Source organism: Microtus oregoni, unplaced genomic scaffold, assembly GCF_018167655.1.
Source record: "Microtus oregoni isolate MIOR12 unplaced genomic scaffold, Mior012 000018F_ref0000195, whole genome shotgun sequence".
Lineage (NCBI taxonomy): Eukaryota > Metazoa > Chordata > Mammalia > Rodentia > Cricetidae > Microtus > Microtus oregoni.
The window spans coordinates 29075538-29219716 of record NW_024543077.1 but is presented as its reverse complement, the minus strand read 5'-3'; the positions used below and the strand labels follow the sequence as shown (position 1 = coordinate 29219716).

General features: G+C 39.9%; 6 protein-coding genes and 4 pseudogenes across 10 annotated transcripts; 7 read left to right on the top strand and 3 right to left on the bottom strand.

Annotated features, from left to right (window-relative positions):
* The first annotated feature begins 5705 nt into the window (after positions 1-5705).
* LOC121458734 (ubiquitin-conjugating enzyme E2 C-like) lies at positions 5706-6827 on the top strand. Of its 3 annotated transcripts, XM_041668041.1 has the most exons (3): positions 5706-5841; positions 5923-6053; positions 6471-6827. In XM_041668041.1, the coding sequence occupies exons 1-3, from the start codon at positions 5706-5708 to the stop codon at positions 6660-6662; spliced, it is 459 nt and encodes a 152-aa protein (XP_041523975.1). In that variant the 3' UTR covers positions 6663-6827. The 3 variants fall into 3 exon arrangements, with proteins under 3 accessions (XP_041523975.1, XP_041523974.1, XP_041523973.1); XM_041668040.1 differs by having other exon boundaries at positions 5706-5990; positions 6480-6827; XM_041668039.1 differs by having other exon boundaries at positions 5706-6053.
* On the top strand, positions 6705-10429 carry LOC121458801 (annotated as a pseudogene).
* A 20008-nt stretch (positions 10430-30437) lies between these two features.
* LOC121458800 lies at positions 30438-31033 on the bottom strand (annotated as a pseudogene).
* A 5390-nt stretch (positions 31034-36423) lies between these two features.
* Positions 36424-39994, top strand: LOC121458726 (zinc finger protein 431-like). Its single transcript, XM_041668033.1, has 3 exons — positions 36424-36457; positions 36842-36902; positions 38266-39994. Exons 1-3 carry the CDS (start codon positions 36424-36426, stop codon positions 39992-39994), a joined length of 1824 nt encoding a protein of 607 aa, XP_041523967.1.
* An 8436-nt stretch (positions 39995-48430) lies between these two features.
* Positions 48431-49866, bottom strand: LOC121458799 (zinc finger protein 436-like). Its single transcript, XM_041668148.1, has 2 exons — positions 49512-49866; positions 48431-49032 (listed from the first exon to the last, which is right to left on the bottom strand). Exons 1-2 carry the CDS (start codon positions 49864-49866, stop codon positions 48431-48433), a joined length of 957 nt encoding a protein of 318 aa, XP_041524082.1.
* A 7471-nt stretch (positions 49867-57337) lies between these two features.
* On the top strand, positions 57338-79047 carry LOC121458633 (zinc finger protein 431-like). The gene is made up of 4 exons (XM_041667941.1): positions 57338-57437; positions 77077-77203; positions 77578-77638; positions 78663-79047. The coding sequence occupies exons 1-4, from the start codon at positions 57435-57437 to the stop codon at positions 79045-79047; spliced, it is 576 nt and encodes a 191-aa protein (XP_041523875.1). The 5' UTR covers positions 57338-57434.
* Positions 79048-85226: 6179 nt separating this feature from the next.
* Positions 85227-96570, top strand: LOC121458631 (zinc finger protein 431-like). The gene is made up of 4 exons (XM_041667940.1): positions 85227-85274; positions 92724-92847; positions 93047-93107; positions 94551-96570. The coding sequence occupies exons 1-4, from the start codon at positions 85227-85229 to the stop codon at positions 96568-96570; spliced, it is 2253 nt and encodes a 750-aa protein (XP_041523874.1).
* An 18872-nt stretch (positions 96571-115442) lies between these two features.
* Positions 115443-116564, top strand: LOC121458735 (ubiquitin-conjugating enzyme E2 C-like). 3 transcript variants are annotated; one of them, XM_041668044.1, is made up of 3 exons: positions 115443-115578; positions 115660-115790; positions 116208-116564. In XM_041668044.1, exons 1-3 carry the CDS (start codon positions 115443-115445, stop codon positions 116397-116399), a joined length of 459 nt encoding a protein of 152 aa, XP_041523978.1. In that variant the 3' UTR covers positions 116400-116564. The 3 variants fall into 3 exon arrangements, with proteins under 3 accessions (XP_041523978.1, XP_041523977.1, XP_041523976.1); XM_041668043.1 differs by having other exon boundaries at positions 115443-115727; positions 116217-116564; XM_041668042.1 differs by having other exon boundaries at positions 115443-115790.
* Positions 116442-120164, top strand: LOC121458630 (annotated as a pseudogene).
* Positions 120165-140179: 20015 nt separating this feature from the next.
* On the bottom strand, positions 140180-140775 carry LOC121458629 (annotated as a pseudogene).
* Between the last annotated feature and the right edge of the window lie 3404 nt (positions 140776-144179).

Sequence of the window (144179 nt, the reverse complement as noted above, 5' to 3'; positions counted from 1 at the left end):
CACATCGCTGAAGGACCCTAAATGCATTTCTGAGGCCTCTCAGCTCTAAAGACATTTTCTGAAGCCTCTCAGCATTTGGAAACCCGACAGTCTCCCACACACATCCTGACTACTCATCCTCCAGTGTCCTTGTGAATAATCTTCAAACAGAACTCCATTCTGGGAATTGAGGCAAAGACAACCCACAGATGTTGACTCAGTTCCTGATGTGTTGATTTAGTCACTGGGACAAGGTCAGGATGGCTCACAGATGCTCCTCCTTATCTCGCCTGATCAGGAAGCTATTCTCCTGCCCTGGAATAGACCAGTCACTGTTAGTAACCCTGTGAATAAGCCAATCCAATAATTTGGAAAACAACCTTCAGGTTCCCCCCTTGTGTCTGTGGCTTTTCGCTTTAAAAGATGGGCTGTAGCAGCTATCGGATGTCCTTTATATCCCGAACCTGAAGGACCCTGTCATAACAGCATAAATTCCTCTTGCTTTTGCATCAATTATGGTTATGTGAGTGGTGTCTGGAGCAACTCCTCCCTGATGTTTGGACTTCTAGTCCAACATTTTGGTGCATTGGCCGAGAAGTGAGTTGCTTCCAGACCCATTCCAGGCCCAGATGGAGGTAGGAGCGCTCATATTGTCTTTGTCTGCCTGTCTGCTTTGTTTCTGTGACTATTGTAGTTTGCGTTCGTTGGTATTCTGAGAAATTGTACCTATGTAGGGCCAGTATCTGAATGAAATCTGGAGGATGCTCCAGTAATCTGAAGGGGCTAAGAGTGACCAGGTCACTCCTCTAGTTCCCAGGAGGCATGACTTTTTGTCGCTTACCTCCATCTGAATCTGTAGTGGTGAGCAGCTTCTGATTTTGAGTTTGGTTTTGACTTTTCATGTCTTTTTCATGGAGCATCTCTGCTTTTGTATATCTGTTTGTACTCGAGTCTAAATCTGGTACCATGGGGCAGCAAGTGACCACCCCATCGACCCTGACTTTAGATCATTGGAAGGAGGTTAAAGATAGAGTCTTTGGAAATACGAAAGTAATGCTGGGAAGCGGTCTGCTCCTTGGAATGGCCCACTTTTAAACTGGACTGGCCACAGGGCGGGGCCTTCAATCTAGATACTGTTTTGCAGGTTAAAGAAAAAATCTTCCAGCCTGACCCTTATGGTCAACTGGATCAGGTTCCCTATATTGTCACCTGGGAGAGCTTATCCAGAGAATCCCCCCTCCTCTGGGTCAAACCATTACACAACAGAGCACAGGGCAGGTACTGTGCCAGCTTCCCTCTGACTTTGATAAAGGCAGTCTGCCCCTCCCCTGCCTGACACCCAGTCCGACCGCCTGCTCTTTGACCCTCCCAGGCCAGGGTCGATGTGGGGGGGGGGGGAGCGCGGGAGTCCTGCACCTCACGGCAGGCCCTGGCTGTCCTTGTCTTGCCGGGGCTGCATTGCTGAACAGCACTGCTCTCTGTTGCGACTGCCGGCCCTGCTGCCTCCGCTGTCACCATAGGCGAAAAGACAGGCCCGGGAAGGCTCGCCAAGGGCTCCAGCTATGCTGCCTGGCCAAGCAGCCTCCGCTATTGTCGCCAGCGCGCTGACGCTCGAACTCCTAGCATCATCTCCCGAGCCCAGGGCGCATTACTCTTCCTTCAGAGCCCGGTCTTGGGACGGCACTGAGCCTCCTCCGCACCCCACTCCACAGGGGATCTCACTAACGGGAGAGCCATCTTAGCTGTATTAAAACCAAACAAAGGGGGCTGGAGAGATGGCTCAGTGGTTAAGAGCGTTGCCTGCTCTTCCAAAGGTCCTGAGTTCAATTCCCAGTAACCACATGGTGGCTCACAGCCATCTGTAATGAGGTCTGGTGCCCTCTTCTGGCCTGTAGACATACACACAGAATATTGTATATAAGTAAAACCAAACAAAGGCTTTGGCTCCCTTAGTCGCTGCTCAGGAATAAGCCCAGCTGATGGCTCATCACTCCTCTTGGGCTGTGTAATCCTGCCCACCTCTGCACACAGCTCCCTGCTACAGCAGGTAGAGACTGGGGCTGGAGCATCCACGAGAGGGGAATGCTTGCCCCTGAAGTCCCTGTGCTGACTGGAGTCCACCAGCACGGTGCAGGAGGACTCGGGGGAGGAGGGCTTCCTTAAACAGTCCGGGGTGTTCCCTCCCCCTATAGCAGCCAATGCCAAGGTCTTCCCAGCTTTTACAAGCAGGAGTGTCTTCAAGGGCCTTCCTCTTCCACTTCTGCCCACTGCCTATGTGAAAAAGCTAGCATTTCCCAGCGCCACCTCAGCCAGGCCTGGTCTCCCCAATCCTTGGGCTTAGTGTGAGGGCTCAAGAGGAGCCTCCCATGGTGAAGGATGTGGCCTTGCCAAGGAACTAAGTAGAGGCTTCCAGATGGCCCACCAATCCTGACCTGAAAAGTTCCCTAGAATGGATTCCTCATGGGGCCTCTGGTGGTTTACTAGCTTTCCTCCCAGCCCACCAGTCAAGTCAGCCATTGATCATACCCTCCCCAGTCTCTCTTTGGGGGTTTTTGGGAATGTGCCAGTTTGGCACAACTGTGATTCCCTTCATCCACTTCTGTTCCAAGTGGGGCCTCTGGAATCCCATTCAGAGAAAAGCTGCTAGGTTGCTGTGAGTACTGAGGTGGGGGTGTGGGAAGCTTGTGCTATACAGCCAGGAGCTCACTGTGGATGGAGCTGAGGCTGGAGCCAGGTCCTGGGAGGATCCCCAATGGGGTTCCCGGAGTGGGGGAGGGTCTCCTTTCCAAAGAGAAGGCTTGTTCTCCCTGGAAACTAAGGTGCTAGGGACTGAATGGCAGCCTCCCCTCTGCAGGTGCCATGTGAAGCCTCGCGCCAAAGATCTGTGGCCCTTGCCCAGGGGAGGTAGCCTGTGCTAGTGCCAGGGTCACGGAACTAAGTCCTCCTGTAGAGGCACACATGCCAGCGGGGGTCCAAGCTGGTGCTAATTCCTCCCCACAGGACCCAGTAAGCCTGGGAACCTGCAGTAGGCTGTTTTTCTGGGGTCAGATACCCTCTTAGAAAGAGCCTGGACCTCTTTATTTGGCAACAGGGCTGGAGATTTATTTTACATCGTTGAGTGACTTGTTGGGCACAAAACCTTACACAAGAGTAGAAATATATGTACAGTATGTTTTTATCAAAAATAACCTTGAATTTGCATAAATATATAAAAATATGTTAAACAAGATTAGAAACATATACAGTATAACAAAAATATCCTCAAATATGTATTAATATACAAAAACCTATAATAATGTAAAATATTTAATAAAAATGGTTGGTTTTGATTTAAAGCCAATTTAGTAATCTATCATTTATCCTATAATTTCTATATCTTCTTTTTTTCTTCTCAGAACAAGATAACTGAATATAATCTTCTTTGTTTTTATTTTTTACCATAACACGTCGTAACTTGTTACCACTGCCACCTCAATGATGACATAAACTGGCCTTTGGGCAAAGAAATGTTCATGTCTCAACCACTGACAAGATAGATGGTATCCGAAAATGAATAAGCAGGACTGTTAATTTCCTACCTCTGAAATTGGTCTGTCAGTTATTCTAGGTCTTAGCCAAAGTTGGTTGCTTCAACATTGCAAATGAGAATATGGATGATTGCCCAGGTAGCCAGTTGTCTCTGTAATTTGTTGCACATTTTGAAAGTTGCTTGATTGCACTTCCTGCTTACTCAAGTAATATTATTTCCCTTCTTGGATCTTCAATGGGGTTGAAGACTAGATAGATGTAGTTAATTTCCACTCATGACTTGGTCAAGTTATTTATTATACAAAACTTAATCTAGTTAGGTGATAGGATAATTATTGAATATATTGTTCTTATTGTATATAATTTTGTATTGGGCTTAGAACTCTTATTTAAACAAAAGGGGGAGGTGCTGTAGAGAGACTTACAGCCAGTGGTTTCCTGCCCACTGGGGTGTGGCCTCTTATAGTATATATGCCAATGTAGAGCATGAGTCTGGTCGCTTTCTGGATGCACAGTTCGGTTTTTGATCTTTGTTCAAGCATAGACTTGTGATTTGTGAGTCTACCCCCAAATAAATAACAATCTATTTTTCAATTCTGAGCTAGTGTTTAATTTCTTTTAAGTGTCCTTCAAAGATCTTTAAATGTGAGTCATTGAAATGACTAAATGCAGTTTTTTCATTGTTGACCATGAGCCAATAGTGACTGGAATCAGAATGTACTTGACTGAATGAACAACCTCCCAGAAAATATCATGTATGTGAACAAGTTTTTCTCTTTGGTGGGTTTTCTTTCATCTTTTTGTGAATCTTTAGTAGGAGAAGCCTTTCTAGATGAAATTCCTGATTATATGCTATGAGTCTCAATACTCATGGATTTCCTGACATTCATATCTGCTGTGTTTTGTTTGATATTAATCAACCACCTTCATACTTATACTGAAATACTTTTATCATCATCATAGGCTCAATCTCTAAATCACATAAGATATAGAAGAAACAGTTACTATTCAGTGCTAAGGAGTTTTGTAACCTGCTGTTTTAATTGTTGTGTTTTCTTATCTGAGTCATTGTGTGGCTCTAAATTTCTGAAAGTAAAGGGAGGCATCATTCCTGGCTCTATTTTTTTTGTTATTGGATGATGGCCCTGGAATGTAGGTTTTATTCATATCAAGTATATGCTACTATGCTTAGCTTCATGTCCATTTTGAATTTTAAAATTTGACAGAGGGTATCACTCTGATTCCCAGGATGCCATGTATTCATAACATTAATACTGCTTGAGTATTCTGAGTCATTAAATTGCAGTTGCATGAACTGTTTCCTGCTTGTTATGCTTGCTTTGATTTTTTTAAAATCACTATGAGTATTTTATATGTCTGCCTGAATATGCACCATATGGATACCTGGTCATCAGAGTGATCAAAGGATCTCAAAAATCCTGACCATGGAAAAATGGAACGTTGTGATTCTCATGTAACTACTGGCAAATGTGTCCACTTCCATTCAAGATCAGCAAGAGCGCTGTATTACTCTGCCCTCTCTCCAGCTCTGTGTTGATTATTTATGACCAACATTTATATTTCTACTGTTTTCATCTGTCCACTTGTAACTGTTTTATACAGGAAGTTGTTTTTCTTCAAAATGTTATTTGTATTTCAGTTTATATTAGGGTACTTCAGGGGTCTGGAAGAAGACCACAGAACTGGAGTGAAAACAGTTCTTTGTAAGAACCTTAATAAAAGCCTTTCAGTTTTTCTACCCCATTGTTTGTTACATTGAGGTTTGCAATGGAGACAGAGTCTTAATGTGTACTGCCACCTTTCCTGGACCTGATTGCATAGAGTTGACTAGCATTCAACTCAGAGACAAATATTCCCACCTCTGTTTTCTGAGTGTTGTGATTAAAGGCACATTGCATCAATATACCCAGTTTGTCCATCTTTCTTTTCCCTTCTGTAGTCAGTAACTTTTCATACAATTTTCTCATGCATATGATATACTATTGATTTTTTTCTTGTCTCTCCCTGTTAATAGACATTGCTCTTAAAAGGTGAAATTCCATTTAAAGTGTAGAGAAATGACAGATTTGTCTCTCCTTTAAATGTCCTTCTAAAGTGACTGTCTACGTCTTAGAATAAGAGTAAAGGAGCCCCGCAGTTGCTCAGTCGTCTCCACTGCCAGCGTCCTCGTCCTCGGAATGGCCTCTCAAAACCGCGACCCAGCTGCCGCCAGCATCGCCACCGTTCGCAAGGGAGCCGAGCCCAGCGGGGGTGCCGCCCGGGGCCCGGTGGGCAAGAGGCTACAACAGGAGCTGATGACCCTCATGATGTCTGGTGACAAAGGGATTTCCGCCTTCCCTGAATCAGACAACCTGTTCAAATGGGTAGGGACCATCCATGGAGCAGCTGGCACAGTATATGAAGACCTGAGGTATAAGCTCTCACTCGAGTTCCCCAGTGGCTACCCTTACAACGCACCCACGGTGAAGTTCCTCACACCCTGCTACCACCCCAACGTAGACACCCAGGGGAACACCTGCCTGGACATCTGATGGAGGAAGGTCATTGGCTAATAAAGGCACTGCCCTGGCCCATTTTATTGGTTAGAGGATAGGTGGGAGGAGTAAACAGAACAAAATGCTGGGAGGAAGAGGAAGTGAGCTCAGTCTCGACAGTTTTCCTCTCAGGAGCAGACGCCTGAGAGAGACGCCATGCCCCGCTCCCGGGATGGAGCTCCGACCCAGGACGGACATAGGCTAGAATCTTCCTGGTAAGACCGGTTCTCACAGATTATTAGAGATGGGTTGATCAGGATGTCAGAATTAGCCAGTAAGTGCTAGAGCTAAAGGGCCAAGCAGTGTTTAAAAGAATACAGTGTCCGTGTAATTATTTCAGGCATAAGCTAGCCGAGCAGGCGGCTGGGGTGCTGGGAATGCAGCCCCGCCGCTCCTATTACTTCAGACATCCTCAAGGATAAGTGGTCCGCGCTGTATGATGTCAGGACCATCTTGCTGTCTATCCAGAGCCTGCTAGGAGAACCCAACATCGATAGCCCATTGAACACACACGCTGCTGAGCTCTGGAAAAACCCCACAGCATTTAAGAAGTACCTGCAAGAAACCTATTCAAAGCAGGTCTCCAGTCAAGAGCCCTGACACAAGATGTCCAGCTTCTCCTTGTGTCGTCTTTTTTCTTAGATGGTTTGTCCTTTCCTTGATTTCTACGCTGTGGTGTTATTTTTGTTTTATTTGTCTTTTAACTTAAGTCTGCTTAAGCCTTTACAATGTAAATTAAATAAATACACGTTGATTGTTTTTGTAAAAAAAAAAAAAGAGTAAGGAACACCAGAATCATACAACTATACTTTCTTTTTTTTATATTTATTTATTTATTATGCATACAATATTATCTTGTGTATATGCCTGATGGCCAGAAGAGGGCACCAGACCTCATTAAAGATAGTTGTGAGCCACCATGTGGTTGCTGGGAATTGAAATCAGGACCTTTGGAAGAGCAGGCAATGCTCTTAACCTCTGAGCCATCTCTCCAGCCCACAACTGTACTTAAAGAAGTATGCATTTCCAATGTTGTCACTGTCATGCTTACATTGTATACATGTGTGGTATATTTTTGAAGGCAGTGACCTATGATGATGTGCATATAAACTTCACTCAGGAAGAGTGGGATTTGCTGGATCCTTCCCAGAAGAATCTCTACAAAGATGTGATGCTGGAGACCTACAGGAACCTCACTGCTATAGGGAAAAATGAATTTCCTTCATGTTTCATCATAGGAGACAACTTTTCCTTGGTTTATTATGTTGTTCTGTAATTTGATTTAGAAAGAAGAAAATGGGGTATATAATGCAGTCATAATTCTTAGGTGCCCTTAAGATAATAAGCTAATTGTTGCACAATGTTAAATAATATCACTTACATATTCTGGTACTGTATTTTAGGATACATTTGGGAAGACTGTAACAATGAAGAACATAGTCAATGTTGTAGAAGAGATGCAAGGTAATTTTCTTGTGCAAATTCATAACAATGTGTCTCTGATGAGTTTATAATGTCCTAGGACACATTATAAACTCATAAACAAAAGCAACAGTGTAAATAAGCACAGCTTTAAAGCATTGATGGTTATTAAATTCTCACAAATCCATATACCTCAATTTCATGTATGTGAATTGCATTTGCAAGGCTTTCATTTAAGAAAAAGTCAAGAAAGCAATATTTATACAGCTATCACCATTTGATTCATAGCACCACGAGAGCTATGTTATAGATCTGCCGGCCCATTGGTTTCTTGCTACTCATGACAAAAAATGTGTACACATTTTAATGATGATGAGTAGAGCTGCAAAACTTTCTACTAAATCAATAACCCATGGTAAGTCTTGTATTACTCATATACTTTTTGTGACTATGCTAATTTTAGTGAAAGCAGCTGTTAGAGTCAAGGGTCAAGGGGCAGATGTTGTGGAGAAACCTTAATATCTATACTGCAAGTCTGTGAAGAACAGAAAGTCAAATTGTGAGAATTCAGTGTGGAAATCTTCCACTATTCTTCCTTTCCTATGTATATCATGTTATTCTTGACACAAGCATATGAGCATAGGGATATGGAAAGATTTATCATATCTCTCCTATAGAACAATTAGAAGATAAACTGTATTTCTCATGTAGAGTATACTTGTTGAGTTTAGTCCAATTATACAAGTAATTGGTTTTCTACCATCATTGTTAATACATAAACCAACTCACATCACAAAAACCCCCATGAGTTCTTGGTCTGTGCAAATACTTCTGTGTGTCTTAGTTCATTGGAAATGTATAATTCACAATATAGTAAAATTTATGAATGCAGAAAAGTTGAGTTGGTAAAGAACTCAGAGTATGCAGTTCTCTTCAAAAATGTGAAAAATAGGGCTGGAGAGATGGCTCAGTGGTTAAGAGCATTGCCTGCTCTTCCAAAGGTCCTGAGTTCAATTCCCAGCAACCACATGGTGGCTCACAACCATCTGTAATGACATCTGATGTCCTCTTCTGGCCTGCAGACATACACACAGACAGAATATTGTAAAACATAATAATAAATAAATATTTAAAAAATGTGAAAAATATCATAGAAAAATATAGGGCTAGATAGAGATGAAATGGTAAACCATGACACAAAGGAATTTATCACAAATATTTTTCCAGATGCAAAATGGCCCCTAAGGAAAGAACAAAACATGATTTCAAACAAAGTTATAAAACCTTAATATTTAATCCCTTTTTACAATTGGAAAGAATATGAAATTAATTTATATAGATATGAGGTTTAACAGTGCATTGAATGTGGTAAAGTTTTTACATGTGCCAATTATCCTTTCAGGATTGAAAGAAATCAAACTGGAGAGAAGTTTTTAGTATATTCTCACTGTGCTAAAGCCTTGTCTTATAACACTCATCCTTTAAGGAATGAAAAAACACATACCGGAGAAAAATGCTGTGAAATTAAGCAATGTGATAAAGCCTTTGCTTATCACAGTCATCTTCAAATGCGTAAAAGAACACATACTGGAGAGAAACCCTATGAATATAGTCAAGATGATAAAGACTTTGTTCTTTATGAAACTCATCAAAGTAAAAAAAGAACACATAGTGGAGAGAATTCATATGATTGTAATCTGCATGGTAAGGCCTTTGCTGATCAGAGTCATCTTCAAAAGAATAAAAGAACACATATTAGAGAGAAACTGGATGAATGTAATCAGTATGATAAAGCCTTTGCTCAACACAGTGTTCTTCAAACACATAAAAGACCACAAACTGAAGAAAAACCCTATGCATGTAATCAGTGTGGTAAGGCCTTTGCACGTCATGGTCATCTTCAATTGCATAAAAGAACACATACTGGAGAGAAACCATATGAATGTAATCAGTGTGGTAAGGCCTTTGCACGTGATGATAATCTTCAGTTGCATAAAAGAATGCATACTGGAGAGAAACCCTATGAATGTAATCAGTGTGGTAAGGCCTTTGCTTATCACAGTGTTCTTCAAAGTCATAAAAGAACACACACTGGAGAGAAACCCTATGAATGTAATCAGTGTGGTAAGGCTTTTGTATGTCACAGTCTTCTTCAATTGCATAAAAGAACACATACTGGAGAGAAACCCTATGAATGTAATCAGTGTGGTAAGGCCTTTGCTTATCACAGTGTTCTTCGAAGTCATAAAAGAACACATACTGGAGAGAAACCCTATGAATGTAGTCAGTGTGGTCAGGCCTTTGCTCAAAACCGTGCTTTTCAAAATCATAAAAGAACACATACTGGTGAAAAACCCTATGAATGTAATCAGTGTGGTAAGGTCTTTGCACGAAAGGATCATCTTCAAATGCATAAAAGAACACATACTGGAGAGAAACCCTATGAATGTAATCAGTGTGGTAAGGCCTTTGCATATCAAAATAACCTTCGCTGTCATAAAAGAATGCATACCGGAGAGAAACCATATGAATGTAATCAGTGTGGTAAGGCCTTTGCTCAAAACTGTAACTTTCAAAATCATAAAAGAACTCATACTGGAAAGAAAACTTATGAATGTAATCAGTGTGGTATGGCATTTGCACGTAAGGATCATCTTCAAATGCATAAAAGAACACATACTGGAGAGAAACCCTATGAATGTAATCATTGTGGTAAGTCCTTTGCATATCAAAAGAATCTTCATGTTCATAAAAGAGCACATACTGGAGAGAAACCCTATGAATGTAATCAGTGTGCTAAGGCCTTTGCAGCTAAGAGTAATCTTCAAAAGCATAATAGAACACATACTGGAGAGAAACCCTATGAATGTAATCAGTGTGGTAAGGCCTTTGCTCAACACAGTCATCTTCAAAAGCATAAAAGAACACATACTGGGGAGAAACCATATGAATTTTGATGGGAGTGTCATATATCAATCTGTTGATTTCATTGGTTAAGAAATAAAGAAACTGCTTGGTCCTCATAGGTTAAAACATAGGTGGGAGGAGTAAACAGAACAGAAGGCTGGGAGAAAGAAGCTGAGTCAGTGAGTCGCCATGATTCTCCCACTCCAGGCAGACGCAGGTTAAGATTATTCCTGGTAAACCAGCTAGTGGGCTACAGCAGATTATTAGAAATGGGCTAGTCCAAGTGCGAGAGCTAGTCTAGAAGAGGCTAGATAGAAATGACCCAAGCGATGTTTAAAAGAATACAGTTTCCGTGTAATTATTTCGGGTAAAGCTAGCCATGGGGGCTTCCGGGTGCTGGGGACGCAGCCCCGCATCTCCAATTACAACAGAATTTAGCCATCCTGTAGAGAAACTCTGAACTTAATGTGTTTATTCTTCAAACACATGAGGAAAACCATACTGTAGTGAAACTCTATAAATGAATTCAGTGTCATAATGTTTTGTGCTTCATATATTAGTAAGACTTTTTGTGTGTAATCAATCTGATAAAGCTTGTGTGTGCATATTACCATAATCTTGTGGACCTGAGGAAAAAACCTGAGGGTTTATTTTAAACTATTCCTTAAAATCTAAAGCCACTTACAGTCAGTTAACTATTGTATTGTATAGAAATAATTTGATAGTGTCAACAATCTGTTCAAGCATCATGATACCTCTTCTTATTTTAGTTTGAACTAGCAATCTAATGGACAAACCCTTTTATGAAGCATTATAGTTTGGAGAAAGGGTATTCAAAGAAACACACATTGGTCCTGAAACCAGAGTCAACAGTAAGCACTTTGTCTCTGAATCTGAACTAGGTAAAGAAACAACATCCTCCTGAAAACAGCCAAAACATTAAAAAGGGCCAGTGAAAGACATACACTTTGGATCTCCAACCAGAATCATAAAAACAAACTCTACCCTTGTCCAATTGAGCACAAAAACAACCAATCCCTTGGCATAAAATCAAGCTTATCTCTGAGTTTTTCAGGTTCAGGGATTGAAATCCAGCAAATTCTCACCTTCAAAATCTTCTTTGATGCTGTCTGGTCCTAAGAAATCCTATGCTCATTCAGTATGCAGCTGCCGCTTTCCACACTGGCTGAGATGTTCATATTCATGTTTTCTTCCCTCTCAAATAAATCTCTGGTTTTCCATGATGCCACAATAAAGGTCCTACCTGCTCCTCATTCTGGCACACTCGTCTTTAGTGATAACAATTTATTTCCTAAAGTCAGGCGATGGTGGCGCACGCCTTTAATCCCAGCCCTTGGGAGGCAGAGGCAGGTGGATCTCTGTGAGTTCAAGATGTCCTGGTCTACAAGAGCTAGATCCAGGACAGGCTCCAAAACCACAGAGAAACCCTGTCTCAAAAAACGAAAAAAAAATTATTTCCTAGATACCTTCCTTCTCATCTCCCCCAAGGAACAGATACCTGCTGTTTGCCTTTCCAGCCACACCTCTCACTGAACGGACACCTAGCTTTCTCCTTTCCCACATCACCCCGTGCCCATAGGAAGTAGCCAGATATGAGTCTATGCCCTTTTTTCCAAAGAGAGCCTAAATGTTTGTCATAATTACCACTCCAATTTTCTGTCACCCCTATATGCAAAGAGTCTAGAATGTTAAGTTGGGAGCTGAATCCCCAGCCCTTTGCATCTGTCCTAAACCCCTAACTCTTAGAGTTAGCACTTTGGACTCCAAATCCCAGCAGGCCAAATCCTGATCCCTCCCTGGAGGGAGGTCAGGACCACACCCAAGAATATTTAAGTGATCTCCCAAAAAGAGGAACACGTGGTCTCCTTTTTTCCCTCCCAGTGGTCTCATTTGTGCAGCTTCCCAGTTTCCCCTCGGGGCCACCCAAGAGACCAAACTCCCATTACACCTGGATACTTCTCAATTTGGCTTGTTTTGATTTGGCTTGATTAGAAATTTGTGTCAGCGGAGAGCTCGCATTAGGAAAATATTCCTAACAATGTGAATACCTTCTTTCACTGGAATAGTTGAGAAATTCCTGGAGTTGAGCCAAGAGACAATTGATACCTCTGTTTGGAAACAGCCCAGAAGAGCACAGAAACAATGGACATATCTTACCTAATATTCCTTTAGGGGAGTGGAGGAGATCAGCACCAGATATTTCTACTGGGAAACTTTCTTAGAAAAATTGATTTCTCTTACTTCAAATCTAACTTTGGTTTTTTTTCACATGAACCAATTCATTGTGCAAGTAAGCTGTCAAATGCCTCTCAGCGCCTCTTTTACAGGAAATGAATGTTTACAGGAGAAAAGTGTTCATGAGTGAAAAATCATTTATCTTAAAAGTTGTTTTAATTGTAATTATGTGATGTATGTGTATGTCTCTGTATTTGAATATGCATTCTGTATCCACAGAAAGTTAATACCTTGGATCTTCTTGCGGAAGGAATTATAGGAACCTGTCAGACATCTGACCTTAGTTCTATGAATGAACATTTTTCACTCACCTAGCCTAACTCTAGTGCCTTAAATATTTAAGTCTATTTATATCACTTTGAAGTTTGGAAATAGGAACAAACTCAAAAAAAAGAAAGTTCTATTGATGAAAACAATTGGTTAATGTCTTTGGACATCACAGTTTTGTTTAGCTATAAGTAAAATTATTTTTTATTATAGCCTTGAAGGAAGTAAATTACATGCCATGTTCACTCAAGACTGATGGAAATCATGGCATTTTGGTTTCTATTTTGAAATATTTGAGGTAGGTATTAAAGTGTGCTATATGTGGCAAATCCATTTGGTGAATTTTATTTTGTAGTCCTTATATTCCTTCATTGGAATTTGTTAGTCTTCTATTGTGCCTTTACCAAATGTATTATTCTGCTGTAATGTATAGAATGGTAAACCCATCATACTTGTGTCCCATTGGTTATTGAAGTGTCAGGCCATGTGGGAACATACTTTTCAAGTAAATGTGGTGGGTTGTTGTTTCCGGTTTCGATTTTTATCTTTTCACCAATTCTGTTGAGATTTTGTTGTTTGTTATTCAATCTAGCTTGGATGTCAGAAAAGAATCAGGGATAAATTTGAATTCATGATGCCCATGTGTCTGCCTCCTGAATACAAGTCCAAGGGTAGATGATGAACTCCAAATGTGTGTGTGTGTTTTTTTTCAACAGAATTTGACAATATTTATGTTAAATGACTGATAAAATAAATTATATGGGGCTGGAGAGATGGCTCACAGGTTAAGAGCACTGACTGCTCTTTCAGAGGTCCTGAGTTCAATTCCCAGCAACCACATGGTGGCTCACAGCCATCTATGGTGAGATCTGGTGCCCTCTTCTGGCAAGCATACATGGAAGGAATGTTGTATACATAATAAATAAATAAATCTTTTAAAAAATAAATAAAGTATATGAAACATTAAATACCTTGTGTGTATACAAAGAAACATTTTAATTTATCCTTTATAGATAAAATAAAGTAGGATAATCAGCAATCAACTGTGTATCTGACACTATAACTTGATGTTATTTTTTTATTTTTTTAATTGATCTTTCTTGAGCCCTACACTTTTCTGAGCTCCCCACCCTGCCTCTCCTCTCCCCTTCAATCCTCCCCCAAGGTCCCTATGCTCCTAATTCACTCAGGAGATCTTGAATGTTTCTACTTGCCATGTATATTAGAACTATGTATGTCTCCTTAGTATCCTCATTGTTGTCTAAGTTCTCTGGGACTATGAGTTGTAGCCTGGTTTTCTTTGTTTTATGATTAAAACCCACTTATGATTGAGTACATGTGATAATTGTCTTTCTGTGTCTTGGTTACGTCACTCAAAAGGATGTTTTCTAACTCCATCTATTTTCCTGCAAAATTCAAGATGCCATCGAGGTTAGGTTTCTAGTCTTGCACAAAACAGTCCTTTCCCACTGAGTCATATCATTGGTGCTCAAATTCAATTAGAAGAAATATTACAACAGTAAATTATTCTTTTCTTTTCAAATTGGAAATGTAATTTCATACAGGAATAGAGGAACATGGGATAATTTGAATAGTCAATCCTCTTGGCATGTGAAAATATTCTTACCAGCACAGATTTTTTTAATTTTTACATTCATAGAACAAGACATGTATTTGTAATACATTCTCAGAACCAAAATTGTATGCCAGAGAATTCCATCATTTAGTAAAATTCATTGCTGCTAAGCCTGATAACCTGGCTTCTATGTCTTGATTACCCTAATACTCTTACAAATTTTTTTCATATTTGTTGACTTCATCAGTTACTTACACACTCCTACATCAGCTCATTCACAAATAATTTTTAAACCCAAAGAAATGTCTTTGAGGTTATTTGCAGCCAAATGACTCCCTAGGTTTAAGGACTAAAACTCACAAAGTGGAAGTACATCATAGACACCTGTTAGTTTTCCTATTTGTGCTACATGCACAACATGGCAGGTGTATTCACAAAAGCACACTTCAAACATTTTTAAATGGATGGAATTGACAATGCAATAAAAATGACTCATGATTATGAACATACAAAACGACTTGGTGATTTAAATTATAGAATTTCAAGAAATATTGTTATTTATCAAAGCAATGATGTTTCCTTTTAAGTCTTTCATTATGCTTTTATGACTCAATGATAAGTCCCTTAAAAACACACATTTCAACTCAACTTAGAGGTACATGGCTATAATCACAGAACATGGGAGTGCGGGTGGGTTCGATCTCAGTGAGTTTGAGGCCATATAGCCTTGAGACTGGCCCCCAAGTGAAATATGTGTATGTGAAGGCCAGAGGTTGATATGAAGAGTCTTTCTCAATCTCCCTCTGCTATTTCTCTACCTACCTATCTATGTACCCATCAATCTATCTTTCTGTTTGTTTTTTTTTTTTTGAGACAGTATCTCAGAGTGGAGCTCTCTTATTCTCCTACTCTAGCTAATCAACAAATCCCAGGAATCTTCATGTCTGCTTCTTCCCCTTACATGGGATCACAGGCATAGGCATCCAGAACTTGACATTTTATGTGGGTTCTGGGAATCCAAAATCAGGTATCTAATTCTTACACACAGGACTTTAACATCCCCCCATGCCCCACTGCCATTTCCTTGAAAGCAGGTTATGAAAACAGTGTGAACAGATGGATAGATGTTATATAAACAGATTGATATATGATGAGACAGAATGGCTATCAATTATGAAGTCTTGGTTTGGTGTTTAGGAGTTCATTGTCATGGTTAGAGTTTGAAAATGAAATGAGCCCATAGTTCATATGTTGTTGACTTGTTTCCCAGATGGTGGCACCATTTGGAGTTAGTGTGATCTTTAGAGTATAGTTGGAGGAAGTAGGTCACTGGAGATGTGTCGTGCAAGTTATATATTTCCCTGGCCTTTCCTGTATTCCTTCTCTCTGTGTTCTAGTTCCCATGTCATAAAGAAACTTCTCAGTAACCTTTCCAGTCATTGTGATTTTCTGCCTAAAAGCACAGGACTAAACAACTGTGAACAGTTCCTAGAAGAGTGCCACACCTATACTGGGCCATCAGCAAGAATAATCAATTGATTATTTTTCTGGGATTGTGGAGAGGTTTGGATGATGTAGGTTCAGAGAATAATTATAGTTTATCTTAGATTATCTTTAACCCCTTTAATAGCCATTTGTCTTAGGGTTCTATTTTCTGTAGAGACACCAGGTCCTTGGTAACTCTCATAAAAGGAAACATTTAATTTCAGAGGTTTAGTCTATTATTGTCATAGAGGGAAGAATGACAGCACCCTGGGAGACATGGTGCATCATAAGAAGTTGGGATTTCTATGTCAAGATCTCTAGACAGCAGGAAAAAAGAAACACTGGCCCTGGCTTGGGGTCTTAAACCATACATCCTCTTTTTGCAACAAATTGGTGCCCACATAGCCAACTAAATCCATGTAAAACCTGAGAGGGCTTGAAAAGGAATTCCAGAAAAAAAAAACAAGCAGAGTTTTAACACAGCTTCTTGCCGTTTGCTGGTGGCATGCCACACCTCCTTTAAGAGAGGTTTTCCTGACTCAGCAGCAGCAGCAGAAAAGAAGCTGCACTGTTTTGAAATGAAAGCTTTCTGGGACGTGCTGCCAGTATGAGCTCTGGCTTTTTCAGGAGACCAGGTATTTGGATGGGTTTTGTGAGTAGCATGGTGCAGCTTGCTTAATGGTGGCATGCACTGGCTGTGTCCCTGAAATTAGGACAGTGCGTGCAGCTTATATGTGGCAAGCAGCTCTGCCATGCTGGACTGGGTGGGGAAAGCAGGCTCTGCTGTATTTTCCTTAGCAATGATGAAGCTTAAGTTTTTAAGAAGTGCTTAGCATTTGAAAAAGCACCCCTGGACAGTAAATAATTATAGGTATGCAATAAAGACAAATGCAGACAAGTCATAGTGTTAAATGATGTGTGTAGGATTGAAAGACAGAAGAAAAAAAATAAAGAGAGTCATAAAATAAAGTTAATGCTTTTTAAAAAGGTAAAGTTTTTAAAGAGAAAGAATAAAAATAGGGGGCTGGAGTGATGGCTCAGTGGTTAAGAGCACTGACTGCTCTTCCAGAGGACCCGGGTTCAATTCCTAGCACCCACATGGCAGCTCACAACTGTGTGAAGATCCAGTTGCAATGGATCTGACACTTCACACCCATGCACATAAAATAAAGTTAAATAAATTATTAAAAAAAGAAAAAAGAAAGAATAAAAATAAATAAGCCACATAAAGATGGAATATACACAGAGTCTGGATCATGTATATTATTGTGTTTTCTTTGAATTTTTTGACTGAGAGAAAGCTAAGAAATCCTGGGCCTCGGGGTAGCTGCCCTCATACAGGCCCCTTGGTACTTTAATGAATTAAAACTAATTACCTTCATTAGAGAAGGAGTAAGTGCTGTTCATATTTTGATGTTATGCCACAAATATAGTGCTTTACAAGGTCAAGAAGATATTAAAATCTAGTTCTATGATTAGAACTAGGTACTAGCAGAAGTGGGGAGATGAAAGACCTGGATAAATCCAGCACCCCCCCCCCCAAGCAGGAAGAAAATAGCCGAAAATCTAAGCAGGAAGAGAAGAATCAGGAATCTAGCATTAGCCAGTTCAATGACTGTGTTTCAGGAACTAGCTGAAGATAAAGTTCGATTGTAATCTTGAGAATAATCTTGAGAAACAGGGAGTTTTCCCCTTGTGATTATCATTAGGTATTTTTGGAATACTGTGTTTCAGGAACTAGCTGATTATGACCTTGAGTGATCTTGAGAGGCAGGGAGTTGTCGTGACACCCTCCCTGCCCCTTTGGGATTACTGGGCTGTGGTTTCTTCCTATAAAAACCCCTTCTCCAGGTCACTCGGGGTCGAACTCTTCCCCTGAGTGGGTTATGAGTCTCGGCCCCGGTGCACTGGTTCCCATCTCATCGATTAAAGCCTCCTGTGATTGCAGCAAGGACGGTCTCTAGTGAGTTACTAGGGGGGTCGTGTTATCCCGAGACTTGAGTGAGAGTCTCCCCAGCACTGGGGGTCTTTCATTGACTTAACAGAATGGGAGGGAGCAAAAGTCCTTGTACCCATGCCAAAGCAGCTTCAAAGAATCTCTTTGTAGTTATATCTTTAAAAGCTTACCCCACAGAGGAGATACAACTCCTCCCTACCTTGCTGTAAGGGGGATGGAGATGAGCTCCAAACATGTTTGTATTATGCTGATTAAACCTTGCTTATTCAAGTCTGGACCTCTCTGGTGGTCTTTCTCTGGGGGTCATAATCTGGGCACAACATTTAGTGCATTGGCCTGGAACCCCAGGGATTCCACCGGAATGATGAAAGTCTGGACGTTTATTAGCATCTACCGGTGAGAGAGCTCTCTTTGTCTTTTGTCTCTTGTCTCTTTGTCTCTGTCATCTTGTCTGTCTGACTATGGTTGCTTTGGTTTAGTACCGGTCAGCTGATTTGGGATTTTGGTATTGACAGGTGTTCTCTGAAGCGGACACGCTTGTACAGAGACCCTGGATCAGCAAGGGATGCCTTGTCTTCCATTTCCAGACAGGGGCCTTTCTGGCCCCAGGTCTTTTTTAGACTGGGAGTTTTGCTCCCAGATGGGAATTCTCCCAGTTCCGGGTCAATAGACAGGGGCCAGCATTCTACCATCCATGGGTCGTTTGCAGCTACCTCAAAGAAAGCTGTTTGGGTTTCTTCCACCGTGGGAGAAAGTGTCACTGTGTCTTGTCCCAGGAATTTGTCAAAATCTCTTTGTGTTATGTTATGGTAATTGTTGCTTTGTTTTTAATTTCTCTCAACTTCTATCCTAGAGGATCCTTCAGCTCCTCTGGAGCCCCAGCCCCCTCCCCTGCAGACCCTAGGGATGGAGAAGAGAGAGGCAAAATCTTATAGAGCACCAGAAAGAAACTGGGTGTGGAGAGGGTAGGGGGTGCATGCCTATGACTTGGAATGTCTTTGGGGCCACTACATCCGGTTAATGATGATCCCCTGGAGTTCCAGAAAACTGTTGTCTCTTTGCTTATTATGTTTAAGACTGGACTGACGAGGACTAAAAAGAAAAAATAAGACAAAACTTAAATGTAAAAATACAGCTGACTTGACAGCAGCCCATCTAGGGTCTGTATCCCTAGCCCTGAGCCAGGACTGATGGCAGAGAATACACTGCCTGGATGCTTAGAGCTAAGCCTTGAGCCTGGAAAATGCTACGTGGCAGAGGATCTTTGGGGCTTGAGGGGCTCCAAGGCCAGGGAGCAGAGTCACCTGGGACAGAGCAGGCTACAAAGTCGTCAAGCACCCTGCTGAGGGCAGAGGAATGCCTCTTCAGAAGACAGGAGGTGGAGCTAGTGCCAGAGAGGCTGGCTGCAGCAGAACAGGGCAGCCCCCTTTCCCTTGTTCTCTCTCTGTATCTTGAGGGCCTTTGCTTTGACAGGAGAGAGGGACATGCAGGCGCGTGACATGGAATTGACTGCTTGCAATTAAAAACCTGGGTAAATGTAAAACAGAGAATCTGAGTTCAAGGTCAGAAAAAGGTTAAAAAAACTCTTTTACAAAAGCTTTGGCAGCCAAGGACACTCTCTGTGCCTCTTTTCTTGTCTGAGCCAAGTTCTTTAGTGTGATAACACTCAAGGTTCTTCTGCTGCCCAGCAGTTTCTCCTCTTAACCCTTTCCTGTCCTGATATTGCTTACAAGAAGTTTTAAATTTTATCAACCTGTAACTTTAAAAAATATTGATTTAAAAATAAATTTCAAAGATACATTATGTCTAAAAATGCTTTTGTTTCCACAGGGGAAAAATGGGTTATAAAAAATTACAAAAGGTATATAAAAAGTCACAAAAGATATAAAAAAAATTATAAAAGGCCAATAGATGTTTGCTGTACTTTCTTGTACCTAAATGTTTAACGTTTAATTCTGTTTATTTTAAATTCTGTTTTTTTTGTTAAAACGTCATGTTTATTTCTTAAGAACATTTGTATGTTTTATTAAAAAATTAGCCTTTGATAATTATAAGTTTTGTACTTGTAATTTTTCTCTGAGCTCTGGTCATTAGATTTGGGTTCACAAAAATTTAAATGTCTTTTTGATATATATAATGTTAGAAACTGTTTTATGCTGTTCTTTATTGATATATAAGATTGTCAGTTACCACCCAGAATAGCTGGGACTAGACTCCCCAAGAAAAGTTACGAGAAAAAACACCAATGCCAAGTGATAGTCACCAAAAACATCAGCTACAATAAATTAGGTTATAAAACATATATGCTTATAAAATGTTTCATATTGTTAATATTTAGATTTTATTCTCATTGTCTTTGCTAAAATCATTAATTTAAAGGTTCAAGCTGACAAAAATATGGTATATAATTCTGCTCTGTTAAAAATACTAGTTAATGCCACAGAGAAACCCTGTCTCGAAAAACCAAAAAAAAAAAAAAATACTAGTTAATAATCAATCATCCTCAAAGTACTAATATAAATGCAGGGATAAGCCTTATTTAGTCCCCTATATATGTTCCAAAGCTTAAAACAAGTAATTTAAAATAAAATCTGTCTAATGAGAGATACCTAAGCAGCCCCAAATACTTCAGAGATCTATAAAAATGGCATTTAAAATAAAATTTAAAAAGGTTGTGTCAGACAGAGACCCTGAGATCCTAACAGTGACCCAAGGTCTCCAAAGAAGACTATGGGACCCCACAATGTCTCCACCTGGATAACAATTATGCTGACCACTGGGAACCATGACCCCCAGTACAGCACTGGCTGTCAGGACCCAGCCCAGACTGTGAACAAACAGTAGAACCTTGGAGAATTGATTGCACCACTTTTGCCTAGACAAAATAAGGTCAGTCTTTTCCACATCACTCTTCCACAGTAACCAATCACCATAGAGGTCTGGTAAAGCCTGCTGTTCTGATACGTCTGCCTCCAGTGCTATGGAGACCTGGGTATGACTTTATATGGGCTGGTCTCTGTCATTTTTCCGTTTGTCTGTATTTAAATATAATTTATTTATCCTTCTAAGATTTCTGTATTAATGGCTAGGCCAGCTATAATATCAATTTAAGAGCAAAAAGGATATCCAGATACTTACACAAAGCTATAGCCAGCTTGTTAGCTCATTATATATAAAATCTGAGGATATAAAAGTTCATAAACAATAAAACAATGACTATATACTAGTTAGGTTACAAGCTCAGGATTTTCTGTCTTTTTGCTGGGACTCAAAGGTATAAGTCTATTTTTACTGTTTTATAGATATCTGTTATTTGCTATTTCTATAATATGAATTTTAATATGGGCCTAAAAGTTTCAAATGTATTAACTTCTGTTCCTAGTTTAAATTTGTTTCAACAGGTTTTGCCTTGGTTGGTGGATAAAAACAAGCATCAATTGCTTACTACAACCTGCTCCAAATGACTGTGGACCATGGACTTGTTAAAAACTGATGTGGACCAGTCTAGTCGATGTAAGTGCTCCCTGCCTCTTCAACAAAGTCCACAAACCAAACGTTCCTAAAATTTTCTCTTTTTGACTAGCATTTCATTCACCTTTGTTAACCCTTATCAACAACGCCCTAAAGCCAGCTAGAAGCAGTTAAAAGAATACATCATCCAATTATCCCTGGTTAAAATGCTAAGTAAAAAAAAAAAAAAAACCATAAAAAACAATTCTGTAATTGTAAAAGACAATTTGGCCAATGTTAGCAAAGCCAGCCCATGATTGAGCTTAGGACCAAAAGGAGTGGGGTATGTGGAACCCTCACCCCTTATTCTCAAAGGGGCAAAAAGAAATTTCCCAGCAGAATGTTTTCCCAGGAAGATAGTGGCATTCCCCTCTCCCACCCGGGAGACTCCAAGCACAAGGTCACTTAGCTCAGCCCACCCAGCCACCTGGTACAGACTGATAAAGATGGCCTAACCCAAGAACAGGGGCCTTGCTCTAAGAACAAGGAGAAAGCTGACTTAACAGAATGGGAGGGAGCAAAAGTCCTTGTACCCATGCCAAAGCAGTGTCAAAGATTCTCTTTGTAGTTATTTCTCTAAAGGCTTACCCCACAGAGGAGCTACAACTCCTCTCTACTTTGCTGTAAGGGGGATGGAGATGAGTTCCAAACATGTTTGTATTATGCTGATTAAACCTTGCTTATTACAGACTGGACCTATCTGGTGGTCTCTCTCTGGTGGTCATAATCTGGGCACAACAAGAGGCACTGGGATTTTCTGAGTTTGAGACCAGTCTGGCCTACCGAATGAGTTCCACACCTACACAGAAAAATCCTGTCTTAAATCACAAAAGCAAGAAAATCTGAATCAAACAAGATTATGATCTAATTTTAACCTTCTCACCTTCTGGTAGCAGCAATTGCATATAAAGTATATTGAAGTAGAAAAGTCTCTTTTTTATCAACTTGCTCTGGCTACCAAGCTCATTCCTTTACTAGTACTAGAGACTACTTCTTTGAAATTTCGGTGAATACTTAAAATCAGTTGAGACATCAAGCCTCATGGGCTGAGCAACTACTGGATTCTTGACTTGATCTTTGGGAAAAGGCTGAGAAGCAAAATTTACTGGATTCTTCTATTATAAGTAGCTATTTTAAGACATCCTGAAACACAGCTCATGGGACATTCTACTAGTCCCACTTTTTATTTACATGTTGAGATTCATTCTACCTGTCCTGTTCATGTAGAGAATCTTGAATACTGCAGTTGTATATTTTATCCACCTGACCATGGAGGGAGATGTCCTGGCTAACAATAGTGCTCATGAAGACATTTTTCTAGCTCAATTATTCTCTACATATTCACATTTCCATGAACACTACTCTTTTTATTATTATTCATATTCCTGGAGTTTGCTTCGAATTTAAGGAATAAAACCCATAAACAATGGAGTCATCATTCAGCTTTCCGATGGGGGAAAGACCAATCATCTTTTTTTAAAAATATTTACTTATTTATTTGTTATGTATACAATTGTCTGTCTGTATGTATGCAGCCCAGAAGAGGGCACCAGACCTCATTACAGATAGTTGTAAGTCACCATGTGTTTGCCAGGAACTGAACTCAGGACCTTTGGAAGAGCAGGCAATGCTCTTAACCACTGAGCCATCTCTCCAGCACAAGACAAATCATCTTGATTGAGATCTGGCTCCTGCTTTTCTCTTTTCTGTTGTGTGAATCCCTGTGAAAACCATGTAAAAAGTACCTTCAGTTCATCTGACCTCAGCATGAAGCCACAGAACAAACATCTCCTTTTGTGACCTTAAAAACTCTCTTTAGCTGTTAATATTCTGGGCATTCTTTCCCCCGTGGGACAGGAAAGCCCCACACTCACCAAGCACAGCACAGTGCACTGTACAAGCTAACTGGCCACGTCGTATTCTGGAGGCAAAAGGAAAAGTTCCTATGGAGTGCAAGATTATGATGGTGTTGGCTTTTATAGCCAGGAGCAAGGGCTATTGAAGTGCATATCTTGGCCAATCAAGAAAAGATATTTGACTCAGGTGGATGGAATGGCCTGAAATATCTGTGCTGTCTCTTCAAGTCCTCTTCAGTCCTGTGGGAGGTGTTCTTGTCACTCAGGTCTCACAAGCCAATCAGGCCCTCCAGGTGACCTGCCAGTCAGATGTTCTGCAGGGCTCTTCCGGGCATCCGCATTTAGTCTCGATTTTGCAGAGGAGCAGGCACGGGTGGTTCCCTGTGTTGCGGTGAAGTTACTGCTGCAGGAAGTTGATAAACTGAGAGATTTGGCAAGCTGAGAAACCACAACATGGTGAGTGAGGGAATGCTGTCTCCAGATGGGAGGAGCAGAGGGTGAGGTGCGGGAGACAGCGTGGTGCGTCCTCCTGGGATCCACGTGGGAACCTACCGCCAGATTCCCTGCATTGTGAAGTCCCATGCGGTCTTTGTTAATTCCTAGACCTAGGTATGGAACTCTGAATAACTTTGTGCTTTGGGCTTAATCCGCTTAGAGAATTGGGAGCAGGGTGCTGTGTGTACAAACATCTTTCTTGTCAACTTTAAAGTGCTAAAGTCGGAGAAGCCTACTTTCTCAAGTATCTTCTCGATATTGAGCACTTTGCATTCATCCTTACATACAATCTCCATTTATATTTAACTATGTGGACGGTATTAAGGCATCTCACCTGTTGGATAGCGCTGCACTTCTAATCCGCAATGTAGAAGAGGATAATTGCTGATGTAAAGAATTTTCCAATGCCTTGGAAATAGTTCAGTCTCAGAAAGTAGAATTAGCTGAGGGAGGGCTGCCTCTACATCACCCAGAAATAAATGTGTTTTAAACAGGGCTCTTAGAGTTTAGGTTGCTAGGGTACACATTGCTCAACTGGATTGTCCAGATATTTGGCTCCAAACCATTACAAACAAAGAAGCCACCACTGATTTAAAACCAGACACCATGCATATCTCCATATCAAAGAACAACCTCTATCAAGCCTTTCAAGGAGGCATTACAGGTTGGCACCCTAAATGTGTGAAGTGATTTGTTAATAAAAAGGCATATTAATTCTAGAACAGCTGCATTTCCACCCTGTTTGAAAAATAGTTTCTGAGACAAGTTCTCTTATGTTGACTCAGGTGCCCTAGGTCTGCTGCTGTCCAGGGCAATGACCTTGCTGTCCTGTATGATACACTTTCAAAATTCCTTTCAAAAAGGATCTCACCACCTCACAGTTTTAACATTATGCATGTGAGGCATGTAGTTGACTATGCATTACAATTGCAGGGAAAGGATTTGCATATGGAGCATTCTTTCTGTCCTCAGACCACAATAGGGGGAGGAGTTTAGTGAAGCTGGTGGAGACGCAGCACAGGAAGGGAAAGGTCAGACTGAGGGTGAGAGCTTTCCTCCTTCATAAGTCGTTGAGATTAGCTCTGTGGAATCAGGTAGTCAATTGTAGATGCTCTATGAATGTCCTGATTGACCATTGTTTGCAGTCCACAGACCAGCGCAAAAAGGAATCTGGGAAAGGGAGTGACCTTATCTTTAAACCTAATTGCTATATTTACAGTAGTTCATCTACAAGAATCAGGGTAAAATGTTGTGGCCCTACTTAACAGGACTTTTCTCTATTAAGACATTGATCTTTTGAGAAAATACATGAAAAAAATTTTAATGTGCTTTAATACAAATCCCTAGTCTCTGGAGTACATGACCATAAAGTCTGTCTCAAGTTTTCAAAATCGTTTTTGAGATGACAACTACATCATATTTACATTCTCCTTGCTGCCTCCAAGCCCTAAGATACCTGGATTGTTTTCTAATTCCCTGACTGTTCTTTAACAACAGTTACAAAGTAACCACAGTTACACAGTTACATTAGTTATGTTATGAATGTGACCTGTTTGTCTGCAGGATTTTCCATCTCTGAGGCAGTAGGATGGCTGAACTGGAGAGTGGGTATGTAATGGAATGTGCACACAAAGGACCCTGTGCTCTAGATGAGGAAGAGGATGTGCTCTAGTAGAGTGGGAAAATGTGTACTAAATACAAACTGTCTAAACTGGGGCCCTGTCTGCTGGGCTGGGAGGGCAGCACTGGAAGGATTGTGCTGCCTGAGTCATTTGATCTCTGATCCTCCTGTAGAGGAGCTGCTAATAGTGAGAGGCCTAGCTGAGTGGCCCTAGCCAGTGAGGGATTCTAGGAAGGGTTAGACATCAAGAGTACTAGTGGCAGACAGTTTGTCAGTTCTTTCCATGATTCTCTTCTGTCTCTGCTGTAGGGAGTGGTAAGGAAGACCATAAGCAATCCTGTAATGAGTGGGGCATGTTCAGAGCAGTTCTGTTGAAATGTCATTTCTGCTGAGACTGGGAAGTACCATGAGCTAGACTGCAGTTATGTTGGTCCATGTGGTTCATGTAGGCAGTGGCGCTTGTTCTCTGAGCCTCTTTGTGTATAGAAATACTGCAGCCCTGGAATGGAAGGAAATGATGCTGGTTGTATCTCTGTTCAGAGTACACACATGGGCACTGCTTTTGCTGTGCAGTGGGAAGAGAGATTAGAAAACTGAAGGTTTAGTTTCTAGAAGTTCTGAATATTGCATTCCAGTTTCAGGTTTGTGTTATAAATATTACAAATTGTTTAGGACCTGGTAGAGCAATAGTAGAGTAGAGTGCTTTTAACATGGTGTTACCACTAGCTGCAATGGTGGGATCCAGTGAAGCTTAGTTCCAGGGGACAAAAGGAGTTTCTGATGTGCAGAGATTTCTCAGGTGTGCAATGTGGTAGACAGGTAGATAGGGCACAATCCACATATTCTGCTCTATGCCATGTAGCAGGAAGCAGATTTTAAACCATTTTTAGGTTGTTTTTGGATTGAAAAAGATTAATTAGATTAACACTTCATCAGGCATCTTAAAATATATGCTCAGTTAGCAGAAAGGAGTAATTAAGGCCATAAAGATAGGTTACAGAATAGATTATTAACTTTTTCAGTTTTAAATGCTAGTAAAAAGGAAACAACAGCTGTGGGGAGACCTTAGATAATAAAAAAGCCCTGCTAAATTAACCAACCTGTATGCTTTAAAGATACATTGCATTCAGAATAAAAACCACGATATGTATTAAATTGGGGAATAAAGTTATAGATACCACTTCAATCCTTAAAGATTAGCTTCAAACAAAAAGATCTCTTGAGACTGCTCTTCGGGCTGATGATGGAGGGGGAGTTGACTGGGGGAGGGGGAGGGAAATGGGAGGTGGTGGCGGGGAGGAGATAGAAATCTTTAATAAATAAGTAAATAAATAAATAAATAAAAAATCCCTTGAGTAAAAGAAACAGTAGTTCATCAGAGAGCATTACCATTCAATCTTAACTAATTCGTAAGATTAACAGATGTCTTCCTTTTGATTAAATATAATTTCCAACAATAAATCTTCATAAAGATAGGGTTATGGCAGAGTTTTGTTTTGTCTTTACAAAAGTATGAAAACATTGAACTAAGGAATCTAAAAACCACTAGACAACTGTGGGCCCATATTTCGATATGGCACAAAAGCCATTAGCCCGGTCCGAGCTGATCATGTAGCTCTGCAGACAAGCTGTCTCTGCCCTTAACAAAGGCCAGGATGCCTGCTCCTAGCTTCTTTTGTTAAAATGTGGATTACCTGAGAAGAGATGTTTGACTGAAGCTGATGACTTAAGAGTTCAGATATTTGGTGCTTCCTTCCTTTTGTAATTTGGAAGGATGTCTTATAGAGATGCTAATTCAGGGCCTACCTGACTGCTAGACGCTGATGTGACTTGAGCCAAGGCACCTGGTTGCCTAGGTGATGGCATAATTGGTTTTCCCCCTCCCCGCTAAATTTGGTGTGGTTATATAAAATGTTTGGACAATAAACGGCGATCTGGCCTTTTCCATGATGACGGTGTAAGCTGTGTCGGTTCTTTTCCTTGCGACTCCGTTCCAGCCGGTGGAAGGAATTAGGGAATTTATGTTGGACCCTCACGGGCCATGACAGACAACCGAGGTAACTAAAAAATAACACATCATCCAAATAAAATATCCTCTTCAAAAGAATAAGTTGGCCTAACAGTCACTTATTATAATCATGTTAGGTGTGTTTTCAAGGTGAAACAAAAAGACATTTTGTTTCCTTTTTTTTAAAAGACAGATTCCTCTGGCTTTCCTCAATTCACATTGTAGAACAGGCTTGCCTCTAACTTAGTGAGATATATCTGCCTCTGCTGTGAAAGTGCTGGGATTAAAGGCATGCACCACTATAGCCTGACAAAAATTTATTTTACATAGACAGGTGGTGTTGTTTCTTCATTTTAAATGTTGTTTGCTTTATACTTCCTGTTTACTCAGGGAATATTATATCCCTCTGAGTTCTCTGATGGAGCTAAAAGCTCAATAATTGTAATTATGCATGTTAACAAATTGAAAAAAATGAATTAAAAAATGTATAATGTATATAAGGCTAAGAGGCAGAAATATTATTTAAGGTTAGTAATACCAGTTTGGATAAAAAGTACTTTAGGTACAACACCTTGGGCTTACTAAGATAGGATAGATGATCAAACATTTTCTCTAAATTTACCAAATGCAAATGGATTGGACATTGTTAGTATAATTCTCCTCTGTACATATTATATATAGTTATTGTATTTAGTGTATATAGCTTTACTGTGTTAGTTAAAACCTTCACCTTTTAATAAGACAAATAGGGAAATGTGTGATATATTGATTATATTCTGATAATAAAGCCTGCTAAGCATTACAGCAGAGCTAATCACTACCTGACCAAAATTTACCATAGAGGTTTGGAGGACTTTGGGCAGATAGGAGTCAGGATTCCTAAGGCAGGCCTAAGAGAATATTAGCACTTTACTAACATGGAGAGACTGAAGAGGTGGTAGTCACAATTTGCTGGTTAACTGCTTCTCTGATCTTTCAGTTTCTTACCCTGCTCTCTGACTCCTGATTTCTTATTGTTAAATGTCAATTAGATTAATGCTTCAGCAGGTACAGAACTTTCTAAGCCCTTTGGAAATAAAGCCCATGTACCTGAGATAGAGCCACAAGATTTGTCATTTGCTCTGCTAAATTTTCACCTTTCCTTGACCCAATCTTCCCTCAGTTTTCCTCATTCCACTCTTTCATTTGTCTTTTATTTATTCTTTCATCTTGACTGCAGTTTTTCCTCCCACCATTGCTCTCTGTCCCAACCTTCCCCCAAATCTCTCTTCTTTGTTTACCTTTAGAAAATAGCAGGTCTCTCATACATATCAACCACACATGGTGTCTTAATTGTGGTTTCTATTGTTGTGATGAAATACGATGACCAAAACCCAGGATTAGGAGAAAAGGGTTAATTTGGCCTGTACTGCCATATTGTTGTTCACTTTTTTTTTTTTTTTTTTTTTTTTTAGTTTTTCGAGACAGGGTTTCTCTGTGGTTTTGTAGCCTGTCCTGGAACTAGCTCTTGTAGACCAGGCTGGTCTTGAACTCACAAAGATCCGCCTGCCTCTGCCTCCCAAGTGCTGGGATTAAAGGTGTGTGCCACCACTGCCTGGCTGTTGTTCACTCTTAAAAGATGTTAGGAGAGGAACTTAAAGAGGACAGGATTTTTTTTTAACATAACTTGGATATTTTAGAGGGCAGGATTCTTAATAGATTTTTGTATGTTGAACCGTACTTGCATCTCTGAGATGAAACTGACTTCATCATGGTAAATGAGTTTTTGTTAATATGTTCTTGGATTTTATTTTCTAGTATTTTATTGAGTATTTTTGCCTCTATGTTCATCAGTAAGATGGGTCTGGAATTCTCCTTGGTTGAATCTTTGTATGGTTTGGTATAAGAGTAACTGTATCATCATAAAAGGGGTTTGGCAATCTTATTTCTATTTCTTTTTCTTTTTCTTTTTTTTTTTTTTGGTTTTTCGAGACAGGGTTTCTCTGTGGCTTTGGAGCCTGTCCTGGCTAGCTCTTGTAGACCAGGCTGGTCTCGAACTCACAGAGATCCACCTGCCTCTGCCTCCCAAGTGCTGGGATTAAAGGCGTGCGCCACCGTCGCCCGGCCCTTACTTCTATTTCTATTATGTGGATCCTTTGAGTATAGTTATTAGTTCTTAGTTCTGACAGAATTCTGAACTGAAACTGCCTTGCCCTAGGCTTTTTTTTTTTTTTTTGGCTGGAAGGCTTTTGATAACTTCTTCTCTTTCCTTGCAAGTTATAAGCTGATTTGAATTGTTCATCTGGTGTTGATTTAATTTTGGTATTTTATTGACTTTAGCCCTCAATTTGATTATTTCCTATCTTCTACTCCTGGGTGAGTCTGCTTCTTTTTCTTCTAGAGCTTTCAGGTGTGCTGTTAAGTCACTGGTGTGAGTTTTCTATACTTTCTTTATTTAGTGCTATGAACTTTCATCTTAGCACTGCTTTTATAGTTTCCCATAGATTTGGGTATTCTGTGCCAGCATTTTTGTTGAATTCCACAAAGTCTTTAATTTCTTTCTTTATTTCTTGCTTGACCTAGGGGTGGTTTACTAGAGCACTGTTCAATTTCCATGAGTTTTTAGGCTTTCTGTGATTAGTGTTGTTACTAAATCCTAAATTTAAAACATGGTGATCTGAAAAGACACAGGGGGTTATTCCATTTTTTTGTGTGTGTGTTGAGGTTTGCTTTGTTACCATGTTTGTGGTCCATTTTAGAGAAGGTTCCCTGAGGTGCTGAGAAGAAGGTATATTTTGTGTTTGGGTGGAATGCTCTATAGATGTCCATTGATTCCATTTAAGTCAAGACATTTGTTAGTTGTCTTATTTTTCTGTATAACCTGCCCACTGGGGAGAGTGGGGTGTTGAAGTCTCCTACTATTCTTTTTTTATACAAAAACAATCAACATGTATTTATTTAATATACATTGTAAGAACTTAAGCAGACTTAAGTTAAAAAGACAAATAAAACAAAAATAACACCACAGCGTAGAAATCAAGAAAAGGACAGACCATCTAAGAAAAAAGACGACACAAGGAGAAGCTTGTGACAGGGCTCTTGACTGGAGACCAGCTTTGAATAGGTTTCTTGCAGGTACTTCTTAAATGCTGTGGGGGTTTTCCAGAGCTCAGCAGCGTGTGTGTTCAATGGGCTATCGATGTTGGTTTCTCCTAGCAGGCTCTGGATAGACAGCAAGATGGTCCTGACATCATACAGCGCGGACCATTTATCCTTGAGGATGTCCAGGCAGATGTTCCCCTGGGTGTCTACGTTGGGGTGGTAGCAGGGTGTGAGGAACTTCACCGTGGGTGCGTTGTAAGGGTAGCCACTAGGGAACGCGAGTGAGAGTTTATACCTCAGGTCTTCATATGCTGTGCCGGCTGCTCCATGCATGGATGGGCCCTTCCCATTTGAACAGGTTGTCTGATTCAGGGAAGGCAGAAATCCCTTTGTCACCAGACATCATGAGGGTCATCAGCTCCTGTTGTAGCCTCTTGCCCACTGGCCGGGATGGCACCCCCGCTGGGCTCGGCTCCCTTGCGAACTGCCGGAATGCTGGCGGCAGCTGGGTCGCAGTTTTGCGAGGCCATCCAGAGGACGCAGGCCGCGAAACAGGAGTGTGGAGACGAAAAAGCAACTTCCTCCTACTATTCTTGTATGGGATTTGATGTGCAATTTAAGCTTTAGTAATGTTTCTTTTACATGAGTGGGTGTTCTAATATTTGGGGCATAGATGTTCAGGATTGAGACTTCATCTTGATGAATTGTTTCTGTTATGGGTATGAAGTGTCCTTCTTCATCTATTCTGATCGGCTTTACTTTGAAGTCTATTTGGTTAGCTATTAGGATACCTATACTTGTGTGCTGCTTAGGTCCATTTGATTTGAAAATCTTTTTCCAACACTTTACTCTTTGGCAGTGTTTGTCTTTGAGGTTTAGGTGTGTTTTAATTTTTTTCTCCTCCCTTCCTCCTACTTCCCTCCCCTCCCCACAACCCCCTTCCTCTCCTTCTCCAGTCCAAGGAGCAGTCAGGGTTCCCTACCCTATGGGAAGTCCAAGGTCCTCCCTGCTCCCCCCAGGTCCGGGAAGGTGAGCATCTTGGTGTGTTTCTTTTATAAAGCAAAAGGATGGATCCTGCTTTTGTATCCATTTTCTTAGCCTGTACCATTTTATAGGTTAATTGAGTCTATTGATATTAAGAGATGTAAATAACAAGGGACTGCTAGTTCCTGGTATTTTTCAGTAGCGGTGTTTGTGTTTCCCTTCTTTGGGGTTTGTGGGTGTTAGGATATCTGTTGCCGGTTTTAAAGTTAGCTTCTTTGGGTTGGAGTTTTCCCTCTAGTACTTTCTGCTTGACTGGATTGTGGATAGGTATTGTTTAAATCTGGTTTTGCCCTGGAATATCATATTTTTTCCATTTATGGTGACTGAAAGCTTTGGTAGGTCTGGTGTCTGTGGTCTCTTGGTGTCTTCAGCACATCTGTCCAGGGCCTTCTTGGTTTCATGGTTTCCATGGAGAATTTGGGTGTTATTCTGATAGGTCTGCCTTTATATTATACTTGGCCATTATCTTTTGCAGCTCTTAATATTCTTTCTTCGTTCTCTATTTTGCATTTTGATCATTATATGTTGGGGGAGACTTTTTTGGTCTAGTCTATTTGGTGTTCTCTAAGCTTCTTGTACCTTCATAGGGATATTCTTCTTTGGGTTGGGAAAGTTTTTTTCTATGATTTTTTTGTCAAATATAGTTTCTGTTCTTTTGAGTTGGTGTTGTTCTCTTTCTTCTATCCCTACTATTCTTAGGTTTTAATTTTTTTCATGGTGTCCCAGATTCCCAGGATGTTTTGTGTAAGGAATTTGTTGGATTTGTTGTTTTCTTTGACCAATGATTTGATTTCTTCTATAGTATCTTCAGCATCTGAGAGTCTCTCTTCTATCTCTTGTATTCTGCTGGTTACACTTCCTGCTATAGTTCCCATTTGTTTAACCAGATTTTCCATATACAGAATTCCCTGCATTAATGTTTTCTTTATTGCCTCTATTTCAGTCTTCAAGTCTTGAGCTGTTTGTTTCATCTGTTTGATTGTTTTTTCTTGGTTTCTTTGATGTCTTCCAATTTGTTGTCTGTCTTTTCCTTGGTTTCTTTAAGGGAATTTTTATTTCCTTCATCATCCTCCTAGAGTTACATTGGGGACCCCATCATTTTCACAAAGTTACATCGAAAATCATTTCTTTTGTTTCTCCTGGCTTAGGATGACTAAGTCTTTGTGTAGTATGACCACTGGGTTCTGGTGTTACCATGTTGCTTTCTATGTTATTGGATGAATTCTTGCATTGGCACCTATCCATCTCATCCTTCAATTGGTGCCAGCAGTGTCTTTTCCTTTTGTTCCAATCCTTAAAGTGATGGTTTGTGTCTTTGAGACCTGTTCTTGGCCAACTCTGTGTTTCAGAGAGCCATGCCACTGAGGTCTGTCTTGGTACTCTCTCTTCTTGGCCTGCTCTTTTGGTCTGCACTCCTGGGTCACACTCTTGGTCCAGTCTGTGCAGTCACAGCTTGTGCTTCAGGGTCCCTGTCTTAGGCCACCCTGTGAAACTACATCTTGTGTTTTAATGTTCCTCTGAAGTTGCAAGGTGCTGGGAGGTAGCATGGGAAGTTTTGGTGGTGGAGTGAGACTTGTAGCTTTCAGTGTCTGATGGATGGTGTGGAGGTGTTTGAGCAGCACACCTGGAGGAAACTTGCCATTTGGCTGGCTAGTGAACTGAAGCAGGTAGTGTTTGGGCCCAGAGTTTTGCCCCAGTATGGAGGTCCTAAAGAGGTTGTCCTGCTAGGTGGGTCATCACTCACCTCTTGGTCCTTTCTGTGTAATAGCAGGCTGTGCTGCAGAGTTCCACTTAGGTTGCGGGTGCATGGATAGGAGGGCTTGGGGCACAATGGGACTTGTAGCTTTCAAGGTTCAATGGATGGGATGGGGGTGTTGGAGCAGCCTCCTTTCAGGAAACTCAAAGGCTAGCTGGCTAGGGAAGCTGAGGCCACTGGGGGAGGTCCTGGGGTTTTGCTCTGGTATGGAGGGCCTAGAGAGTGGGGTGTCCTGCTGCATGGGTAGTCACTCACCTCTTGGTCCCCTCTGAGGAGTAGCAGGTTGTGTTTCAGTGTTCCATTGAGGTTGTGGCAGGGGTTTGTAGGGGTATAATTGGAGATTTAGGGCAGAATGGAACTTGTAGAATTCAGGGTCCAATGGATCATGAGTATATTTCTTAAACTTCAGTTTTTAATTTTCTTCACTTATTGCTTGTTTTTTTGCTTTTCACTTTCACAAGACTGGGGTTTCTGTATCTTTGAAGTCTTTTTGTTTTTTGTTTTTGGTGGTTTGGTTTTTTTTTTTGTTTCTTTTTTTATTTTTCCATTCACTTCCTCCCCTCCTCCCATTCCCCTCCCGCTCCCCCACACCCCCTCTTCCCTCCCCATCCCTCCTTAAGAGAGGGCAGGGAATCCTGCCCTGTGGGAAGTCCAAGCACCCCCCCCCATCCAGTCCTAGGAAGCTTTGCATCCAAATAGACAATTGAACTAGGGTCCCAAAAAGCCAGTACATGCAGTAGAAACAAGTCCCAGTGCCTTTATCAATGCCTTCTCAGTCAGCCCCCATTTTCAGCCACATTCAGAGAGTCCAGTTTGATCGCATGGTCACTCAGTCCTGGTTCTGCTGGATTTGGTGAGCTCCCATTAGAACAGGAACACTGTCTTAGTGAGTGGACCAACCCCTCGCAGTCCAGACTTCCTTGCTCATTTTCTCCCTCCTTCTGCTCTTCAACTGGACCTTGGGGGCTCAGTCCAGTGCTCTGATGAGGGACTTTGTCTCTATCTCCATCTGTTGCTGGACTAAGACTCTCTCCAATGGGTTTTCTGGTACAGGATTTGGTTTTGGTTTTGTTTTTTTGTTGTTTTTTTTTTCAAGACATATATATATTATACAAGACATAAACTAGTTAGGATAGGATAATTAATGAATATATTGTTCTTATTCATAGTATAGAATTGTGTATTGGGCTTAGAACTCTCTTATTTAAACAAAAGGAGAAGGCGCTGTAGGAAATCTTACAGCCAGTGGTTTCCTGACCACTAAGGCATGGCCTCTTATATAGGCCAGTATAGAGCATGAGTCCAGCCTCTTTCTGGCTGCATGATTCGGTTTCTGATCTCAGTTTGAGCATAGGATTCTGATTTGTGAGTCTATCCCTAATAAATAAACATCTATTTCTCAATTCTGAGCTAGTATTGCATTTCTTCTAAGAGTCCTTCTTTAAGGATCATTAAATGTGAATCTTCTAAGTGATGAAATGATTTCTTTCATTTGTTGACCATGGACCAATAGTGACTGGGTTCAGAATGTACTTGATTAAATAAACAACCCACCAGAAAATATCATGTATTTGAAGAACTTTCTCTCCTTATTGGTTTTATTTCAATTTTCTGTGGATCCTTACCAGGAGAAGCCTTTCTAGATAAAATTCCTCATTGTATGCTATGAGTTTCAATACCCTAAAGTAATTTCCTGACATTTATATCTACTGTGTTGTGCTTGACATTAATCAGCCAAATTCCTATTTATACTGAAATGTGTTTACCATCATTATGGGCTCAATCTCTAAATCACATAAGATATAGCAGAAAGAGTTCTTATTCAGTGCTCAAGTGTTTGGTAACCTGCTGTTTTATCTGAGTCATTGTGTGGCTCTAAATTCCTGAAAGTAAAGGGAGGCATCATTCCTCGCTCTATTTGTTGTGATGTTATTGGATGATGGCCCTGGAATGCAGGTATTTTTTATGTCAAGTATATGCTGCTGTGCTGAGCTTCATGCTTATCTTGAATTTTAAAATTTGACAGAGGGTATCTCTCTGATTCCCAGGATACCATCCCATGGATTGATAGCATTAATACTGCCTGAGTATTTTGAGTCATTAAATTGCAGCTGTATGAACATCTTCTTGCTTGTTATGCTTGCTTTGATTTTTTTAAATCAATATGACTGTTTTATATGCCTGCATGGATATGTACCATGAAAGTGATCAAAGAATATCAGAAATCCTTACCCTGGAAAATGGATAGTTATAATCCCCATGTAAGTACAGGCAAATTTGTCCATCTCCATTCCAGATCAGCAAGAGTGCTGAATTAATCTGCCCCCTCTCCAGGTCTGTGTTGATTATTTATGACCAACATATATATTTCTACTGTTTTCATGTGTCCACTTTTAACTGTTTTATACAGGAAGTTCTTTTTCTACAAAATGTTATTGGTATTGAAGTTTATATTAGGGTACTTCAGGGTCTGGAAGAAGACTACAGAACTGGAGTGAAAACAACTCTTTGTAGAAACTTCAATAAAAGCCTGTTAGTTTTTCTATCCCATTGTTTGTTTTATTGAGGTTTGCAATGGAGACAGAGTCTTAATGTGTACTGCCACTTTTCCTGGACCTGATTGCATTGACTTGACTGGCATTCAACTCAGAGACAAATATACCCACCTCTGTTTTCTCAGTGTTGTGGTTAAAGGCACAATAAACCAATACACCCATTTGTGTATCTTTTTTTCTTTCTATAATGAGGAATTTTTCATACAATTTTCTCATGCATACAATTTACTGTTGATCTTTTTTCTTGTCTCACCCTGTTAATAGATATTGTTCTTATAAGGTGAAATCCCATTCAGATTGTATAGAAATGACAGAATTGACTCTAATTTTCAATTTACTTCTAAAGTAACTGACTATATCACAGAATAAGAATGGGGAGCACCAGAATCATACAACTGTACTTTCAAAGAAGTATGCATTTCCAATGATGTCACTGTCATGCTTACATGTACACACGTATGGTATATTTTTGAAGGCAGTGACCTATGATGATCTACATATCAACTTCACTCAGGAAGAGTGGGATTTGCTGAGTCCTTCCCAGAAAAATCTCTACAAAGATGTGATGCTGGAGACCTTCAGGAACCTCACTACTACAGGTAAAAATGAATTTCCTTCATGTTTCAAAATATGGAGACAACCTTTCCTTGCCTTATAATGTTGTTCTGTAATTTGATTTAGAAAGAAGAAAATGAGATGAGTAACACAATCATAGTTCTTAGGTGCACTTAAGATAATGAGCTAGCTGGGCAGTGGTGGCACACGCCTTTAATTCCAGCACTCTGGAGGCAGAGGCAGGTGGATCTCTGTGAGTTCGAGACCAGCCTGGTCTACAAGAGCTAGTTCCAGGACAGACTTCAAAACCACAGAGAAACCCTGTCTCGAAAAACAAAAAAAAATAATAATAATTAAAAAAAGAGAATGACCTAATTGTTGTACAATATTAAATAATATAACATACATATTCTGGTACTGTATTTCAGGGTACATTTTGGAGGTCTGTAACACTGAAGAACATAGTCAATGCTCTAGAAGACCTACAAGGTAATTTTCCTGTGCAAGTTTATAACAATGTGCCTCTGATGAGTTTCTAATATGTCCTGGAACAATGAATCAAAAGCAGCATTGTAAATAAGCACAGCTTTAAATGCATTGATGGTTATTAAATTCTCACAAATCCATATTCCTCAATTTCTCATAGGTGAATTGCATGTGCAAGGCATTCATTTAAGAAAACGTCAACAGCACTCGGGAGGCAGAGGCAGGCGGATCTCTGGGAGTTTGAGACCAGCCTGGTCTACAGAGCTAGTTCCAGGATGGGCTCCAAAACCACAGAGAAACCGTGTTTCGAAAAAAACTAAAAAAAAAGAAAAAGAAAAAGTCAAGGAAGCAATGACTAAACAGATAATCACCATTTGAATCATAGCAACGTGAGGGCTATGTAGTAGATCTGCCAGTCCATTTCTTTCTTGCTACTTATGACAATAACTTTATACACATTTCAGTGATGAGTGTAGCTGCAAACTTTCTCCTAAATCAATAGCTCATGGTAAGACTTGGATTACTCATAGACTTTTTGTGACTTGTTAAGTTTAGTGAAAGTGGCAGTTAGAGTCAAGGGTCAATGGGCAGTTGTTGTGGAGAAACCTTAATATCTATACCACAAGTCTATGAGGAACAGCAAGTGAAACCATGAGGATTCAATGTGGAAATCTTTTATTTACTATTCTTCCTTACTATGTATATCATATGTGAACTCTTGATACAAGCATATGAGAATATGGATATGGAAAGATGTAGCATACGACTCATTAAGAACAATTAGAAGATAAACTGTAGTTCCCATGGAGAGTATACTTGTTCAATTAAGTGCAAGTATACAGTAATTGGTATTTTACCATCATTGTTAATACATAAACAACTTCACATTAAAAAAAAAGCCCCATGAGTTCTAAGTCTGCCAATACTTCTTAGTGTCTTAGTTCACTTAGTCAATGTATAAGGATTCACAGTAAAATTTATGAATGCAGTAAAGATCGTAAGGCACTCAGTGTATGCATTTCTTTTAAAAAATGTGAAAAAATCATAGAAAAATATAGAGATAGGTATAGATGAAATGGTAAACCATGACACAAAGGAATTATCATCACAAATATTTTTCCTAATGAAAGAAGAAAACATGATTTTAAATGAAGTTATAAGACATTAATATTTGATTCATTTTTACAACTGGGACAAATTATGAAATTAATTCATACAGATCTGAGGTTCAACAGTATATTGAATGTGGTAAAGCTTTTACATGTGTAAATTATCCTTGCAGGATTGAAAGAAATCAAATTGGAGAGAAATTTTCAGTATGTTCTCACTATGCTAAAACCTTGTCTTATGACACTCACCTTCTAAGGAATGAAAAAACACATACCAGAGAAAAATGCTGTGAAATTAAGCAATGTGGTAAAGCCTTTGATTATCACAGTCATCATCAAATGCATGAAAGAACACCCACTGGAGAGAAACCCTATGAATATAGTCAAGATGGTAAAGACTGTGTTCATTATGAAACTCATCAAAGTCATAAAAGAACACATAATGAAGAAAAATCATATAAATTTAATGCGCTTGGTAAGGCCTTTGCTGATCACAGTCATTTTCAAAAGAATAAAAGAACACATACTAGAGAGAAACCCTATGAATGTTTTCAATGTGGTAAATGCTTTGCATGTCAGGATAATCTTCAAACACATAAAAGAACACGTACTGGAGAGAAACCCTATGAATGTAATCAGTGTGGTAAGGCCTTTGCTCAGAAAAGTAATCTTCAAATGCATAAAAGAGCACATAATGGAGAGAAGCCTTATGAATTTAGTCAGTGTGGTAAATACTTTGCACATCTGGATTACCTTCAATTGCATGAAAGAACACATTCTGGAGAGAAACCCTATGAATGTAATCAGTGTGGTAAGGCCTTTGCTCGACCTAGTACTCTTCAAAGTCATAAAAGAACACATTCTGGAGAGAAACCCTATGAATGTAATCAGTGTGGTAAGGCCTTCGCTCGACCTAGTACTCTTCAAAGTCATAAAAGAACACATACTGGAGAGAAACCCTGTGAATGTCATCAGTGTGGTAAGGCCTTTGCTCGACCTAGTACTCTTCAAATGCATAAAAGAACACATACTGGAGAGAAACCCTATGAATGTAATCAGTGTGGTAAGGCCTTTGCTCAACATGGTACTCTTCAAATGCATAAAAGAACACATACTGGAGAGAAACCCTATAAATGTAGTCAGTGTGGTAAGGCCTTTGCACATCATCGTCACCTTCAATACCATAAAAGAACACATACTGGAGAGAAACCCTATGAATGTAATCAGTGTGGTAAGGCCTTTGCATATCTTAGTAATCTTCAAGAGCATAAAAGAACACATTCTGGAGAGAAACCCTATGAATGTAATCAGTGTGGTAAGGCCTTTGCTCAACACAGTCATCTTCAAAGGCATAAAAGAACACACACTGGAGAGAAACCCTATGAATGTAATCAGTGTGGTAAGGCCTTTGCTCGACCTAGTACTCTTCAAAGTCATAAAAAAACACATACTGGAGAGAAACCCTATGAATGTCATCAGTGTGGTAAGGCCTTTGCTCACCGTGGTACTCTTCAAATGCATAAAAGAACACATACTGGTGAGAAACCCTATGAATGTAATCAGTGTGGTAAGGCCTTTGCTCGACCTAGTACTCTTCAAAGTCATAAAAAAACACATACTGGAGAGAAACCCTATGAATGTCATCAGTGTGGTAAGGCCTTTGCTCACCGTGGTAGTCTTCAAATGCATAAAAGAACACATACTGGAGAGAACCCCTATGTATGTATTCAGTGTGGTAAGGCCTTTGCCCATCATAGTCACCTTCAATACCATGAAAAAACACATACTGGTGAGAAACCCTATGAATGTAATCAGTGTGGTAAGGCCTTTGCATATCTTAGTCATATTCAAAAACATAAAAGAACACATACTGGAGAAAAACCCTATGAATGTAATCAGTGTGGTAAGGCCTTTGCTCAACACAGTCATCTTCAAAGGCATAAAAGAACACATACTGGAGTGAAATCCTTTAAATGTAATCAATGAAGTAAGGTCTTTGCTCACAACTGTGCTCTTCAAAATCATAAAAGAACCCATACTGGAGAGAAACCCTATAAATGCCATCAATGTGGTAAGGACTTGCATGTCACAATCATCTTCAATTGCATAAAAGAACACATACTGGAGAGATACATGTGAATGAAATCTGTCCTGAATCCTTTTTCCCAATCATCTCCAAATATGTAAAATAAGACATCTTATAGAGAAACCCTGAGTTTAATATGTGTGTTCTTTAAAAACATGAGAAAAATCATACTGTAGTGATACTCTATGAAAATCAGTGTCAGAATGATTTGTGCTTCATATAGGAGTAAGACTTTTTGTGTGTAATCAATCTGATTAAGTTTGTGGTGCATATTACCATAATCTTAGGACCTGAGGAAAAAACTGAGGGCTTATTGTAAATTATTCTTTAAACAAAAACAGTTATTGTATAGAAAAGAATTTTATAGTGTCAACAATTTGTTCAAGCATCATGATACCTCTTATTATTTTAGTTTGAAGTAGCAAACTAATGGACAAACATTTTATGAAGCATTATTGGTTGGAGAAAGGGTATTTAAAGAAACATACATTGGTCCTGAAACCAGAGCCAAAAGAAAGTACCTTGTCTCTGAATCTAGAAGTAGTTAAAGAAACAACATCTCTCTGAAAACAGCCAACGTTAAAAGGGGCCAGTAAAGAAACACAATTTGGCTCTCAAATCAGATCCATAAAAACAAACTCTACCCTTGTCCACTGCGCACAAAAGCAATGAATCCCTCGGCATAAAATCAAGCCCATCCCGGAGCTTTTTCAGGATCAGGTATTGAAATCCAGCAAATTCCCACCATCAAAATTTCCTTTGCTCTCGGTTATTAAGAAGTCCTATTTGAGCCTTATGCTCATTAAGCATGCAGCTGTCCCTTTCCACACTTTGCAGAGGTATTCATACTCATGTTTTCTTCCTTCTCAAATAAATCTGATTCAAGATTTATGTGAATACCTCTTTTACTGGAATGTTTCAGAAACTCCTGGAGTTGAGCCAAGATACAATTGATACCTCTGTTTGGGAACTTAGTTCAGAAGATGACAGAGTAATTGGACATATATTATGAAATATTCCCTTGAGAGTAGAGGAGATCAGAACCAGATATTTCTACTGGGAAACTTTCTTCTTTTTTTGTTTTTGTTTTTTTTTCTTCTGTTTTTTGAGACTGGGTTTCTCTGTAGCTTTGGGGCCTGTCCTAGAAAAGCCTCTGCCTCCCAAGTGCTGGGATTAATGTTGTGCACCACCACTGCCCGGCCTGGAAAGCTTTCTTAGAAGAATTAATTTCTTTTACTTCAAGTCTAAGTTTGCTTTTTCTTTACATGAACCAATTCATTGTGTAAGTAAGCTGTACGATGACTCTCAGCTCCTCTTTTACAGAAATGAATGAATGTTTACAGGAGAAATGTTTTCATGAGTGAAAAACTGTCTTAAAAGTTTTGTTCATTGTAGTTATGTGATGTATGTGTGTGTATTTGTGTGTATTTGAATGTGCATTCTGTATCCACATAAAGATAATACCTTGGATATTATTGCAGAAGAAATTACAGGAAGCTGTCAAACATCTGACATTAGTTCTCACCTAGGCATGACTCTAGTGCCTCATATATTTTTAGTCTATTTATATCTTTTTGAAGTCTGGAAATAGGAACACACTCTTAGAAAAAAGAAAGTTCAATTCATGACAACAATTGGTTAATTTCTTTAGAAATCACAGTTTTCTCTAGCTTTAAGTAAAAATTTTTATCATAACCTTGAGGGAAGTAAATTACATACCATGTTTAATCAAGACTGGTGGAGATCATTGCATTATGGTTTCTACATTGAAATATTTGAAGTATGTACTAAAGTGAGCTATATGTGTGGCAAATCCATTTAGTGAATTCTATTTTGTAGTCTTTATATTACTTCTATGGATTTTGTTCATCTTTTTTTGTGCCTTTACCAAGTGATGGGTATTTTTCTGCTATAATGTATAGAATGGTAAACCCATCATACTTGTTTCCCATTGGTTATTGAAGTGTCAGGCCATGTGGGAACATACTTTTTGAGTAAATGTTTTGGGTTGTTTCTGGTTTAGATTTTTATCTTTTCAGAAATTCCCTTCAGCTTTTGTTTGTTATTAATCCTAGCTTGGATGTCAGGAAAAATTCAGGGATTATTTTGAATTCATGATGCTCATATGTCTGCCCCCTGTATACAAGTCCAAGGGTCGATGATGAACTCCAAATGTATGTGGTTTTTCAACAGAATTTGACAGTATTCACATTAAAATGACTGATAAAATAAATAATAAGAAATGTTAAATACCTTATGTGTATTTAAAGAAGTATTTTCATTCATGTTTTATAGATGTAATAACGTAGTCTAATCAGCAATCATCTGTTTATCTGACACCATAACTTAATGTTCTTTTCTTGTAAATTTTTTTGATCTTTATTGAGCTCTACATTTTTTTGCTGCTCCCCTCCTGCCTCTTCCCTTCCCTTCAGTACTCTCACAAGGTCCCATCCTCCCAATTTACTCGGGAGATCTTGTCTTTTTCTAATTCACATGTATATTAGAACTTTGTATGTCTCTTTAGTGTCCTCATGTTGTCTAAGTTCTCTGGGACTGTGATTTGTAGGCTGGGTTTCTTTGCTTTATGACTAAAATCCACTTAATGACTGACTACATGTGATAATTGTCTTCTGTGTCTGGGTTAGCTCTCTCAAAATGATGTTTTCTCGCTCCATCCATTTTCCTGAAAAATTCAACATGTAATCGAGGTTGGGATTCTAGTCTTGCCCATAAGAGTCCTTTCCCACTGAGTCATCTCATTGGTGCTCAAATTCAATTAGAAGAAATATTACAACAGTAGAGTCTTATTTTCTTTTCAAATTGTAAATGCAATTTCATACAACAAGAGAGGACCATGGGACAATTTGAATAGTCAATCTGCTATGCATGTGAAAATATTCTTACCAGCACAGATTTTTTTAATTTCTTCATTCTGAGAACAAGACATGTATTTATACTTTCTCAAAACCAAAATTACATGCCAGAAAATTGCATCATTTATTAAAGTTCATTGCCTCTAAGTCTGATAACCTGGCTTCTATATCTTGTTTACCCTAATACTCTTACGAATTTTTTCATATTTGTTGACTTCATCAGTTACTTATACACACTCCTACATCATCTCATTCACAAATAATTTTTAAACCAAAAGAAGTTTCTTTCAGTGTATTTGCAGTCAAATGACTCCCAAGGTTTAAGGACTAAAACTCACAACGTGGACGTAGATCATAGACCCCTGTTAGTTTTCCTATCTGTGCTACATGCACATCATGTCGCAGGTGTAGTCACAAAAGCACACTTCAAACATTTTTAAATGGATGGAATTGACAATGCAATAACAATGACTCATTATTTTGAACATATGAAATTATTTGGCCATTTAAATAATACAATTTGAAGAAATATTGTTATTTATCAAAACAATGATGTTCCCTTTTAAGTCTTTCATTATGTGTTTTTTTTTTACTCAATAAGTCCTTTACAAACATTTCAGCTCAACATAGAGGTGCATGGCTCTAATCACAGAACACAGGAATGTGGGTGGGTCCAATCTCAGTGAGTTTGATGCCAGCTTGTTCCACATAATGCATACCTGGCATCAATGGCTATGTGGACATATCCTATCTCAAAAACATCACAAAAGACAAAGACTCCCAAATTATGGAAGTTTTCCTAATAAAATCTGCCTGGAGTCAGACTGATTTCAACCAACATTTTAAATATTCCCTCACATAAAGAGAAGTCTCTTAACAATGAAAATAAGAAGCAATATACAAATTCCATTCACATTCCTTCCATTGAATCTTTGACAACCATCTATAGTGGACTTTATCCTTCAAGTGATAAGAGACAGAAGGAACAATGTGACTCCTCTACCTTAAGAATTATAATGACACATGTGGGACCTGGAGAGTTGTCTCAGGAGTACTGCTCCTCTTGGGTACCCAGGTTTGACTCATAGCACCATATCTGATTGGATAGAACTCCCTGTAATTGGAGGTCCTGGAGATCGGGTGCATTCTTCTGGCCTCTTAGGGTACAAAATGGGCAAATACTGAAAAGACAGATGTGTATTTGATTCTATATTTTAAATAGGTTTTCTTTATGTGCCTGTTACCTTAAAAAGGAATGAAATTCAACTTAGATGTAGGAGTTTGACCAGTGAGTGTAGCAAGTGTATCTCAGGTACTAGTGATGACCAGAAGACAGTGTCTACTCTCCTGTGACTGGAGGAACAGACAGTTGTGAGCTGTCTTATGGGTGCTGGGTATCAAAGATTCTCTGGATGAGTCACCAATGTTCTAAGAGCTGAGCCTTCTTTTCAGCCTCATGAACATGTCATTTATAACAGTAAGGTATAAAAGGCTGATCGAAGTTCATCTTAACTCATCCTTTGCCCAAAAGAAATAAAGGACTGATAGTATTGGAAACTAATTTAGTCTTTGTTCTTTTTTTTGGTTTTTTTTGAGACAGGGTTTCCCTGTGGTGTTGGAGCCTGTCCTGGAACTAGCTCTTGTAGACCAGGCTGGTCTCGAACTCACCTCTGCCTCCCGAGTGCTGGGATGAAAGGCGTGCGCCACCATCGCCTGGCAGTCTTTCTTCTTAAAGAATTTCTGAGCCCAAATATTCCTCAACTGAGGGAAAAGTACAAAACAAAACAAATAATCAGGAAACAAGCTGAAAATGTAAGTCTTTAAAAGATAGTTGGCGGCCGGACGATGGTGGTGCATGCCTTTAATCCCAGCACTCGGGAGGCAGAGGCAGGCGGATCTCTGTGAGTTCGAGACCAGCTTGGTCTACAGAGCTAGTTCCAGGACAGGCTTCAAAGCCAAAGAGAAACACTGTCTCGAAAAACAAACAAACAAACAAACAAATAAATAAATATAAATAAAAGATAGTTGGCTATTTAACCAAAGCAATTGGCCATAATTGGAACATAAATACTTACTATTCAGGTGTACCCATGCTTAAGTTCATTCTACGAGGTTGTAGATCATTCTTGGCTGGCCAGAAAGAGCAATCATGTTGTTATCATTTATTGGTGGCACCTATTAATGACAGTAAACACATCACTTTTATATTCAAAGTTTAAAATTTTCTCTTATCCTGACTTTTGTTTATAGACCATAATCAATCATCATGCATTTAAATAACTCAAAATTCTGAACTATCAAGAAATTGGACACAGAATTAAAAATGGGGAAAATACCATTCTGCAGTAGAAGTCAGCAATCATATCTTTGAACACAGAACTGTATGGTAAATTTCTGTATGATAGAGTGCACAGTAGCAAAGAAGATCAGTGCAGTGACTAAGAAAGGACATTTCTGTGAAGGTGTTGAAGGTAATTCCCAATAATGCTATCTAGAAACTATTCAAGATGCAGTCATGTTGAATAAAAGACTAAAGGTGGGCTTCAGCCACAAACACATGACCTTAACTCCTGAGCATGTCTGTCCTGGAGAATCAAGTCAGGGATCCACACATTCTTTGATTTGCAGAAATACAGGGGTGTGGCCAGCAGGTTCATAACCTAGACTCTCAGGTCAGAAAGAGAAAGAAGACACCATATGAGTAAACTTGATGTCTCTTTAAAGAACTGCCTATTTTCTGCAAATGCTGATTTAGAAAGCCATCTGTAATAGGAGGCGAGCCTCTGATCACAGATCTCCAGCATAGCCCACCAAATAAAGGCAGTTACCGAGAAGCTGCATTTGTCTATGTAGTTTTGTGTTTAGATTCCTTTTCCAAGGTATTTCAGATTTTATCTGAAATTTTTGGCCACACATTGGAATGCCATTTTTATTTTTTTTACTTTAAAAATTATACCTTTAATTATAGAATATTGTTAGGATAATACAGCCATAGACAAGACACTAGGATAACTGACCAATACCAACGGGATCCGCTCTCCACAACCACAGAACACAGGCACAGAGTGTCTGGGTATGTGCAGGAGCAGCCAGGGGCCTGCAAACAGCAGTCATGCAAACAGCATTGGTGAAGTGTGACAAAGGCATGACTTCCACAGAGCTCAGCACTGGGAGTGGGCAGCGGATGACTGCAGGAGGGAGGGCACTCAGCTGGTGCAGACAGGTATGGGGAGATGGGAAGGCAATCAGAGACCCTCCCTGAGCCTTTCATCTACAAGGCAAAAGCAGCAAATGGCACACTAGCAAAACCTTTAGGCTGGAGGTGGTGTTGCAGGGCTGGGGGGATGGGGACCGGGTAGAGAAAGGGGTAAAATGAAGTTGGATCAGAGGTGCTGTCTTCTAAAAGCTACTCCCAAGCAGACACTTACAATGACTCAACCAAGTCATTGGCTACATACAGATGCCATATCTGAGTTTAGTTACCAAGAATACATAAGTCACCTAACGGTTAAAATGTGAATACCCACAGCAGGCTAGATGTCGTACAGAATAGAAACCACGTGCCTGCCCCAAGTTCATGCTCAAATGGGAGGGGCCAATCGGAGTGCTTTTCATTTGGTTGCTTTTGAGGCTGTCACTAGTGAATGACACGGTAGGTGTCACCCAGCTTCACTCACAATGACTCTGTAGTGAAAGCACTAAATGCCAAATCCCAAAGAACTTCAACAAAAAATTTTTTTGTTTTTTCCAAGACAAGGACTCTCTGTGTAGCCCTGGCTGTCCTGGAACTCTATCCTGTAAACCAGGCTGGCCTTGAACTCACAGAGATCTGCCAGCCTCTGCCTTCCAAGTGCTGGGATTAAAGGCATGTGCCACCCCCAATCCCCACCCCTGCAAAAAAAAAGGTTTCTTGAAAAAAAAAAAACATGTTAACATTTGCAAGTCTGCACTAAGCACCATAAAATGCACTGGGCCCCATCCCCTTCCATCCCCAGGGGACGGAGTAAGCACCAATATCCGGGCTACTCATAATTCCTGCCTGGGCTGAGATAAAGAGAACTGAGGTACTGGGCGACACTGGGCAACTCTCACTGTAACTCTTTGTACCTGGAGGCGGGAAACACACTCCTCTTTAGGCTTATTCATTTCTTCTGATGAGGCCAAAGAGGTTTCATCACAGGAGAAGATAACTCAGTCTGAGAAAGGGCAAAGGACCTAACTGTCCAGTCATTGTCTCACAACTGATGGACACATACGAGCAAGAGTTTAGTTCTGTACAAAACCAAGCCTTACAGGAGAGTGCACGCCTGCGCACCAGTGTTCAAATTCTTTCCCATAACACAAGAAAAGTAAAGGAATTCTCTCACATGGAGTATGCCTACAGTTCTATCTTATGGTCTACATCACGTAAGAACATGCTGATTCTTAGGAATTCGGTCTCTGCTATTAGAATACACACTTCACTATACATACACATTCCTTTAAGCGAGCTATGATAAAGACTGGGGCGTGGCCCTATCAAACCCTAGAGTTAGCAGTACAAGGGCGAGTGACCTAACTGTTAAAGGTAGATGGCAAAGGACACAGAAAGGACTGTCGCTCCCTGGGAAGGGCTCGGTGCTCCCTTCCCTGAAGGAGTCAACCCACTTCTACTCCTTCCATCATCACCTGCGGTCCTGTCCTTTCGTAAAGGCAGTTTCCACACTGCGATCTCTAAAGTGATTTCTGAAGACAATTCATAAACCTGATTAATGACAGCATCAATGGGTATCTCTTGCTAAGGTCACCACCATCCAAGGGCCCTTGGTCCTCAACCTTGTACCCTTCTCCTTTCACACTGTGTCTTCGGGTAGCTTTCAAAAGCGTGCAAGCTATATACAAGTGAGAAACAAGGGAAGTGATTCAGTCACTGCTTTCAGCGTGCAGAATCCTGTGCACAAGAAGGCAAGGTACCAATATGAGCTACTCAAGGAAAAAGCCCTTTGGAAGGGAAGTGCATGAGCCCGGCCACTGCGGTGTGTGAACAGTGGCTACCCAGGACAAGTCCGCATGCCTTCTTCCAGAGCAGCTGCGGCCACCCTAGTCCAGTTCTACATTCCCACTACAGTCTTTTGGGGCCAAAGATACGAGAGGAAAAAACAACTTTTTAAAAACCTACTCCATTTCCAGGACTAAGCATCCACCAGCATCTTGTCCTATGGTCTTCAGCTTTCAAGTTACTAGGAACGGGGGCTGCTTCTGATGAAGCGATTCTTGTAATAAAACCAGTGAAGAAAACTAACTATTTTGGAGAAGGGGAAAACTTCCCCAACGCTGTGGGTCGGAATTTCAAAGGGGTCGTATTCTACCATGTTTGAAAACGTGGCCAACAATAAGGAAAGTCAATCTAAAGGAAGCTCACTGATATCAAATCAAATATAACTACCTCCACGAGTCATTTCTTACTCAGGAATATAGGACTTAGTCGGTATGGACTCTGTTGTGTTTAATAAGAGCTGAGCTCCGGCTGAAACTCTTGTCACACTTGGTACATTCGTAAGGCTTCACTCCCCTGTGAATTCTTTGATGGGTGATGAGGTTGGAGCTTTGTGTAAACCCCTTTCCACACTGCACACACTCGTAGGGCTTTTCTCCCGCGTGAGTCCTCTGGTGCTTAATCAGATCTGACCTCTCCCCGAAGCTTCGCCAGCACTCGTTACACTCATAGGGCTTCTCCCCGGTGTGAATTTTCTGGTGTGTGATCAGATGGGAGCTGTGGCTGAAGCTTTTCCCACAGGCCATGCACTCGTAGGGCTTCTCTCCCCTGTGCCTCTGCTGGTGCTGGACCAAGTGCGAGATGCGGCTGAAGTTCTCCCCGCACTCGTTGCAGTGGTACGGCTTTTCCCCGGTGTGGATTGTCTGGTGCTGAATGAGGTGAGAGCTCCTTCCAAAGCTCTTCCCCCACTCGTTGCCGTCATAGGGTGGCTCGCCCGTGTGTGTTCTCTGATGCTGGATAAGGTGGGAGCTGCGGCTGAAGCCCTTGCCGCATTTGTAACACTTGTAGGGTCTGTGTCCCGTGTGCGCTTTTGGTGTCGATTGAGGTCTGAAATCTGACTGAAGGCCTCCCCACACTGAGAACTGTAGTAAAAAGAGCAGCGGGGCTGCGTTCCCAGCACCCCGGCAGCCTGATTGGTTAGCTTATGCCCCGAAATAATTACACGGACACTGTATTCTTTTAATCACTGCTTGGCCCATTTCTATCTAGCCTCTTCTAGGCTAACTCTCGCACCTGGACTAGCCCATTTCTAATATTCTATGTAGCACAGCTAGGTGCGCTTACCGGGAAGATTCTAGCCTACGTCCATCCTGGGTCTGAGCTTCATCACATCCATCTTCCCGGGAGCTGGGAGCATGGCGTCTCTCTGAGGCGTCTGCTCTTGAGAGGAGAGCTGTGGAGTCTGAGCTCACTTCCTCTTACTCCCTGCGTTCTGTTATGTTTACTCCTCTCACCTATCTTCTAACCAATGAGAGCCAAGCAGTTTCTTTTTATTTAACCAATGACCTTCCTCCATCAGAGAACATATGTGATAGCGGATGCCTGTGTGAACTTCTTTGTGGGCCAGCAGGTCAGTGACCTGCTGGAGAGGGTAGCTGACCCACTCCTCTGCGGTCAGCTCTCCCCACTGTCTTTCGGACCTGTCCCCACTTTCAAAGACTTCTTCGCTTTCCAGGTTCTTCTCAGCATCTCCAATAGGCTCTTCGGACATGGTCACAAACTCCACATCTTCACTAAGCTCTTCTTTCGGGTTGTTTCGTTCTCGTTCCTGATCTGACAGTCCAGTGAGACAACATTTCCTTAATTCTCCTGCATCACGTCCCTGTAAAGGTCTCTTTGTGTAGGATCCAGAGGTCTCCATTCTTCCTGAGTGAAGTACATGGCCATATCTTCAAATGTCACAGGGGCCTGAAATCACACAATGCTTCCTCACTACTTAGCATCTAGGAGTTTAGTCCCAGCCTTTCTTCTTGAAATTAGAGACATGGTTAGAAATGTCGAGAAGGCATTGGCATTAAGTCTGATCTGGGACCCAGCCATGAGCAGGGTGGCTGCCATCTCAGGCTCAAACGTTCGTCTCCTGGGACAGAGAGCAGGAAAAGTAGCTAGTAGACAACGCTGAAGGAGAGGAAAAGCAGGGAGCGAGGCGTGGCTAGAGGTCCTGCCCACTCCCCAGGGCTGGAGTTCAGGTCGCCACCAGGTATGCAGGAAGGGCCCAGGACTGGTCACTCTCCTCCTTCTCTGACCCCCGAGCGAGACCCGCTCTCCGCGTCTAGGTTAATACCAAGTACATGCAAGGCTAGAGTAAGGGAGGACAGCCCCTGGCTAGGTGCCCCCCAACTGGGGGTCAGGCGGATGCTATTAGACAGAGGCTTTCAACCCAGCCCTACAGAACGCCTCTGCTCTTCCCGAATGCCATTTTTAAACAGTCTTGTTGCGGGAGGTCCTCCCACTCCTCCAGCCTATCACCGCTGAGGTACCAGCCCACTGGGGCGTGGTTTCTCTCCCTTTAAAAAAGCGGCCACTTCCCTCTCCTCTCTCTCTTCACTTCCTGCTCCGCCTGTGACTAGACTCCTTTCCTGGTTGCGTAGAGGGCTGTTGCCTGGGACAGTGATCTGTAAGTTTTTTCCCCTTTAAATAAATACCACCCTAATAATCATAACCCCGAATTGGTGTGGCATTGTTTGTGACTTACGCCTTCACAGTCTTTTCTTTCCTACATACCAGTTCAAAGTAACTACATTAAGGGTTTTAATAATTGAAAATTCTTGACCAATATATCAGGCTTATTACTAACTACCTGTCACATTTTTAAGTTAACACATATTCTCCACATAGTAAAACATTTATTAGCATGACACAATCTAGACATGCTCCCTCTGTCTCATGCCTATCTGCTGGCCAGTCATTGCTTTATTTAGGCAAATTGAGTGACAATTCTTCAGAGTATACAACAGAATAATCACCCCACCACAGATGTTCCTTGTACATGAGATTTGCTTTGCAAAATATTCAAAACCTGTCATGAAGCTGATATCTTTTTTACATCAGACCTACTCAAAGCTGAGCATGTGTGTTACAAATATAAACCAGCATAAATAACCATAGAAAGACACAGTCAGAGCTAGCAATGAATTGTATGTACTATTGTATGAATTTGTATGTGCTATTGTACAACTGTGTGTGTATGTTTGGGCATTCTGTGTGTATATACTTGTGGAAATATAAGTATGTGATTGTATATATGTGTGTGTATATATTTGGAAGACAGAAGTGAATCTCTGGTTTCAGGCCTTTGATTTGATCAAACTTTTATTTTCTATTTCTTTTCAGATAGGGTCTCTGATTGCTTTGTAACTTTCCAAGTAGACTAGGCTAGCTGACCAACAAGCCCCAGGTACTCATTTGTCTCCATGTCCCTTTCCCATTAGTAGTGTTAAAAGTCCTTGTGACTTTTTTCGTTTTCTCTTCAGCATGGATTCTTGGGCTCAAACTGAGTTCCTTCTTCTTACAAGAAAATCTCACCTGTCTTCTCAGGCCTCTCAACTACAGATATTCTGTCAGCATTGTTTAGTTTTGGTTTAGTTTGTCAGATAGTTCCATGTAGCCGTGAGATTGGACTCCAAGTGCTTTATCTCCCTACCTATCTATGTACCTATCAATCTGTCTTTCTAATTTTTTTGAGACAGTATCTCAAAGTGGAGCGCTCAAATTCTCCTACTCTAATTAATCAATAAATTCCAGGAATCTTCTTGTCTGCTTCTTCCCCTGACCTGGAATTACAGGCATAGGCATCCAGAACCTGACATTTTATTTGGGTGCTGGGAACCCAAAATCAGGTATCTAATTCTTGCACTACGGACTTTAACATCCCCCCATGCCCCACTGCGATCTCCTAGAAAGCAGATTATGAAAACAATGTGAACAGATGGATAGATGTTAGATAAACCGATGACACAGAATGGCTAGCAATTGTGAAGTCTAGCTTTAGTGCTTAGGAGTTCATTGCCATGGTTAGAGTTTGAAATTGAATTGAGCCCATAGTTCACATGCTTATTGACTTGTTTTTCCCAGATGGTGGTACCATTTGGGGTTAGTGTGATCTTTAGAGTATAGTTGGAGGAAGTAGGTCACTGGAGATGTGCCATGCAAGTTATGTATTTCCCTGGCCTTTCGTGTATTCCTTCTCTCTGCTTTCTAGTCCCCATGACATAAAGAAACTTCTCGGTAACCTTTCCAGTCATTGTGAATTTCTGCCTAATGGCACAGGACTAAACAACTGTGAACAGTTGTTCCCAGAAGAATGCCACACCTACACTGGGCCTTCTGCAAGAATAATCAATTGATTAGAACTTTTGTGATTCTGGAGAGGTTTGGATGATGTAGGTTTAGAGCATAATTATAGTTTATCTTAGATTATCTTTAGTCCCTTTAATAGTTATTTGTCTTAGTGTTCTATTTTCTGTACTAAGGGAATTTAAAGGACTTCTCAACAAAGTTATTGATTTGCAATATGCAGAAAAATTAACTTTGGATATTGAAACCACATAATTAATACCAGATGATGTAGAATTGACTCCATTGTTTTTTCAGGTTCAAGATATAATCAGGAATAGGCTTTGTCTTATATATATATAGCACACATTAGATCCCATATGGGTCTGTCAGGTCCTCTAGCATAAGGAAATGTAGAAACTAAATAATTATTGTTTGGAAATGTGATGATGACATCAGAATTCATAAAAATATCATGTCAATAGCAGGATTGAAAAAGTTCTTTTCCAGGAGCTGGAGAGATGGCTCAGAGGTTAAGAGCATTGCCTGCTCTTCCAAAGGTCGTGATTTCAATTCCCAGCAACCACATGGTGGCTCACAACCATCTGGAATGAGGTCTGGTGCCCTCTTCTGGCCTGCCGGCATACACACAGACAGAACATTGTATACATAATAAATAAATAAATATTAAAAAAAAGAAAAAGTTCTTTTCTATTGCGTGGGAACAAGCTGTATAACAAACACCACTGTGTTTGAGAACTAACAGATGTCATGACTTTGTCTTTTTCTACTTCCCATGTATATTAGATTCATGTATGCCTCTTTAGGGTCCTCATGTTGTCTAGGTTCTCTGGAATTGTGAATTTTAGGCTGGTGTTTCTTCGCTTTATGTCTAAATGTTACTTATGAGTGAATACATACAATATTTCTTTCTGGGTCTGGGTTACCTCAATCAATATAGTGTGTTCTAGATCCATCCATTTGCCTGCAAATTTCAAGATGTCATTATTTTACTGTGAAGTACTCAGTTATGTAAATGTAGCCCCCTTTCCTTGTTCATTCTTGGGTCAAGGGACATATAAGTATTTTTCACTACCTGCTGCCTTGTGATTTGGATGTAGCGCTCTCAGCTCTTTCTTTAGTACCAAGTCTGCGTGCACACCACCATGCTACCTATTGAAGTGAGAAACCACAAAAGTGTATTTAACAATTTATTCAGGGTTCAAAGGAAAAATAAACTCAGAAATAGAGAACTAGGTAGATGCCACTGTTCTAGATGCTCCTGTCCTGTAATTCTCCCAAGAGCTATGATGACCAACAGCCAGGATTGCACCAGTTCTGACTAACAAAGAGAGAACATAAACTTCTACTCCCTTTTTTTGGTCATATTTACAGAGAAAAACATACCCATGGTAAGTCATGCCCAATTGTCATAGACTATCTAAAATATATCTCAGCTTGACCTTGAAAATATACCTAATATAACTACAAGATGGATTATAATTGATGACTACTAATTTATATTTCATGATATTCTAATTAGTTGATATAATAACTTTAAAGGCCTACACATTTGCATTGAATTGTTATATAAGGTATATAGGTACAATACTTTGATTGAGATTAAAAACAAATATATGTATATATATATATATAATTTTCTAACAAAACAACTGTAAATTTGTATCAATTTACAAAAATCTATATCAATATAAACTGAGATTACCCAAGCACCTCCCAAAAATAGACCATCCAAAGGAAATGCTTAACATTCCAACCATTTTAGATAGGATCACCTGCCAGCACACACTCACCAGGACACCCCTAGGCAAATGTCAACCAATCAGGGGTCCTGAACTTTAGAAACCCCTCACCCCCACCTTGACTACTATCAAAACCAAACTCTAACTCAGTTCAGAGATCTCCAGTTATTCCAATACACAGGACATGCAGAGAGACCGAGTTTGCAAACTTGCATAAAATAAAGGCTCTTTGCTTTTATGTATAGGACGTGATCTCCTTGTTGGCTTTTTGGAGACTTTGCAGATTTGGGTATAACATATTTATGTATTTCAGCATACATATTTACCCACACTTAACAAGGATGAGGTTGGCAGGGAATTGTGGCAGGGATGGAATAAAGAAATAAAAAAAATGATGTATTTTCTTTTGATTAACAAATTTTAAAGATTAATTTTAAATTAAAAAGAGGGGCTAGATAGATGGCTCATCACTGGGTGTTTTCACAGAGGACCCTGATTCCATTCCTGGACCCTGCATGCTAGCACACCATTTGTTCTGATTCAAGTCCCTTCTTCTGCCCTCTGTAGGTACTGTGCATAGGCACATGCAAGCAAAACACTGTATAACTAAAGATTTCTTTAAGGTTAGAGAAAAGAAAAAATGAAATTCTCTACAGTGATGTCCTGACCCTGAGACAGACAGCAAGCCAGGTCTAGTTAAAATGGACTCCTTCTTACCTTGCATGGAAGCAGCTGTGGCCTTCTGTCTTGCCACCCTGCTCAGAGCAAAACCAGCTTTGCTCTGAGAGTAACAGAGATCATCATAACCGTTCATCCAGGAGCACTGTATAGAGGGCTTTTAGGTGACTTTTCCTTGAAGTTTTCTGGTTTTGTGTTCTCTATCTTTTGTGTCTGTGAGATATACGGTGTTGGTACAGTTATCTTTTAGATTGATCATCAAGATTGACAATCTACTTTTCACAATGTCATCTACTTGATTTTCAACTAAGACCTTATGGTAAAATATAAACATGCCAGAGTCAGTTCTTTCCATCATTTGTCTAATTTACGTATGTTCCTACAAGACTTCGTGGTAAGATTTCCTAAATATCTGTTTTTACATTGGAATCATGTTCACTAGTGGATTTGTTAATTTAGCATGCTTAAGAAAAGGGAGAACATATCATGAGTGTGTTCAGACATCCTAAGGAAAATCCCCATTCTTCCTTTGTTGAGGAAAAACACTGTTTTGAAAATAACTCCCTTGCACTTTGTGCCTCCAGCAAGAATAATTTTGTTTTCATTTCTTTTGTCTTGGCTGTAGAAATGGCTATTTTTGGTGGTCAAACTGACTACCTCTGGAATTAATCAATACACAAAGAATTAATTATACCTGAGGGAGATTTTACTTAAAGATTTTGGAATGGGAAAATCCTCCACTAATCTGGATAGCTTGAAATAATAGGACCCACCTTTAGCTGCTTGGTGGGCATGCACACCTTTAACACCTTGACACAGGAGCAAGAGGTGTGGGACCCTCACCCCTTATTATCAAAGGGAAGAGAAGAAATTTCCTAGCAGAATGTTTTCTCAGGAAGATAGTGGAATTCCCCTCTCCCACCTGCAAGATTCCAAGCAGAAGGTCACCTAGGTCAGCCCAGCCAGCCACCTGGTACAGGCTGTTAAAGATGGCCTAACTCAAGGACAGTGGCCTTGCTCTAAGAACAAGGAGTAAGCTGACTTTACAGAATGGGAGGGAGCAAAAGTCCTTGTACCCTTGCCAAGGCAACATCAAAGATTCTCTTTGTAGTTAAGGCTTTAAAAGCTTACCCCACAGAGGAGATACAACTCCTCTCTACCTTGCTGTAATGGGGGTGGAGATGAGTTCCAAACATGTTTGCATTATGCTGATTAAACCTTGCTTATTACAGTCTGGACCTATCTGGTGGTCTCTCTCTGGTGGTCATAATCTGGGCACAACAAGAGGCACTGGGATTTTCTGAGTTTGAGACCAGTCTGGCCTACCGAATGAGTTCCACACCTACACAGAAAAATCCTGTCTTGAAATCACAAAAGCAAGAAAATCTGAATCAAACAAGATTATGATCTAATTTTAACCTTCTCACCTTCTGGTAGCAGCAATTGCATATAAAGTACATTGAAGTAGAAAAGTCTCTTTTTTATCAACTTGCTCTGGCTACCAAGCTCATTCCTTTACTAGTACTAGAGACTACTTCTTTGAAATTTCGGTGAATACTTAAAATCAGTTGAGACATCAAGCCTCATGGGCTGAACAACTACTGGATTCTTCACTTGATCTTTGGGAAAAGGCTGAGAAGCAATCTACGGAATTCTTTAATTGTCATTTTTAAGTAGCTATTTTTAGACAACCTGAAACACAGCTTGTGAAACATTATACTAAGCCCACTTTTTACATACATGTTGAGATTCATTCTACCAATCCTGTTCATGTAGAGAATCTTGAATACTGCAGTTCCTTCTAGCGCCATTATTCTCTACATATTCCCATTTCCATGAACACTACTCTTTTTATTATTATTCATTTTCCTGAAGTTTGCTTCAAATTCCAGTAATAAAACCCATAAAGCAATGGAGCCATCATCCAGCCTTCTGATGGGGGAAAGATCAGTCATCTTGTTTGAGATCTGGTTCCTCCTTTTCTCTTTTCCGTTGTGTGAATCCCTGTGAAAACCATGTAAAAAGTATCTTCAGTTCATCTGACCTCAGCATGAAGCCACAGAACTAACATCTCCTTTTGTGACCTTAAAACTCTCTTTAGCTGTTAATGTTCTGGGCATCTTTCCCCTGTGGGACAGGGAATCCCTACACCCACCTAGCACAGCACAGTGCACTGTACAAGCTAACTGGCCAGGTCGTATTCTGGAGGTAAAAGGGAAAGTTCCTGTGGAGTGCAAGATTATGATGGTGTCGGCTTTTATAACCGGGGCAAGTGCTATTGAAATGCATATGCACTGTACAAGCTAACTGGCCAGGTCGTATTCTGGAGGTAAAAGGGAAAGTTCCTGTGGAGTGCAAGATTATGATGGTGTCGGCTTCCATAGCCAGGGCAAGTGCTATTGAAATGCATATCTCGGCCAATCAAGAAAAGATCTTTGACTCAGGTGGCTGGAGAGGCCCAAAGTCTCTGTGCTGTCTTGTGAAGCGCACTTCAGTCCTGTGGGAGGTGTTCTTGTCACTCAGGCCTCCCTCACTAGCCAATCAGGCCCTCCAGGTGACCTGCCAGTCAGATGTTGTGCAGGGCTCTTCCGGGCACCGCATTCAGTCTCGATTTTGCAGAGGAGCTGGCGCCATTTGTTTTCTGTGTTCCGGTGAAGTTACTGCTGCAGGAAGTTGATAAACTGAGAGCTTTGGCGAGCTGAGAAACCACAACATGGTGAGCAGGGGAACGCTGTCTCCAGATGGGGAGGAGCAGAGGGTGAGGTGCGGGAGACAGCATGGTGCATCCTCCCAGGATACGCGTGGGAACCTGCCGCCAGATTCTCTGCATTGTGAAGTCCCACGTGGTCCTGTTAATTCCTAGACCTAGGGACAGACCTCTGAATAACTTTACGCTTTGGGTTTAATCCGCTTAAAGAATTGGGAGCAGGGTGCTGTGTGTACAAACATCTTGTCAACTTCAATATGCCAAAGTCAGTGAAGCCTAGGTTCTTCAGAATCTTCTCGATATTGCGCACTTTGCATTTAACTTTACATACAATCTCCATTTAAGTTTAACTATGTGGATGGTATCAAGGCATCTCACCAGTTGGGTAGCGCAGCACTTTTAGCTGCAACGTAGAAGAGGAGAATTGGTGATATAAAGGATTTGCCAATGCCTTGGAAATAGTTCAGTCTCACAAAGTAGAATTAGCTGAGGGAGGACTGCCTCTTAATAACCCAAAAGATAAATGTGTTTTATTCAGGGCTGTTAGAGTTTAGGATGCTAGGGTACACTTTGCTCAACTGGGTTGTCCAGATATTTGGCTCCAAACTATTACAAAGAATCCACTGTTGATTCCAGATATCAAAGAACAACCTTTATCAAGCCTTTCAAGGAGGCATTACAGTTTGCCACTGTCAGTGTGTGAAGTGATTTCTCAATGAAAGTTATATTAATTCTAGAACAGCTGCATTTCCACCCTGTTAGAAAAATAGTTTCTGAAACAAGTTCTCTTATGTTGATGCAGGTGGCCTTGGTCTGCTGCTGTCCAGGGCAATGACCTTGCTGTCCTGTACACTAGACTTTCAAAACTCCTTTAAAAATGATTGCACCACCTCACAGTTTTAAAATTATAAATGAGAGTCATGTAGTTGACTATGCATTGCAGTTGCAGGGAAAGGATTTGCATGTGGAGCATTCCTTCTGTCCTCAGACTACAGTAGGAGGAAGAGTTTATTGAAGCTGGTGGAGACACAGTGCAGAAAAGGAGAGGCTGGACTGAGGGTGAAAACTTTCCTCCTTCATAAGTAGTTGAGGTTAGCTATGTGAAATCAGGTAGTCAACTGTAGATGCTCTATGAATGTCCTGATTGACCATTGTTTGCAGTCCACAGACCAGTGCCAAAAGGAAACTGGGAAAGGGAGTGACCTTATCTTTAAACCTAATTGCTATACTTACAGTAGTTCATCTACAATAGAAGATCTGGGCAAAATGTTGTGGCTCTACTTAACAGGACTTTTCTCTATTAAGACATTGATCTTTAGAGAAAATACATGAAAAATTTTTACTGTGCTCTAATACAAATCCCTAGTCTCTGCAGTATATGACCATAAAGTCTGTCCCAAGATTTCAAAATAGTTTTTGAGATGACAACTACATCATATTTACATTCTCCTTGCTGCCTCCAAGCCCTAAGATCCCTGGATTGTTTTTTAATTCCTGGTCTGTTCTATTTTAACAACAGTTATAGAGTAACCACAGTTACACTCTAACAGTAGTTACGTTATGAATGTGACCTGTTTGTCTGTAGGATTTTCCATCTCTGAGCCAATGGGATGCTGAACTGGAAAGTGGATATGTAATGGAATGTGCACACAAAGGACCCTGTGCTCTAGATGAGAAAGAGGATGTGCTCTAGTAGAGTGGAAAAATGTGTACTTAATACAAACTGTCTAAACTGGGGCCCTGTCTGCTGGGCTGGGAGGGCAGAACTGGATGGAAGGATTGTGCTGTCTGAGTCATTTGATCTCTGATCCTCCTGTAGAGGAGCTGCTAATAGTGAGAGGCTAGGCTAGGTGGCCCTATCCAGTGAGGAATTCTGAGCAGGGTTAGACATCAAGAGTACTAGTGGGCAGACAGTTTGTCAGTTCTTTCCATGATTCTCTTCTGTCTCTGCTGTAGGGAGTGGTAAGGAAGACCATAAGCAATCCTGTCATGAGTGGGGCATGTTCAGAGCAGTTCTGTTGAAATGTCATTTCTGCTGAGACTGGGAAGTACCATGAGCTAGACTGCAGTTATGTTGGTCCATGTGGTTCATGTAGGCAGTGGTGCTTGTTCTCTGAGCCTCTTTGTGTATAGAAATACTGCAGCCCTGGAATGGAAGGAAATGATGCTGGTTGTATCTCTGTCCAGAGTACACACATGGGCACTGCTTTTGCTGTGCAGTGGGAAGAGAGATTAGAAAACTGAAGGTTTAGTTTCTAGAAGTTCTGAATATTGCATTCCAGTTTCAGGTTTGTGTTATAAAGATTACAAATTGTTTAGGACCTGGTAGAGCAATAGTAGAGTAGAGTGCTTTTAACATGGTGTTACCACTAGCTGCAATGGTGGGATCCAGTGAAGCTTAGTTCCAGGGGACAAAAGGAGTTTCTGATGTGCAGAGATTTCTCAGGTGTGCAGTGTGGTAGACAGGTAGATAGGGCACAATCCACATATTCTGCTCTATGCCATGTAGCAGAAAGCAGATTTTAAACAATTTTTAGGTTGTTTTGGGATTGAAAAGATTAATTAGATTAACACTTCATCAGGCATCTTAAAATATATGCTCAGTTAGCAGAAAGGAGGAATTAAGGCCATAAAGATAGGTTACAGAATAGATTATTAATTTTTACAGTTTTAAATGCTAGTAAAAAGGAAACAACAGCTGTGGGGAGACATTAGATAATAAAAAAGCCCTGCTAAATTAAACCAACCTGTATGGTTTAAAGATACATTGCATTCAGAATAAAAACCAAGATATGTATTAAATTGGGGAATAAAGTTATAGATACCACTTCAATCCTTAAAGATTAGCTTCAAACAAAAAGATCTCTTGAGACTGCTCTTCGGGCTGATGATGGAGGGGGAGTTGACTGGGGGAAGGGGGAGGGAAATGGGAGGTGGTGGCAGGGAGGAGACAGAAATCTTTAATAATTAAGTAAATAAATAAATAAATAAAAAATCCCTTGAGTAAAAGAAACAGTAGTTCATCAGAGAGCATTACCATTCAATCTTAACTAATTCGTAAGATTAACAGATGTCTTCCTTTTGATTAAATATAATTTCCAACAATAAATCTTCATAAAGGTAGGGTTCCGGCAGAGTTTTGTTTTGTCTTTACAAAAGTATGAAAACATTGAACTAAGGAATCTAAAAACCACTAGACAACCGAGGTATCTAAAAAATAACACATCATCCAAATAAAATATCCTCTTCAAAAGAATAAATTGGCCTAACAGTCACTTATTATAATCATGTTAGGTGTGTTTTCAAGGTGAAACAAAAAGACATTTTGTTTCCTTTTTTTTTTTTAAAGACACATTCCTCTGGCTTTCCTGGAATTCACTTTGTAGAACAGGCTGGCCTCTAACTTAGTGAGATATATCTGCCTCTGCTGTGAAAGTGCTGGAATTAAAGGCATGCACCACTATAGCCTGACAAAAATTTATTTTACAAACACAGGTGGTGTTGTTTCTTCATTTTAAATGTTGTTTGCTTTATACTTCCTGTTTACTCAGGGAATATTATATCCCTCTGAGTTCTCTGATGGAGCTAAAAGCTCAATAATTGTAATTATGCATGTTAACAAATTGAAAAAAAAGAATTAAAAAATGTATAATGCATATAAGGCTAAGAGGCAGAAACATTATTTAAGGTTAGTAATACCAGTTAGGATAAAAAGTACTTTAGGATAGGATAGATGATCAAACATTTTCTCTAAATTTACCAAATGCAAATGGATTGGACATTGTTAGTATAATTCTCCCCTTTATATCTTATATATAGTTAATGTATTTAGTGTATATAGCTTTACTGTGTTAGTTAAAACCTTCATTTTTAATTAGACAAATAGGGAAATGCGTGATATTTTGATTATATTCTGATAATAAAGCTTGCTTAGCATTACAGCAGAGCTAATCACTACCTGACCAAAATTTACCATAGAGGTTTGGAGGACTCTGGACAGATAGGAGTCAGGATTCCTAAGGCAGGCCTAAGAGAATATTAGCACTTTACTAACATGGAGAGACTGAAGAGGTGGTAGTCACAAGTTGCTGGTTAACTGCTTCTCTGATCTTTCAGTTTCTTACCCTGCTCTCTGACTCCTGATTTCTTATTGTTAAATGTCAATTAGACTAATGCTTCAGCAGGTACAGAACTTTCTAAACCCTTCGGAAATAAAGCCCATATACCTGAGATAGAGCCACAAGATTTGTCATTTGCCCTGCTAAGTTTTCATCTTTCCTTGACCCAATCTTCCCTCAGTTTTCCTCATTCCTCTCTTTCATTTGTCTTTTATTTATTCTTCTTTCATCTTGATTGCAGTGTTTCCTCCCACCATTGCTCTCTGTCCCAACCTTCCCCCAAATCTCTCTTCTTTGTTTAACTTTAGAGAAGAGCAGGTCTCTCATACATATCAACCGAATGTGGTGTCTTAATTAGGGTTTCTGTTGTGATGAAACACGATGACCAAAATGCAAGATTGGGAGAAAAGAGATAATTTGGCTTATACTGCCATATTGTTGTTCACTATTAAAGGATGTCATGGTAGGAACTTAAAGAGGGCAGGACCCTGAATAGATTTTTGTATGTTGAACCATCCTTGCATCTGTGAGATGAAGGATGACTTCATCATGGTAGACGATTTTTTTGATGTGTCCTTGGATTTGATTTGCTAGTATTTTATTGAGTAGTTTTGCATGTATGTTCATCAGTGAGATGGGTCTGGAATTCTCCTTGTTTGAATCTTTGTGTGGTTTGGTATAAGGGTAACTGTAGCTTCATAAAAAGGGTTTGGCAATCTTATTTCTGTTTCTATTATGTGGAACCCTTTGAGGAGTATAGTTATTACTTCTTGGTTCTGACAGAATTCTGAACTGAAACTGTCTTTCCATGGGCTCTTTTTGGTTGGAAGGCTTTTGATTACTTCTTCTCTTTCCTTGCAGGTTATAAGCTCACTTGAATTGTTCATCTGGTCTTGATTTAATTTTGGTATTTTATTGACTTCAGCCCTCAATTTGATTATTTCCTATCCTCTACTCCTCCTGGGTGAGTCTGCTTCTTTTTGTTCTAGAGCTTTCAGGTGTGCTGGTAAGTAACTGGTGTGAGTTTTCTCCACTTTCTTTATGTAGGCACTTAGCGCTATGACCTTTCATCTTAGCACTGCTTTCATAGTGTCCATAGATTTGGGTATTCTGTCCCATCATTTTTGTTGAATTCTACAAAGTATTTAATTTCTTTCTTTATTTCTTCCTTGACCTAGGGGTGGTTTAATAGATCACTGTTCAATTTCCATGAGGTTTTAGGCTTTCTATGATTAGTGTTGTTAAATCCTAACTTTAAAACATAGTGATCTGGTAAGACACAGGGGGTTATTCCATTTTTTGTGTGTCAAGGTTTGCTTTGTTAACATGTTTGTGGTCCATGTTAGAAAGGATCTGTGAGGTACTGAGAAGAAGGTATATTTCAAAGAAGCCATTTAAACTTCTTGGTTCTTCCTCATGTCAAAAAACAGGCCTCTAACAAGCTGTTCAAGGAGGCATTAGAGGGTCACAACCAACCTTAAGGCCTGGTGTGCCTTCAAGTTCCCCTTTCTTTGTAAGAAAAGCATAGTTCTACCAGATGGGCAAAATGACATCAGCTGACAAATATTTGAAAAGCAAAATACTGTTTGGTACGGACTGACCTGGTCAATCAAGGCTTTCATTTAGGACCTCAGGCAGAGAGAAAGAACATTCTTGGAAGCCTTCCCTTAGGGCCCGATGTATTGATAATAAAACAAAGCCCCTTATCTAAAACCAGGAATATGTTTGGAAGCACTGGTAATGGTCTGGCGATAAGCCCTTTGTGGAGAAGTTTCTTCTGGTTCTTAGAAACCAACTCTTCCTAGCATATGGAGCTATGATTTTCAGTCCCCAAGCCAACTCTGCACGTAGGAAAGTTCTTGAGATGCCCTGTATTCCTGTTGTGTAGAATTGTTTGACTAGCCTCCTCCTAAATTTTTCCCATTGTGTAATAGTTTCTACTGACTTCATAAAATTCTTCCATTTCTTTCCATTTACTCCCTGGAAGTATACGAGATACAGGATGCTTTTCTTCTTCTCTCTTTTTTATTTTGTTTTTGTTTTTTTGTTTTTTAGGACAGAGTTTCTCTGTAGGTCTGACCTGACTATCCTAGACTGTCTTGACTATTCTAGAACAATCTCTGTAGACCAGGCTTGCTTTAACGTCACAGAGATTACTTGGTTCTGCCTCCTGAGTCTTGGGATTAAAGGCCTGTGCCACCATTGCCTGGGAAGATACTACTTTTCTTAAGAAGCTTACAAAGCATAGGCCATATCTTCTCCAAGTCCACCTTAACCTAGCTTCTATCCTTTTTACATTGTACTTGTCCTGTCTTTCTCATCCCCTGTGACCTTCACATCAGAACACTGTCAGTGAAGAATTCCCTGCTGTCTCAGGTCACCCTTGTACTTAAGAAATTATTCTGAGAATAACCATGTCGTGTAGCTCTCCTGTCTGCCTAAATGTCTAGCCTGGCAAGTTTTCTGTTTTTATTTCAGTTGTTCAAGGTGTAACCTGGAGCCTGAACCTAAAGGACACTCAAGGATAATAGCATATGTGGAACTCAAAATCTCTCTTAGTTTGCTCCTCTTTGAGCATTAGCCAGTGATGGATGCATGCCATCATTAAACGGATTTTTCTTTATTAATTTCCTAAGTGAGTGAAGTGGTTTCTCAATGCAAAGGCATATCAGTCCTATGGAACAGCTGCATTTCCATCTTGTTAGAAAAATTGTTTCTGAGACAACTTCTGCTATATTGACTTAGGTGGCCTTGGTCTGTTGCTGTCCAGCCCAATGAACTTGCTGTTCTCTGTATTACATTTTCAAAATTCTTAAATAAAAAGACTGTACCACCTCACAGTTTTAAAATTATCCATTTGAGTCATGTAGTTGACTATTCTATGCAGTCACAGGAAAAGGATTTGCATATGGAGCACTCCTTCTGTCTTCAGACCACAATAGGAGGAATAGATTATTCTGTATACTGCAGGGGACACAGCATAGGCAATCAGGTGTTGGTGCCACCATTATGAAAAAGGACTGGACTGTGGTACAGGGAGTGATTTTGTAATTTCCCAGTATGGTTTATTTTAATTAATGCCATGTTAATGTATACAGAACAGATGGTGAGTGGTGAACATTTTGGGAAGGTTATCATGAGCCAATGAACATTGAATTTGCAATTAGGAAACAATCCTATGAAGACATGAATGATCTTGCTTGACACAGTTGTTTCTGCTCAGAGATTTGGAAAAGAAGCCATTGATTGTGACTATTGTAACTCTTCTTGTCAAGGTTTCCTATCTCAGCAGCCAACACCTACATATGGGCAACATCAATCTATCTCTTATTAATGATGTTCTCTCTTAGGGAAGGGCCTACGCTTTTTCAAAGTCAATATACAAAGATTTTTTAATCTTAAAAGTGTAATATTTTTATCAATTTAGAAATCACTTATTGGAATCATTTTCAAATATTTAATTTCAGTGTATTGCTGCTCTTATCTCTGTTTGTTTCTGTTCTCCAATGTTTCTAAGTCATGACTAGTTTCATTTCATTTCTCTCATGATGTTGACTGGATTTCTTTGTAGATAAATGTCTCCTATAGTTTAGGCTTGCCTCATGTTAGGTAACTGAGAATCATTTTGAACATGTAATCCTGCCTCTGCTGCCTGGTGCTGGGAAAACAAACCTGCAACTTCTTCCAGGTTTGGCCTTGACTAGCAATGAGAAAGAAAAATAGAAGAGTTAATGAGTGTCTGCTGATCTTTCTGACTTTTATTGGGGACTAAGAAGAAGAGGGACCTGTGCAAGGATTGAGCTCATTGACCAACTGTGAAGCTGTGGAGACACAGTGCAGAAAGGCAGAGGAGAGATGGAGGGTTAGAGCTTTCCTCCTTCAACAGTAGTTGAGATTACCTATGTGGAATCAGCAGTCCGTTGTAGATGCGGTATGATTATTCTGATTGACCATTGTTTGATGTGCACAGACCATGGCAATCAAGAATCTGGGTAAGTTACAGACCTTATTTTAAACCTAATTGCTATATCTATAGTATCACATTCATAAAATAACTACTATTAATGTGTAACTGTTGTTAAAGAGCAGACCATGAATTAGAAAACAATTGGGGTCATGTTAGGGCTTGGAGGGAGCAAAGACAATGTGAATATGATACAGGTTTAATCTCAAAACTCATTTTCAAAAGTTGAAACCGACATTTTGGCCATATGTTCCAGAAACTAGGGATTTTTATTACAGCCCATTAAAGATGTCCTATATATTTTCTCTAAAGATGAAAATCTTAATCCAGAAAAGTAACAGTTCTGTTTGGCGGGACCAAAACATTTTACCCAGATCTTCTATTTTGGATGAGGAACAGAATTTGCTCTAGGAGAGGGGAATAATGTGTACTAAAATACAAAGTGAACTAGGGAACTGTCTTCTGGGCTGGGAGGGCAGAACTGAAAAAACTGTGCTGTCTGAGTCATTTAATCTCTAGTCATCCTGTACTGGAGCTGCTAGTATCCTGAGGCCCAGTTAGTTGACCCTAGCCAATTAGGAATTCTGAGAAGGGTTAGCAATCAGGAGTACTAGTGGCAGGTTTGGGTTCTTTCCATGTTTCTCTTCTGCCTCTGTTGTAGGAAGACCAAAAGCTATACCATGTTGAGTGGAAGGTGTTCAGAGCAGGTCTGTTGAACTGTCATTTCTGCTGTGACTTGAATGGACCATGAGACAGACTGTAGTCATGTTGGTCCATGTGGTTCATGGTGGAAGGGGCCCTTGTTCTCTGAGCCTCCCTTTTTAGAGATTTACAGGGTAAAGGGAGACTCTGGAGCCCTGGAAATGAAGAATATGATGCAGGTTGTATCACTCTCCAGAGTATCCACATAGTCACTGCTTTTGTTGTGCAGTGGGAAGTGAGATTAAAAAACTGAATGTCTAGATTCCAGAAGTTTTCATCTAATTCTAATTTCAGGTTTGTGTTATAAAGGTTTTAAATATTTTGGTACCTGCTAGGAAAAGGATGATATTAAACATTTTACAGCGATACGTGTATTGTAGGCTTTTAACATGATGTTGCTACTAGCCACAATGATGTACCATACAGTGAAGCTTAGTTCCAGAAGACAAAAGGAATTTCTGATGTGCAGAAACTTCTCAGGTGTGCATCGTGTTAGACAATTAGATAGTACACAATCCACATCTCCTGCCATATTCCATGTAGCAGGAATCCATTTTAAATCATTTTATGCTTGTTTTGGGATTGGTCATCAGTAGGGCTGCCTTTCCCAGAAACCAGAAGAAAGCATGATGGGCAGGAGAGCCATTGAAAGAAATCTCCCCCATTGGAAATACAGCATTTATATCATGAGGCTTCTTTCTTTGGAAGACATCAGTAACTTAGGGGTCAGAAATAACAGTTTAAGGATCACTTTGAAAAACCTTTGTGAAAGTTGTGAAGTTTGTGATTATTTAATTTCTGTTCACTTCTTATCAAAGGCAGCTGGGTAACATTGGTCAAGTTCACACTTTTCCTTACCTAAGTTTTCCTTGGTCTTTTGATTTAAACTTGACAATATTTCACTGCTTCTGTTCTTTGTTTCTCTCCAACCCTCTTATTCTTTCACAAATTTTATAAACATTCTTGATTGATGTGAATTTGTGGAAAGTAAAGAAGTCATATGAACCTGGTTTTTTCTGTAATGTATGACTGTAATTTAACTATATTATTCATTTTCTTTAAAATGGTAGACCTTCACCAATTTTATTCAGAAAGTATTTTCTGTGATCAGTCTTAAGTTTTGGTTTTGGGAATAGTTTACCTGGAGAGGCTCATTTTTTTTTTATCTTAGATGCTTGCCTCTTTCCATTTCCTGGTGTATCTGTGTTTTATAGATGTTGCTATCTTCATATTTGAGTCTTTGCTACCTAAGTGTTGGTATGAACAATACATAATCTCTTTGGGTGTTCTTTGTGTTTCCACTGTGGATGTAGCTTTGTATTCAGCTTTCCTGCTGTAAATTGTTGGACAAACTCATTGGATTCCATTCATTTAATTGTGAAAATTTACCAGACACAAAATCTTAATTTTGATGCATCATCTGCCTAAGGATCATTTTTTATTTCTTTATTTATGATTTGTTTTTCTTGTTTTTATCAATATTAATAGACTTGACTTATTGGATATAAGATTTCATGTGTCTTGGCAAGTGGCTCAGCACATATTCTTTTTGTGAGTAACCTGAGTTCAGATAGTTACACTCAAGATGGGAGGTTTATAAATCTCTACTATTCCCAATCCAGCAGATCTGACAACCTCCTTTTCTGTGTGTCACCTGTATACATATGCAAGACATTGTCTCCCATACACAAACATACACAAGAAATAGCAATAACCTTGTTTGCAAAGGTGCTTGTGTCTTAAAGTCAGGGCAAAGGAATTTGCTTTACATGTACCCTGATTCTTCAAAAATCTGTTCTCTTGAAATTTCTATTAAAAAGTTTTTATTTCCTCACTGGGATGCAGACTTACATTCATTCACCAATTGTAGGTAACAAAATGTTATCTAAGTTATCCTGAGACACATTATTTTTTTATCATAAGAGAATGAAATGTTTTAATAAGCAAAACTATTTTCTACAAAGTAAAACCATCAGAAGACTTCAAGTGAAGCTTCTGACTTTTTTAGAACAGCCCTTCTCACCCAAGCCATTTTCTATCATTGCTAAAGGAGAGAACTGGAGTCTATAGGATGCCAGTGATTTCTTGGAGGTTGATTTTGATGAATATCTTGTAGTTCATGTTTAATGGACATAACATATATATTTGTAGATCTGTGCTTGTATTGTATTTTATAATGGTGTCATCTATATTTTTTTATTTTTTTGAACTGTAAACTTATTACATCATTCATTTTCTTGAAAATTATAGACCTTCACCTATTTGTATTCAGAATATTGCTTATGCTATTTGATCCTTAATTGTTCATTTATAATAGTTTCTGGGATAAACAGTTTTAGTTTTCTCTTATTGATCTTAGATGCTAACCCCTTTCCATTTCCTGGCATGTCTGTGCTTTCTAGTTGCTGCTGTCTTCATGTTTGAGTCTTTGCTGTTTAGCTCATTGACTAGACTAATACATTGTCTTTGGTTCTCTAAAACCTTCTCATATATTGTGTCTGTGTGCTTATCAGCCTCAGCTGTCAACATGACAAAGCCAAGGTTCCCCTGAGGGCACATCAATTAGGCATGTGCTCAGATCAGAATGTCTGATCTGTGTCTGATATACACTGTGTCGATTGACAATTGATGTTGGAAGATCTTCCACTGAGTTGGCAATGTCTCTAAGCAAGTGGGCCTGGTCTGATGAAGAGAGCTAGCTGAGCACAAGACAGTGACAAGGCAAAAGAGAAAATTAGGCAACAATGGTTCTGCATGTTTTGCCTTCAGTGATTAACTTGAGTTTTGATACTAAACTCCCACAGTGGTGTACTCTGACTTAGGCATAACAACCCAATAAACCCGTTCATTTCCACAGTTCTTTTGGTTAGATAATTTAATTATAGCAACAGAGATGAAAGTAGCAACAAAAAATGGTGCCTCAACAGGGATTTTGTTGCTGCAATGGATTTGGAAATATGGACTTAGGAAGAATTTTGAAGATATCGAGACTTTAGATGGCAAAAATCCAAAAGTCAAGGAAAGCTCTACACAGAGCGTAACTGACTGTTCTTGTAGGACCTGAAAGCCTGGAACGTTGACAGTGCTGGCAGGCAGTGGAGGGCAGGGTCATAGGATTTTAATGGGCAAAAAGGAGTTGATCTGGACTATCAGTCCTGAGAGATCTGTGTCTCAGGGTTTTCAGGTTAAGTCAATGGCTACTGGGGCACAGCGTGACTTCCAGTTCCTGACAGATTGATGGACTCACTCACAGAGGCATTCAGGCTAATTTGTGTTTCTCTTTATAATCCCTTAGTAGTCAAGGAAGCTCAGAAGCTTTATAGGGCAACTGGTCTGAGACAATGAACTTGTATTCCCTGTATAGCTTACAATCTTCATGGCATCTGGGGGAACCATAAATGTCTTGAGCCCAGAAATTGCCATTAACTTCAGTTCTTGATAAATATATAAAAATTCTGATTGCTGTCAATAAGCTTCTTAGCATCATCTAGCTCTGGTCCCTCCAGCCCAAGTCTGTCCTCTTTCCTTGTGGGTTTATTAGGTGATATTGTTCTGGTAAGTAACTACAGGTGCTTAGAAGACTTTATAAAAATTTTCCTAGAGATTATTTTTGTGATTCTTTGGCCCCAAATCTTTCTTAACATTTTTATATGCCAAGAAGGTTATTAAGGCACAATTATAGAGTAATAGACTGATATCTTAGAAAAATATTATTTCTGTTGGATAGTTATTACTGCTGACTGCATTAGGTCTACAGTCAAAAAGAAACACATAGAAAGGAATGAAAAGAAAGAAAAGCATTAGGTAATTTCAGATGACAGTCCAGTGGTGAAAAAGAGAGATTTTCAAGGATTTTACACCATTAAACGGAAGACCCTTGCTCTGCATTGAAAGCCAAGCAATGTACCTTACAGTGTAGAATGTATCTAGCTAATCTCTTTATTTATAGAAGGCATATGCAACAAAATTCCTTATCTCAGGGCAACATCATACAGAACCTGTAGTCAATTTTGTTCAAGCTTGGTAGAATACTCCATATGGTCTGTCCAGCAGAATTCAGTTAGGGTTCCCTGGGAAAGGACACTGAGACTGAGGAAAATTTAGATCAAGAGAAATGAAGACACAAACATAGGTTAAACCACTGAAGGCCATAGGACTGAAGGCCAGTACCAAACAGCTCCGAGTTTATTTCTCAGACAGCATATATACTGTTTTCAAGTAATGTTCAGTCTCTGAATCTCTTAATTGTCTCCCTACAGTTGTCATCAATTGAGAAACAAAATCTTGAAACAATTCATCAGGTTTCTGTTTCATCTTAGACAATTTTTTTGTTTTCTTTCCAGTGCAAGGTAATTTGTACCAGGACTTTTTTTTTGCTGTAATATTAAGTTGAGCATATACTGCCATGTCAAATTTCAACTGATGATCTAAGTCTTTACAATCACCTTCTCCTGCTTGCATGTCAAACTTAATAGGCATTTAAAGTTTTTTTATGGTTTATTTAACTTTATTTTATGTGCATTGGTGTGAAGGTGTCAGATCCCCTGCAACTGGAACTTCAGACAGTTGTGAGCTGCCACATGAATGCTGGGAATTGAACCCAGGTCCTCTGGAAGAGCAGTCAGTGCTCCAAACTACTGAGCCAGCTCTACAACCCTAGACAGGCATATTTTGAGCTTTATTAATATTATCTCTAAGTTCACATACTCATGGAATTATGATTCCACAATATATAATCTCCTCCAGACAAACAAGCCCTAGCTTGTTGGGGATTGTATCTGGGAATTTAGTGAGTGTGTTAGTTTCATAGATTGGTGGACTGCCTACCTGTTCTTCTGGCTGGGATGATGTGCACATGAGCAAGGATTTTCTGCTTGAATTTGGGGCTGAAGCACAACTATATTCCTTTTTCTGAATGGGAGTTTATCCTATGCCATTGCATGTTGGAAATCCTTAATTTGTTACTTGAAATTTCAAAATGTGTCAGACAAGAGGTTGGCTGGAATTCCAGAAGAGTTTATAGACATTTGTGCTTTTTGGGTTATTACAGATTATGAAGCTCAAAAAACTCAGACTAAATGCATTTAATTTTTTTATTTTCTCTTTTATTTATTCTTTTCTCATACAATACATATTGACTGCTGCGTCCAGTTCCTCCACCACTTCCAGTTTTCCACAGTCCTCATTCCCCCAGGTCCATTGCTCCTTTTTCATCTGTCATAAAATAGAAGGCCTCCAAGGGATATCAAAGAAACCCTTCATAAAATTGTTCAAGAAAGGGCTGGAGAGATGGCTCAGAGGTTAGGAGCACTGGCTGCTCTTCCAGAGGTCCTGAGTTCAATTCCCAGCAACCATATGGTGGCTCACAACCATCTGTACTGAGATCTGGCACCCTCCTCTGGTGTGCGGGCATACATCGAGGCAGAATGTTGTATACATAATAAATAAATAAATCTTTAAAAAAAATGTTCAAGAAAATTAGGTAAAAATCCCTTATCAAAACTGGACAAAGCAAGTGAATAGGAATGAAAAGGTCACAAAAATTGGCAAGAGTAAGAGATACCAAGAGTTCTACAGTTAGTAATCACACAAACACCCCAAGCTAACAACCAAAGCATGCATGCACAGGGCATGCACAGAGCTGTTCATGTTCCATGATTCTCACTTCATTTTGTCTGAGACCCTATGAGACTTGTTTTGTTGATTCTGTAGCTTTGGTTTTCCTGGGTTCCACAAACCCCCCAGATCCTACATTTTTTACCCCTTCCTTCCACAGGATTCCAAGAACTCAAGGTAATGTTTGGGTAGGGATCTGTGCATGTGTAACCATCAGCTGCTGGAAGAATTCTCTCTGGTGGCATTTTTCCTGGGAATCTATCTATGATTTTAGATATGAATCATTTTATTTTTTTTTTCTTGTTTAGTTGTATTTGGTTCTACCCTAATTCTGGAAGCCATCAAGCTCTGGTTCCTGGCCATCCTGGCAGTATCAGACATTGGCTTCCTCTCACAGCTTGGACTAAAAGATCAGTCATTGGTTGTTCACTTCACAAACTCTAAGCCACTTTTTCCCCAGTGAATCTTGCTAGCAGAACAAGTATAGTTCTCAGTTTAGTGACTGACTTTGTGTCCCAATCCCACCAATGGGAGCCGTATGTATTACAGAATAAGGCTGGTTCAGCCTCTGTATTCCTCACTACTAGGAATCTTCAATAGTGTCTTTCTTGTAGTTCTGGAAGTTTGCAGTGTACTCTTTCCATACCTCCTGCAAAAAGCTCCATTATTCCTATCATCTCTCCCTCCTATACGTCATCTCTGTCCCTTGCTTACTTGATCTTTCTTGTTCCCATCCCCACCTGCCTCCAGTGCACCCACAAAATCTATTCTATTCTGTCTTCCCAGAGAAATCCATGCATGTCCCCCAGAGCAGTTCTTGTTACTTAGCCTTTCTGCATCTATGGCTTGTACTGTGATTGACTGTGATTACTATGGTTGTACTTTACTTACCTGCTCATATCCACTTATAACTGAGTAAACCATTTTGATTTATGTGCTTCTGGGTTGCCTCACTCAGGGTAAAAAATAGTCATGCAACAACACAGCAACCAAATAATTCAGATACGGTGTGGTACACCTCTAAATGGAATTTTCAGTAGAGGAATCTAAAATAGATGAGACACATTTAAAATATGTTCAGTATCATTAGCCATCAGGAGATTTCATCATAAACCTGACAGAAAGGATAAGTTCAACAACACAAGTGACAGCTAAGGCTTCAAGGATGTGGAGCAAGGGGACTCATTGCTCTTGCGGTGCAAAATTGTAAAAATCCAGCCACTGTGAAAATCAATATGCAAAAATCCTCAGAATATTGAGAGTCAATCTACCCCATGACTCAGGTATCCCCCTCTTGCGCATATTCCCAAAACTCGCTCTTCCATCCCAGCACAAGGACATTTGCTCGACTCTGTTCATAATAGCCAGAAACTGCTGTGTCCGTGAGAGATGGTGTTGATTGATGATTGATGTAGGAAGCCCCTAAGAAGGTGGACCTGTGCTGGGATATGGAGCATTCTGAGCATGAGGTAGAGACTAGGCAAAAGAGAAAGGCTGTAAACAGTCTTTGCAAATGTGTTTTGCCTTCAATTGTTAGCGTGCAGTTTCTCCTACATTTCCAAAATGATTGAGTGTGATTTGACACAATCAATGAAATAATCCCATTTACTGCCTGAGATGCTTTCAGTTGGAGTATTTAATCACAGTAGCATAAAAGCAGGCAGCACAAACAATTACAACACAAAAGTTGATTTTGTTTGTCAGTAGAATATAGGAATGATGACTTTTGCCACAATGTGGAAGATATCAAGATTTTTATGTGACACAAAAAAGAAACATGAACATAATTAACTGTTCTTATAGGACCAGGAAAATTAAAATGTAATGGCAGAGAGTGGGTATTGAGATCATAGGATTTCAGTTGAAAATAAACTTGATAAAAAAAAAACCAATCCTGAGGACTTTTGTCTGATTTTTTTTCTTTTTGGTTTTTCAAGACAGGGTTTCCCAGTGAAACAGTCCTATTGTTCTGGAACTAGTTCTTGTAGACCAGGCTGGCCTCAAATTCAGAGGGATTCACCTGCTTCTGCCTCCCCAGTGCTGGGATTAAAGGCGTGTGTCATGACCATCCAGACTTTTGTGTGATATTTTGGCTCCACAATTTTTCTTCTTCTGCCCATGCACTAGAACTTTAGTAATGCCAAATTCAAAAGTAATGGGTTAATGTCTTAAATGGAATATTGAAGCTGTTCAATGGTTATCATTCATGACTCATTTAGGTGCACAGTAAAAAAATCCAAGTAGGGCAGAAATAAAAGAAAATAAAAAGATAGTTTCAAAGGGCATTTTGTGTTAAAGCAGGCAGGAATTTTCCAAGAGTTAATTATCATTAAAGAAAAGCCATTACTCTGCAGTGGAAGCTTATCAAGGTGCCCTAAGGGTAAGACTCCATACACTTAAACCTTCACTTTAGGGTAGCAATGTGACTCATAGTCTCAGGAAGCTACTTCATTCAAAACTGTCTGCACTTGTGGTCCAAGCTCGTTAGTGTTCTTTGCAATTAAGAGATCTAATTTCTCAGCATCACCAGTAATGTATTGGTCTTGGGAACATGAGAGAATCACAATTTAAGATCATGGATTTTTAGTTTATGGTTACAGTTTACCATTGTTGCAGGCATCTGTGTTTGGCAGAGTCAGAAGCCCAATGAGGAGACAGTGAGAGTTCATTGCACGAAGCTGTGAGGATCGAAGCTGGGTGTGGTGTGGTATCTTTTCCTCTCTTGTTCCTTTAGGGCCTGCCACCCAGTTCTCAATTAAATTTCACACATGGAGGCTTATTTTTTTTTCTTATAAATGCTTGACTTTGATTTGTTTCAAGGCATGTTGATTTAACTTAATTGTTCTCTCTACAATTTCCCCCTGGCCTTTATCTTTATTCTGTATTCCTCTCTTTGTTTCTTACTCCATGGCTTGCTGTGTAGTTGGATTAAAGGTTCCTGTTTTTTTCTCCTCCTGTTGCCTCTTCTTTCTGTTTTCCTCCCAGATTTCCCTTCCCATGTATTCTCTTTTCCTGGCAGCCCTGCTTGTCCTTTCTTGCCATGTGATTGGTCATTCAATCTTTTTTTTTACACCAACCAGGTATTTTAAATAGGCAAAGCATCAAAACTTCACAGAGCTAAACCAATGCAGCAATTCCTTGCATCATTAAAACAATTTTCCACAGCTTAAATAAATAAAACACACTTAAAAATGTTATTTCACAACATACTGGGTTACATTTTGAGCCCAAAGATGTTAAGATACCTAAGTTATGACACAACTTCCATGGAGACCTAGCTGCTTATAGTGAGTGGAAGTTACCAAAGAGAGAAATGCATGAGAAGTTGCAAGGACAGGGCCATTTAAGTCATTTGAAACTGAAGCCATACATCTGACAAGAGAGCTACAGGATTTGATGTTTATCCTGCTCTGCTTCAGTCTTGGTTCAAACTTCCCTTACTGTGTCTTTATTTTTCTCTTTTGGGATGTTAATGGTATTTTGTGCCACTGATGTTAGAAAGAGGTAATGTGTTTTCAGGTTTTATAAGATGTTGCTGTCAACAGATTGCCTTGAGTGCCAGAGGAGACATTACACATTTGGACAGTGTAGGGACCATTGCAGATGAGGATCATTAAATGTCTATCCTTGAAATGACTAACTGCAATTTTTCCATTGTTGACCTTGAGCCAATAGTGGCCGGGGTCAGAATATACTTGATTGAATGAACAACCTCCCAGAAAAGATCATGTATTTGAAAAAGTTTCTTTCCTTTGTGGCTTCCTTTCAATTTCCTGTGGATCTTTAGTAAGAGAAGCCTGTCTAGATGAAATTCCTCTTTGTATGTGATGAGTCTCAATAAACTCAACTAATTTCCTGATATTTGTATCTACTGTTTTGTGCTTGTCATTAATTAGACAATTTCCGTCTTATACTAAAATATTTTTGCCATGATTATAGGCTTGATTTCTATATTCTATATATTACCTATATTCTATAGGTTAAAATAAGATATAGCAGAAACAGTTGCTATTAAGGAGTTTGGCAACCTGCTACTTTAATTTTTTTCTTTGCTTGTTGAAGTAGCCCTTACTGTGTGGCTCCAAATTCCTGAAAGTAGAGAGGGGCATCATTTCTGGCTCTATACATTTTTATATTATTGGGTGATAGCCTTGTAATATAGGTTTTTTTATATGTCAACTATATGCTGCTGTGCAGTGCCTCATGCATATCTTGGATTTTAAAATTTGAAAGAGGGTTTCACTCTGATTCCCAGGATACCATGTATTTATGGCATTAACACTGCCTTAGAATTCTGAGTCAGTTATTGGAGGTGCATGAATTTCTTCTGGATGGTTATGCTTGATTTGATTTTTCTTAAATCAAATATGACTATTTTATATGTCTGCATGGATATTCATTACATGGGTATCTAGTCACCGAAGTGATCAAAAGATCTCAGAATTCCTGTTCATGGAACAAAGGAAAGTTGTGATCCCCATGTAAGTACTGGAAAATGTGCCCACCTCCATTCATGACCAGCAAGATCTCTGAATTCCTCTGCCTTTTCTCCAGCTCTCTGTTGATTATTTGTGACCAACATTTATATTTCTAGTGTTTTCATCTGTCCATTTTAACTGCTTTGGTTATTGGTATGACAGTTTAAATTATGGCACTTCAGATGTCTGGAAGATGAATACAGAACGGGAGTAAATGCAAAATTACTTGTAAGAACTTCAGTAACAACCTTTAAGTTATTTCTATCCCATTTGTTTTTTTGTTTCACTGTTTTTTGCAATGGAGACAATTTAATGTGTACTTCTACCTGTCCTGGACCTGATTGCTTATACTTGACTGGCATTCAACTCAGAGAGAAATATACCCACCTCTGTTTTCTGAGTGTTGTGGTTAAAAGCACAATACACCAATACACCCAGTGTGTCCATATTACTTTTTTTGTGTGGTCTGTAACTCTTTATGCAATTTTCTCATGCATACTATATACAGTTGATCTTTTTTTTTTTTCTGTTGATCTTTTTCAATACCTCTTCCTCTCAATAGATGTTGCTCTTATGGGGTGGTATCCCATACAAAGGGTACAGAAATGACAGAGTTCACTCTGCTTTTCAATTTTCCTCTAAAGTGACTGTCTAAGTCATGGAATAAGAGTGGGGAACACCAGAATCATATGACTATACTGTAAAAGAAGTATGTTTCTAACATTGTCACTGTCATGCTTTCCATTTTGAACATTTATGGTATATTTTAGGAGACAGTGACCTATGATGATGTGCATATCAACTTCACCCGGGAAGAGTGGAATTTGCTCAATCCTTCCCAGAAGAATCTCTATAAAGATGTAATGCTGGAAACCTACAAGAACCTCATTTCTATAGGTAAAAATGAATTTCCTTCATGTTTTAAAATATGGAAGCATCCGGGCAGTGGTGGTGCACGCCTTTAATCCCAGCACTCGGGAGGCAGAGGCAGGTGGATCTCTGTGAGTTTGAGACCAGCCTGGTCTACAAGAGCTAGTTCCAGGACAGGCTCCAAAACCACAGAGAAACCCTGTCTCAAAAAACCAAAAAATAAAAAATAAAATAAAATATGGAAGCAACTTTTCCTTGGTTAAGGATTTTGTTCTGCAATTTCATTTAGAAAAAGAATGAGGTGAATACAGCAGTCATAGTTCTTAGGTGCACTTAAGATAATAAGCTAAATCGTGCACATTGTTCAATGATATAACATATATTCTGGTCCTGTATTTTAGGATACATTGGGGAAGACCATTACACTGAAGAACATTGGCAATGTTCTAGAAGACATGCAAGGTAATTTTCATGTGCAAGTTGATAACAATGTGCCTCTGATGAGATCGCACTTTCTCCTAGAACTTTTAAACAAAAGCAGCAGTGCAAATAAGCACAGCTAAGTGCATAGATGGTTATTAAATCCTCACAAATCCATATACCTCCATTTCATGTATGTGAATTATTCTTCCTTTACTAGGTGTATCATACAGTACCCTTGATATAAGCTTATGAGCATAGGGATATGGAAAGATTTAACATACCTCTCCTTAAGAACAAAAAGAAGATAAGCAGTAGTTCCCATGTAGAGTATACTTGTTGAATTTCATTCAAGTATGCAATAATGAAGGTTTTCTACCATCATTATTAATATATAAACATTACAAAAATTCCCCATGAATTATAGGTCTGTGCAAATACTTCTGAATGTCCTAGTTCACTTAGCAAATATAATATGATTCAAGTATAGTAAAATTTATGAATGCAGTAAAGTTTTTAAAGCTCTCAGTTTAATCAGTTGTCTTCTAAAATATGAATAATAACATATAAAATGTTTTTGTAAATGTCAAAAGGTAAACCATGAAACAAAGGAATTTATCATAATACTTATTTTCCTAGATGCAAACTGAACCCTAATTAAAAAGAAAGCATGATTTTATACAGAGTTATAAAACCTTAATAACTAATTCCATTTTAGAATTGGAACAAGTTATAAAATTAATTCATACAAATACCAAGGTTCAGCAGTGTATTGAATGTAGCAAAGCTTTTAAATGTGCCAATTATCCTTGTAGGATTGAAGAAAATCAAAATGGAGAGAAGAAACTTTCAGTGTATACTCACGGTGTTAAAGTCTTGTCTTATGACACTGACCTGCTAAGGAATGAAACCCATATAATGGAGCAAAACCCTCTAAAAGTAAGCAATGCAGTAAAGCCTTTGCTTATCACAGTCATATTCAAGTGCTTAGAAAACACACTGGAAAAAAACCCTATGAATATCGTCAAGGTGATAAAGACTTTGTTCTTTATGAGACTCATCAAAGTCATAAAAGAACACATACGGGAGAGAAAGACTATGAATGCAATCAGGGTGGTAAGGCCTATGCATGTCAAACTGATTTTCAAAAGCATAAGAGAACAGATACTGGAGAGAAACCCTATGAATGCAATCAGTGTGGTAAGGCCTATGCATGTCAAACTGATCTTCAAAAGCAGAAGAAAACACATGCAGGAGAGAAACCCTATGAATGTAATCAGTGTGGTAAGGCCTTTGCTGAAAATGGTACTCTTCACAAGCATAAAAGAACACATACTGGAGAGAAACCCTATGAATGTAATCAGTGTGGTAAGGCCTTTGCAGATCAGAGTAATCTTCAAAAGCATAAAAGAATACATAGTGGAGAGAAACCCTATGAATGTAATCAGTGAGGTAAGGTCTTTGCTGACAACAGTAGTCTTCAAAAGCATAAAAGAATACATACTGGAGAAAAACCTCATAAATGTATCAGTGTGGTAAAGCCTTTGCACGACATACTCATCTTCATTTGCATAAAAGAACACATACTGGAGAGAAACCCTATGAATGTAATGAATGTGGTAAGGCCTTTGCGTATCAAAATAGTCTTCAATTGCATAAAAGAAAACTACTGGAGAGAAAGAAACTCTATGAATGTAATCAGTGTTGTAAGGCCATGCACATCACAGTAATCCTCAATTGCATAGAAGAACACATTCTAGAGAGAAATCCTATGATTGTAATATTTTTGGTAAGGCCGTTGCACAAAACAGCCATCTTCAAAAATACAAAACATCACAGACTAGATAGAACCCCTATGAATGTAGTCAGTGTGATTAGGCCTTTGGAGACCACTGTACTCTTCAAGGTAATAAAAGAACACACAGTAGAGGAAAACGTTATGAATGTATAGTAGTGTGAGAAAGCCTATTCACATCTTATCTTCAAATGCATAAAAGAACACAGACAGGGGAGATAACTGTGAATGGAGTCTGTGGTAAATCCTTTGTCACAACCATCTCCAAATGCATAAAATAAACCATCTTGCAGAAAACTATGAACTCAGTGTGTGTATTCTTCAAAAATATGAGAAAACTCATACTATAGTGAAACTCTAAGTGAATTTAGTGTTTTAATGTTTTGTACTTCATACAGGAGTAAGACTTTTGTGTGTAATCAATCTGAGAAAGCTTATGCATATTACCCTAATCATTTGGACCTGTGGAAGAAACGGAGGGCTTTTTATAACTTATTTTTTAAAGATCTTAAGCCCACACACATAGTCAGTTAGCCAATAGCAGTTATTGTGTAGATAAAAATGGATAGTGTAAAAATCTGTTCAAGCACTATGATATCTCTTTATTTTGTTTGAACCAGCAAACTAATGGCCAAAACCTTTTTTTGAAGCCTTTTGGGTAAGAGAAATGGCTAGTCAAAGAAATACACCTTGGACCTGAAAGCAGAGCCAAAGGAAAGCATTTTTTCTCTGAATCTCGAACTAGTTAAAGAAACATCATCTCCCTGAAAACAGCCCAAACATTAAAATGTGCCAGTGAAAGAAACACACTCTCAAAACACAACTGTCAAGTTGGGAGCGTAGACCCCAGTTCCTCGCATCTATCCCAGCCCCCAGGCCTGGTCTGGACACTAATTCCCAGCTGGCCAGGTCCTGACCCCACCCCCAGGGATGGGTCAGGACCACTCTGCAGAGTCTTTAAGTGATTCCCCAAAAGAGGAACACGTGGTCTCCCTCTCTTCCTCCTGGGGGTATCATTTCTGCGGCTTCCTGGTTCCCGCTCAGGGCCCCCTGAGAGCACAGATCGCCCATTAAACCTGGATATTAATTTGGCTTGTTTTGATTTGGCTTGATTGGGAATTTTGCGTCGGCAGGGAGCTAGTAGTAAGAAATATTCCTAGGGGCTGGAGAGATGGCTCAGTGGTTAAGAGCATTGCCTGCTCTTCCAAAGGTCCTGAGTTCAATTCCTGGCAATCACTTGGAGGCTCACAACCACCTGTAATGAGGTCTGGTGCCCTCTTCTGGCCTGCAGGCATACACACAGACAATTGTGTACATAATAAAGTAAATAAATACATTTTTTAAAAAATGAATATTCCTAACATTTTGGAGGTTCCCGCCAAGCTAGGCCAGGCCCTTTCCACTTCGCAGGCCATGTGTTGGAAGGCCCCTACTCTATAGTTTGAGCTCTCTACACCACGCTGACAAATGGCTTCTGGGCCACAGCGGCGTCTTGATGAGTCCCTTTTCTTATCGATGCTATAGAGTTCTAGGGGACCCATTCATACTTATTTTTGTCGTTTTCGGATTCCCGCTGAAGTCATGAACTCACACCGGGAAGTCAAGTCAGGTGGCAGTCAATCCCGTGGGATCAGGCTTGGCTGAGTTGGAGATCTGTCTGTCCTGGGACACCAGGCATCCAATATACAGTTGAGGACATGCTAAAATGGACTTAGGCCTCATGGTTGGGCATAGACTAAAATGGACACTTAGAGTTCAAAGCCAGGTCTGTTGTTGCCCCTATGAGCCTCTTACAAAGATCTTTTTAAATTGAGCTTGTCTGATACAAATAAACAGAGCTTACATATATATGTCCATGATTTTTGGCCTCTGCACTCTTGCCCCCCCTCCCCCACTTAGTAGCCAGTGTCTCTCAGCACCACAGTGCCAGAGGCACTGGCCCCTCTCCAACTCCCTGAAACCCACACTTCCCAACCCCTCCCATGGAGCAACATTCTTTCCCCCTCCCTTTCCCAATTCAGAGGTTCAAGGTCAATTTCAACCTTCCCCTCCCCCCCCCACCTCTCTGCACTCCTGGATCCCTTATGCACACTGGGCTAGTCCCTCCCCTGTTCCCTTTTCTCTTCCAAATCTATCAGGTAGAAAAGTAGCTGCTTGGGCTGGAGAGATGGCTCAGTGGTTAAGAGCATTGCCTGCTCTTCCAAAGGTCCTGAGTTCAATTCCCAGCAACCACATGGTCGCTCACAACCATCTGAAATGAGATTTGATGCCCTCTTCTGGCCTGCAGGCAGACACACAGAATATTGTATACATAATAAATAAATAAATAAATATTTAAAAAAAAAGAAAAGTAGCTGCTTTCCTTTTCTACTAATAATTCTGCTTCCTCAGTCAGAACCAGATATTAGGGGAAAAAAGTTGAGGATGGTCCCCAAACTCCTATATGGGAATTAGTGAAAATGGCCTTTAAAGTTTTTAATGCCTGAGAAGAATCAGCTGAGTCTTCCCGACAGACAAAGCTACAACAATCTACAGGCCCAGGCCTTAGCAACTGCCCTATGGTCACAGGAAGGGGGATAAGGGAAAAATAGCTGCCTACCAATAAAAATTGAAGAATCCAGTAGATTGCTTCTCAGCCTTTTCCCAAAGATCAAGTGAAGAATCTCGTAGTTGTTGATGTCTTCTACAGGCAAGAATTTTTTTCTCATTTCTTCTGTCTTGGCTGTTGAAATGGCTATTATTGGTAGTCAAACGGACTTCCTCTGGAATTAACTAGTAGACAAAGAATTAATTATACCCGAGAGGGATTTTACTTAAATGTTTTTAAATGGGAAAATCCTCCATTAATCTGCATAGTCTGAGATAATAGGATACACCTTTAGCTGCTTGGTGGCCATGCACACCGTTAACACTGTGACTCAAGAGCCAGAGGCACTGGGATTTTCTGAATTTGAGACCTGTCTGGCCTACCGAATGATTTCCACACCTGCACAGAAAAATCCTGTCTTGAAATCACCAAAACAAGAAAATCTGAATCGAACAAGACTATGATCTAGCTTTAACCTTCTCACCTTCTGGTAGCAGCAGTTACATAGAAAGTATATTGAAGTAGAAAAGTCTCTTTTTTATCACCTTGCTCTGGCGACCAAACTCATTCCTTTACTAGTACTAGAGACTACTTCTTTGAAATTTTGGTGAATACTTAAAACCAGCTGAGGCATCAAGCCTCGTGGGCTGAAAAACCACTGTGTTCTTCACTTCATCTTTGGGAAAAGGCTGAGAAGCAATCTACTGAATTCTTTAATTGTCATTAATAAGTACCTATTTTTAGACAACCTGAAACACAGCTTGTGAGACATTCTAATAAGCCCACTTTTTACGTACATGGTGAGATTCATTCTACCTCTCCTGTTCATGTGGAGAATCTTGAATGCTGCAGTTGAATATTTTATTCACCTGACCATGGAGGAAGATGTGCTGGCAGACAATAGTGCTCATGAAGACATTCTCTACATATTCACATTTCCATGAACACTACCCTTTTTATTATTATTCATTTTCCTGGAGTTTGCTTCAAATTTCAGTAATAAAACCATCATCCAGCCTTCTGATGGGGAAAAGACCTATCATCTTGTTTGAGATCTGGTTCCTGCTTTTCACTTTTCTGTTGTGTGAAATATCTGTGAAAACCATGTAAAAAGTACCTTCAGTTCATCTGACCTCAGCGTGAAGCCACAGCATAAACATCTACTTTTATGACCTTAAAACTCTTTTTAGTTGTTAATATTCTGGGCATTCTTTCTCCTGTGGGACAGGAAATCCCTGCAGCCACCTAGCACAGTGCACTGTACAAGCTAGCTAGCCACAGTGTGTCCTGGAGGAAAAAGGGAAAGTTCCTATGGAGTGCAAGATTATGACAGTGTCTACTTTTGGAGCCAGGGAAAGTAATATTGAAATGCATACCTTGGTTAGTCTAGAAAAGATGTTTGACTGGGGTGGAAGAAATGACCAGAAACCTCTGTGCTGTGTCTTTAAAGCACACTACAGCTCTGTGGGAGGTGTTCTTGTCACTCAGACCTCACTAGCCAATCAGGCCCTTTGGGTGACCTGCCAGTCAGGAGTAGTGCCTGGTTTTTCAGGACGTCCCATTCAGAACGGACTTTGCAGAGGACCTGGCGCCAGTGGCTTCTGTGCTGCGGTGAAGTTGCTGTTGCAGGGAAATGATGAACTGAGAGCTTTGGCAATCTGGAAAACCACAACATGGTGAGCGGGGGAAATGCTGTCTCCTGAAGGGGAGGAGCAGAGGGTGAGGGGCGGGAGACAGCATGCTGCGCTCTCCCGGGATCCGTGTGGGAACCTGCCGCCAGATTCGCTGTGTTGTGAAGTCCCATGCGGTCCTGTTAATTTCTAAATCTAGGGACAGAACTCTGAATAACTTGCGCTTTGGGCTTAATCGGCTTAGAGAATTGGGAGCAGGGCGCTGTGTGTAAAAACATCTTTCTTGTCAATTTCAGTATGCCAAACTCGGAGAAGCCTAATTTCTCCAGTATTTTCTCAATATGGACCACTTTGCCTTTAACCTTTACATACAATCTCCATTTGTATTTAACTATGTGGACGGTGTCAAGGCCTGTTGCCTGGGCAAGGAGCCTCCGCTATTGGTGCCAGCGCGCTGACGCTCAAACTTCTAGCGTCAACTCCCAAGCCCAGGGCGCATTACTCTTCCCTCAGTGCACTGAGCCTCCTCCGCACCCCACTCCACAGGGGAGCTCACTAACGGGAGAGCCGTCTTAGCTGTATTAAAACCAAACAAAGGCTTTGGCTCCCTTAGTCGCTGCTCAGGAATAAGCCCAGCTGATGGCTCATCCCTCCTCTTGGGCTGTGTAATCCTGCCCACCTCTGCTCACAGCTCCCTGCTACAGCAGGTAGAGACTGGGGCCAGAGCATGCCCGAGAGGGGAATGCTTGCCCCTGAAGTCCCTGTGCTGACTGGAGTCCACCAGCACGGTGCAGGAGGACTCGGGGGAGGAGGGCTTCCTTAAACAGTCCGGGGTGTTCCCTCCCCCTATAGCAGCCAATGCCAAGGTCTTCCCAGCTTTTACAAGCAGGACTGTCTTCAAGGGCCTTCCTCTTCCACTTCTGCCCACTGCCTATGTGAAAAAGCTAACATTTCTCAGTGCCACCTAGCCAGGCCTGGTGCTCCCCAATCCTTGGGCTTAGTGTGAGGGCTCAAGAGGAGCCTCCCATGGTGAAGGATGTGGCCTTCCCAAGGAACTAAGTTGAGGCTTCCAGATGGCCCACCAATCCTGACCTGAAAAGTTCCCTAGAATGGATTCCTCATGGGGCCTCTGGTGGTTTACTAGCTTTCCTCCCAGCCCACCAGTCAAGTCAGCCATTGATCATTTCCTCCCCAGTCTCTCTTTAGGGGTCTTTGAGAATGTGCCAGTTTGGCACAACTGTGATTCCCTTCATCCACTTCTGTTCCAAGCGGGGCTTCTGGAATCCCATTCAGAGAAAAGCTGCTAGCTTGCTGTGAGTACTGAGGTGGGGTGTGGGAAGCTTGTGCTATACAGCTAGGAGCTCACTGTGGATGGAGCTGAGGCTGGAGCCAGGTCCTGGGAGGATCCCCAATGGGGTTCCCGGAGTGGGGGAGGGTCTCCTTTCCAAAGAGAAGGCTTGTTCTCCCTGGAAACTAAGGTGCTAGGGACTGAATGGCAGCCTCCCCTCTGCAGGTGCCATGTGAAGCCTTGTGCCAAAGATCTGTGGCCCTTGCCCAGGGGAGGTAGCCTGTGCTAGTGCCAGGGTCACGGAACTAAGTCCTCCTGTAGAGGCACACATGCCAGCGGGGGTCCAAGCTGGTGCTAATTCCTCCCCACAGGACCCGGTAAGCCTGGGAACCTGCAGTAGGCTGTTTTACTGGGGTCAGAAAGCAAATGTCCCGTAAAGAGCCTGGACCTCTTCATTTTGACAGCAGGGCTAGAGATTTATTTTGCATCGTTAAGTGACTTGTTGGGCACAAAAACCTTACATAAGAGTAGAAATATATGTACAGTATGTTTTTATCAAAAATAACCTTGAATTTGCATAAATATACAAAAATATGTTAAACAAGATTAGAAATATATACAGTATAACAAAAATATTCTCAAACATGTATTAATATACTAAAACCTATCATAATGTAAAATATTTAATAAAAATAGTTGGTTTTGATTTAAAGCCAATTTAGTAATCCATCATTTATCCTATAATTTCTATACCTTCCCTTTTTCTTCTCAGAACAAGATAACTGAATATAATCTTCTTTGTTTATATTTTTTACCGTAACCCGTAGTAACCTGTTACCACCGCCACCTCAATGATGACATAAATCATGACCTAATGGATGACCAAACTGCTTACCCCAACACTTGGGAATATGGGAACCATGCTTTTGAAATTATTTTTTGTTGTCTGTGGGCAATGGTATCTATCTATAAGGGTCCCTGAAATAAACCTAAGATAATTTCAATTCATGGGAGAATTGCCTGTATTATCTCTTGTCCAGTCTTTGTGTAATGGGAAAGTGGAGGAATTATCTCAAGTTCTGGCTAGTGTAGTGCATGAGGACCATCTTAGATAGTAATCTTGGAAATTTCCTGAATAATTCATAGCCCAAAGTTGACCTTTGGGGGGGGGGAGCAGACAGTTTAGTGGCATTACCACACTCTAGGAGGAATCAATGGTGTGGGGCCCCAAGATTTTAATGGTCACTGTTAAGAATGATCGTGGTTTACTATAGAAAACCTTTTAAGTGCTGTATGTAGTAAAGCTCAAAGAGGTTAAAAGAGCATAGTTTATTATTTACATACAGAATTCAAAAACTTAATTGTTAGTTACTTGCTAGTAGAGATTTAGACCCAAAATCATGAATAGGAATTAAGAAGAACCCCTTTTTTAAAAATTAGTTTTTAGGTGTTGTGCAAATTGATCTTATTTATAAACCCTGTAGTCAGAGAGTAGGGCTGAAAGCTGAAAGATCAGAGAAGCACAGCATCCAGCCCCTAGTTCTTAGCTCTATAAAATTCCCAGTCCAATGTGGGAGCCCATGTGTGACTCAGATTCCATCTGGAATCATTTCAGACTTAAAAAAGCCTTTGAGTTCAAGCATGCCTGCTGTGCTTCTTCCAGTAACCTTGAGGGCTGTGAGTAACATCTGCGTTTCTCAACAGAAAAAGCATTTTGCCCAGCTGAAAGAGCTCATTTTTTTTCTTTTAAGATTGTGCTAGTGTAGGCCATCCAGAGGCACTTTTTGTTAGTGATTAGAAGCTACTTAGCTGAATCAGATAATGCACAGGTTTGAGCTGCCTCCAAGCACAGTGCAGGGAGGTGGGGAGCTGACTGTACTGCTTTTGATCTGCCTTTTGACTGTGTTTAGTGTATATGCTGGCTGAGAAATAAACTCGGGCTGTTTCCTACTGACCTTTCATCCTCTCAATTTAACCTATGAGTCTGTCTTCATTTCTCTTAATCTAATTTATCCTCAGCCTCAGCCTCCCCTCCATGGGAACCCCCATATACATGGAACAACAAGTTAAATAAAGACTAGGCAGAATCCATATCAAGCCTGAATATAAAAACCCCGTATGAGGAAAGGGGTCTCAAGAACTATCAAATGAGTTAAAGTACACCCCACATATACACACCCAGTATTACAGGTCCCACAAAACACCAAAGTATGTACTGATAATGTATATGCAAAGCTTTTAGCACAGGCCCCTATAAGATCACGAGTCTCTTTGAGCACTAATAACTCCAGCTTAGTTGATTCTGTGGGCTGTGTTAACCTAGTGTCCTCAACCAAGGTGGGAGGTGGTTGCTATGGTACTTCCTCCCCATTGCCAGCAGGGTCTCCTTAGCTCCTCTTATTGTTTGAATGCCCATGTCTGCTCCTGGTGCTTTCAGTTCCTGGAATAGGCCAGTCTGATAACAATTGGCTGAGGCACCATTCTATGAGAATAGGAGAATATCATGAAAAATCATTTCTTGGACTTTTTTCCTATCTTGTTTGGCTCTATCATAGACCTGTAGTGTAGTGAGCTCAGGTCTTGGACATCCAATTAGTATGGGCATTGTCTCCCTCTAATGGAATGGGCCTGAAGTTTCACGAGTTATTTGTTGTTTACTCCTACAAGTTCTAAGAACAAGTAACTCAATATATCTTGCAAGCAGGACGAGTTGTAGATTGAAGATACTGTTGCTGGGTTGGTGTCCCAGTCCCAACATAGAAAACTTTGCCTGCTTAGAGAAGGCTCCACAGGCTTCTTATTCCCCTTTCCTACAAGTCCTTGCTAGGGGCATTTTCACACAATCTAATGAGTATTTACTGTACTAGGTACCATACCAACTTCCAAATGTTCTCCAATTCCTGTAGACTTTCTTCATTCTCACTACATCCAACTCTCCTGATCCTGCTTTCTCCTATACCCATCCCCACCTACCCCCATCAATCCAGAAGAAGACCTATTCTAGTTTCCCTTTTGAGGGAGATCCATGTATCCCCGCTTGAGCCTTTGTTGTTAACTAACCTCTCTGTGTCTGTGGGTTGTAGCATGATTACCCTTTACAACTAATATTAATGTATAAGGGAGTTCACACCACTGTCATTTGTGTCTGGCTTACCTCACTTAGAATGATTTTTTTTATATTTTTTTGTATATTTTTTGTATATTTTCAGAAGTAATTTGTAATCCCCAATGAGACAAAGTTTGCTCTACTTCTTCAAACATTTTCTCTAATGTATGTACATATGAATCAGCTAATAAAATTCTGTATAATGTTGAAAACCTACCTAACTTGAATATAATTTCAATTGCAATAACATGTACTAACATGCAGTACTTCATATTCTAGCTGATAATAATAACTTTCAAGGACTAGATATTTTCATTACATGTTTAAGTGAGTTGTGTTAGGTAAATATCTTGAGTAAGAATATAAAATTATAGACATTATGTTTTAACAAAAAATAATGTCAAATTAGTATCAAAAGGAAGCATCCATATCTATATCAATGTAAAATACATAAATCAGTAGTTACTTTTTAAAATTAATTTTAATGATCCACCCTTTTATCTTATCAGAATACATATATATGCCCCTTTATTCTTTTTAGATCATGAAGGCGTAAGTCACAAACAATGCCACACCAGTTTGGAATTATGATTAATAGGGTGGTATTTATTTAAAGGGGAAAAAACTTACAGATCACTGTCCCAGGCAACAGCCCTCTATGCAACCAGGAAGGGAGTCTAGTCACGAGTGGAGTAGGAAGTGAAGAGAGAGACGAGAGGGAAGTGGCCGCTTTTTTAAAGGGAGAGAGACCACGCCCCAATGGGCAGGTATCTCAGCAGCTATAGGCTGGAGGAGCGGGAGGACCTCCCGCAACAAGAGCAGAATCAATAATCTACACTTTTATCCTCATTTCATTGGGTGCCTTTTGTAGGTGGATGTATATTTATGAATCTATAGAGTTGGCTTTGGAGTTTGACACTGGCTCTGTCCCTCTATAAATCCAAGCATGTTGTTAAAATAAAAATCAGAGATTCTGTCTCCTGTTAAGAGCCATAATATGGGACAGAAAGAATAAAAGAATTTAGAAAAAAATTTTACTTTTCTTCATATCTAATTTTTGTCTCTATTGTACATGTCATTGAATATATATGTCTGCATATGTCTATATAAATAAAGTTTAAGTTTTCCGCAATGAACAATGAATTTTCCTGCAGTAATTTTTGAAGTTTCCAGGAACAGCAACTCAACCTGTTTGATATTACATCTTGATGATGATAGCACTACTACTAGACCTGTTTTGCCTAGCAGCTCATCAAGATGGCTCCAACTTGTTTAGCTGAAGTGGTGCACTTTTTTACAACGTTCTGGGCAGACCTCCCAATAGGAAGTCAGAATAACCCTACCAAGTACTCAGAGACTATTTGCAATTATACCAGATAGTAAACTTGGAACCTAACCATCATTTTACTTTCATAGGCTCCCATAGAAAGAATATCACCCCCATGACTGCTGGAAGTAATTCTAAAAGATGACATCCCCTCTCCCAACAAAGGTTGTCCTCAGGGTTAGGGACATCATTGAAGGGTTGATAATAATTGGTATAGGGTTGTGGGTTGGAAGGGAAATTTTATAGGCTCAATAATCTCTTTGAAAAAAAAAGGGAAAATTGGATGGCATAATAGAATAGTGTGAGCTTACTCACACTAATAATAGTGAGTAATAGAGTGAATGCTTGTGAGTTATAATTTACAGGCAATTACATTGGTATAGATTGTTGTACATTGATACAATGTTCAATTATATTGAATATTGAATGCATCCATGTTTCTACCTCTGCTTCAAACATTTTTATATATTGAAATATATTTATCATTTTGCAATGTACATTTCTACCTCTGATAAAGATACTTATACATTGTTTACATTTTGAATTCATTGTCTTCATTTGTTGCACAGTTGTTTATTGTATAATATTCTCATATGAAGTCTTAGTCTTTAAATTATATAGGTATTGAGAATTATAGATCAATAGTCATCTATGTTTGTCATACTTATAGTTAGACTAGTCAGGTTTTTTAGATAAGTAGAGATTATATTCTGCATAGATAAATAATCTTCAACCACTTCAAAGAGCTGTAGAATATGACATTTAAATAACTTAGGGTACTGTTGAAGTGAGACACAATTGCTCCTGGTAGCACGGATCTATTCCCCAGAGAATGTTGAGCACCAGTCATTTTACTTGGAGCTTGTTTTCTTCTTGGCAAAACTGGCCTTTAGGCAAAGACATGTTCATATCTCAACTACTGACAAAATACATGATATCCAAAAATGGATAAGCAGGACTGTTAAATCTTGCCAAGACAGGATAAGATGATTCTTAAAAATTTCCTACCTCCTTAAGTGGTCAGTCAGTTATTCTAGGTCTTTGCCAAAGTTGGTTGCTTCAACATTGCAAATGAGACTTTGGATGATTGCCCAGGGAGCCAGTTGTCTCTGTAATTTGTTGCACATTTTGAAAGTTGCTAGATTGCACTTCTTGCTTACTCAAGTAATATTATTTCCCTTCTTGGATCTTTGATGGGGTTAAAGACTAGATAGTTGAAGTTACTTTCCTCTCATGACTTGGCCAAGTTATTATACAAGACATAAACTAGTTAGGATAGGATAATTAATGAATATATTGTTCTTATTTATTGTATATAATTGTGTATTGGGCTTAGAACTCTCTTATTTAAACAAAAGGAGAATGTGCTGTAGGAAGTTTTACATCCAGTGGTTTCCTGACCACTGGGGCGTGGCCTCTTATACTATATATGCCAGTATAGAGCATGAGTCCAGCCTCTTTTCTGGCTGCATGATTCAGTTTCTGAACTCAGTTCAAGCATAGGATTCTGATTTGTGAGTCTATCCCTAATAAATAAACATCTATTTCTCATTTCTGAGCTAGTATTGCATTTCTTCTAAGAGTCCTTTAAGGATCATTAAATGTGAAGCTTTGATGTGATGAAATGATTTCTTTCAGTTGTTGACCATGGACCAGTAGTGACTGGGTTCAGAATGTCCTTGATTGAATGAACAACCCCCCAGAAAACATCATGTGTTTGAAGAACTTTCTCTCTTTATTGGTTTTATTTCAATTTTCTGTGGATCTTTAGTAGGAGAAGCCTTTCTAGATGAAATTCCTCATTGTATGCTATGAGTTTCAATACCCTAAAGTAATTTCCTGACATTTATATACTGTGTTGTGCTTGACATTAATCAGCCAACTTCCTACTTATACTGAAATGCTATTACCATCATTATAGGTTCGATCTCTAAATCACATAAGAAAGAGCAGAAACAGTTGTTATTCAGTGCACAAGAGTTTGGTAACCTGCTGTTTTAATTGTTTTTTTTTTTTTTTTGCTTATCTAAGTAATTGTGTGGCTCTAAATTCCTGAAACTAAAGGGAGGCATCATTCCTGGCTCTATTTGTTTCTATGTTATTGGATGATGGCCTTGGAATGCAGGTAATTTTTATGTCAAGTATATGCTGCTGTGCTGAGCTTCATGCTTATCTTGAATTTTAAAATTTGACAGAGGGGGCTGGAGAGATGGCTCAGAGGTTAAGAGCATTGGCTGCTCTTCCAGAGGTCCTGAGTTCAATTCCCAGCAACCACATGGTGGCTCACAACCATCTGTACTGAGATCTGGCACCCTCCTCTGGCGTGCGGGCATACATGGAGGCAGAATGTTGTATACATAATAAATAAATAAATCTTTAAAAAAAATTTGACAGAGGGTATCTCTCTGATTCCCAGGATGCCATCCCATGGATTGATAGCATTAATACTGCCTGAGTATTTTTAGTTATTAAATTACAGTTGTATGAACATCTTCTTGCTTGTTATGCTTGCTTTGATTTTTTAAATCAATATGACTGTTTTATATGCCTGCATGGATATGTACCATGAGAGTGATCAAAGGATATCAGAAATCCTGACCCTGGAAAAATGGATAGTTGTAATCCCCATGTAAGGACAGGCAAATTTGTCCATCTCCATTCAAGATCAGCAAGAGTGCTGAATTAATCTGCCCTCTCTCCAGGTCTGTGTTGATAATTTACGACCAACATTTATATTTCTACTGTTTTCATCTGTCCACTTGTAACTGTTTTATACAGGAAGTTGTTTTTCTTCAAAATGTTATTGGTATTGCAGTTTATATTAGGATACTTCAGGGTCTGGAAGAAGACTACAGAACTGGAGAGAAAACAACTCTTTGTAGAAACTTCAATAAAAGCCTGTTAGTTTTTCTATCCCATTGTTTGTAACATTGAGGCTTGCAATGGAGACAGAGTCTGTACTGCCACCTCTCCTGGACCTGATTGCATAGACTTGACTGGCATTCAACTCAGAGACAAATATACCCACCTCTGTTTTCTGAGTGTTGTGGTTAAAGGCACAATACACCAATTCACACATTTGTGTATCTTTTTTTCTTTCTATAATGAGTAATTTTTCATACAATTTTCTCATGCATATAATTTACTGTTGATCTTTTTTCTTGTCTCACCCTGTTAATAGATATTGTTCTTATAAGGTGAAATCCCATTCAAAGTGTATAGAAATGACAGAATTGACTCTCCTTTTCAATTTACTTCTAAAGTAACTGACTATGTCACAGAATAAGAATGGGGAGCACCAGAATCATACAACTGTACTTTCAAAGAAGTATGCATTTCCAATGATGTCACTGTCATGCTTACATTGTATACATGTGTGGTATATTTTTGAAGGCAGTGACCTATGATGATCTACATATCAACTTCACTCAGGAAGAGTGGGATTTGCTGAGTCCTTCCCAGAAAAATCTCTACAAAGATGTGATGCTGGAGACCTACAGGAACCTCACTACTATAGGTAAAAATGAATTTCCTTCATGTTTCAAAATATGGAGACAACCTTTCCTTGCCTTATAATGTTGTTCTGTAATTTGATTTAGAAAGAAGAAAATGAGATGAATAACACAATCATAGTTGTTAGGTGCACTTAAGATAATGAGCTAATTGTTGTACAATATTAAGTAATATAACATACATATTCTGGTACTGTATTTCAGGGTACATTTTGGAGGACGGTAACACTGAAGAACATAGTCAATGTTCTAGAAGACCTGAAAGGTAATTTTCCTGTGCAAGTTTATAACAATGTGCCTCGGATGAGTTTGTAATATGTCCTGGAACAATTAATCAGAAGCAACAGTGTAAATAAGCACACCTTTAAATGCATTGATGGTTATTAAATTCTCACAAATCCATATTCCTCAATTTCTCTTATGTGAATTGCATTTGCAAGGCATTCATTTAAGAAAAAGTCAAGGAGGGGCGGGAGAGATGGCTCAGTGGTTAAGAGCATTGCCTGCTCTTCCAAAGGTCCTGAGTTCAATTCCCGGCAACCACATGGTGGCTCACAACCATCTGGAATGAGGTCTGGTGCCCTCTTCTGGCCTGCAGACATACTCACAGATAGAATATTGTATACATAATAAATAAATAAATATTTAAAAAAAAAAAAAAAAAAAAAAAAAAGAAAAAGTCAAGGAAGCAATGACTCAACAGATATCACCATTTGAATCATAGCAACGTGAGAGCTATGTAGTAGATCTGTCAGTCCATTTCTTTCTTGCTACTCATGACAAAAACTGTATACACATTTCAGTGATGAGTGTAGCTGCAAACTTTCTCCTAAATCAATAGCTCATGGTAAGACTTGGATTACTCATATACTTTTTGTGACTTGCTAAGTTTAGTGAAAGTGGCAATTAGAGTCAAGGGTCAAGGGGCAGTTGTTGTGGAGAAACCTTAATATCTATACCACAAGTCTATGAGGAACAGCAAGTGAAACCATGAGGATTCAATGTGGAAATCTTTTATTTACTATTCTTCCTTTACTATGTATATCATATGTTCCCCTTGATACAAGCATATGAGAATATGGATATGGAAAGATATAGCATACATCTCATTAAGAACAATTAGAAGATAAACTGTAGTTCCCATGGAGAGTATACTTGTTCAATTAAGTCCAAGTATACAGTAATTGGTTTTCTACCATCATTGTTAATACATAAACAACTTCACATTACAAAAAAGCCCAAAGAGTTCTAAGTCTGCCAATACTTCTTGGTGTCTTAGTTCACTTAGCCAATGTATAATGATTCATAGTAAAATTTATGAATGCAGTAAAGTTTGTAAGGCACTCAGTGTATGGAGTTTTTTTTTAAAAATGTGAAAAATATCATAGAAAAAATATAGGGATAGGTATAGATGAAATGGTAAACCATGACGCAAAGGAATTTATCATCACAAATATTTTTCCTAATAAAAGAAGAAAACATGATTTTAAATGAAGTTATAAGACATTAATATTTGATTCATTTTTACAATTGGAACAAATTATGAAATTAATTCATACAGATCTGAGGTTCAACAGTGAATTGAATGTGGTAAAGTTTTTACATGTGTAAATTATCCTTGCAGGATTGAAAGAAATCAAATTGGAGAGAAATTTTCAGTATGTTCTCACTGTGCTAAAGCCTTGTCTTATGACACTCACCTTCTAAGGAATGAAAAAACACATACCAGAGAAAAATGCTGTGAAATTAAGCAATGTGGTAAAGCCTTTGATTATCACAGTCATCATCAAATGCATGAAAGAACACACACTGGAGAAAAACTCTATGAATATAGTCAAGATGATAAAGACTTTGTTCTTTATGAAACTCATCAAAGTCATAAAAGAACACATAATGAAGAAAAATCATATGAACTTAATCTGCTTGGTAAGGCCTTTGCTGATCACAGTCATCTTCAAAAGAAAAAAAGAGCACATACTGGAGAGAAACCCTATGAATGTAATCAATGTGGTAAATGCTTTGCACGTCAGGATAATCTTCAAACACATAAAAGAACACATACTGGAGAGAAACCCTATGAATGTAATCAGTGTGGTAAGGCCTTTGCTCAGAACAGTAATCTTCAAAGGCATAAAAGAACACATAATGGAGAGAAGCCCTATGAATGTAATCAGTGTGGTAAATACTTTGCACATCATAGTCAGCTTCAATACCATAAAAGAACACATACTGGAGAGAAACCCTGTGAATGTCATCAGTGTGGTAAGGCCTTTGCTCGACCTAGTACTCTTCAAATGCATAAAAGAACACATACTGGAGAGAAACCCTATGAATGTAATCAGTGTGGTAAGGCCTTTCCTCAATGCGGTACTCTTCAAAAGCATAAAAGAACACATACTGGAGAGAAACCCTATGAATGTAATCAGTGTGGTAAGGCCTTTGCAGATCAGAGTAATCTTCAAAAGCATAAAAGAACACATACTGGAGAGAAACCCTATGAATGTAATCAGTGTGGTAAGGCCTTTGCAGATCAGAGTAATCTTCAAAAGCATAAAAGAACACATACTGGAGAGACACCCGATGAATGTAATCAGTGTGGTAAGGCCTTTCCTCAACGCGGTACTCTTCAAATGCATAAAAGAACACATACTGGAGAGAAACCCTATGAATGTAATCAGTGTGGTAAGGCCTTTGCACGTCATAGTCACCTTCAATACCATAAAAGAACACATACTGGAGAGAAACCCTATGAATGTAATCAGTGTGGTAAGGCCTTTGCTCAACGTGGTAATCTTCAAACGCATAAAAGAACACATACTGGAGAGAAACCCTATGAATGTAATCAGTGTGGTAAATACTTTGCATGTCATAGTCATCTTCAAAGGCACAAAAGAACACATACTGGAGAGAAACCCTATGAATGTAATCAGAGTGGTAAGGCCTTTGCTCAATGTGGTACTCTTCAAATGCATAAAAGAATACATACTGGAGAGAAACCCTATGAATGTAATCAGTGTGGTAAGGCCTTTGCAGATCAGAGTAATCTTCAAAAGCATAAAAGAACACATACTGGAGAGAAACCCTATGAATGTAATCAGTGTGGTAAGGCCTTTGCAGATCAGAGTAATCTTCAAAAGCATAAAAGAACACATACTGGAGAGAAACCCGATGAATGTAATCAGTGTGGTAAGGCCTTTCCTCAACGCGGTACTCTTCAAATGCATAAAAGAACACATACTGGAGAGAAACCCTATGAATGTAATCAGTGTGGTAATGCCTTTGCACATCTTAGTCACCTTCAATACCATAAAAGAACAAATACTGGAGAGAAACGCTATGAATGTAATCAGTGTGGTAAGGCCTTGGCTGAACACAGTCATCTTCAAAGGCACAAAAGAACACATACTGGAGAGAAACCCTATGAATGTAATCAGTGTGATAAGGCCTTTGCTCAATACAGTCATCTTCAAAGGCATAAAAGAACACATACTGGAGAGAAAACCTTTGAATGTAATCAATGTGGTAAGGTCTTTGCTCACAACTGTGCTCTTCAAAATCATAAAAGAACACATACTGGCAATAAACCCTATGAATGCCATCAATGTGGTAAGGACTTTGCATGTCACAATCATCTTCAATTGCATAAAAGAACACATACTGGAGAGATACATGTGAATGGAATCTGTCCTGAATCCTTTTTCCCAATCATCTCCAAATATGTAAAATAAGACATCCTATAGAGAAACTCTGAGTTTAATATGTGTGTTCTTTAAAAACATGAGAAAAATCATACTGTAGTGATACTCTATGAAAATCAGTGTCAGAATGTTTTGTGCTTCATATAGGAGTAAGACTTTTTGTGTGTAATCAATCTGATTAAGTTTGTGGTGCATATTACCATAATCTTTGGACCTGAGGAAAAAACTGAGTGCTTATTGTAAACTATTCTTTAAACAAAAACAGTTATTGTATAGAAAAGAATTTTATAGTGTCAACAATTTGTTCAAGCATCATGATACCTCTTATTATTTTAGTTTGAAGTAACAAACTAATGGACAAACATTTTATGAAGCATTATTGGTTGGAGAAAGGGTATTCAAAGAAACATACATTGGTCCTGAAACCAGAGCCAAAAGAAAGTACCTTTTCTCTGAATCTAGAAGTAGTTAAAGAAACAACATCTCTCTGAAAAGAGCCAACATTAAAAGGGGCCAGTAAAGACACACAATTTGCCTCTCAAATCAGATCCATAAAAACAAACTCTATCCTTGTCCACTGAGCACAAAAGCAATGAATCCCTTGGCATAAAATCAAGCTCATCCCTGAGCTTTTTCAGGATCAGGAATTGAAATCCAGCAAATTCCCACCATCAAAATCTCCTTTGCTCTCGGTTATTAAGAAGTCCTATTTGAGTCTTATGCTCATTCAGTATGCAGCTACCCCTTTCCACACTTTGCAGAGGTATTCATACTCATGTTTTCTTCCTTCTCAAATAAATCTGATTCAAGATTTACGTGAATACCTCTTTTACTGGAATGTTTCAGAAACTCCTGGAGTTGAGCCAAGATACAATTGATGCCTCTGTTTGGGAACTTAGTTCAGAAGATGACAGAGGAATTGGTCATATATTATGAAATATTTCCGTGGGAGTGGAGGAGATCAGCACCAGATATTTCTACTGGGAAACTTTCTTTTTTTGGTTTTTGGTTTTTTTTTCTTCTGTTTTTTGAGACTGCGTTTCTCTGTAGCTTTGGGGCCTGTCCTGGAAATGCCTCTGCCTCCCAAGTGCTGGGATTAAAAATGTGCACCACCACTGCCCGGCCTGGAAAGCTTTCTTAGAAGAATTAATTTCTTTTACTTCAAGTCTAAGTTTGCTTTTTCTTTACATGAACCAATTCATTGTGTAAGTAAGCTGTACGATGACTCTCAGCTCCTCTTTTACAGAAATGAATGTTTACAGGAGAAAAGTTTTCATGAGTGAAAAACTGTCTTAAAACTTGTGTTCATTGTAGATATGTGATGTATGTGTGTGTCTCTTGTGTGTATTTGTTTTTTTCTTTTTTTAAATTTATTTATTTATTAAAGATTTCTGTGTCTTCCCCGCCACCGCCTCCCATTTCCCTCCCCCTCCCCCAACCAAGTCCCTCTCCCTGCTCAGCCCGAAGAGCAATCAGGGTTCCCTGCCCTGTAAAAAGTCCAAGGAACCCCCACCTCCATCCAGTTCTAATAAGATGAGCATCCAAACTGCCTAGGCTCCTACAAATCCAGTACGTGCAGTAGGATCAGAAACCCATTGCCATTGTTCTTGAGTTCTCAGTAGTCCTCATTGTCCTCTATGTTCAGTGAGTCCAGTTTTATCCCAGGCTTTTTCAGACCCAGGCCAGCTGGCCTTCGTGAGTTCCCAATAGAACATCCCCTTTGTCTCAGTGTGTGGGTGCACCCCTCGCGGTCCTGAGTTCCTTGCTCGTACTCTCTCTCCTTCTGTTCCTGATTTGGACCTTGAGATTTCTGTCCCGTGCTCCAATGTGTGTCTCTGTCTCTGTCTCCTTTCATCGCCTGATGAAGGTTAATATTCAGGAGGATGCCTATGTGTTTTTCTTTGGGTTCTCCTTATTTAGCTTCTCTAGGATCACTAACTATAGGCTCAATGTCCTTTGTTTATGGCTAGAAACCAAATATGAGTGAGTACATTCCATGCTCCTCTTTTTGGGTCTGGCTTACCTCACTCAGGATAGTGTTTTCTATTTCCGTTTATTTGCATGCAAAATTCAAGAAGTCCTTGTTTTTTTACTGCTGAGTAGTACTCTAATATGTATATATTCCATACTTTCTTCATCCATTCTTCTATTGAAGGGTATCTAGGTTGTTTCCAGGTTCTGGCTATTACAAACAATGCTGCTATGAACATAGTAGATCATATATTTTTGTTGTATGATAAGGCCTCTCTTGGGTATATTCCCAAGAGTGGTATTGCTGGATCCAGGGGTAGGTTGATCCCGAATTTCCTGAGAAACCACCACACTGCTTTCCAAAGTGGTTGAACAAGTTTGCATTCCCACCAGCAATGGATGAGTGTACCCCTTTCTCCACAACCTCTCCAGCAAAGGCTATCCTTGGTGTTTTTTATTTTAGCCATTCTGACAGGTGTAAGATGGTATCTTAAAGTTGTCTTGATTTGCATTTCCCTGATCACTAAGGAAGTTGAGCATGACCTTAAGTGTCTTTTGGCCATTTGGACTTCTGTTGAGAATTCTCTGTTCAGCTCCGTGCCCCATTTTATAATTGGATTGATTAGCCTTTTACGGTCTAGTTTCTTGAGATCTTTATATATTTTGGAGATCAGACCTTTGTCAGTTGCGGGGTTGGTGAAGATCTTCTCCCAGTCAGTGGGTTGCCTTTGTTTCTTAGCGACAATATCCTTTGCTTTACAGAAGCTTCTCAGTCTCAGGAGGTCCCATTTATTCAATGAGGTCCTTAATGTCTGTGCTACTGGGGTTATACGTAGGAAGTGGTCTCCTGTGCCCCTGTGTTGTAGAGTACTTCCCACTTTCTCTTCTATCAAGTTCAGTGTGTTCGGACTGATGTTGAGGTCTTTAATCCATTTGGACTTGAGTTTTGTGCATGGTGATAGATATGGATCTATTTTCATTCTTCTATAAGTTGACATCCAGTTTTGCCAGCACAATTTGTTGAAGATGCTCTCTTTTTTCTATTGTATACTTTTAGCTCCTTTATCGAAAATCAGGTGTTCATAGGTTTGTGGGTTAATGTCAGGGTCTTCTATTCGATTCCATTGGTCGACTTCTCTGTTTTTATTCCAATACCAAGCTGTTTTCAATACTGCAGCTCTGTAGTAGAGTTTGAAGTCAGGGATGGTAATGCCTCCAGACGATCCTTTGTTGTATAAGATTGTTTTGGCTATCCTGGGTTTTTTGTTTTTCCATATAAAGTTGATTATTGTCTTCTCCAGATCTGAGAAGAATTTTGATGGGATTTTGATGGGGATTGCATTGAATCTATAGATTGCTTTTTGTAAAATTGCCATTTTTACTACGTTGATCCTCCCAATCCAAGAGCAAGGGAGGTCCTTCCATTTTCTGGTGTCCTCTTCAATTTCTTTCTTCAAAGACTTAAGGTTCTTGTCAAATAGATCTTTCACATCCTTGGTCAGAGTTACCCCAAGATATTTTATGCTATTTGTGGCTATCGTGAAAGGTGATGCTTCTCTAACTTCCCTCTCTGTTTCCTTATCCTTAGTGTATAGGAAGACCACTGATTTTTTGGAGTTGATCTTGTATCTTGCCACAATCCTAAAGGTGTTTATCAGCTGTAGGAGTTCTTTGGTAGAGTTTTTGGGGTCGCTTATGTGTACTATCATATCATCTGCAAATAACGAGAGCTTAACTTCTTCTTTTCTGATACGAATCCCCTTGATCCCCTTATGTTGTCTTATTGCTATTGCTAGAATTTCAAGCACTATATTGAAGAGGTATGGAGAGAGTGGACATCCTTGTTGTGTTCCTGATTTTAGTGGGATGGCTTTGAGTTTTTCTCCGTTTAACTTAATGTTAGCTGTCGGCTTGCTGTATATAGCTTTTATTATGTTTAGGTATGACCCTTGTATCCCTAATTTCTCCAAGACTTTTATCATAAAGGGGTGTTGAATTTTGTCAAATGCTTTTTCAGCTTCTAATGAAATGATCATATGGTTTTTTTCTTTCAGTTTATTTATATGATGGATTACATTAATAGATTTTCATATGTTGAACCAGCCCTGCATCTTGTGTGTATTTGAATGTGCATTCTGTATCCACTTAAAGATAATACCTTGGATATTATTGCAGAAGAAATTACAGGAAGCTGTCAAACATCTAACAATAGTTCTCACCTAGGCATGACTCTAGTGCCTCATATATTTTTAGTCTATTTATATCTTTCTGAAGTCTGGAAATAGGAACACACTCATAGAAAAAAGAAAGTTCAATTCATGACAACAATTGGATACTTTCTTTAGACATCACAGTTTTCTTTAGCTTTAAGTAAAAATTTTTATCATAACCTTGATACTCGCCCGTGTGTGTTCTCTGATGCTGGTTAAGGTGGGAGCTGCGGCTGAAGCCCTTGCCGCATTCTTAACACTTGTAGGCTTGGTGTCCCATGTGCGTTTATTGGTGTCGATTGAGGTCTGAAATCTGACTAAAGGCCTCCCCACACTGAGAACTCATGTGATAGCGGATGCCTGTGTGAACTTCTTTGTGACCTGCTGGAGAGGGTAGCTGACCCACTCCTCTGCGATCAGCTCTCCCCACTGTCTTTCGGACCTGTCCCCACTTTCAAAGACTTCTTCGCTTTCCAGGTTCTTCTCAGCATCCCCAATAGGCTCTTCGGACATGGTCACAAACTCCACATCTTCACTAAGCTCCTCTTTCAAATTTGTTTCGTTCTCGCTCCAGATCTCAAAGTCCAGTGAGACAACATTTCCGTGATTCTCCTGCATCACGTCCCTGTAAAGGTCTCTTTGTGCATGATCCAGAGGTCTCCATTCTTCCCGAGTGAGGTACATGGCCATATCTTCAAACGTCACAGGGGCCTGAAATCACACAATGCTTCCTCACTACTTAGCATCTAGGAGTTTAGTCCCAGCCTTTCTTCTTGAAATTAGAGACATGGTTAGAAATGTCGAGAAGGCATTGGCATTAAGTCTGATCTGGGACCCAGCCATGAGCAGGGTGGCTGCCATCTCAGGCTCAAACGTTCGTCTCCTGGGAGAGAGAGCAGGAAAAGTAGCTAGTAGACAACGCTGAAGGAGAGGAAAAGCAGGGAGCGAGGCGGCTAGAGGCCCTGCCCACTCCCTAGGGCTGGAGTTCTGGTGGCCGCCGGGTATGCAGGAACAGCCCAGGACCGGTCACTCTCCTCCTTCTCTGATCCCTGAGCGAGACCAGCTCTCCGCATCTCGGTTAATACCAAGTACATGCAAGGCTAGAGTAAGGGAGGACAGCCCCTGGCTAGGTGCCCCCCAAACTGGGGGTCAGGCGGATGCTATTAGACAGAGACTTTCAACCCAGCCCTACAGAACGCCTCTGCTCTTCCGGAATGCCATTTTTAAACAGTCATTTCTTTCCTACATATCAGTTCAAAGTAACTACATAGAGGCTTTTAATAATTGAAAATACTTGACCAATATATCAGGCTTATTGCTAACTACCTGTGACATTTTTAATTTAACACATATTCTCCACATAGTTGAACATTTATTAACATGACACAATCTAGACATGCTCCCTCTGTCTCAGGCCTATCTGCTGGCCAGTCATTGTTTTATTAAAGCAAGTTGAGTGACAAATCTTCAGAGGATACAACAGAATAATCACTCCACCACAGATGTTCCTGGTACATGGGATTTGCTTTGCAAAATATTCAAAACCTGTCACAAAGTTGATATCTTTTTTACATCAAACCTACTTAATAAATGAGAATGTGTGTTACAAATATAAACCAGCATAAATAACCATAGAAAGACACAATCAAAGATAGCAATGAATTGTATGTACTATTGTATGAATTTGTATGTGCTATTGTACAACTGTGTGTGCATGTTTGGGCATTCTGTGTGTATATACTTGTGGAAAAATAAGTATGTGATTATATATATGTGTGTGTATATATTTGGAAGACAGAAGTGAATCTCTGGTTTCAGGCCTTTGATTTGACCAAACTTTTATTTATTTTTTTTTAAAGATTTATATATTAATTATGTATACAGCGTTCTGCCTGCATGTACACCTGCAGGCCAGAAGGGGGCACCAGGTATCATTACAGATGGTTGTGAGCCACCATGTGGTTGCTGGGAATTGAACTCAGGACCTCTGGAAGAATAGTCAGTGCTCTTAACCTCTGAGCCATCTCTCCAGCCCCCAAACTTTTATTTTCTATTTCTTTTCAGATAGGGTCTCTGATTGCTTTGTAACTTTCCAAGTAGACTAGGCTAGCTGACCAACAAGCCCCAGGTTCTCATTTGTCTCCATGACCTTTCCCATTACTAGTGTTAAAAGTCCTTGTGACTTTTTTCGTTTTCTCTTCAGCATGGATTCTTGGGCTCAAACTGAGTTCCTTCTTCTTACAAGAAAATCTCACCTGTCTTCTTAGGCCCTCTCAACTACAGATATTCTGTCAGCATTGTTTAGTTTTGGTTTAGTTTGTCAGATAGTTCCATGTAGCCGTGAGATTGGACTCCAAGTGCTTTATCTCCCTACCTATCTATGTACCTATCAATCTGTCTTCACTGATAAAATAAATAATAAGAAGCATTAAATACCTTATGTTTATTCAAAGAAGCATTTTCATTTATCTTTTATAGATGTAATAAAGTAGTATAATCAACAATCAACAGTTTATCTGACACCATAACTTAATGTTCTTTTCTTGTAAATTTTTTTGATCTTTATTGAGCTCTACATTTTTTTGCTGCTCCCCTCCTGCCTCTTCCCTTCCCTTCAGTATTCCCACAAGGTCCCATCCTCCCAATTTATTCAGGAGATCTTGTCTTTTTCTAATTCCCATGTATATTAGAACTTTGTATGTCTCTTTAGTGTCCTCATGTTGTCTAAGTTCTCTGGTGCTGTGATTTGTAGGCTGGGTTTCTTTGCTTTATGATTAAAACCCACTTAATGAGTGAGTACATGTGATAATTGTCTTCTGTGTCTGGGTTACCTCCCTCAAAATGATGTTTTCTAGCTCCATCCATTTTCCTGAAAAATTCAAGATGTAATCGAGATTGGGATTCTAGTCTTGCCCGTAAGAGTCCTTTCCCACTGAGTCATCTCATTGGTGCTCAAATTCAATTAGAAGAAATATTGTTATTTATCAAAACAATGATGTTCCCTTTTAAGTCTTTCATTATGTTTTTTGACTCAGTAAGTCCTTTAAAAACATTTCAGCTCAACTTAAAGATGCATGGCTCTAATTATGGAACATGGAGTCTCTGTGGGTCTAATCTCAGTGAGTTTGAGGCCAGCCTGTTCCACATAATGCATACCTGGCATCAATGGCCACATGGACATATCCTATCTCAAAAAGATCACAAAGGACAGCCTATCCCAAGTTAAAGATGTTTTCCTAATAAAATCTAGCTGGAATCAAATGGATTTCAACCAACCTTTAAATGTTCCCTCACATAGAGAGAGCTCTCTTAACAATGAAAATAAAAAATAATATACAAATTCCATTCACATTCCATCCATTGAATCTTTGACAACCATCTAGAGTGGATTTTATCCTTCAAGTGATGAGAGACAGAAGGAGCAGTGTGACTCCTCTCCCTTAAGAATTATGACACATGTGGGACCTGGAGAGTTGTCTCAGGAGTACTGCTCCTCTTGGGTACCCAGGTTTGACTCATAGCACCATATCTTATTGGATAGAACTCCCTGTAATTGGAGGTCCTGAAGATCGGGTGCATTCTCTGGCCTCTTAGGGTACAAAATGGGCAAATACTGAAAAGACAGATCTGTATTTGATTCTATATTTTAACTAGGTTTTCTTCATGTGTCTGTTACCTTAAAAAGGAATGAAATTCAATTTAGATGTAGGAGTTTGAACAGTGAGTGTAGCAAGTGTATCTCAGGTACTAGTGATGACCAGAAGACAGTGTCTACTCTCCTCTGACCGGAGGTACAGACAGTTGTGAGCTGTCTTGTGGGTGCTGGGTATCAAAGATTCTCTGGATGAGTCACCAATGTTCTAAGTGCTGAGCCTTCTTTTCAGCCTCATGAACATGTCATTAATAATAGTAAGGTATAAAAGGCTGATCTAAGTTCATCTTAACTCATCTTGGCCCAGAAGAAATAAAGGACTGATAGTATTGGAAACTAACTTAGTCTTTGTTCTTAAAGAATTCCTGAGCCCAAATGTTCCTCAACTGAGGGAAAAGTACAAAACAAATAATCAGGAAACAAGCTGAAAATGTAAGTCTTTAAAAGATAGTTGGCTATTTAACCAAAGCAATTGGCCATAATTGGAACATAAAAACTCACTATTCAGGTGTACCCTTGCTTAAGTTCATTCTACAAGGTTGTGGATCATTCTTGGCTAGCCAGAAAGAGCAATCATGTTATCATTTATTGGTGGCACCTACTAATGACAGCAAACACATCACTTTTGTATTCACAATTTAAAATTTTCTCTTATCCTGACTTTTGTTTATAGACCATAATCATCATGCATTTAAATAACTCAAAATTCTGAACTATCCAGAAATTGGACACAGAACTAAAAATGGGGAAAATACCATTCCGCCGTAGAAGTCAGCAATCATCTTTTTTAAAATTTTTTTTAAAATTTATTTATTTATTAAAGATTTCCTTCTCTTCCCCGGCAATCATATCTTTGAACACAGAACTTTATGGTAAATTTCTATACGATATAGTGCACAGTAGCAAAGATCAGTGTACTGACTAAGAAAGGACATTTCTGTGAAGGTGTTGAAAGTAATTCCCAATAATGCTATCTAGAGTCTATTCAAGATGCAGTCATGTCGAATAAAAGACCAAAGGTGGGCTTCAGCCACAAACACATGACCTTAACACCTGAGCATGTCTGTCCTGGAGAACCAAGTCAGGGCTCCACACATTCTTTGATTTTTTTTTTATTTGCAGAAATACAGGGGTGTGGCCAGCAGGTTCTTAACCTAGGTTCTCAGATCAGCAAGGGAAAGACGACACTGTATGAGTAAACTTGATGTCTCTTAAAAGAACTGCCTATTTTCTGGAAATGCTGATTGAGAATGCCATCTGTAAAAGGAGGCAAGCCTCTGATCACTGATCTCTAGCAAAGCCCACCAAAGAAAAGGCAGTTACCGAGAAGCTGCATTTGACTATGTAGTTTTGTGTTTAGATTCCTTTTCCAAGGTATTTCCGATTTTATCTGATAATTTTAGCCACACATTGGAATGACATTTTTTTTTTTTTTTGGTTTTTTGAGACAGGGTTTCTCTGTGGTTTTGGAGCCTGTCCTGGAACTAGCTCTTGTAGACCAGGCTGGTCTCGAACTCACAGAGATCCGCCTGCCTTGGAACGCCATTTTTAAACCGTCATTTCTTTCCTACATACCACTTCAAAGTAACTACATCGAGGCTTTTAATAATTGAAAATACTTGACCAATATATCAGGCTTATTGCTAACTACCTGTGACATTTTTAATTTAACACATATTCTCCACATAGTAGAACATTTATTAGCATGACACAATCTAGACATGCTCCCTCTGTCTCAGGCCTATCTGCTGGCCAGTCATTGTTTTATTAAAGCAAGTTGAGTGACAAATCTTCAGATTATACAACAGAATAATCACTCCACCACAGAAGTTCCTTGTACATGGGATTTGCTTTGCAAAATATTCAAAACCTGTCACGAAGCTGATATCTTTTTTACATCAGACCTACTTAATAGCTGAGAATGTGTGTATTACAAATATAAACCAGCATAAATAACCATAGAAAGACACAATCAAAGCTAGCAATGAATTGTATGTACTATTGTATGAATTTGTATGTGCTATTGTATATCTGTGTGTTTATGTTTGGGCATTCTGTGTATATATACTTGTGGATATATAAGTACATGATTGTATATATGTGTGTGTATATATTTGGAAGACAGAAGTGAATCTCTGGTTTCAGGCCTTTGATTTGATCAAACTTTTATTTTCTATTTCTTTTCAGATAGGGTCTCTGATTGCTTTGTAACTTTCCAAGTAGACTAGGCTAGCTGACCAACAAGCCCCAGGTACTCATTTGTCTCCATGTCCCTTTCCCATTACTAGTGTTAAAAGTCCTTGTGACTTTTTTCGTTTTCTCTTCAGCATGGATTCTTGGGCTCAAACTGAGTTCCTTCTTCTTACAAGAAAATCTCACCTGTCTTCTCAGGCCTCTCAACTACAGATATTCTGTCAGCATTGTTTAGTTTTGGTTTAGTTTGTCAGATAGTTCCATGTAGCCGTGAGATTGGACTCCAAGTGCTTTATCTCCCTACCTATCTATGTACCTATCAATCTGTCTTTCTAATTTTTTTGAGATAGTATCTCAAAGTGGAGCGCTCAAATACTCCTACTCTAGCTAATCAATAAATCCCAGGAATCTTCTTGTCTGCTTCTTCCCCTGACCTGGAATTACAGGCATAGGCATCCAGAACCTGACATTTTATGGGGGTGCTGGGAACCCAAAATCAGGTATCTAATTCTTGCACTAAGGACTTTAACATCCCCCCCATGCCCCACTGCCATCTCCTTGAAAGCAGGTTTTGAAAACAGTGTGAACAGATGGATAGATGTTAGATAAACAGATGACACAGAATGGCTAGCAATTGTGAAGTCTAGCTTTAGTGCTTAGGAGTTCGTTGCCATGGTTAGAGTTTGAAAATGAAATGAGCCCATAGTTCATATGATTATTGACTTGTTTCCCAGATGGTGGCACCATTTGGGGTTAGTGTGATCTTTAGAGTATAGTTGGAGGAAGTAGGTCACTGGAGATGTGCCGTGCAAGTTATACATTTTGCTGGCCTTTCGTGTATTCCTTCTCTCTGCTGTCTAGTCCCCATGTCATAAAGAAACTTCTCGGTAACCTTTCCAGTCATTGTGAATTTCTGCCTAATGGCACAGGACTAAACAACTGTGAACAGTTATTCCCAGAAGAACGCCACACCTACACTGGGCCTTCTGCAAGAATAATCAATTGATTAGAACTTTTGTGATTCTGGAGAGGTTTGGATGATGTAGGTTTAGAGCATAATTATAGTTTATCTTAGATTATCTTTAGTCCCTTTAATAGTTATTTGTCTTAGTGTTCTATTTTCTGTACTAAGGGATTTTAAAGGACCTCTCTGTGGTCTCTGTATGGGGGTCATGATATGGGCACAACAAGAGGCACTGGGATTTTCTGAGTTTGAGACCAGTCTGGCCTACTTAATGATTTCCAAACATACACAGAAAAAATCCTGTCTTGACATCACAAAAACAAGAAAATGTGAATCAAACAAGACTATGATCTAGCTTTAACCTTCTCACCTTCTGGTAGCAGCAGTAGAAAGTATATTGAAGTAGAAAAGTCTCTTTGTTGTCACCTTGCTCTGCCTACCAAGCTCATTTCTTTACTAGTACTAGAGACTACTTCTTTGAATTTTGGTGAATACTTAAAACCAGCTGAGACATCAAGCCTCATGGGCTGAAAAACCACTGGATTCTTCACTTGATCTTTGGGAAAAGGCTGAGAAGCAATCTACTGAATTCTTTAATTGTCATTTATAAGTAGCTATTTTTAGACCACCTGAAACAGAGCTTGTGAGACATTCTAATAAGCCCACTTTTTACATACATGGTGAAATTCATTCCCCCTGTCCTGTTCATGTGGAGAATCCTGAATACTGCAGTTGTATATTTTATTCACCTCCCATGGAGGTGCTGGCTAACAATAGTGCTCATGAAGTCATTCCTTCTAGCTCCATTATTCTCTGTGTATTCACATTTCCATGAACACTACCCTTCTTATTATTATTCATTTTCCTGGAGTTTGCTTCAAATTTCAGTAATAAAACCATCATCCAGCCTTCTGATGGGGAAAAGACCTATCATCTTGTTTGAGATCTGGTTCCTGCTTTTCTCGTTTCTGTTGTGTGAAATATCTGTGAAAACCATGTAAAAAGTACCTTCAGTTCATCTGACCTCAGCATGAAGCCACAGCATAAACATCTACTTTTATGACCTTAAAACTCTCTTTAGTTGTTAATATTCTGGGCATTCTTTCCCCTGTGGGACAGGAAATCCCTGCAGCCACCTAGCACAGTGCACTGTACAAGCTAGCTAGCCACAGTGTGTCCTGGAGGAAAAAGGGAAAGTTCCTATGGAGTGCAAGATTATGACAGTGTCTACTTTTGGAGCCAGGGAAAGTAATATTGAAATGCATACCTTAGTTAGTCTAGAAAAGATGTTTGACTGGGGTGGAAGAAATGACCAGAAACCTCTGTGCTGTGTCTTTAAGCACACTACAGCTCTGTGGGAGGTGTTCTTGTCACTCAGACCTCACTAGCCAATCAGGCCCTTTGGGTGACCTGCCAGTCAGGAGTAGTGCCGGGTTTTTCAGGGCGTCCGCTTTCATAATGGACTTTGCAGAGGACCTGGCGCCAGTGGCTTCTGTGCTGCAGTGAATCTGCTGTTGCAGGGAGATGATGAACAGAGCTTTGGCGAGCTGAGGAACCACAACATGGTGAGCCAGGGAATGCTGTCTCCTGATGGGGAGGAGCAGAGGGTGAGGGGCGGGAGACAGCATGGTGCATCCTCCCGGGATCTGTGTGGGAACCTGCCGCCAGATTCCCTGTACTATGGAGTCCCATGCGGTCCTGTTAATTCCTAAATCTAGGGACAGAACTCTGAATAACTTGTGCTTTGGGCTTAATTACCTTAGAGAATTGGGAGCAGGGCGGTGTGTGTACAAACATCTTTCTTGTCAATTTCAATATGCCAAACTCGGAGAAGCCTAATTTCTCCTGTATTTTCTCAATATTGAGAACTTTGCCTTTAACTTTTACATAAATCTCCATTTATATTTAACTATGTGGAGGATATCAAGGGATATCACCTGTTGGGTAGCGCTGCACTTCTAAGCCGCAATGTAGAAGAGTAGAATTGCTGATATAAAGGATTTTCCAATGCCTTGGAAATAGTTCAGTCTCACAAAGAAGAATTAGCTGAGGGAGGACTGCCTCTACATCACCCAGATGATAAATGTGTTTTAATCAGGGCTGTTAGAGGTTAGGATGCTAGGGTACACATTGTTCAACTGGATTGTCCAGATATTTGGCTCCAAACCATGACAAAGAAGCCACCACCGATTTAAACCAGACACCAGGCACATCGCTGAAGGACCCTAAATGCATTTCTGAGGCCTCTCAGCTCTAAAGACATTTTCTGAAGCCTCTCAGCATTTGGAAACCCGACAGTCTCCCACACACATCCTGACTACTCATCCTCCAGTGTCCTTGTGAATAATCTTCAAACAGAACTCCATTCTGGGAATTGAGGCAAAGACAACCCACAGATGTTGACTCAGTTCCTGATGTGTTGATTTAGTCACTGGGACAAGGTCAGGATGGCTCACAGATGCTCCTCCTTATCTCGCCTGATCAGGAAGCTATTCTCCTGCCCTGGAATAGACCAGTCACTGTTAGTAACCCTGTGAATAAGCCAATCCAATAATTTGGAAAACAACCTTCAGGTTCCCCCCTTGTGTCTGTGGCTTTTCGCTTTAAAAGATGGGCTGTAGCAGCTATCGGATGTCCTTTATATCCCGAACCTGAAGGACCCTGTCATAACAGCATAAATTCCTCTTGCTTTTGCATCAATTATGGTTATGTGAGTGGTGTCTGGAGCAACTCCTCCCTGATGTTTGGACTTCTAGTCCAACATTTTGGTGCATTGGCCGAGAAGTGAGTTGCTTCCAGACCCATTCCAGGCCCAGATGGAGGTAGGAGCGCTCATATTGTCTTTGTCTGCCTGTCTGCTTTGTTTCTGTGACTATTGTAGTTTGCGTTCGTTGGTATTCTGAGAAATTGTACCTATGTAGGGCCAGTATCTGAATGAAATCTGGAGGATGCTCCAGTAATCTGAAGGGGCTAAGAGTGACCAGGTCACTCCTCTAGTTCCCAGGAGGCATGACTTTTTGTCGCTTACCTCCATCTGAATCTGTAGTGGTGAGCAGCTTCTGATTTTGAGTTTGGTTTTGACTTTTCATGTCTTTTTCATGGAGCATCTCTGCTTTTGTATATCTGTTTGTACTCGAGTCTAAATCTGGTACCATGGGGCAGCAAGTGACCACCCCATCGACCCTGACTTTAGATCATTGGAAGGAGGTTAAAGATAGAGTCTTTGGAAATACGAAAGTAATGCTGGGAAGCGGTCTGCTCCTTGGAATGGCCCACTTTTAAACTGGACTGGCCACAGGGCGGGGCCTTCAATCTAGATACTGTTTTGCAGGTTAAAGAAAAAATCTTCCAGCCTGACCCTTATGGTCAACTGGATCAGGTTCCCTATATTGTCACCTGGGAGAGCTTATCCAGAGAATCCCCCCTCCTCTGGGTCAAACCATTACACAACAGAGCACAGGGCAGGTACTGTGCCAGCTTCCCTCTGACTTTGATAAAGGCAGTCTGCCCCTCCCCTGCCTGACACCCAGTCCGACCGCCTGCTCTTTGACCCTCCCAGGCCAGGGTCGATGTGGGGGGGGGGGAGCGCGGGAGTCCTGCACCTCACGGCAGGCCCTGGCTGTCCTTGTCTTGCCGGGGCTGCATTGCTGAACAGCACTGCTCTCTGTTGCGACTGCCGGCCCTGCTGCCTCCGCTGTCACCATAGGCGAAAAGACAGGCCCGGGAAGGCTCGCCAAGGGCTCCAGCTATGCTGCCTGGCCAAGCAGCCTCCGCTATTGTCGCCAGCGCGCTGACGCTCGAACTCCTAGCATCATCTCCCGAGCCCAGGGCGCATTACTCTTCCTTCAGAGCCCGGTCTTGGGACGGCACTGAGCCTCCTCCGCACCCCACTCCACAGGGGATCTCACTAACGGGAGAGCCATCTTAGCTGTATTAAAACCAAACAAAGGGGGCTGGAGAGATGGCTCAGTGGTTAAGAGCGTTGCCTGCTCTTCCAAAGGTCCTGAGTTCAATTCCCAGTAACCACATGGTGGCTCACAGCCATCTGTAATGAGGTCTGGTGCCCTCTTCTGGCCTGTAGACATACACACAGAATATTGTATATAAGTAAAACCAAACAAAGGCTTTGGCTCCCTTAGTCGCTGCTCAGGAATAAGCCCAGCTGATGGCTCATCACTCCTCTTGGGCTGTGTAATCCTGCCCACCTCTGCACACAGCTCCCTGCTACAGCAGGTAGAGACTGGGGCTGGAGCATCCACGAGAGGGGAATGCTTGCCCCTGAAGTCCCTGTGCTGACTGGAGTCCACCAGCACGGTGCAGGAGGACTCGGGGGAGGAGGGCTTCCTTAAACAGTCCGGGGTGTTCCCTCCCCCTATAGCAGCCAATGCCAAGGTCTTCCCAGCTTTTACAAGCAGGAGTGTCTTCAAGGGCCTTCCTCTTCCACTTCTGCCCACTGCCTATGTGAAAAAGCTAGCATTTCCCAGCGCCACCTCAGCCAGGCCTGGTCTCCCCAATCCTTGGGCTTAGTGTGAGGGCTCAAGAGGAGCCTCCCATGGTGAAGGATGTGGCCTTGCCAAGGAACTAAGTAGAGGCTTCCAGATGGCCCACCAATCCTGACCTGAAAAGTTCCCTAGAATGGATTCCTCATGGGGCCTCTGGTGGTTTACTAGCTTTCCTCCCAGCCCACCAGTCAAGTCAGCCATTGATCATACCCTCCCCAGTCTCTCTTTGGGGGTTTTTGGGAATGTGCCAGTTTGGCACAACTGTGATTCCCTTCATCCACTTCTGTTCCAAGTGGGGCCTCTGGAATCCCATTCAGAGAAAAGCTGCTAGGTTGCTGTGAGTACTGAGGTGGGGGTGTGGGAAGCTTGTGCTATACAGCCAGGAGCTCACTGTGGATGGAGCTGAGGCTGGAGCCAGGTCCTGGGAGGATCCCCAATGGGGTTCCCGGAGTGGGGGAGGGTCTCCTTTCCAAAGAGAAGGCTTGTTCTCCCTGGAAACTAAGGTGCTAGGGACTGAATGGCAGCCTCCCCTCTGCAGGTGCCATGTGAAGCCTCGCGCCAAAGATCTGTGGCCCTTGCCCAGGGGAGGTAGCCTGTGCTAGTGCCAGGGTCACGGAACTAAGTCCTCCTGTAGAGGCACACATGCCAGCGGGGGTCCAAGCTGGTGCTAATTCCTCCCCACAGGACCCAGTAAGCCTGGGAACCTGCAGTAGGCTGTTTTTCTGGGGTCAGATACCCTCTTAGAAAGAGCCTGGACCTCTTTATTTGGCAACAGGGCTGGAGATTTATTTTACATCGTTGAGTGACTTGTTGGGCACAAAACCTTACACAAGAGTAGAAATATATGTACAGTATGTTTTTATCAAAAATAACCTTGAATTTGCATAAATATATAAAAATATGTTAAACAAGATTAGAAACATATACAGTATAACAAAAATATCCTCAAATATGTATTAATATACAAAAACCTATAATAATGTAAAATATTTAATAAAAATGGTTGGTTTTGATTTAAAGCCAATTTAGTAATCTATCATTTATCCTATAATTTCTATATCTTCTTTTTTTCTTCTCAGAACAAGATAACTGAATATAATCTTCTTTGTTTTTATTTTTTACCATAACACGTCGTAACTTGTTACCACTGCCACCTCAATGATGACATAAACTGGCCTTTGGGCAAAGAAATGTTCATGTCTCAACCACTGACAAGATAGATGGTATCCGAAAATGAATAAGCAGGACTGTTAATTTCCTACCTCTGAAATTGGTCTGTCAGTTATTCTAGGTCTTAGCCAAAGTTGGTTGCTTCAACATTGCAAATGAGAATATGGATGATTGCCCAGGTAGCCAGTTGTCTCTGTAATTTGTTGCACATTTTGAAAGTTGCTTGATTGCACTTCCTGCTTACTCAAGTAATATTATTTCCCTTCTTGGATCTTCAATGGGGTTGAAGACTAGATAGATGTAGTTAATTTCCACTCATGACTTGGTCAAGTTATTTATTATACAAAACTTAATCTAGTTAGGTGATAGGATAATTATTGAATATATTGTTCTTATTGTATATAATTTTGTATTGGGCTTAGAACTCTTATTTAAACAAAAGGGGGAGGTGCTGTAGAGAGACTTACAGCCAGTGGTTTCCTGCCCACTGGGGTGTGGCCTCTTATAGTATATATGCCAATGTAGAGCATGAGTCTGGTCGCTTTCTGGATGCACAGTTCGGTTTTTGATCTTTGTTCAAGCATAGACTTGTGATTTGTGAGTCTACCCCCAAATAAATAACAATCTATTTTTCAATTCTGAGCTAGTGTTTAATTTCTTTTAAGTGTCCTTCAAAGATCTTTAAATGTGAGTCATTGAAATGACTAAATGCAGTTTTTTCATTGTTGACCATGAGCCAATAGTGACTGGAATCAGAATGTACTTGACTGAATGAACAACCTCCCAGAAAATATCATGTATGTGAACAAGTTTTTCTCTTTGGTGGGTTTTCTTTCATCTTTTTGTGAATCTTTAGTAGGAGAAGCCTTTCTAGATGAAATTCCTGATTATATGCTATGAGTCTCAATACTCATGGATTTCCTGACATTCATATCTGCTGTGTTTTGTTTGATATTAATCAACCACCTTCATACTTATACTGAAATACTTTTATCATCATCATAGGCTCAATCTCTAAATCACATAAGATATAGAAGAAACAGTTACTATTCAGTGCTAAGGAGTTTTGTAACCTGCTGTTTTAATTGTTGTGTTTTCTTATCTGAGTCATTGTGTGGCTCTAAATTTCTGAAAGTAAAGGGAGGCATCATTCCTGGCTCTATTTTTTTTGTTATTGGATGATGGCCCTGGAATGTAGGTTTTATTCATATCAAGTATATGCTACTATGCTTAGCTTCATGTCCATTTTGAATTTTAAAATTTGACAGAGGGTATCACTCTGATTCCCAGGATGCCATGTATTCATAACATTAATACTGCTTGAGTATTCTGAGTCATTAAATTGCAGTTGCATGAACTGTTTCCTGCTTGTTATGCTTGCTTTGATTTTTTTAAAATCACTATGAGTATTTTATATGTCTGCCTGAATATGCACCATATGGATACCTGGTCATCAGAGTGATCAAAGGATCTCAAAAATCCTGACCATGGAAAAATGGAACGTTGTGATTCTCATGTAACTACTGGCAAATGTGTCCACTTCCATTCAAGATCAGCAAGAGCGCTGTATTACTCTGCCCTCTCTCCAGCTCTGTGTTGATTATTTATGACCAACATTTATATTTCTACTGTTTTCATCTGTCCACTTGTAACTGTTTTATACAGGAAGTTGTTTTTCTTCAAAATGTTATTTGTATTTCAGTTTATATTAGGGTACTTCAGGGGTCTGGAAGAAGACCACAGAACTGGAGTGAAAACAGTTCTTTGTAAGAACCTTAATAAAAGCCTTTCAGTTTTTCTACCCCATTGTTTGTTACATTGAGGTTTGCAATGGAGACAGAGTCTTAATGTGTACTGCCACCTTTCCTGGACCTGATTGCATAGAGTTGACTAGCATTCAACTCAGAGACAAATATTCCCACCTCTGTTTTCTGAGTGTTGTGATTAAAGGCACATTGCATCAATATACCCAGTTTGTCCATCTTTCTTTTCCCTTCTGTAGTCAGTAACTTTTCATACAATTTTCTCATGCATATGATATACTATTGATTTTTTTCTTGTCTCTCCCTGTTAATAGACATTGCTCTTAAAAGGTGAAATTCCATTTAAAGTGTAGAGAAATGACAGATTTGTCTCTCCTTTAAATGTCCTTCTAAAGTGACTGTCTACGTCTTAGAATAAGAGTAAAGGAGCCCCGCAGTTGCTCAGTCGTCTCCACTGCCAGCGTCCTCGTCCTCGGAATGGCCTCTCAAAACCGCGACCCAGCTGCCGCCAGCATCGCCACCGTTCGCAAGGGAGCCGAGCCCAGCGGGGGTGCCGCCCGGGGCCCGGTGGGCAAGAGGCTACAACAGGAGCTGATGACCCTCATGATGTCTGGTGACAAAGGGATTTCCGCCTTCCCTGAATCAGACAACCTGTTCAAATGGGTAGGGACCATCCATGGAGCAGCTGGCACAGTATATGAAGACCTGAGGTATAAGCTCTCACTCGAGTTCCCCAGTGGCTACCCTTACAACGCACCCACGGTGAAGTTCCTCACACCCTGCTACCACCCCAACGTAGACACCCAGGGGAACACCTGCCTGGACATCTGATGGAGGAAGGTCATTGGCTAATAAAGGCACTGCCCTGGCCCATTTTATTGGTTAGAGGATAGGTGGGAGGAGTAAACAGAACAAAATGCTGGGAGGAAGAGGAAGTGAGCTCAGTCTCGACAGTTTTCCTCTCAGGAGCAGACGCCTGAGAGAGACGCCATGCCCCGCTCCCGGGATGGAGCTCCGACCCAGGACGGACATAGGCTAGAATCTTCCTGGTAAGACCGGTTCTCACAGATTATTAGAGATGGGTTGATCAGGATGTCAGAATTAGCCAGTAAGTGCTAGAGCTAAAGGGCCAAGCAGTGTTTAAAAGAATACAGTGTCCGTGTAATTATTTCAGGCATAAGCTAGCCGAGCAGGCGGCTGGGGTGCTGGGAATGCAGCCCCGCCGCTCCTATTACTTCAGACATCCTCAAGGATAAGTGGTCCGCGCTGTATGATGTCAGGACCATCTTGCTGTCTATCCAGAGCCTGCTAGGAGAACCCAACATCGATAGCCCATTGAACACACACGCTGCTGAGCTCTGGAAAAACCCCACAGCATTTAAGAAGTACCTGCAAGAAACCTATTCAAAGCAGGTCTCCAGTCAAGAGCCCTGACACAAGATGTCCAGCTTCTCCTTGTGTCGTCTTTTTTCTTAGATGGTTTGTCCTTTCCTTGATTTCTACGCTGTGGTGTTATTTTTGTTTTATTTGTCTTTTAACTTAAGTCTGCTTAAGCCTTTACAATGTAAATTAAATAAATACACGTTGATTGTTTTTGTAAAAAAAAAAAAAGAGTAAGGAACACCAGAATCATACAACTATACTTTCTTTTTTTTATATTTATTTATTTATTATGCATACAATATTATCTTGTGTATATGCCTGATGGCCAGAAGAGGGCACCAGACCTCATTAAAGATAGTTGTGAGCCACCATGTGGTTGCTGGGAATTGAAATCAGGACCTTTGGAAGAGCAGGCAATGCTCTTAACCTCTGAGCCATCTCTCCAGCCCACAACTGTACTTAAAGAAGTATGCATTTCCAATGTTGTCACTGTCATGCTTACATTGTATACATGTGTGGTATATTTTTGAAGGCAGTGACCTATGATGATGTGCATATAAACTTCACTCAGGAAGAGTGGGATTTGCTGGATCCTTCCCAGAAGAATCTCTACAAAGATGTGATGCTGGACCTACAGGAACCTCACTGCTATAGGGAAAAATGAATTTCCTTCATGTTTCAAAATAGGAGACAACTTTTCCTTGGTTTATTATGTTGTTCTGTAATTTGATTTAGAAAGAAGAAAATGAGGTATATAATGCAGTCATAATTCTTAGGTGCACTTAAGATAATAAGCTAATTGTTGCACAATGTTAAATAATATCACTTACATATTCTGGTACTGTATTTTAGGATACATTTGGGAAGACTGTAACAATGAAGAACATAGTCAATGTTGTAGAAGAGATGCAAGGTAATTTTCTTGTGCAAATTCATAACAATGTGTCTCTGATGAGTTTATAATGTCCTAGGACACATTATAAACTCATAAACAAAAGCAACAGTGTAAATAAGCACAGCTTTAAAGCATTGATGGTTATTAAATTCTCACAAATCCATATACCTCAATTTCATGTATGTGAATTGCATTTGCAAGGCTTTCATTTAAGAAAAAGTCAAGAAAGCAATATTTATACAGCTATCACCATTTGATTCATAGCACCACGAGAGCTATGTTATAGATCTGCCGGCCCATTGGTTTCTTGCTACTCATGACAAAAAATGTGTACACATTTTAATGATGATGAGTAGAGCTGCAAAACTTTCTACTAAATCAATAACCCATGGTAAGTCTTGTATTACTCATATACTTTTTGTGACTATGCTAATTTTAGTGAAAGCAGCTGTTAGAGTCAAGGGTCAAGGGGCAGATGTTGTGGAGAAACCTTAATATCTATACTGCAAGTCTGTGAAGAACAGAAAGTCAAATTGTGAGAATTCAGTGTGGAAATCTTCCACTATTCTTCCTTTCCTATGTATATCATGTTATTCTTGACACAAGCATATGAGCATAGGGATATGGAAAGATTTATCATATCTCTCCTATAGAACAATTAGAAGATAAACTGTATTTCTCATGTAGAGTATACTTGTTGAGTTTAGTCCAATTATACAAGTAATTGGTTTTCTACCATCATTGTTAATACATAAACCAACTCACATCACAAAAACCCCCATGAGTTCTTGGTCTGTGCAAATACTTCTGTGTGTCTTAGTTCATTGGAAATGTATAATTCACAATATAGTAAAATTTATGAATGCAGAAAAGTTGAGTTGGTAAAGAACTCAGAGTATGCAGTTCTCTTCAAAAATGTGAAAAATAGGGCTGGAGAGATGGCTCAGTGGTTAAGAGCATTGCCTGCTCTTCCAAAGGTCCTGAGTTCAATTCCCAGCAACCACATGGTGGCTCACAACCATCTGTAATGACATCTGATGTCCTCTTCTGGCCTGCAGACATACACACAGACAGAATATTGTAAAACATAATAATAAATAAATATTTAAAAAATGTGAAAAATATCATAGAAAAATATAGGGCTAGATAGAGATGAAATGGTAAACCATGACACAAAGGAATTTATCACAAATATTTTTCCAGATGCAAAATGGCCCCTAAGGAAAGAACAAAACATGATTTCAAACAAAGTTATAAAACCTTAATATTTAATCCCTTTTTACAATTGGAAAGAATATGAAATTAATTTATATAGATATGAGGTTTAACAGTGCATTGAATGTGGTAAAGTTTTTACATGTGCCAATTATCCTTTCAGGATTGAAAGAAATCAAACTGGAGAGAAGTTTTTAGTATATTCTCACTGTGCTAAAGCCTTGTCTTATAACACTCATCCTTTAAGGAATGAAAAAACACATACCGGAGAAAAATGCTGTGAAATTAAGCAATGTGATAAAGCCTTTGCTTATCACAGTCATCTTCAAATGCGTAAAAGAACACATACTGGAGAGAAACCCTATGAATATAGTCAAGATGATAAAGACTTTGTTCTTTATGAAACTCATCAAAGTAAAAAAAGAACACATAGTGGAGAGAATTCATATGATTGTAATCTGCATGGTAAGGCCTTTGCTGATCAGAGTCATCTTCAAAAGAATAAAAGAACACATATTAGAGAGAAACTGGATGAATGTAATCAGTATGATAAAGCCTTTGCTCAACACAGTGTTCTTCAAACACATAAAAGACCACAAACTGAAGAAAAACCCTATGCATGTAATCAGTGTGGTAAGGCCTTTGCACGTCATGGTCATCTTCAATTGCATAAAAGAACACATACTGGAGAGAAACCATATGAATGTAATCAGTGTGGTAAGGCCTTTGCACGTGATGATAATCTTCAGTTGCATAAAAGAATGCATACTGGAGAGAAACCCTATGAATGTAATCAGTGTGGTAAGGCCTTTGCTTATCACAGTGTTCTTCAAAGTCATAAAAGAACACACACTGGAGAGAAACCCTATGAATGTAATCAGTGTGGTAAGGCTTTTGTATGTCACAGTCTTCTTCAATTGCATAAAAGAACACATACTGGAGAGAAACCCTATGAATGTAATCAGTGTGGTAAGGCCTTTGCTTATCACAGTGTTCTTCGAAGTCATAAAAGAACACATACTGGAGAGAAACCCTATGAATGTAGTCAGTGTGGTCAGGCCTTTGCTCAAAACCGTGCTTTTCAAAATCATAAAAGAACACATACTGGTGAAAAACCCTATGAATGTAATCAGTGTGGTAAGGTCTTTGCACGAAAGGATCATCTTCAAATGCATAAAAGAACACATACTGGAGAGAAACCCTATGAATGTAATCAGTGTGGTAAGGCCTTTGCATATCAAAATAACCTTCGCTGTCATAAAAGAATGCATACCGGAGAGAAACCATATGAATGTAATCAGTGTGGTAAGGCCTTTGCTCAAAACTGTAACTTTCAAAATCATAAAAGAACTCATACTGGAAAGAAAACTTATGAATGTAATCAGTGTGGTATGGCATTTGCACGTAAGGATCATCTTCAAATGCATAAAAGAACACATACTGGAGAGAAACCCTATGAATGTAATCATTGTGGTAAGTCCTTTGCATATCAAAAGAATCTTCATGTTCATAAAAGAGCACATACTGGAGAGAAACCCTATGAATGTAATCAGTGTGCTAAGGCCTTTGCAGCTAAGAGTAATCTTCAAAAGCATAATAGAACACATACTGGAGAGAAACCCTATGAATGTAATCAGTGTGGTAAGGCCTTTGCTCAACACAGTCATCTTCAAAAGCATAAAAGAACACATACTGGGGAGAAACCATATGAATTTTGATGGGAGTGTCATATATCAATCTGTTGATTTCATTGGTTAAGAAATAAAGAAACTGCTTGGTCCTCATAGGTTAAAACATAGGTGGGAGGAGTAAACAGAACAGAAGGCTGGGAGAAAGAAGCTGAGTCAGTGAGTCGCCATGATTCTCCCACTCCAGGCAGACGCAGGTTAAGATTATTCCTGGTAAACCAGCTAGTGGGCTACAGCAGATTATTAGAAATGGGCTAGTCCAAGTGCGAGAGCTAGTCTAGAAGAGGCTAGATAGAAATGACCCAAGCGATGTTTAAAAGAATACAGTTTCCGTGTAATTATTTCGGGTAAAGCTAGCCATGGGGGCTTCCGGGTGCTGGGGACGCAGCCCCACATCTCCAATTACAACAGAATTTAGCCATCCTGTAGAGAAACTCTGAACTTAATGTGTTTATTCTTCAAACACATGAGGAAAACCATACTGTAGTGAAACTCTATAAATGAATTCAGTGTCATAATGTTTTGTGCTTCATATATTAGTAAGACTTTTTGTGTGTAATCAATCTGATAAAGCTTGTGTGTGCATATTACCATAATCTTGTGGACCTGAGGAAAAAACCTGAGGGTTTATTTTAAACTATTCCTTAAAATCTAAAGCCACTTACAGTCAGTTAACTATTGTATTGTATAGAAATAATTTGATAGTGTCAACAATCTGTTCAAGCATCATGATACCTCTTCTTATTTTAGTTTGAACTAGCAATCTAATGGACAAACCCTTTTATGAAGCATTATAGTTTGGAGAAAGGGTATTCAAAGAAACACACATTGGTCCTGAAACCAGAGTCAACAGTAAGCACTTTGTCTCTGAATCTGAACTAGGTAAAGAAACAACATCCTCCTGAAAACAGCCAAAACATTAAAAAGGGCCAGTGAAAGACATACACTTTGGATCTCCAACCAGAATCATAAAAACAAACTCTACCCTTGTCCAATTGAGCACAAAAACAACCAATCCCTTGGCATAAAATCAAGCTTATCTCTGAGTTTTTCAGGTTCAGGGATTGAAATCCAGCAAATTCTCACCTTCAAAATCTTCTTTGATGCTGTCTGGTCCTAAGAAATCCTATGCTCATTCAGTATGCAGCTGCCGCTTTCCACACTGGCTGAGATGTTCATATTCATGTTTTCTTCCCTCTCAAATAAATCTCTGGTTTTCCATGATGCCACAATAAAGGTCCTACCTGCTCCTCATTCTGGCACACTCGTCTTTAGTGATAACAATTTATTTCCTAAAGTCAGGCGATGGTGGCGCACGCCTTTAATCCCAGCCCTTGGGAGGCAGAGGCAGGTGGATCTCTGTGAGTTCAAGATGTCCTGGTCTACAAGAGCTAGATCCAGGACAGGCTCCAAAACCACAGAGAAACCCTGTCTCAAAAAACGAAAAAAAAATTATTTCCTAGATACCTTCCTTCTCATCTCCCCCAAGGAACAGATACCTGCTGTTTGCCTTTCCAGCCACACCTCTCACTGAACGGACACCTAGCTTTCTCCTTTCCCACATCACCCCGTGCCCATAGGAAGTAGCCAGATATGAGTCTATGCCCTTTTTTCCAAAGAGAGCCTAAATGTTTGTCATAATTACCACTCCAATTTTCTGTCACCCCTATATGCAAAGAGTCTAGAATGTTAAGTTGGGAGCTGAATCCCCAGCCCTTTGCATCTGTCCTAAACCCCTAACTCTTAGAGTTAGCACTTTGGACTCCAAATCCCAGCAGGCCAAATCCTGATCCCTCCCTGGAGGGAGGTCAGGACCACACCCAAGAATATTTAAGTGATCTCCCAAAAAGAGGAACACGTGGTCTCCTTTTTTCCCTCCCAGTGGTCTCATTTGTGCAGCTTCCCAGTTTCCCCTCGGGGCCACCCAAGAGACCAAACTCCCATTACACCTGGATACTTCTCAATTTGGCTTGTTTTGATTTGGCTTGATTAGAAATTTGTGTCAGCGGAGAGCTCGCATTAGGAAAATATTCCTAACAATGTGAATACCTTCTTTCACTGGAATAGTTGAGAAATTCCTGGAGTTGAGCCAAGAGACAATTGATACCTCTGTTTGGAAACAGCCCAGAAGAGCACAGAAACAATGGACATATCTTACCTAATATTCCTTTAGGGGAGTGGAGGAGATCAGCACCAGATATTTCTACTGGGAAACTTTCTTAGAAAAATTGATTTCTCTTACTTCAAATCTAACTTTGGTTTTTTTTCACATGAACCAATTCATTGTGCAAGTAAGCTGTAAAATGCCTCTCAGCGCCTCTTTTACAGGAAATGAATGTTTACAGGAGAAAAGTGTTCATGAGTGAAAAATCATTTATCTTAAAAGTTGTTTTAATTGTAATTATGTGATGTATGTGTATGTCTCTGTATTTGAATATGCATTCTGTATCCACAGAAAGTTAATACCTTGGATCTTCTTGCGGAAGGAATTATAGGAACCTGTCAGACATCTGACCTTAGTTCTATGAATGAACATTTTTCACTCACCTAGCCTAACTCTAGTGCCTTAAATATTTAAGTCTATTTATATCACTTTGAAGTTTGGAAATAGGAACAAACTCAAAAAAAAGAAAGTTCTATTGATGAAAACAATTGGTTAATGTCTTTGGACATCACAGTTTTGTTTAGCTATAAGTAAAATTATTTTTTATTATAGCCTTGAAGGAAGTAAATTACATGCCATGTTCACTCAAGACTGATGGAAATCATGGCATTTTGGTTTCTATTTTGAAATATTTGAGGTAGGTATTAAAGTGTGCTATATGTGGCAAATCCATTTGGTGAATTTTATTTTGTAGTCCTTATATTCCTTCATTGGAATTTGTTAGTCTTCTATTGTGCCTTTACCAAATGTATTATTCTGCTGTAATGTATAGAATGGTAAACCCATCATACTTGTGTCCCATTGGTTATTGAAGTGTCAGGCCATGTGGGAACATACTTTTCAAGTAAATGTGGTGGGTTGTTGTTTCCGGTTTCGATTTTTATCTTTTCACCAATTCTGTTGAGATTTTGTTGTTTGTTATTCAATCTAGCTTGGATGTCAGAAAAGAATCAGGGATAAATTTGAATTCATGATGCCCATGTGTCTGCCTCCTGAATACAAGTCCAAGGGTAGATGATGAACTCCAAATGTGTGTGTGTGTTTTTTTTCAACAGAATTTGACAATATTTATGTTAAATGACTGATAAAATAAATTATATGGGGCTGGAGAGATGGCTCACAGGTTAAGAGCACTGACTGCTCTTTCAGAGGTCCTGAGTTCAATTCCCAGCAACCACATGGTGGCTCACAGCCATCTATGGTGAGATCTGGTGCCCTCTTCTGGCAAGCATACATGGAAGGAATGTTGTATACATAATAAATAAATAAATCTTTTAAAAAATAAATAAAGTATATGAAACATTAAATACCTTGTGTGTATACAAAGAAACATTTTAATTTATCCTTTATAGATAAAATAAAGTAGGATAATCAGCAATCAACTGTGTATCTGACACTATAACTTGATGTTATTTTTTTATTTTTTTAATTGATCTTTCTTGAGCCCTACACTTTTCTGAGCTCCCCACCCTGCCTCTCCTCTCCCCTTCAATCCTCCCCCAAGGTCCCTATGCTCCTAATTCACTCAGGAGATCTTGAATGTTTCTACTTGCCATGTATATTAGAACTATGTATGTCTCCTTAGTATCCTCATTGTTGTCTAAGTTCTCTGGGACTATGAGTTGTAGCCTGGTTTTCTTTGTTTTATGATTAAAACCCACTTATGATTGAGTACATGTGATAATTGTCTTTCTGTGTCTTGGTTACGTCACTCAAAAGGATGTTTTCTAACTCCATCTATTTTCCTGCAAAATTCAAGATGCCATCGAGGTTAGGTTTCTAGTCTTGCACAAAACAGTCCTTTCCCACTGAGTCATATCATTGGTGCTCAAATTCAATTAGAAGAAATATTACAACAGTAAATTATTCTTTTCTTTTCAAATTGGAAATGTAATTTCATACAGGAATAGAGGAACATGGGATAATTTGAATAGTCAATCCTCTTGGCATGTGAAAATATTCTTACCAGCACAGATTTTTTTAATTTTTACATTCATAGAACAAGACATGTATTTGTAATACATTCTCAGAACCAAAATTGTATGCCAGAGAATTCCGTCATTTAGTAAAATTCATTGCTGCTAAGCCTGATAACCTGGCTTCTATGTCTTGATTACCCTAATACTCTTACAAATTTTTTTCATATTTGTTGACTTCATCAGTTACTTACACACTCCTACATCAGCTCATTCACAAATAATTTTTAAACCCAAAGAAATGTCTTTGAGGTTATTTGCAGCCAAATGACTCCCTAGGTTTAAGGACTAAAACTCACAAAGTGGAAGTACATCATAGACACCTGTTAGTTTTCCTATTTGTGCTACATGCACAACATGGCAGGTGTATTCACAAAAGCACACTTCAAACATTTTTAAATGGATGGAATTGACAATGCAATAAAAATGACTCATGATTATGAACATACAAAACGACTTGGTGATTTAAATTATAGAATTTCAAGAAATATTGTTATTTATCAAAGCAATGATGTTTCCTTTTAAGTCTTTCATTATGCTTTTATGACTCAATGATAAGTCCCTTAAAAACACACATTTCAACTCAACTTAGAGGTACATGGCTATAATCACAGAACATGGGAGTGCGGGTGGGTTCGATCTCAGTGAGTTTGAGGCCATATAGCCTTGAGACTGGCCCCCAAGTGAAATATGTGTATGTGAAGGCCAGAGGTTGATATGAAGAGTCTTTCTCAATCTCCCTCTGCTATTTCTCTACCTACCTATCTATGTACCCATCAATCTATCTTTCTGTTTGTTTTTTTTTTTTGAGACAGTATCTCAGAGTGGAGCTCTCTTATTCTCCTACTCTAGCTAATCAACAAATCCCAGGAATCTTCATGTCTGCTTCTTCCCCTTACATGGGATCACAGGCATAGGCATCCAGAACTTGACATTTTATGTGGGTTCTGGGAATCCAAAATCAGGTATCTAATTCTTACACACAGGACTTTAACATCCCCCCATGCCCCACTGCCATTTCCTTGAAAGCAGGTTATGAAAACAGTGTGAACAGATGGATAGATGTTATATAAACAGATTGATATATGATGAGACAGAATGGCTATCAATTATGAAGTCTTGGTTTGGTGTTTAGGAGTTCATTGTCATGGTTAGAGTTTGAAAATGAAATGAGCCCATAGTTCATATGTTGTTGACTTGTTTCCCAGATGGTGGCACCATTTGGAGTTAGTGTGATCTTTAGAGTATAGTTGGAGGAAGTAGGTCACTGGAGATGTGTCGTGCAAGTTATATATTTCCCTGGCCTTTCCTGTATTCCTTCTCTCTGTGTTCTAGTTCCCATGTCATAAAGAAACTTCTCAGTAACCTTTCCAGTCATTGTGATTTTCTGCCTAAAAGCACAGGACTAAACAACTGTGAACAGTTCCTAGAAGAGTGCCACACCTATACTGGGCCATCAGCAAGAATAATCAATTGATTATTTTTCTGGGATTGTGGAGAGGTTTGGATGATGTAGGTTCAGAGAATAATTATAGTTTATCTTAGATTATCTTTAACCCCTTTAATAGCCATTTGTCTTAGGGTTCTATTTTCTGTAGAGACACCAGGTCCTTGGTAACTCTCATAAAAGGAAACATTTAATTTCAGAGGTTTAGTCTATTATTGTCATAGAGGGAAGAATGACAGCACCCTGGGAGACATGGTGCATCATAAGAAGTTGGGATTTCTATGTCAAGATCTCTAGACAGCAGGAAAAAAGAAACACTGGCCCTGGCTTGGGGTCTTAAACCATACATCCTCTTTTTGCAACAAATTGGTGCCCACATAGCCAACTAAATCCATGTAAAACCTGAGAGGGCTTGAAAAGGAATTCCAGAAAAAAAAAACAAGCAGAGTTTTAACACAGCTTCTTGCCGTTTGCTGGTGGCATGCCACACCTCCTTTAAGAGAGGTTTTCCTGACTCAGCAGCAGCAGCAGAAAAGAAGCTGCACTGTTTTGAAATGAAAGCTTTCTGGGACGTGCTGCCAGTATGAGCTCTGGCTTTTTCAGGAGACCAGGTATTTGGATGGGTTTTGTGAGTAGCATGGTGCAGCTTGCTTAATGGTGGCATGCACTGGCTGTGTCCCTGAAATTAGGACAGTGCGTGCAGCTTATATGTGGCAAGCAGCTCTGCCATGCTGGACTGGGTGGGGAAAGCAGGCTCTGCTGTATTTTCCTTAGCAATGATGAAGCTTAAGTTTTTAAGAAGTGCTTAGCATTTGAAAAAGCACCCCTGGACAGTAAATAATTATAGGTATGCAATAAAGACAAATGCAGACAAGTCATAGTGTTAAATGATGTGTGTAGGATTGAAAGACAGAAGAAAAAAAATAAAGAGAGTCATAAAATAAAGTTAATGCTTTTTAAAAAGGTAAAGTTTTTAAAGAGAAAGAATAAAAATAGGGGGCTGGAGTGATGGCTCAGTGGTTAAGAGCACTGACTGCTCTTCCAGAGGACCCGGGTTCAATTCCTAGCACCCACATGGCAGCTCACAACTGTGTGAAGATCCAGTTGCAATGGATCTGACACTTCACACCCATGCACATAAAATAAAGTTAAATAAATTATTAAAAAAAGAAAAAAGAAAGAATAAAAATAAATAAGCCACATAAAGATGGAATATACACAGAGTCTGGATCATGTATATTATTGTGTTTTCTTTGAATTTTTTGACTGAGAGAAAGCTAAGAAATCCTGGGCCTCGGGGTAGCTGCCCTCATACAGGCCCCTTGGTACTTTAATGAATTAAAACTAATTACCTTCATTAGAGAAGGAGTAAGTGCTGTTCATATTTTGATGTTATGCCACAAATATAGTGCTTTACAAGGTCAAGAAGATATTAAAATCTAGTTCTATGATTAGAACTAGGTACTAGCAGAAGTGGGGAGATGAAAGACCTGGATAAATCCAGCACCCCCCCCCCCCAAGCAGGAAGAAAATAGCCGAAAATCTAAGCAGGAAGAGAAGAATCAGGAATCTAGCATTAGCCAGTTCAATGACTGTGTTTCAGGAACTAGCTGAAGATAAAGTTCGATTGTAATCTTGAGAATAATCTTGAGAAACAGGGAGTTTTCCCCTTGTGATTATCATTAGGTATTTTTGGAATACTGTGTTTCAGGAACTAGCTGATTATGACCTTGAGTGATCTTGAGAGGCAGGGAGTTGTCGTGACACCCTCCCTGCCCCTTTGGGATTACTGGGCTGTGGTTTCTTCCTATAAAAACCCCTTCTCCAGGTCACTCGGGGTCGAACTCTTCCCCTGAGTGGGTTATGAGTCTCGGCCCCGGTGCACTGGTTCCCATCTCATCGATTAAAGCCTCCTGTGATTGCAGCAAGGACGGTCTCTAGTGAGTTACTAGGGGGGTCGTGTTATCCCGAGACTTGAGTGAGAGTCTCCCCAGCACTGGGGGTCTTTCATTGACTTAACAGAATGGGAGGGAGCAAAAGTCCTTGTACCCATGCCAAAGCAGCTTCAAAGAATCTCTTTGTAGTTATATCTTTAAAAGCTTACCCCACAGAGGAGATACAACTCCTCCCTACCTTGCTGTAAGGGGGATGGAGATGAGCTCCAAACATGTTTGTATTATGCTGATTAAACCTTGCTTATTCAAGTCTGGACCTCTCTGGTGGTCTTTCTCTGGGGGTCATAATCTGGGCACAACATTTAGTGCATTGGCCTGGAACCCCAGGGATTCCACCGGAATGATGAAAGTCTGGACGTTTATTAGCATCTACCGGTGAGAGAGCTCTCTTTGTCTTTTGTCTCTTGTCTCTTTGTCTCTGTCATCTTGTCTGTCTGACTATGGTTGCTTTGGTTTAGTACCGGTCAGCTGATTTGGGATTTTGGTATTGACAGGTGTTCTCTGAAGCGGACACGCTTGTACAGAGACCCTGGATCAGCAAGGGATGCCTTGTCTTCCATTTCCAGACAGGGGCCTTTCTGGCCCCAGGTCTTTTTTAGACTGGGAGTTTTGCTCCCAGATGGGAATTCTCCCAGTTCCGGGTCAATAGACAGGGGCCAGCATTCTACCATCCATGGGTCGTTTGCAGCTACCTCAAAGAAAGCTGTTTGGGTTTCTTCCACCGTGGGAGAAAGTGTCACTGTGTCTTGTCCCAGGAATTTGTCAAAATCTCTTTGTGTTATGTTATGGTAATTGTTGCTTTGTTTTTAATTTCTCTCAACTTCTATCCTAGAGGATCCTTCAGCTCCTCTGGAGCCCCAGCCCCCTCCCCTGCAGACCCTAGGGATGGAGAAGAGAGAGGCAAAATCTTATAGAGCACCAGAAAGAAACTGGGTGTGGAGAGGGTAGGGGGTGCATGCCTATGACTTGGAATGTCTTTGGGGCCACTACATCCGGTTAATGATGATCCCCTGGAGTTCCAGAAAACTGTTGTCTCTTTGCTTATTATGTTTAAGACTGGACTGACGAGGACTAAAAAGAAAAAATAAGACAAAACTTAAATGTAAAAATACAGCTGACTTGACAGCAGCCCATCTAGGGTCTGTATCCCTAGCCCTGAGCCAGGACTGATGGCAGAGAATACACTGCCTGGATGCTTAGAGCTAAGCCTTGAGCCTGGAAAATGCTACGTGGCAGAGGATCTTTGGGGCTTGAGGGGCTCCAAGGCCAGGGAGCAGAGTCACCTGGGACAGAGCAGGCTACAAAGTCGTCAAGCACCCTGCTGAGGGCAGAGGAATGCCTCTTCAGAAGACAGGAGGTGGAGCTAGTGCCAGAGAGGCTGGCTGCAGCAGAACAGGGCAGCCCCCTTTCCCTTGTTCTCTCTCTGTATCTTGAGGGCCTTTGCTTTGACAGGAGAGAGGGACATGCAGGCGCGTGACATGGAATTGACTGCTTGCAATTAAAAACCTGGGTAAATGTAAAACAGAGAATCTGAGTTCAAGGTCAGAAAAAGGTTAAAAAAACTCTTTTACAAAAGCTTTGGCAGCCAAGGACACTCTCTGTGCCTCTTTTCTTGTCTGAGCCAAGTTCTTTAGTGTGATAACACTCAAGGTTCTTCTGCTGCCCAGCAGTTTCTCCTCTTAACCCTTTCCTGTCCTGATATTGCTTACAAGAAGTTTTAAATTTTATCAACCTGTAACTTTAAAAAATATTGATTTAAAAATAAATTTCAAAGATACATTATGTCTAAAAATGCTTTTGTTTCCACAGGGGAAAAATGGGTTATAAAAAATTACAAAAGGTATATAAAAAGTCACAAAAGATATAAAAAAAATTATAAAAGGCCAATAGATGTTTGCTGTACTTTCTTGTACCTAAATGTTTAACGTTTAATTCTGTTTATTTTAAATTCTGTTTTTTTTGTTAAAACGTCATGTTTATTTCTTAAGAACATTTGTATGTTTTATTAAAAAATTAGCCTTTGATAATTATAAGTTTTGTACTTGTAATTTTTCTCTGAGCTCTGGTCATTAGATTTGGGTTCACAAAAATTTAAATGTCTTTTTGATATATATAATGTTAGAAACTGTTTTATGCTGTTCTTTATTGATATATAAGATTGTCAGTTACCACCCAGAATAGCTGGGACTAGACTCCCCAAGAAAAGTTACGAGAAAAAACACCAATGCCAAGTGATAGTCACCAAAAACATCAGCTACAATAAATTAGGTTATAAAACATATATGCTTATAAAATGTTTCATATTGTTAATATTTAGATTTTATTCTCATTGTCTTTGCTAAAATCATTAATTTAAAGGTTCAAGCTGACAAAAATATGGTATATAATTCTGCTCTGTTAAAAATACTAGTTAATGCCACAGAGAAACCCTGTCTCGAAAAACCAAAAAAAAAAAAAAATACTAGTTAATAATCAATCATCCTCAAAGTACTAATATAAATGCAGGGATAAGCCTTATTTAGTCCCCTATATATGTTCCAAAGCTTAAAACAAGTAATTTAAAATAAAATCTGTCTAATGAGAGATACCTAAGCAGCCCCAAATACTTCAGAGATCTATAAAAATGGCATTTAAAATAAAATTTAAAAAGGTTGTGTCAGACAGAGACCCTGAGATCCTAACAGTGACCCAAGGTCTCCAAAGAAGACTATGGGACCCCACAATGTCTCCACCTGGATAACAATTATGCTGACCACTGGGAACCATGACCCCCAGTACAGCACTGGCTGTCAGGACCCAGCCCAGACTGTGAACAAACAGTAGAACCTTGGAGAATTGATTGCACCACTTTTGCCTAGACAAAATAAGGTCAGTCTTTTCCACATCACTCTTCCACAGTAACCAATCACCATAGAGGTCTGGTAAAGCCTGCTGTTCTGATACGTCTGCCTCCAGTGCTATGGAGACCTGGGTATGACTTTATATGGGCTGGTCTCTGTCATTTTTCCGTTTGTCTGTATTTAAATATAATTTATTTATCCTTCTAAGATTTCTGTATTAATGGCTAGGCCAGCTATAATATCAATTTAAGAGCAAAAAGGATATCCAGATACTTACACAAAGCTATAGCCAGCTTGTTAGCTCATTATATATAAAATCTGAGGATATAAAAGTTCATAAACAATAAAACAATGACTATATACTAGTTAGGTTACAAGCTCAGGATTTTCTGTCTTTTTGCTGGGACTCAAAGGTATAAGTCTATTTTTACTGTTTTATAGATATCTGTTATTTGCTATTTCTATAATATGAATTTTAATATGGGCCTAAAAGTTTCAAATGTATTAACTTCTGTTCCTAGTTTAAATTTGTTTCAACAGGTTTTGCCTTGGTTGGTGGATAAAAACAAGCATCAATTGCTTACTACAACCTGCTCCAAATGACTGTGGACCATGGACTTGTTAAAAACTGATGTGGACCAGTCTAGTCGATGTAAGTGCTCCCTGCCTCTTCAACAAAGTCCACAAACCAAACGTTCCTAAAATTTTCTCTTTTTGACTAGCATTTCATTCACCTTTGTTAACCCTTATCAACAACGCCCTAAAGCCAGCTAGAAGCAGTTAAAAGAATACATCATCCAATTATCCCTGGTTAAAATGCTAAGTAAAAAAAAAAAAAAAACCATAAAAAACAATTCTGTAATTGTAAAAGACAATTTGGCCAATGTTAGCAAAGCCAGCCCATGATTGAGCTTAGGACCAAAAGGAGTGGGGTATGTGGAACCCTCACCCCTTATTCTCAAAGGGGCAAAAAGAAATTTCCCAGCAGAATGTTTTCCCAGGAAGATAGTGGCATTCCCCTCTCCCACCCGGGAGACTCCAAGCACAAGGTCACTTAGCTCAGCCCACCCAGCCACCTGGTACAGACTGATAAAGATGGCCTAACCCAAGAACAGGGGCCTTGCTCTAAGAACAAGGAGAAAGCTGACTTAACAGAATGGGAGGGAGCAAAAGTCCTTGTACCCATGCCAAAGCAGTGTCAAAGATTCTCTTTGTAGTTATTTCTCTAAAGGCTTACCCCACAGAGGAGCTACAACTCCTCTCTACTTTGCTGTAAGGGGGATGGAGATGAGTTCCAAACATGTTTGTATTATGCTGATTAAACCTTGCTTATTACAGACTGGACCTATCTGGTGGTCTCTCTCTGGTGGTCATAATCTGGGCACAACAAGAGGCACTGGGATTTTCTGAGTTTGAGACCAGTCTGGCCTACCGAATGAGTTCCACACCTACACAGAAAAATCCTGTCTTAAATCACAAAAGCAAGAAAATCTGAATCAAACAAGATTATGATCTAATTTTAACCTTCTCACCTTCTGGTAGCAGCAATTGCATATAAAGTATATTGAAGTAGAAAAGTCTCTTTTTTATCAACTTGCTCTGGCTACCAAGCTCATTCCTTTACTAGTACTAGAGACTACTTCTTTGAAATTTCGGTGAATACTTAAAATCAGTTGAGACATCAAGCCTCATGGGCTGAGCAACTACTGGATTCTTGACTTGATCTTTGGGAAAAGGCTGAGAAGCAAAATTTACTGGATTCTTCTATTATAAGTAGCTATTTTAAGACATCCTGAAACACAGCTCATGGGACATTCTACTAGTCCCACTTTTTATTTACATGTTGAGATTCATTCTACCTGTCCTGTTCATGTAGAGAATCTTGAATACTGCAGTTGTATATTTTATCCACCTGACCATGGAGGGAGATGTCCTGGCTAACAATAGTGCTCATGAAGACATTTTTCTAGCTCAATTATTCTCTACATATTCACATTTCCATGAACACTACTCTTTTTATTATTATTCATATTCCTGGAGTTTGCTTCGAATTTAAGGAATAAAACCCATAAACAATGGAGTCATCATTCAGCTTTCCGATGGGGGAAAGACCAATCATCTTTTTTTAAAAATATTTACTTATTTATTTGTTATGTATACAATTGTCTGTCTGTATGTATGCAGCCCAGAAGAGGGCACCAGACCTCATTACAGATAGTTGTAAGTCACCATGTGTTTGCCAGGAACTGAACTCAGGACCTTTGGAAGAGCAGGCAATGCTCTTAACCACTGAGCCATCTCTCCAGCACAAGACAAATCATCTTGATTGAGATCTGGCTCCTGCTTTTCTCTTTTCTGTTGTGTGAATCCCTGTGAAAACCATGTAAAAAGTACCTTCAGTTCATCTGACCTCAGCATGAAGCCACAGAACAAACATCTCCTTTTGTGACCTTAAAAACTCTCTTTAGCTGTTAATATTCTGGGCATTCTTTCCCCCGTGGGACAGGAAAGCCCCACACTCACCAAGCACAGCACAGTGCACTGTACAAGCTAACTGGCCACGTCGTATTCTGGAGGCAAAAGGAAAAGTTCCTATGGAGTGCAAGATTATGATGGTGTTGGCTTTTATAGCCAGGAGCAAGGGCTATTGAAGTGCATATCTTGGCCAATCAAGAAAAGATATTTGACTCAGGTGGATGGAATGGCCTGAAATATCTGTGCTGTCTCTTCAAGTCCTCTTCAGTCCTGTGGGAGGTGTTCTTGTCACTCAGGTCTCACAAGCCAATCAGGCCCTCCAGGTGACCTGCCAGTCAGATGTTCTGCAGGGCTCTTCCGGGCATCCGCATTTAGTCTCGATTTTGCAGAGGAGCAGGCACGGGTGGTTCCCTGTGTTGCGGTGAAGTTACTGCTGCAGGAAGTTGATAAACTGAGAGATTTGGCAAGCTGAGAAACCACAACATGGTGAGTGAGGGAATGCTGTCTCCAGATGGGAGGAGCAGAGGGTGAGGTGCGGGAGACAGCGTGGTGCGTCCTCCTGGGATCCACGTGGGAACCTACCGCCAGATTCCCTGCATTGTGAAGTCCCATGCGGTCTTTGTTAATTCCTAGACCTAGGTATGGAACTCTGAATAACTTTGTGCTTTGGGCTTAATCCGCTTAGAGAATTGGGAGCAGGGTGCTGTGTGTACAAACATCTTTCTTGTCAACTTTAAAGTGCTAAAGTCGGAGAAGCCTACTTTCTCAAGTATCTTCTCGATATTGAGCACTTTGCATTCATCCTTACATACAATCTCCATTTATATTTAACTATGTGGACGGTATTAAGGCATCTCACCTGTTGGATAGCGCTGCACTTCTAATCCGCAATGTAGAAGAGGATAATTGCTGATGTAAAGAATTTTCCAATGCCTTGGAAATAGTTCAGTCTCAGAAAGTAGAATTAGCTGAGGGAGGGCTGCCTCTACATCACCCAGAAATAAATGTGTTTTAAACAGGGCTCTTAGAGTTTAGGTTGCTAGGGTACACATTGCTCAACTGGATTGTCCAGATATTTGGCTCCAAACCATTACAAACAAAGAAGCCACCACTGATTTAAAACCAGACACCATGCATATCTCCATATCAAAGAACAACCTCTATCAAGCCTTTCAAGGAGGCATTACAGGTTGGCACCCTAAATGTGTGAAGTGATTTGTTAATAAAAAGGCATATTAATTCTAGAACAGCTGCATTTCCACCCTGTTTGAAAAATAGTTTCTGAGACAAGTTCTCTTATGTTGACTCAGGTGCCCTAGGTCTGCTGCTGTCCAGGGCAATGACCTTGCTGTCCTGTATGATACACTTTCAAAATTCCTTTCAAAAAGGATCTCACCACCTCACAGTTTTAACATTATGCATGTGAGGCATGTAGTTGACTATGCATTACAATTGCAGGGAAAGGATTTGCATATGGAGCATTCTTTCTGTCCTCAGACCACAATAGGGGGAGGAGTTTAGTGAAGCTGGTGGAGACGCAGCACAGGAAGGGAAAGGTCAGACTGAGGGTGAGAGCTTTCCTCCTTCATAAGTCGTTGAGATTAGCTCTGTGGAATCAGGTAGTCAATTGTAGATGCTCTATGAATGTCCTGATTGACCATTGTTTGCAGTCCACAGACCAGCGCAAAAAGGAATCTGGGAAAGGGAGTGACCTTATCTTTAAACCTAATTGCTATATTTACAGTAGTTCATCTACAAGAATCAGGGTAAAATGTTGTGGCCCTACTTAACAGGACTTTTCTCTATTAAGACATTGATCTTTTGAGAAAATACATGAAAAAAATTTTAATGTGCTTTAATACAAATCCCTAGTCTCTGGAGTACATGACCATAAAGTCTGTCTCAAGTTTTCAAAATCGTTTTTGAGATGACAACTACATCATATTTACATTCTCCTTGCTGCCTCCAAGCCCTAAGATACCTGGATTGTTTTCTAATTCCCTGTCTGTTCTTCTTTAACAACAGTTACAAAGTAACCACAGTTACACAGTTACATTAGTTATGTTATGAATGTGACCTGTTTGTCTGCAGGATTTTCCATCTCTGAGGCAGTAGGATGGCTGAACTGGAGAGTGGGTATGTAATGGAATGTGCACACAAAGGACCCTGTGCTCTAGATGAGGAAGAGGATGTGCTCTAGTAGAGTGGGAAAATGTGTACTAAATACAAACTGTCTAAACTGGGGCCCTGTCTGCTGGGCTGGGAGGGCAGCACTGGAAGGATTGTGCTGTCTGAGTCATTTGATCTCTGATCCTCCTGTAGAGGAGCTGCTAATATTGAGAGGCCTAGCTGAGTGGCCCTAGCCAGTGAGGGATTCTAGGAAGGGTTAGACATCAAGAGTACTAGTGGCAGACAGTTTGTCAGTTCTTTCCATGATTCTCTTCTGTCTCTGCTGTAGGGGGTGGTAAGGAAGACCATAAGCAATCCTGTAATGAGTGGGGCGTATCAGAGCAGGTCTGTTGAAATGTCATTTCTGCTGAGACTTGGAAGTACCATGAGCTAGACTGCAGTTATGTTGGTCCATGTGGTTCATGTTGGCAGTGGCCCTTGTTCTCTGAGCCTCTTTGTGTATATAAATACTACAGCCCTGGAATGGAAGGAAATGATGCTGGTTGTATCTCTGTCCAGAGTACACACATGGGCACTGCTTTTGCTGTGCAGTGGGAAGAGAGATTAGAAAACTGAAGGTTTAGTTTCTAGAAGTTCTGAATATTGCATTCCAGTTTCAGGTTTGTGTTATAAATATTACAAATTGTTTAGGACCTGGTAGAGCAATAGTAGAGTAGAGTGCTTTTAACATGGTGTTACCACTAGCTGCAATGGTGGGATCCAGTGAAGCTTAGTTCCAGGGGACAAAAGGAGTTTCTGATGTGCAGAGATTTCTCAGGTGTGCAATGTGGTAGACAGGTAGATAGGGCACAATCCACATATTCTGCTCTATGCCATGTAGCAGGAAGCAGATTTTAAACCATTTTTAGGTTGTTTTGGGATTGAAAAAGATTAATTAGATTAACACTTCATCAGGCATCTTAAAATATATGCTCAGTTAGCAGAAAGGAGTAATTAAGGCCATAAAGATAGGTTACAGAATAGATTATTAACTTTTACAGTTTTAAATGCTAGTAAAAAGGAAACAACAGCTGTGGGGAGACCTTAGATAATAAAAAAGCCCTGCTAAATTAACCAACCTGTATGCTTTAAAGATACATTGCATTCAGAATAAAAACCACGATATGTATTAAATTGGGGAATAAAGTTATAGATACCACTTCAATCCTTAAAGATTAGCTTCAAACAAAAAGATCTCTTGAGACTGCTCTTCGGGCTGATGATGGAGGGGGAGTTGACTGGGGGAGGGGGAGGGAAATGGGAGGTGGTGGCGGGGAGGAGATAGAAATCTTTAATAAATAAGTAAATAAATAAATAAATAAAAAATCCCTTGAGTAAAAGAAACAGTAGTTCATCAGAGAGCATTACCATTCAATCTTAACTAATTCGTAAGATTAACAGATGTCTTCCTTTTGATTAAATATAATTTCCAACAATAAATCTTCATAAAGATAGGGTTATGGCAGAGTTTTGTTTTGTCTTTACAAAAGTATGAAAACATTGAACTAAGGAATCTAAAAACCACTAGACAACTGTGGGCCCATATTTCGATATGGCACAAAAGCCATTAGCCCGGTCCGAGCTGATCATGTAGCTCTGCAGACAAGCTGTCTCTGCCCTTAACAAAGGCCAGGATGCCTGCTCCTAGCTTCTTTTGTTAAAATGTGGATTACCTGAGAAGAGATGTTTGACTGAAGCTGATGACTTAAGAGTTCAGATATTTGGTGCTTCCTTCCTTTTGTAATTTGGAAGGATGTCTTATAGAGATGCTAATTCAGGGCCTACCTGACTGCTAGACGCTGATGTGACTTGAGCCAAGGCACCTGGTTGCCTAGGTGATGGCATAATTGGTTTTCCCCCTCCCCGCTAAATTTGGTGTGGTTATATAAAATGTTTGGACAATAAACGGCGATCTGGCCTTTTCCATGATGACGGTGTAAGCTGTGTCGGTTCTTTTCCTTGCGACTCCGTTCCAGCCGGTGGAAGGAATTAGGGAATTTATGTTGGACCCTCACGGGCCATGACAGACAACCGAGGTAACTAAAAAATAACACATCATCCAAATAAAATATCCTCTTCAAAAGAATAAGTTGGCCTAACAGTCACTTATTATAATCATGTTAGGTGTGTTTTCAAGGTGAAACAAAAAGACATTTTGTTTCCTTTTTTTTAAAAGACAGATTCCTCTGGCTTTCCTCAATTCACATTGTAGAACAGGCTTGCCTCTAACTTAGTGAGATATATCTGCCTCTGCTGTGAAAGTGCTGGGATTAAAGGCATGCACCACTATAGCCTGACAAAAATTTATTTTACATAGACAGGTGGTGTTGTTTCTTCATTTTAAATGTTGTTTGCTTTATACTTCCTGTTTACTCAGGGAATATTATATCCCTCTGAGTTCTCTGATGGAGCTAAAAGCTCAATAATTGTAATTATGCATGTTAACAAATTGAAAAAAATGAATTAAAAAATGTATAATGTATATAAGGCTAAGAGGCAGAAATATTATTTAAGGTTAGTAATACCAGTTTGGATAAAAAGTACTTTAGGTACAACACCTTGGGCTTACTAAGATAGGATAGATGATCAAACATTTTCTCTAAATTTACCAAATGCAAATGGATTGGACATTGTTAGTATAATTCTCCTCTGTACATATTATATATAGTTATTGTATTTAGTGTATATAGCTTTACTGTGTTAGTTAAAACCTTCACCTTTTAATAAGACAAATAGGGAAATGTGTGATATATTGATTATATTCTGATAATAAAGCCTGCTAAGCATTACAGCAGAGCTAATCACTACCTGACCAAAATTTACCATAGAGGTTTGGAGGACTTTGGGCAGATAGGAGTCAGGATTCCTAAGGCAGGCCTAAGAGAATATTAGCACTTTACTAACATGGAGAGACTGAAGAGGTGGTAGTCACAATTTGCTGGTTAACTGCTTCTCTGATCTTTCAGTTTCTTACCCTGCTCTCTGACTCCTGATTTCTTATTGTTAAATGTCAATTAGATTAATGCTTCAGCAGGTACAGAACTTTCTAAGCCCTTTGGAAATAAAGCCCATGTACCTGAGATAGAGCCACAAGATTTGTCATTTGCTCTGCTAAATTTTCACCTTTCCTTGACCCAATCTTCCCTCAGTTTTCCTCATTCCACTCTTTCATTTGTCTTTTATTTATTCTTTCATCTTGACTGCAGTTTTTCCTCCCACCATTGCTCTCTGTCCCAACCTTCCCCCAAATCTCTCTTCTTTGTTTACCTTTAGAAAATAGCAGGTCTCTCATACATATCAACCACACATGGTGTCTTAATTGTGGTTTCTATTGTTGTGATGAAATACGATGACCAAAACCCAGGATTAGGAGAAAAGGGTTAATTTGGCCTATACTGCCTTATTGTTGTTAACTTTTTTTTTTTTTTTTTTTTTTTTTTTTAGTTTTTCGAGACAGGGTTTCTCTGTGGTTTTGTAGCCTGTCCTGGAACTAGCTCTTGTAGACCAGGCTGGTCTTGAACTCACAAAGATCCGCCTGCCTCTGCCTCCCAAGTGCTGGGATTAAAGGTGTGTGCCACCACTGCCTGGCTGTTGTTCACTCTTAAAAGATGTTAGGAGAGGAACTTAAAGAGGACAGGATTTTTTTTTAACATAACTTGGATATTTTAGAGGGCAGGATTCTTAATAGATTTTTGTATGTTGAACCGTACTTGCATCTCTGAGATGAAACTGACTTCATCATGGTAAATGAGTTTTTGTTAATATGTTCTTGGATTTTATTTTCTAGTATTTTATTGAGTATTTTTGCCTCTATGTTCATCAGTAAGATGGGTCTGGAATTCTCCTTGGTTGAATCTTTGTATGGTTTGGTATAAGAGTAACTGTATCATCATAAAAGGGGTTTGGCAATCTTATTTCTATTTCTTTTTCTTTTTCTTTTTTTTTTTTTTTGGTTTTTCGAGACAGGGTTTCTCTGTGGCTTTGGAGCCTGTCCTGGCTAGCTCTTGTAGACCAGGCTGGTCTCGAACTCACAGAGATCCACCTGCCTCTGCCTCCCAAGTGCTGGGATTAAAGGCGTGCGCCACCGTCGCCCGGCCCTTACTTCTATTTCTATTATGTGGATCCTTTGAGTATAGTTATTAGTTCTTAGTTCTGACAGAATTCTGAACTGAAACTGCCTTGCCCTAGGCTTTTTTTTTTTTTTTTTGGCTGGAAGGCTTTTGATAACTTCTTCTCTTTCCTTGCAGGTTATAAGCTGATTTGAATTGTTCATCTGGTGTTGATTTAATTTTGGTATTTTATTGACTTTAGCCCTCAATTTGATTATTTCCTATCTTCTACTCCTGGGTGAGTCTGCTTCTTTTTCTTCTAGAGCTTTCAGGTGTGCTGTTAAGTCACTGGTGTGAGTTTTCTATACTTTCTTTATTTAGTGCTATGAACTTTCATCTTAGCACTGCTTTTATAGTTTCCCATAGATTTGGGTATTCTGTGCCAGCATTTTTGTTGAATTCCACAAAGTCTTTAATTTCTTTCTTTATTTCTTGCTTGACCTAGGGGTGGTTTACTAGAGCACTGTTCAATTTCCATGAGTTTTTAGGCTTTCTGTGATTAGTGTTGTTACTAAATCCTAAATTTAAAACATGGTGATCTGAAAAGACACAGGGGGTTATTCCATTTTTTTGTGTGTGTGTTGAGGTTTGCTTTGTTACCATGTTTGTGGTCCATTTTAGAGAAGGTTCCCTGAGGTGCTGAGAAGAAGGTATATTTTGTGTTTGGGTGGAATGCTCTATAGATGTCCATTGATTCCATTTAAGTCAAGACATTTGTTAGTTGTCTTATTTTTCTGTATAACCTGCCCACTGGGGAGAGTGGGGTGTTGAAGTCTCCTACTATTCTTTTTTTATACAAAAACAATCAACATGTATTTATTTAATATACATTGTAAGAACTTAAGCAGACTTAAGTTAAAAAGACAAATAAAACAAAAATAACACCACAGCGTAGAAATCAAGAAAAGGACAGACCATCTAAGAAAAAAGACGACACAAGGAGAAGCTTGTGACAGGGCTCTTGACTGGAGACCAGCTTTGAATAGGTTTCTTGCAGGTACTTCTTAAATGCTGTGGGGGTTTTCCAGAGCTCAGCAGCGTGTGTGTTCAATGGGCTATCGATGTTGGGTTCTCCTAGCAGGCTCTGGATAGACAGCAAGATGGTCCTGACATCATACAGCGCGGACCATTTATCCTTGAGGATGTCCAGGCAGATGTTCCCCTGGGTGTCTACGTTGGGGTGGTAGCAGGGTGTGAGGAACTTCACCGTGGGTGCGTTGTAAGGGTAGCCACTAGGGAACGCGAGTGAGAGTTTATACCTCAGGTCTTCATATGCTGTGCCGGCTGCTCCATGCATGGATGGGCCCTTCCCATTTGAACAGGTTGTCTGATTCAGGGAAGGCAGAAATCCCATTGTCACCAGACATCATGAGGGTCATCAGCTCCTGTTGTAGCCTCTTGCCCACTGGCCGGGATGGCACCCCCGCTGGGCTCGGCTCCCTTGCGAACTGCCGGAATGCTGGCGGCAGCTGGGTCGCAGTTTTGCGAGGCCATCCAGAGGACGCAGGCCGCGAAACAGGAGTGTGGAGACGAAAAAGCAACTTCCTCCTACTATTCTTGTATGGGATTTGATGTGCAATTTAAGCTTTAGTAATGTTTCTTTTACATGAGTGGGTGTTCTAATATTTGGGGCATAGATGTTCAGGATTGAGACTTCATCTTGATGAATTGTTTCTGTTATGGGTATGAAGTGTCCTTCTTCATCTATTCTGATCGGCTTTACTTTGAAGTCTATTTGGTTAGCTATTAGGATACCTATACTTGTGTGCTGCTTAGGTCCATTTGATTTGAAAATCTTTTTCCAACACTTTACTCTTTGGCAGTGTTTGTCTTTGAGGTTTAGGTGTGTTTTAATTTTTTTTAATTAATTTATTTTTTATTGAAAATTTCCACCTCCTCCCTTCCTCCTACTTCCCTCCCCTCCCCACAACCCCCTTCCTCTCCTTCTCCAGTCCAAGGAGCAGTCAGGGTTCCCTACCCTATGGGAAGTCCAAGGTCCTCCCTGCTCCCCCCAGGTCCGGGAAGGTGAGCATCTTGGTGTGTTTCTTTTATAAAGCAAAAGGATGGATCCTGCTTTTGTATCCATTTTCTTAGCCTGTACCATTTTATAGGTTAATTGAGTCTATTGATATTAAGAGATGTAAATAACAAGGGACTGCTAGTTCCTGGTATTTTTCAGTAGCGGTGTTTGTGTTTCCCTTCTTTGGGGTTTGTGGGTGTTAGGATATCTGTTGCCGGTGTTTACAGTTAGCTTCTTTGGGTTGGAGTTTTCCCTCTAGTACTTTCTGCTTGACTGGATTGTGGATAGGTATTGTTTAAATCTGGTTTTGCCCTGGAATATCATATTTTTTCCATTTATGGTGACTGAAAGCTTTGGTAGGTCTGGTGTCTGTGGTCTCTTGGTGTCTTCAGCACATCTGTCCAGGGCCTTCTTGGTTTCATGGTTTCCATGGAGAATTTGGGTGTTATTCTGATAGGTCTGCCTTTATATTATACTTGGCCATTATCTTTTGCAGCTCTTAATATTCTTTCTTCGTTCTCTATTTTGCATTTTGATCATTATATGTTGGGGGAGACTTTTTTGGTCTAGTCTATTTGGTGTTCTCTAAGCTTCTTGTACCTTCATAGGGATATTCTTCTTTGGGTTGGGAAAGTTTTTTTCTATGATTTTTTTGTCAAATATAGTTTCTGTTCTTTTGAGTTGGTGTTGTTCTCTTTCTTCTATCCCTACTATTCTTAGGTTTTAATTTTTTTCATGGTGTCCCAGATTCCCAGGATGTTTTGTGTAAGGAATTTGTTGGATTTGTTGTTTTCTTTGACCAATGATTTGATTTCTATAGTATCTTCAGCATCTGAGAGTCTCTCTTCTATCTCTTGTATTCTGCTGGTTACACTTCCTGCTATAGTTCCCATTTGTTTAACCAGATTTTCCATATACAGAATTCCCTGCATTAATGTTTTCTTTATTGCCTCTATTTCAGTCTTCAAGTCTTGAGCTGTTTGTTTCATCTGTTTGATTGTTTTTTCTTGGTTTCTTTGATGTCTTCCAATTTGTTGTCTGTCTTTTCCTTGGTTTCTTTAAGGGAATTTTTATTTCCTTCATCATCCTCCTAGAGTTACATTGGGGACCCCATCATTTTCACAAAGTTACATCGAAAATCATTTCTTTTGTTTCTCCTGGCTTAGGATGACTAAGTCTTTGTGTAGTATGACCACTGGGTTCTGGTGTTACCATGTTGCTTTCTATGTTATTGGATGAATTCTTGCATTGGCACCTATCCATCTCATCCTTCAATTGGTGCCAGCAGTGTCTTTTCCTTTTGTTCCAATCCTTAAAGTGATGGTTTGTGTCTTTGAGACCTGTTCTTGGCCAACTCTGTGTTTCAGAGAGCCATGCCACTGAGGTCTGTCTTGGTACTCTCTCTTCTTGGCCTGCTCTTTTGGTCTGCACTCCTGGGTCACACTCTTGGTCCAGTCTGTGCAGTCACAGCTTGTGCTTCAGGGTCCCTGTCTTAGGCCACCCTGTGAAACTACATCTTGTGTTTTAATGTTCCTCTGAAGTTGCAAGGTGCTGGGAGGTAGCATGGGAAGTTTTGGTGGTGGAGTGAGACTTGTAGCTTTCAGTGTCTGATGGATGGTGTGGAGGTGTTTGAGCAGCACACCTGGAGGAAACTTGCCATTTGGCTGGCTAGTGAACTGAAGCAGGTAGTGTTTGGGCCCAGAGTTTTGCCCCAGTATGGAGGTCCTAAAGAGGTTGTCCTGCTAGGTGGGTCATCACTCACCTCTTGGTCCTTTCTGTGTAATAGCAGGCTGTGCTGCAGAGTTCCACTTAGGTTGCGGGTGCATGGATAGGAGGGCTTGGGGCACAATGGGACTTGTAGCTTTCAAGGTTCAATGGATGGGATGGGGGTGTTGGAGCAGCCTCCTTTCAGGAAACTCAAAGGCTAGCTGGCTAGGGAAGCTGAGGCCACTGGGGGAGGTCCTGGGGTTTTGCTCTGGTATGGAGGGCCTAGAGAGTGGGGTGTCCTGCTGCATGGGTAGTCACTCACCTCTTGGTCCCCTCTGAGGAGTAGCAGGTTGTGTTTCAGTGTTCCATTGAGGTTGTGGCAGGGGTTTGTAGGGGTATAATTGGAGATTTAGGGCAGAATGGAACTTGTAGAATTCAGGGTCCAATGGATCATGAGTATATTTCTTAAACTTCAGTTTTTAATTTTCTTCACTTATTGCTTGTTTTTTTGCTTTTCACTTTCACAAGACTGGGGTTTCTGTATCTTTGAAGTCTTTTTGTTTTTTGTTTTTGGTGGTTTGGTTTTTTTTTTTGTTTCTTTTTTTATTTTTCCATTCACTTCCTCCCCTCCTCCCATTCCCCTCCCGCTCCCCCACACCCCCTCTTCCCTCCCCATCCCTCCTTAAGAGAGGGCAGGGAATCCTGCCCTGTGGGAAGTCCAAGCACCCCCCCCATCCAGTCCTAGGAAGCTTTGCATCCAAATAGACAATTGAACTAGGGTCCCAAAAAGCCAGTACATGCAGTAGAAACAAGTCCCAGTGCCTTTATCAATGCCTTCTCAGTCAGCCCCCATTTTCAGCCACATTCAGAGAGTCCAGTTTGATCGCATGCTCACTCAGTCCTGGTTCTGCTGGATTTGGTGAGCTCCCATTAGAACAGGAACACTGTCTTAGTGAGTGGACCAACCCCTCGCAGTCCAGACTTCCTTGCTCATTTTCTCCCTCCTTCTGCTCTTCAACTGGACCTTGGGGGCTCAGTCCAGTGCTCTGATGAGGGACTTTGTCTCTATCTCCATCTGTTGCTGGACTAAGACTCTCTCCAATGGGTTTTCTGGTACAGGATTTGGTTTTGGTTTTGTTTTTTTGTTGTTTTTTTTTCAAGACATATATAT

Coding starts and splice junctions, on each gene's coding strand:
- LOC121458734 (XM_041668039.1), top strand. CDS start 5,706: ATGGCCTCTCAAAACCGCGACCCAGCTGCCGCCAGCATCGCCACCGTT. Junction 6,054..6,470: donor AGGGGAACACCTGCCTGGAC/ATCTGATGGAGG, acceptor ATTACTTCAGAC/ATCCTCAAGGATAAGTGGTC.
- LOC121458726 (XM_041668033.1), top strand. CDS start 36,424: ATGCTGGAGACCTTCAGGAACCTCACTACTACAG. Junction 36,458..36,841: donor CAGGAACCTCACTACTACAG/GTAAAAATGAAT, acceptor ACTGTATTTCAG/GGTACATTTTGGAGGTCTGT. Junction 36,903..38,265: donor TGCTCTAGAAGACCTACAAG/GTAATTTTCCTG, acceptor TCACCTTCTAAG/GAATGAAAAAACACATACCA.
- LOC121458799 (XM_041668148.1), bottom strand. CDS start 49,866: ATGGAGACCTCTGGATCCTACACAAAGAGACCTTTACAGGGACGTGAT. Junction 49,033..49,511: donor ATGTTCTCTGATGGAGGAAG/GTCATTGGTTAA, acceptor CGACACCAAAAG/CGCACACGGGACACAGACCC.
- LOC121458633 (XM_041667941.1), top strand. Junction 77,204..77,577: donor CAAGAACCTCATTTCTATAG/GTAAAAATGAAT, acceptor CCTGTATTTTAG/GATACATTGGGGAAGACCAT. Junction 77,639..78,662: donor TGTTCTAGAAGACATGCAAG/GTAATTTTCATG, acceptor GACTCATCAAAG/TCATAAAAGAACACATACGG.
- LOC121458631 (XM_041667940.1), top strand. CDS start 85,227: ATGCCAGCGGGGGTCCAAGCTGGTGCTAATTCCTCCCCACAGGACCCG. Junction 85,275..92,723: donor ATTCCTCCCCACAGGACCCG/GTAAGCCTGGGA, acceptor ATATTTTTGAAG/GCAGTGACCTATGATGATCT. Junction 92,848..93,046: donor CAGGAACCTCACTACTATAG/GTAAAAATGAAT, acceptor ACTGTATTTCAG/GGTACATTTTGGAGGACGGT.
- LOC121458735 (XM_041668042.1), top strand. CDS start 115,443: ATGGCCTCTCAAAACCGCGACCCAGCTGCCGCCAGCATCGCCACCGTT. Junction 115,791..116,207: donor AGGGGAACACCTGCCTGGAC/ATCTGATGGAGG, acceptor ATTACTTCAGAC/ATCCTCAAGGATAAGTGGTC.